Source organism: Peromyscus eremicus, chromosome 9 (assembly GCF_949786415.1).
Source record: "Peromyscus eremicus chromosome 9, PerEre_H2_v1, whole genome shotgun sequence".
NCBI lineage: Eukaryota > Metazoa > Chordata > Mammalia > Rodentia > Cricetidae > Peromyscus > Peromyscus eremicus.
The window spans coordinates 22,121,232-22,265,410 of record NC_081425.1 but is presented as its reverse complement, the minus strand read 5'-3'; the positions used below and the strand labels follow the sequence as shown (position 1 = coordinate 22,265,410).

General features: G+C 41.2%; 2 protein-coding genes across 4 annotated transcripts; one reads left to right on the top strand and one right to left on the bottom strand.

The window, feature by feature from the left end:
- Positions 1-66,439: 66,439 nt before the first annotated feature.
- Positions 66,440-83,248, bottom strand: Commd6 (COMM domain containing 6). The gene is made up of 5 exons (XM_059274289.1): positions 83,083-83,248; positions 73,712-73,821; positions 73,607-73,618; positions 69,802-69,954; positions 66,440-67,030 (listed from the first exon to the last, which is right to left on the bottom strand). Exons 1-5 carry the CDS (start codon positions 83,246-83,248, stop codon positions 66,980-66,982), a joined length of 492 nt encoding a protein of 163 aa, XP_059130272.1. The 3' UTR covers positions 66,440-66,979.
- Positions 83,249-85,427: 2,179 nt separating this feature from the next.
- Uchl3 (ubiquitin C-terminal hydrolase L3) lies at positions 85,428-134,092 on the top strand. Of its 3 annotated transcripts, none has more exons than XM_059273259.1 (8): positions 85,428-85,543; positions 99,089-99,217; positions 103,152-103,308; positions 103,626-103,711; positions 105,192-105,239; positions 128,782-128,857; positions 132,895-132,953; positions 133,875-134,092. In XM_059273259.1, exons 1-8 carry the CDS (start codon positions 85,502-85,504, stop codon positions 133,956-133,958), a joined length of 681 nt encoding a protein of 226 aa, XP_059129242.1. In that variant the 5' UTR covers positions 85,428-85,501; the 3' UTR covers positions 133,959-134,092. The 3 variants fall into 3 exon arrangements, with proteins under 3 accessions (XP_059129242.1, XP_059129244.1, XP_059129245.1); XM_059273261.1 differs by lacking the exon at positions 85,428-85,543 and adding an exon at positions 85,582-85,657; XM_059273262.1 differs by lacking the exon at positions 85,428-85,543 and adding an exon at positions 94,269-94,290.
- Positions 134,093-144,179: the final 10,087 nt, after the last annotated feature.

Genomic DNA, 144,179 nt, shown 5'->3' with positions numbered 1-144,179 from the left:
AACAGCCATAAAATCGGCCTGTGCTTTGGGTACCCCAAAAGAGAAGGGAAACCGAAAATATTAAACTAGTATTTAAATTTGGCAGAAACTGATTAGAAGTTAAAAACTGAAGAAAAAACCAAGGATGAACAGAAGAAACAAGAAAGGTTCAGGCTCCCTATCCTGTCCCAGCCGAGAAGCTTCCTTCGGGCCTAATCTAAGCTAAAAATAGTTTCCCCACTTACCATGATGAAAAACACCATCGGTGATAACTGCCACGTGCTTTGTTTAGTCTGTGGTTTGTCACCGCTCCTCTGGGCTTAGGTGGGTCATTAGTGACTTCCGTGTGAGCCACCCACCTCCCCCCCCATCAGATGCAGACAGAGGGAAGAGAACACAAACCCTGACTAGGGTACAAATAACTGCACTGTGCTTTGAACATGACATGCACAAACAGGCTCATGTGTTGAAGGCTTGGTCCCCAGATGGCGGCACTGTTCTGGGAGAGCTAGGAACTTTTATTTGGTGAGACTTGGGTGGGGTAAGTAGGGCACTGGGGGCATGTTGTTTGAGGGCTCTATCTTGCCATGGCTCCTTCCTATCTGTCTTTCTCCACTCCCTGCCCACCATGAGGGGAGCAGCAGATGTCCTTTGGCTAGGACACTCTGCTTCATGAAGGCCTAAAAACAACAGAGCCCACAGACCATGAACTGAACCATCTGAAATCAGGAGCCAAAAGAGTTCTTTCCTTTTTCAATTGTTTCTCGGGGTGTTCTGGGTGTCTAACAGGAGGCATATGTAAACAATATGTCACTCTCGGGTAAGACATGCTACCTATGATGGTGCTAGACCCGCCAAGCTGCTTAAGGAGGCTCAGATCAGCTGAGCTTCCCGGAAGACACCCCCTTACATGGCCAGCAGACTGGAACCTGTGCCTGTGCCACGAGCTCCAGGGTTCAAGCTTTCATGGACCCTCACCCACAGGTGGCTCTGCTTTGAGTCCTTTCTGCTTCTGTAAGTAGCCCAATAAACTCACAAGTCCACCAGGATGGACTTTAGCAATAGCCTTCCTTAGGTCTGTCACTGACGTCCCCGCAGACAGCTGATCACTGCTACACAGCACCAAGCCCTCACAATATTTGACCCACCTGCAGTGAAACAAAAATATATCTAGACTAATGAAATTAAGCAAGGAGAGGCCAAATACTATGGCTCTGCTGTCTCAAATACTTACCATTGTATCACAGAATAATACTGTGCCCTTTGCTTTTACTGAAGATTATTACAGAACCTGCCGTATTATTTTGTAGTATATACTGTGAAACTGCAACTGCTCAATGTCAATCAAGTCCCAATTGTGAAATTTCATCTAGAGCTGAGTATCTAGAAGAGCCATTTCAGCTAGCCAGGCATGGTGGCGTACACCTTTAATCTCAGCACTCGGGAGGCAGAGGCAGGCAGATCTCTGTGAGTTCCAGGCCAGCCTGGTCTACATAGTAAGACCCTGTCTCAAAAAACCAAACAAACAAAAGAACAACCTTTTCTCTAAGCAGTTGTTATACGTTTTTTAAAATTAATTAATTTACTTTTTCCCAGACCAATTAGTTTCCCTTTCCTCCCAGTCCCTCCCCCAATTCACTCTTCCTCCTTTCTCTTCAGAAAAGGGCAGGCCTTCCATAACAATCAGCCAACCATGGCACATCAAGTTGCAGTAAGACTAAGCACCTCCTCTCCTATTAAGGCTGGATGAGGCAACCCAGTAGTAGGAAAGAGCCCCAAAAGCAGGCAACAGAGTCAGAGACAGCCCTTGCTCCCACTCTTAGGAGCCCCACAAGAAGACCAAGCTACACAACTGTAATATATGTGCAGAGGGCCTAGGTTAGCTCTCTCGTTGGCGGTTCAGTCTCTGTGAGCTCCTATGAGCCCAGGTTAGTTGATTCTGTGGGTTTTCTTGTAGTGTCCTTGGCCCCTCCGGCTCCCATTATCCTTCCTTCCTGTCTTCCACAGGATTCCCTGAACTCCACCAAATGTTTGGCTGTGGGTCTCTGCATCTGTTTCCATCAGTTGCTGGGTAAAGCCTCTCTAATGACAACTGGGCCAGGCACCAATCTATGAGTACAGCAGAATAATCGTAAGGAATCATTTCATTGACTTTTTTTCCCAGTCATGTTTGCTTCTATCCTAGATCTCTAGGCTATCCAGCCTCTGGTCCTGGCCCTCCAGGCAGTGTCAGGGGTGGGCTCCCTCTCATGGTATGGATCTCAAGCTGGACCAGTCATTGGTTGGCCACTCCCATAATTTCTATATCACCTTAACCCCAGCATATATTGCAGGCAGGGCAAACTGCAGGTCAGAGGGTATGTGGCTGGGGTCCTAGTTCCTCTACTGGAGGTCTTGCCTGGTTACAGGAGATGGCTGGTTCAGGCTCCATATCTCCCATTGCTGGGAATCTTAGCTAGGTTCACCCTCACAGATTCCTGGGAGTCCTACTATATTAGGTTTCTAGCTTATCCCAGAAATGCCCGATTCCAGTTTTCTTTCCCAGTACTCCTCCCCTGACCTGATCTCCTGTTCTCATGCCCAAACCTCCACCATACCCCTCCCCCATCCACCTGTGATGTCTGTTCTATTTCGTTTCACAATGAGATACGTGTATCCCCTCTTGAGCCTCCTTGTTACTTAGCTTCTGTGGGTCTGTGCATTGTGGGGCTGATATTCTCTGCTTCTTCTGGACAGTTTATTACACGCAATGCTATATTCTAAAGCTAAGAGACTCAGAACTATGTTAACTTGTTATTTGGTTCTGATCATTCATCTGTTTATTAATAGCCTTTATTTCATGCTACTCTCGTGTCCTTTTTTAAAAGAAACATGGTATAAATAAACTAAGCAAGTGATTTTTTTAAAACATAATGATAAAATGCTTTGGAGCAAGACAGCAATGACAGTTGCATAACATGAATGTCGCAAAAGGCACAAATTATATGCTTTATTAACTTTGTATTAGATGAATTTCCCCATCTTTTTTTGCAGCAACATAATTGTATCAAAGAACATGCGATTATCAGCTCCACGACCATCACCATCCTTTTATTTTCTCTGTGGCGTTCAGAAGAAAAGCTCTCTCTCTCCTCCACCGGTAGCTCCTCTCCCATGCAACCCCTTCCCTGTGTTCTAAGATCATCTATCGCTCGGCTTTTGTTAAAAATCCTTGAACATTCTGTGAAGCCAGTGAGTTCTAAGTTAGCCTGTTTGTGGTTTGGACTTGGAATTACTTTTCTCAAAGGATGTCTTTCATAGTCTATGTTTCGCTGAGTACATGAATCAAATAAAACCAGCTGTTCTGGTTAAGGAAGTTTAGCTAGAAGCCAGGAGACACCATTCCCTCTCAGGTTTCCCCATCACACCAACAGGCCACACAGAAAACAAGAGATAGAGACTTTACCAAGAGAGAGACAAAAAAAAAAAAGAAAGAAAGAAAGAAAAGGAAGGAAGGAAGGAAAGAAGGAAGGAAGGAAGGAAGGAAGGAAGGAAGGAAGGAAGGAAGGAAGGAAGAAGACTGTGTGATATTTCTAGATAAACACAATGAAAAAGTTGTTAGTGCATGTGATCCATACAACTGCCTCCCTCCTCCACCTCACTCATACATAAGGGATGCAAGCATTTTAAAAGAGAATATAGTTCAACCTCCCCCGGATTCTTTGGCAAAAATCACTGTGGTGGGAATTTGTAACAACCTCTAAGGCAGGGTTATGCAACAGAATGTGGGCTAATACATAATCATGGAACTGGCAGATTCTTAGAAATAACCATGGAATAAAGATAACTTTTCTATAAACTCAATAAAGATGAATCAGTTGATAAATTGCTACCGTTAATAAGGGATGCAAATTACATTTCCCTTTTGTTAATTGGTGTTTTAATTCAGCTTTGTCAGTGAACATGACGTGTTTTAGGAAGATGGGCTTACAGTTATAAATGCTTGATTGGTGTTTTAATTCAGCTGTGTCAACCAATGTGACAAGTTACAAAAAGACATGCATATCCTATGTGCATACTTTCTGAACAAACGGAGTTTTCTCTGACATTGATCAAGGTGTTTCAGATCACAGACTTCAATACAGTATCTTTACTTTCTGTGGATAAGGTTTAAAAAAAAAAAAAGTCATCTAATCTCTAACTTCTGAGCAGGCAGTAAGACTTAATGAGTAAGCCCATATATTGTATACCAATTAAATAACTCTTGAAGTAAGCTGTTTGCCCAGGGTAAATGTGAGTACACCTGTAGTCAAGAGGCACAGGCAGGGCTGCGGCAACCTGACAACAGCCTGGCCTACTTAGCAAGTTAAGTTCTAGGCCAGCCAGACCTGTACTGTAACAAGACCTGGTCTCCAAAAACCTAGTAAATAAATACATAAAAAACAAAAATAGTTTGCTTGAGAGGAAGCACCAAAATGGATATTTACATAATAAATTAAAGCAATTAACCAGGCAAATCTTAAGTGGTATAAAGAAAGTAGCCGAGAGAAAAGAGATACAAAATTAGTCAAATACGGACCAAAGGAGATTTCATTAAAATCACATCCTACATTTGAAAACTAGTTTAAAGAGCCAGTGAAACAGTGAGACAATTGCCACCATGTCTGACAACCTTATCCCCAAAAAACACACGCTCAAAAGAACGAGCTGACGCCCACAAGCTGCCTTCTGACTTCCACACTCGCACTGTGGCACACATGCAAACACACACATAAATAAAGAAACAAACAAACAAACAAACAACAATTTTTAAAAGTTTACACATGTCACCCAAAAACAGGAGACTGCATTATCCTGGTGGCAAACAGTATTATTTAGTTTGCTTTGCACAAAATCAGCCACACATCTGCATAACCATACATCTTATATAGCTGGAATAGATATTTTATATAACTAAAATATGGTACACTTTATACACATTTACATTTACTAGATATAATTACATAGACATATACGTTACATATGATATTACAGAATGTACATATGTAAACAGTGTGCTATAAATACTGTTATAGCTCATAAAAAATATAACACACACAATACATATTACATACATATCACAAATGCCTAACTTGGATGAAGACAGTCCCAACTGCTGTACGCTTATAAACGTTAAGATGAAAACTATAGACTGTTTTTGTTGTTGCTGTTCTAAGACAAGGTTTGACAGCACAGCCCAAGCCAGCAGGACTCCAAATCCCTCCCTAAGGCTAAGGTTATGGGTTTGCTCCACCAAGTGAGGCCTGTATAAATTCTTACACACAGCATTCAATTATAACACAAATAGCACATCATAACAGTTATCCCTTACAGAGCACATCATGTGTGCACCCGGTAAGAAACTTGATTCATTCTCTAGCGAGTATATGCTATTAGTTCCATCACACACTTATGGAGGCTCAAACTAGTGACTTGTCAGAGTCACACTAACCTGGCAGAGGGAGACCTGAATAGTCTTAATGCCCACTGCAACCAAATACGGCTTTTTATTTAAAAAGAAAGACACACAGTCCAATCTTGCAAGTGCCAAATAAAATTACAACATCATTTTTTTTTTTTTTTTTTTTTTTTTTGGTTTTTCGAGACAGGGTTTCTCTGTGTAGCTTTGCGCCTTTCCTGGGACTCACTTGGTAGCCCAGGCTGGCCTCGAACTCACAGAGATCCGCCTGGCTCTGCCTCCTGAGTGCTGGGATTAAAGGCGTGCGCCACCACCGCCCGGCTACAACATCATTTTTAATGGAACAAAAGGGAATAAAAATTTGTCCCAGTTCCTGAGAAGACACTGTGAAATGCTTCCAATTTCCCTATTGGTATCTTCGTTATATTTGGTGGGCCCCTTTAATCACATTTGACAGTTTATGCTCATTAGGGGTCCCATTGTGAGTGCCTATTTATTCTAATAAGCTAAGTTAAAATCGGGCTGGCTACCCCAGAAAAAAACAACCATGGCTTTGCAGGGCAGCGTCTGGATCCACATAGTATTATCCCTGCCTCTCCCTCAGGAGTCAGACAGTAGCTAAAGACTTCTATCCAGTGACTAGACCAGTGCTGCCTGGCTAAGGAAGCCTCAGTAAAACCACTAGACACAGAGGTCCTGGGGAGCAACAGTCTATGCACACTGGTGGGGCGGGGAGGGGGAGGAGCTGTAGTTTTGGATAGAAAATCAGAGTAATTAACATAATGTTAAATACTTGTGCAAAGTGTGTCAAGTTTAAATCACTCAATGCCAAAAGTAATATTGAAAGGCTGAACACTGGAATAAATAAGTAGAACACGGTAAAATCTGATCCATGTTTTCAGGGATAATTCTGTAACACTAAACTCCACTTCTAATTCAGCAGTTAAGAGCACTTGTACTAACTATAGAAGATCAGGGTTCAGTTTCCAACACCCACACAGTGGCTCACAACTGTTTGTTACTCCAGTTCCCAGGAATCCAGTGCCTCCAAGTACATCAAACATGCATGTGATGTTGTGGTGTACATGCATATATATATATATATGCATGTATATATATATAACCAAGGCAACAACGAAAAGAAAGTGAGTGTTTGGTGACATGCAACTATTTCTACATTATCCATTCTCTAATCTCTATTGTAACTTTAAACAAATAGGCCACTGCTCTGATATATAGCATAAAACACCTATTTACATTATCTAATAGCGCTCTTTCCAACCTTTAATACAAAGATACAAATGTGACCACTGAGGCTCTTTACATTCTTATAAGACTACTATGGTTTTTTTAAAGCATTGTTCACATAGAATTAAAACTGCACGCAGAAGTTGCTTTCAACTTTTTTTAAATTTTTTTTCTAATTTTTTCATGTTTTTGAAGATTTATTTTATGTGTCTGAGTGCTTTGCTAGCATGTATGTATGTGTACCACGTGTAGCTTCGATTTGGCAGGCTGCTTTCCAGCAGAATTTATGGGGCCGATTGCAGCATGTCAGTGCAAGGATGACTCCAGCTACAAAGAAACAGGACCTAACAAGCTCCCAGGCCTTTTCCCAGGGTATCGTTTTTGAATTACAATCTGCAGAGTCCTCTGCATGACTACATTGGAAACAAACTCAAACAAAGCCATTTGTAGGTTGCATATTCCTCTGTCTTTCAGATGTGAGAATTAAGTACTCTCTAGAAAATAATGTAAGCATGAGCATATAAGTTCGTCGCTGGGTTAAGTATACAGCTGCTCTCTCATGGACATCTGGCTCCTCAGTTAGAGAAGGCAGACACTGTGCCTGTGTAACTCACCAAAGAGATCAGGTCTTCCGATTTGTTCTTCCACTCGTCTGCATTTCAAACAACGTGTGTCAGTTGGACTCAGAAGCTCTCTCAGTCTGTCCTGTAAGGAGAGAGCTGACCCATACCCTCTGCTATGCCCACTATAGCCATGTGCCCACTGCCCATGAGCTACTGTAACTGTTGGCTTCCTCATTCACCAAAGTGTCTCTGTCCTCTAAGTCAACTCCTATATTGAAAAGTCTGAGGTGGCACAGGTCTAGAGAGACGGCTCTGTGTTTAAGAGCACCGACTCCTTTTGCAGAGGACCCAGGTTCGGGTACAGCATGGACATCAGGTGGCTTACAACCAACTGTAACTCCAGTTACAGGAGATCCAATGCTCTCCTCTGGCTTCCATGAGCACCTGCATGCACATGTGCACATGAACTCAAGCAGGTACACACATACACATTAATAGAAATAAAAATCACATGGTGTACATGAACTCAAACAGGTACACACATACACATTAATAGAAACAAATAAAATTCACATGGTGCCCATGAACTCATGCAGGTACACACATACACATTAATAGAAACAAATAAAATTCACATGGTGCCCATGAACTCACACAGGTACACACATACACATTAATAGAAACAAATAATTCACATGTGCACATAAACTCATACAGGTACACATATACACATTGATAGAAACAAATAAATTTTATGGCAAAAGACATTTTTTAAAAATCCCTATAGCAGCTTTCTTCAGAATAACCCAACCTTAAAACAGGAAGGCCCATCTAGAGTAAAAATGGTAACTAAATTGTGGTATACATACCAAGGAATAAAAACATTAAACTTCTGTCATATTGGAGCAATATGACTACCTTCCAAATAACATGCTAAGCAAAAGAAGCCAATACAAAACAATGCATACCAGATGATTCCATTTATATAAGGTTCTGACACAGGCAATTCCTACCTATGATGAAGAAATCAAAGCAATGATTTTGAGAGAAGAAAGAGAATGTTCCAGAATAGGATGCAGGAAAGTCTGTGGCTGGAATTCTTACAGATGGTGGCAAATTTGTTTAGAAACTAACCAATTTACATGTTAATAAAGATGGACCTTGGGCCTGAACCAGGGTTTCTCAGGCACTGTGTGGTTGACATTTTAGAACAAACCGTTTTTGTGGCAGGCTACCCTGTCCACTGTGGAAGGATTAGCACGACTGCAGCCCATCTAGTCATCAATGACTTAACTCCCGGTACCCTGGTTTGACATTCACAAGTGTCTCCATACTGCTGGATGTTCACTGGGGAGTCAAATCACCCCTAGTTGAAAACACCTGTATTAAACTACTAGTCAAGTTTGAAAAATGTTGTGTAGGACCTCTCAAAGTGAGAAGCAGAGGACAATCAGGCCATGACAGAGGATTTTAGTGCTAGAATCCTTGACCTGCAAAAAATGAGGTCTTTCATTAGACACTGGCACTATTTAATCCCAGGCTGCCCAAGTTCGAGTGCCTAGGATGCTTATAAACACGAATTCCTAGGCACTTGTCCTGGAGATGTAATTTAAGTAGGTATAGAGTAGAACCTGGAAATCTCAATTGTTCAGCAAGCTCCTCTGAAGATTTACATATCCACCCATCTATACATACTAGGTTGTATATAAACAGATGATGATGGAGATAGATGATGGATAGATAGATGATAGATAGATAGATAGATAGATAGATAGATAGATAGATAGATGATAGACAGACAGATAGATGATTGATAGCCATAAGTCATTCTGAAAGCAGAACTCTCAGATTGTTCTATTTAATGTAGAAAGTATTTTACAAAGCCTGACAAAAAATGTTCAACAATTCCACAAGCACAGTAAATGGCTATTTTTTTTTCATGATTTAAAACTGTAGCTAGGTTTACCAGAGCTGAGATAATGGACATAGGACTTGTCTGATACTGACAGATTTGTCTCTCAAGACGTTTACACCCCACCTCCCTCCCAGAGGCCTATGAGACTAAGCACTCTCTGGTGTCGCTGCTTTCTCTTGACTAGGACCTTAGAAAAGGAAGCACATCAGACATCCAAACTGGGTCCTGCTTCCCAACAACACCCTTTCAGCCTCAGCTATCTGCTTACAGCCACCCCTGCTCTATCGGGTGTCACAATCTGTGCCTGCCGCAGTCCCCACTTTCCACTAGTTAACCTAATTATCAGCTGCCATGTCTGGCACGCCTGCTTTCCTCAGCAGGCCTTGGGCTGGTCACTCTGCCATGGCTCCAGTCCCAGCAGGAAGCTGACCGTGTTTTCTCAATGCCTTAGCCTCAAGGTCGTGCCCTGTGTTTCGTTCTCCACGGCTCCTCAGACCTCCTTGCCTCTGCCCTCCCCCAGAGTCCATCCCCATTTCTGTGGGCTAATCTACTTTCCCATCCACTGCCTCACCTGTGTCTTCTCTGAGGCGTCAGACTGCTGGTCTGGGTCTGCCTTGGGTTCCTTTATGGTTCAGTCCTGGCCACTGCAGTTTAATGATAACAACTATAATGGTAACAGCAGGAGTGATAACACAGGCCTGTGACCCCATAGCCCAGGAAGGAGCAAGACCTTGCACCTCCCCCAAAAAAAGACAACCTGCATTGCTATCCTGTGAGTTCTTTCCTCGGCATTATGCTAAGGGCACCACAGGAATCATCATATTTGTCCTCCCTGATTCTATAAGGTGAGTACTGACACCTCCACAAATGGGGGAAGAATTCATTAGTTACTCTTCTCATTGTTGAAACAAAAAGGAGAAAGGAAGGGAGGGAGGGAGGGAGGGAGGGAGGGAGGGAGGGAGGGAGGGAGGGAGGGAAAGAAAAGAAAAGAAAAGAAAAGAAAAGAAAAGAAAAGAAAAGAAAAGAAAAGAAAAGAAATGAAATGAAACGAAAAGGAAGAATAAACAGGCAAAGGCCACCTGTGAAAGGAACGGTTTGTTTTGGCTCAGGGCTTGAGGGGATGGCCCTGTGAAAGCAGGAAGGCATGAGCAGCTAGCCGGTCACACAGCAGGCACCTCCAGAGAGGAGACAGAAATGAGCATAGGTCCTCAACTCACCTCCTTCTTATTACTCAGTCCAGGACCTAGGCCAGTGCTATGGTGGCACTGCCCACATTCAGGGTAGGTCATCCCCCTCCCCTGGAGAACCCTAAAGGTGTGTCTCCAAGGTGATTCTAAACCCACTAACATTGATAATGAAGATTAACCACCATAGAGCGTTAGATCAACTAGCTGACTAGTTCTCCAAAGTCCACCCGGACTGTCCTCTGCCACAGTCATGCTTCTCCAGAGCACACATGACCCTCTACCCTCGGATAGAGCTCCTCCCAAACTGAAGTTCAGGGTAGGGGAGAGAGCTGAAAGACTGGGAAGCCAGGGTAAGGAGCCAGGCATTCCCTGAGTCACTGTAATGGGCATAAGAAAGGACAGCAGGACTGACGGATGGAGCTAAGCAAAAGTCACCCCATGGGCAACCTCAGAGTCTTACAGACGGCACAAACCAGCCACACAAGATGAAAGTCATCCATTCACAGCGCGCACTCCATGAAGCCACTAACTTACACAGGGGGACTCTAATTACTCTCCTGTGTGATTGGAGGGGATCAAGTGTCTGTCAGCAAAGGCAGCAGAAGCTCACAGTCCACTCAGTCACCTTTTCTAGCTGTTGTTTCTTTTACCTGTTAAGAGTCCTTGATGCATTGAGACATGAAAAGAAAGATGAACAGTAACTTAAAAGAAAAAGAATTTAAAGACTATCTGTGCTTCTCTGTTCCTGGCCTCATTGTGGAAAGAACTAGAAGTGAAGGGCTGTCTGTGGATTACAATCATCACATGGTACCCACCGCACATTTTCCATGAATAATGGAGCTATTAATCATCTTAATACCACAGCTTCGAAAAATTACTAGGTGCCATAAACTTCTCGCTTCATCAAGATGTTCTTGCAAAGTAGTATGATTACATTTCTGAGCAACTTGGAAATCACTAGGACGCCACTAATAGAACTTCTTAACTTGACTAAACCCATAAATGCCATATTCTTTCTAAAATATTGAAAATGACAGGGTGGAAAATAGCACTTCCATTAAAATTTCCCAATCATTGAGTCCCGTACTTTAAAGTCAGATTAAGAGATTCATTTAGAATGTAACTCTACAAAAAGCTTAAATTTTAATTATTTATCACTTGTCCCTAAACTCCTGAACCAGACACTAAACTCCGAATTCCTTGAGACCAGTTAGTTGCTGGCCTGTCAGAATAGAGAGCACCCCAACAACAATGTGCCTTTTCTCCCCAGCTTCCCTCATAACCATCACGAGCTTAGGCCTCTCCAATGTCAGTCTACTTGTCTCTTAAAGCCCTGGCTGAGAGCTCGCTGATCTTACATTTGATTAGCTCTAGTCAGTACTTGCTAGGGCCGTGGAACTGTTGACACAGGTAGTCACAAAGGTCATTAAAACCCTCACAGCTACTTGGTTCTCATGACTTTCATTAATATGAAAACAAAAATTAATTTCTGAAATTCCTATGCTGATACCAGCATTACCTGTATTATTCTCATATCAAGTGATTTGTAAATATCCAAGCCAGTTTCATTTTTAGATCACAGACAATCCAGAGGAAATGTGTTCAATGCTGTGAGGCTCAACATGATGTCACCTCCAAAACATATCAGCAATGAGAATAACGTTGTGGCTGACATCTTGCTTCCAGGCAAACAGAAACCCACCCATGGTAACTTGGTAACCTATCGCTTTGTGATAGAAGAGTTAATATGTTACATCCTTGGTTCCTCATGAAAATAGAACTCCCATATGATCCATCTATACTACTCCTGGAAACATAGCCAGGGGACTCTAAGTCAGCATACCACAGAGATACCTGCACATCCATGTTTACTGGGAAACTATGTACAATAGCAAGTTGTGGTACCAGCCTAGATGCCCATCGACTAATGAACAGACAATGCAAATGTGGCATACACACACCATAGAGTTCTACTCACCTGGAAAATCAGAATGAAATTGTAGCATGAATCTTAAAAGTTCTTATTAATAAAATCAAGCCTGTGAGCCAGGTATTCGGGTGAAGCTGGAAGATCAGAGATACAGAACAAGCCACAGCTACCTCACCTCGCCGGATCCTTAGCTGGTCTTGTTTCCTGAGACTGGAAGCCTCTGAGTCCTCATCCAGAATGAATCTCAGCTGAACTGTGTTGCTCTAAAACCTGAAAGCTTAACCAGCCAAATGCTTAACCATCCAAATGCTTCTAGTTTCTGGTCCTTACGCCTTATACACCTTTCTGCTTTCTACCACCACTCCCTGGGATTAAAGGCTTGCTTTCTGGGATTAAAGGTGTGATGAGTCACCATGCCTGTCTGTATCCTTGAACACATGGATTTCTACCTCTGGAATGCTAGGGTTAAAGGCGTGTGCTACCACTGCCTATCCTTTATGTTTAATACTGTGGCTGCTCTGTCTCTGACCCCAGATAAGTTTATTAGAATGCACAATATTTGGGGGAATACAATACCACATTAAATTTTATGTCATTTTTTTCAAGAAAATAAATGGAATTGGAGATCATCATGTTAGCCAAAATAAGCCAGACTCGAAAAGTAAACATCATTCGTTTTATCTGATATACAGAATCCAGGTTCAAGAGGGGATGAACTATTTGGGAATAGCAAGGAGACCAGAGAGATGGGAACCAGTGATAATGGAGGGTATGATTAAAGCATAATATACATGTATGAAAAGTAATAAACGAACTCATCGTTTTATAAATTAACATACATTAAACCATTTAAAGAAAAATATGTTGCCTCTTTCTCTTTCTTGAATTCATATTTCTCCTCCCTTCACTCATACCCAACTTACAAAGGTGGAGGGAAGAAAGAAAGAAGGGAAAGAGGAGGTGAAGAAAGGGTGGGAAGAAGAGGAGAAGAATAGGGAAGGGGAGGGGAAAGATGAGGTAAAGCAGAATTAAGTATCCCACCTCTCTCTCTCTCTCTCTCTCTCTCTCTCTCTCTCTCTCTCTCTCTCTCTCTCACACACACACACACACACACATACACACACACACACGAACACACACACATATATACACAAGAACACACAAACACACACACACACACACACACACACACACACACACACACACGCATACATGCACATACCACACCTACAGTATCATCAAAATTAAGGCAGTCCTTACCACATTGGGCAAACCAGCTAGCTGCAAATGCACCCTCAAAAGAATATAAATAAAGTCTCAATTACATTAATTAATTTTTTCTTGTGAATCATCTCACTATTTGGGCACTGGCTCAGCTTTGGACTCATCCATATCACAAATCATCCCACCTCTCTACTGCTCAAAGCCCTATTCTTGATTGTGTGTGTGTCTTAGACATGTCTTTTCCAGACCCCCACCTCACCCTCTGACAGCTGGTACTATTTATTGGTATTATTTATTCAATATGTCAAAGTCCAGGTAGCAATGCCCATGAAACAACTGCAGAACATAACTTGAGGAGCAAAGGAACATCTACCAACTGACTCTGTTGCATGATGTGCCACTTTACTGCTCAAGTAACAGGCATTTACAAGCACCATTCAAGTGTTCAAGATCCTAATAACTGTTAATGCACTCACAATATTGATTATTGGCCCTCAGTGAGAAACGATAGATATACTACCACTATAGGGAAAAACAACAACAACTTGGTTAGATGAGGTGCAAAGCAGCCAGAGTGAAGGTGATTTTGCTAATGGCATTTTTATTAAACTATGCTGTGGCAAATCCCACAGCTTTTGTCCTTTCCTGGCTTAGGTTGCAGGTTCCTGGTTATAAAGGAAGGAGTCTTGGCTCTCCTGATACAGTGATTTCCCCAAATCCAGGCTGCAATCAAATGCTGAAGGTTTTCTCCTTCCACCAGTGGGTCCTGAGATAGAAACAGGGTAGTCAGTCTCTGCAGAAAGTGTCTTTCCATGCTGAGTTGCCCACTTGCTCAGTAATTACCTGTTACTAACTAGCATCCCAGGGCCAACCCTAAGGTTCTGGTTCAGCTTATCTAAAGAGAAGCCCAAGAATCTTGTCTGCGAGTAATGAATATTTGAAGTCCCATGAAGTTCTCAGGAGCAGTCTGTTGAAAAGCACTCATGGCACCTTTTCCATCCTGTGGGGAGATTTTGATTTGAACAGGCTCGGAGACAGTAAAATGGGGAGCCAAGCGTCTAAAATTCACAATTACTACCGTGGAGTTGTCTCTCTCCCAGGAACCTAAGATCAGAAAGTGTAGCTGTTTTTAGCTCCGTTTTAGAATCTTTTTTCTCAGGTTTTAGGTGGAAACTCTTGCCCCACATTGGGCGCCATTTGTAGCTAGAGTTTTCCTGCCTGGCCCATGGTCAGGACAAATCTCTCTCACCCACCAGTCCCACAGCCACTCAGACCCAACCAAATAAACACTGAGACTTATATTGCTTACAAACTGTATGGCCATGGCAGGCTTCTTGCTAACTGTTCTTATAGCTTAAATTAATCCATTTCTATAAATCTATACCTTGCCACGTGGCTCATGGCTTACCGGCATCTTCACATGCTGCTTGTCATGGTGGCGGCTGGCAGTGTCTCCCTCACCCAGCTTCCTGTTCTCTCAATTCTTCTCTCTGTTAGTCCCACCTATACTTCCTGCCTGGCCACTGGCCAATCAGTGATTTATTTATTGACCAATCAGCAACACATTTGACATACAGACCATCCCACAGCACTGTTGCTAATGTGGAGCTGTCTCACTCAACAAGGAAAACGCTTGACTTTGCCTCTCACTCTGTTTCTCCTCCATCCCCTAGGCAGCCTCCTCCCTGTACATGGCATTGAATTTGTCCACCACTGAAAACTCAGCAAACCTGGACGCGATCCTCAATAGACATCCCCACGAAAGACCTTCTCTCGCCCACTTATTGCTTTTGGCTACAAACATCTGGAAACCAACTGGACTCACGTAAAATGAAGAAATGTCCAGGCAGGTGGTAATCAGGTTTGGTTTACTGGGACCCGAGTCCAGTTTAGTCCAGTGTCTCCCTGGTGTTATCGTCATCTTCACTCTGGTGCCACAGGTGATGGAGCCGAGAGTCCCAGCAGCCAGACGCCAGAGCCGCAGCACTCAGCTGCTTCCGAAAGCAGATGTGCTGCGTTTTGTTGTTTGTTTGCTCCGTTTGTCTCACTAATAAAACTGTTAGATCCATGGGGTCAGGGGAACTTGAAAATCTTTTTCACAACCTCCCAAAAAAAACTACCTCATTGTTCACAGGCACAAACTGTGATGCATTCCCTGGAAACATGAGATCTCTTGTACGAATTTATAAGCTGGCTTGAACCCGGTTTCCTAGACATATCAATGGCATGGTATGGTGGCCCCTTCCTGTTTTCAATTACCCATAACCTGCCACAGTCCAACATATATGGTCAATCTAGAAATAAGTCCTAAGTTTTCAATCACATGCCCTTCTGAGTAGGGTAATAAAATCTCAAGTCGCCATAGTCTACTGCCTAGAATCATTCCCTTGCCCAGTGTATCTACACTGTATACACTACCCACACTTCAGGTGCTTGTACAGTCTTGGTTATTAGATAAACTATTGTGGTGCTTGTGGTCAAAGAGTATTTACTTTGTCAATAATAGAGGAGTGACGCTTCAACTTGGATATGCCAAAGAGAGGCCATGTAAGTGAAGAGGTGAAATTCTCAACTCAGTAAGAAAAGGGGGGAGTCATATACTCAAGTTGTTTAAGAAAAAAACACTGTTACAAGCAAGTTCTCTCACAGCCAAACACCAGGCCGAGCTCCAGGAGTCCAGTCAAAGAGAGAGAAAAGAGAGATTCTATGAGCAAGGAGCATCAAGATCATGATGGGGACACCTGCAGAGACAACTAAAGCAAACTAGGGAGAACTCATGAAATTTAGACCAACAGCTGTGGAGCCTCCACAGGACTGGACTAGGCCCTCTGCATAAGGGAGACAGTTGTGTAGCTTAACCTGCTTAAAGGGCCCCCTGGCAGTGGGATCGGGATCCATCCCCGGTGCATGAACGGGCTTTTTGGAGCCCACTACCTATGGTGGGACACCTTACACAGCCTTGGGGCAGGGGGAGGGGCTTGTACCCACCTCAACTGAGTGTACCAGGCTCTGCTGACTCCCCATGAGAGGCCTTATCTTCTTGTAGGAGGGAATGGGGGGTGGGGAGGAGAGGCTGGAGGGGCGTGAGGAGGGAAGAGGGGGAATCTGTGATTGGTATGTAAAATAAATAAAAAATTTCTTAATAAAACATAAAAAAAAAGTTCTCCATCACTGAAATTGTGAAAAGGGAAAAAGAAATGCGTGCTACCTTTCCTGTTGTTTCCCAAATACAAACATTATGGCCACGATATGCAACCTGGATCTCACTCTGTAGACCAGGCTGGCCTGGAACTCACAGAGATCCACCCAGCTCTGCCTCCTGAGTACTGGGATTAAAGGTGTGCGCCACCGCCGCCCAGCCCAGAATCTAAGTTCTTAAAAGGCATTAAGTCTGTATGTTGAACAGAAAAAAAGCTTAGCATATGTGGTACTCAGTGCCCCCCTTCGAATTAGACTTCCACTGGGATCTTGGGACATATCCCTGAAGGTGACTGAGGACACTAGTGGAATTCCCACATTGGAGCTAGGAAGAAACTGACTTTACTAAAGTGTATGGGTGAGTGATAGACAGAGAGACAATACATTTTAAAAATTAAGAATTTTATGAAAAGAGAACTGAAGACTGTACCCACTGAGCAATTTTGAGTTCGATTATTCATTCTTTCACTCTTTTACACCCCCATTTCCTTTTCCTCCACAGCCCTGGTCACAATTTGAAATTTGGTATTTCTGGGTGTGTGTCTTACATTTATACAGCCCTTTCACAAACGTTTTATATGAATGAACTCCCTTGGTATTCACAACGACCTTGTGAGGCTAGCCTATTTTACTGACTCCACATTGTAAATAAGGACATTAGGGTGCAGAGGAGTGCAGGAACTTGTGCAGGGCCACAGGTAGTCAAGCTGAGAGTCCCAGAAGCTAGACCCCAAAGCCAGGGCACTCAGCTGGCACAGAACAGAAAGGATGGGCTCTGTTGTTGTCTGCTTGCTTAGTTCATCTCATTCATAAAACTGTTAGAGCCATGCGGTCGGGGTTACATTCATTTTGCCTCTGGATCAGTGTTCCACACACCACCAGTCACATAACAAACATTCTCAACAACAACAAACACGGTTGAAGGAATGAGGGAGTGAGTATATGAATGAACAAGGTAATGAACCAAGGACCAACTAGAAAAATCCTGTTTCTATAACCAAAGGATCCACCATGTCACATGACTGACCACAGAAGGATCCCAGAGCACCAGTGTCCTATGTCTGCTCTCACGTCTCTGGCTACAGACCTGTTACCACCTGTGGCATCCAGTAACAATAATTCTTCTTGTCCTTGACCTCACCACCAAACAGCAAATGAAAGCTCAAGCTGGATTAATTCAGTCTGGGGCAGATCACTGTGAAGAGACTCAAAGCAGTGAATGCTGTGGGGTGTTGTTTTTTTGTATTTACCCCTCTACTTTACACACAGGAGTATTTTAGTCATTAAGACCAAGAACCAAAAGCACAGAACAACTGTAATGAAAAAGTCTAAAGAGCATCAAGAAGAAAATGTAATGTATTTTAAATCAACAGTGTCTCTCTGTCTGTCTGTCTGTCTATGTGTGTTCATGCATGTGTGAAGGGACAATGTGCACGTAGGGGCCAGAGGTCAACCTCAGGTGTCCTTCCTCAGGATACTATCCACCTGGTGTTTTGGAGAGAAGATATCTCACTGGCCTGGAACTCACCCATTTGGCAAAGCTGCCTGGCCAGCAAGCCCCAGAGATCTGCCCGTCTGCACCTCCCATCCCTAGGACTAGAAGGACACGGCCCACCCACACACCCCCAGCTTTTTAAAGATGGGTTCTGAGGAATCAAACTCATGTCTGAAAGCACTTCACTTAATGAGCCAATCCCAACCCCAAATTAACAAGATTTAAATAAACTAACGAATTTGGTGTCTCCACATGAATGAGGTGGATACAGACATATTCAGAGCATTGTGCTGTAATTCCCCATCATGATTAGCAGCACAGCTTTGAAAAGAGAATTGCCTGGAAAACATAGGCAGCTAAAACCTTCCTGGGCAAACATACGCTGACTCTCGCTGTCCAAAATCAATTCTCAGAAGGGGAAAAAAAAATCATAGCCAACAGGACTTGAAAATAAACTATTATATGAGATAATCACAAGCAGAAAAACTGGTTCCTAAATAAACAGCTAATGTTCTGTGCCTCAAATCCAATGCCAACAGGGATCAGCTCTCGTGCTGAAGTATGGACATGGAAGCTTCCCCACGTAAAGACGTGAACTGGAACCACCGAGCTCGATCAGTAGGTAAAGCTCCTGCCACCAGGCCTTATGACCTGCATTAGATCCCCGGAGCCAGAACTCACACAAATTGTCCTCTGACTGCCACATTTGCTCCCTGGCTGGCATGCATTTGCATGTGCACATGCATGTGCCCACACACACTAAACAAACAAACAGTTTGTTTAAAAGAAATGACTTGTGAGTTTATCCTCCACCCCAATAGTGCAAGGAAATAGTTCTAGTAAAGAGGCAAGCGTGTTATGAAATGTGTTTACCTCGTCGCCTTAATAAGGAGTTGTTGCATGTTGTTTGCAGGACGCACCACCAACAAGGTCTGTGTCTTCAGGCCAGGCTTATTAATGGAAGCCAAGTTCCAAAGACTATTTCAATCATTACAAATGACAAGAGAAACGCATATCCAAGACGCACACTTCATCAGGGAAGTAAAAGAAAGCTGTTTAGAACTGCTGATAGTTAATCTCTCGTCATCTGTCAACTCAGACTGAGGGGGGTTTTAATAGATCACACCTCTGTGCGTGTCCCAGAAGGCGTTTTCAGGATCCTCTAGATCAAAAGAGATCTATCTGATGAATACACTGACAGATTCAAATTCTGAATAGACTACTGGGGAGGAGAAGCCTCGTTGGAGGATATGTGCCTCTGAAGGATGTACCTTGACCTTGGCCTCTTCCTGTTCCTCCTCTTTCTTCCTGTCTCCATGAGGTGAATGACTTTCCTCTGCCATGCTCTTCCTCCACGATGCTCCTGCCTCTCCACAGGCCTAAAAGCAAAGGGCCATCTGACCATGAACTGAAACCAGGCCCAAAATTAATCCTTGCTCTTTATGGTGATTTTCTCAGATATGTTGTCATGACAACAAAAGTGTGACTAATACAGAACCCATTATATGACAGAGTCTCTTGCCCCCTGCAAGGGACCAAGCGCTGATGAAATATAGGGGTGAATGTTGCTCCGAGGTAAACAGACTGTAAGAAGGAGAAAATGCCCTTCATGGAGGGATGGAGTTAGAGGAAAGGGCCTGTGCTTATAAAAGCATATGATCACTGGCACTTTCAGGAAGAGAAAGGCAGCTTGGGGGGGGGGGGGCGACATCCTTTCAGATTCAGTCCACAAAATACTTTCAGAAAATACTTACACTACTTGTTTAAAATGTGATTGGCCCATGCTTACAATCCTAGGATGCAGGAGAATTACAAGTTTGAAGCCAGACTGGGTTACATAGTTAGAACCTGTCTCAAGAATATTTTTAAGTTTCCATTTAAAAACATGTTCCATAATCCCATTTAGCATTATATGCTGTATAATTTCCCTAAAATTATAAGTATCCATGTGGGAAAACACTATTGTACAAACACATTACAATTGACATCTGTCGAAGATGAGGATAACTGAAGACAGGGGATTTAGGACCACACACGGACTCTTGCCGGTGGTCTGCATCTAGCTGTGGATTTAAATTCCCGAGGACAGGGACCAGTTCAAACTCATCTTATGTCAGTGGATTGGAATGAACTCCTCCTAATGAACTAGGTCCTGGTCATACAACCATGAACAAAACAGGAGCTCCCAGCACGGAGCTTGCATTCCACAGGTGGAGAGATCCACAAAATTTAGCAATCAAAACAATGATGTTTAAGTGCCAGGAAGAAAGCAAACACCCGACACAGAAGTGGAAAAACTCAGGGACCAGCGTTCAGCTGGAGGTTCACTGGAACCCAGTCTGAGGAAGTGACATCTGCCATGTAAGCAGGAAACCGAAGGGATGGGGAGCTAAGCCAGCAAAAACTAGGAAGTGTGCAAAGGCTTCGAAATCATTTAAAATCTGGACTTGTTTTGAACAGGACAGCCGATCTGCACATCAGCATTGGGAAGTATCCAGATGAATGAGATTCTATGACAAGGCTCGGTCAGCCAAGACATACCACAAAAACCGTGCACGTGTCCTGAGTTCAGAGCAGGCCCGGCTTGTGTTTCCAAAGGACCACTCCTTATAGCTGCACGGAAGAATGAGATGGAAGGGTAAGAGCTGAGCAGGAACAACGGTAAAGACATTGTCTCAGCAGAAGATCCCAGGTGTTACATCACATCTGAGGTAATGGTGACTACAGAGATGTGAGCACACTAAAAATAATTTTGGGGGACAGGACAGATGGCTCAGTTGGTAAAGTGCCTCCCATGAAAGCATAAGAACCTGAGTCCAGTCCTAAGCACCCATGTAAAAATGCTAGGCACAACGGCATGTGCCTGTAATCCAGATGGGGGCGGGGGACAGGAAAATCCTTGAGGTTTGGGGTCAGCCAGTCTACCTATAGTGGTGAGCTGTAGGTTCAGTGAGAGAACCTAACTTTAAAAAAAAAAAATATTTAAATGAAGGGGCTGTACAGATGGCTCAGCAGTTAAAAATCGCATGTTGCTCTTGCAGAGGACCTGGGTTCAGTTCCCACCACCCACATTGTGGCTCACACCCATCTGTAACTCCAGTTCCAAGGGATCCTATGCCCTTGTCTGACCTCTGAGGACACTAGGCATGCATGCAGTACATATACACACATTCAAGCAAAACACTCATGCATGTAAAAAATAAAAAACAAAATAAATAAATTTAAAGAAAATAAAGTGGAGGATGATTGAAGAAGACACTGGATGTCAACCTCAAGTCACCATGTGCACAAGCATTTGAGTCTAAGTTTTCACATCTAAAGATGGGGATTTTTAAATGCCTACTCTTTTACAAGCTTGTCCAAGAGCAAAAGTCAGCAAACTTTTTCTGTAAAGAGACAGGAGGATAACAAGTTTAGGCTTCTGTCATAAATGCTTCCCCAGATTAAGGTGGGTTTAAGAATTGGGGGGGGGGGTGTAACTCAGTTGGTAGAGAACTTGCCTGGCATGCTTGAAGCCCTGGGTTCAATCCCCACTGGTGGCTCACACCTATAATCCCAGCACTTGGGAGGTGGCTCACACCTATAATCCCAGCACTTGGGAGGTGGCTCACACCTATAATCCCAGCACTTGGGAGATAGAAGCAGGAAGCTCAAGAGTTAAAAGTGAGAGAGAAGTCAGCTTAGGCTACATGATAGATACCCAGTCTCAAAACAAGACAAGGTTACATCTAATTTTGTCATGTTTACACTGTTTATTAAAATTAACAATTACAAATTTATATCTGTACCATAGTTTCCAACAGAACCAATATATGTCAATTATTTTCCAAATTTCCTAATCAAATATAAACTTTGTTGACAATTTTTATTTCTATCACTAATAATGCATTTCATTATCTCAAAAGAAAGCAATTAAATTTGTCAAATGCCCTTAATCTGAATGACTAACTTCACTCTAAAAAGGTTAGGCTCTTTGGTGGCTGCTAAAACATAAGAGACGGTGTTCACATATAGAAGATATTGCCACCTTTGCTTACTATTTTACAATTACTCCTAGAAACTAGAGAAAGATCTGACCCTGTATCCTGACAGAACTCAGACAAGAGTTGTGAGAAGTTAAACAGGTGTTCAAACTCACCACCACCACTATACGTAGGCCAAGAGGGCTTTACAAAACTCTCCATCAAAGCCAAAATAAAATCTCCATCCAGCCAGGCATGGACAGAGCCAGTGGCATATGCCTTTAATCCCAACACTCTGGAGACAAAAGCAAGAGGATCTCTGTGAGATTGAGGCCAGCCTAGTCTACATAATGGGTTCCAGGACAGCCAGGGCTATGTAGAGAAACATATAAACCTGTCCCAAAACAAATAAAAACCTCTTTCCGGGGACTAGACAGATGGCTCAGAGGTTAAAAGCACTGACTGCTCTTCCAGAGGACCCAGGTTTGATTCCTAGCACCCACATGGCTGCTCCCAACCATCTGTAGCTCCAGTTCTAGGGATCCAATGCCCTGTTCTGGCCACTGCAGGTACTGCACATGTGGCACACAGACGTATATTCAGGTAAATCACCCATACATATAAAATTTAAGACATCTCTACCCAAATGGTTACGCCTCTGGAAGGCGCTAGCTAAGGACTACATAGAGGATATCCTCTCAGATGAAAGAAGACCAACAGCATCCACAACTAGGAAGAAATTCAATCCAACTACAGTAGTCTGGACATGAAGGGCAGGAAGCAGGCACTGAACAGAAGCAGCAGGGTTAGGACTCCGAATATCCAACAGAGTGATGAGGTGTCCCAACCCACATCCTAAAGAGTACATCTGGGAAGAACCAATGTCCAAAGAGCCAAGGAGGAAGGCCATCATTTTAAGTTAGGTAAACTCAGCAGCCCAGGCTGACCTAGAACTCACCATGCAGCCCAGGTTGGCATCAAATATGCCACAATCCTCCTGCCTCACTCCAGGCAGGATTAAATATGTGAGCTATCATGACGGCTCATTTACGGTTTTAAATAGTTCATATTTATATGGTAAAAATTATGATTCAATTAAAAAGTATCCAGAGGCTTTTTGTTTCAGCTATTCTTAAATACATATCCTAATGCTTTTCTTTCCTAAAGTAATGTTAAAAAGGTTACAAACTGTCTCGTGATCTAGCCTTAAAAACTAAATAAGAGACACATCAGAGTTCAACTCCTATACCATAAGAGCTGGGCACAGCTCAGTGGTAGAGCACTTACCTAGCATGCACAAGGCCCTCTGTTCAATCCCCACCACCATAAAATAATCAACCTAATGCTGGGCGGTGGCGGCGCACGCCTTTAATCCCAGCACTCGGGAGGCAGAGGCAGGAGGATCTCTGTGAGTGTGAGGCCAGCATGGTCTACAGAGTGAGATCCAGGAAAAGGCGCAAAGCTACACAGAGAAACCCTGTCTCAAAAAAAATAAAATAAAATAAAATAATCAACCTAAGTCACACAGATGTCTGAATTCCCATTAGCCGAAAAATACAGCCAGGCACAGTAGTGCACACCTATGTAGCAGCTACTCAGGAAGCTAAGATAGGAGAGTCACTTGAGCCCAGGAGTTCAAAACCTATATTGGACATTGTAGAGGGGCACCATCTCCTCAAAAAAATGTAAGTATATATCGACATAAATACACCCAAGCATAAATATTAAAGTGCTTAAATAAATAATAGTGTGCTCATTACACTCGTAAAAATATTTATGTTGAATAAATGTTTTTACAAATTTAGTGAGCACATTTAACTGAGAAAATTGTAAGATAAGTGAGAAAAAGCAAGAGCATAGAGTAAAAACTAACTTCTGGGTGCATTCTAGAGCAGCATTTTCAAAAAGAACCAGAGGAGACGGCCTGGAGTGCAGTCGGCTTCCAGCAATACATGTCTGCAGACCTTTGGAAAAGAATTTACCTTTCTCTACCTCAGTTTCCCATCTGTGCAGAAAATACTGATAAATACTTCGCACAGTTACTGTGACATATTAAAATTCATATCTAAGAACATCATCAAGAGTCCAATAACTGTTCACTCTGTGTATGTTTGTGTGTGTGTGTGTGTGTGTGTGTGTGTGCAGAAGAGCTTGCCTTGTTTGTGGAAGTGGAATCTAGATGGCAATCCATTATTGTTTTCTATCTTATCTTATTGTTGTTGTTGTTGTTGTTTGTTTGTTTGGGGGGCAGTTGGTGATTTCAGCTAGACTGGCTGGACACCTAGGCCTTCTAGGATCTGCCTATCTCTGCCTCCCTAGGCCCCTAGACCCATTCACCCATTCACCATGCTCAGATACTGTCTTAGAGTTTCTATTGCTGTGAAGAGACTCCATGACCATGCAACTCTTAGAAAGGAAAACATTTAACTGAGGTGGTGGCTTACAGTCTCAGATGTTTAGCCCATTATTATCATTGTGGGACATGGCACCTTCTGGTCAGACATGGTGCTAGAGAGGCAGCTGAGATTTCTCCATCTTGCAAGCAACAAGAAGTGGACTGTCTCACTGGGAGTAGCTTGAGCATAGGAGACTGCTGTGGTATGGCACATGTGTTGCTGATTAGTCAATAAATAAAACACTGATTGGCCATTGGCTAGGCAGGAAGTGTAGGCGGGACAAGGAGGAGAATAAAGCTGGGAAGTGGAAAGCTGAGTCAGAGAGACACTGCCAGCCGCCACGATGACAAACAGCATGTGAAGATGCCGGTAAGCCACGAGCCATGTGGCAAGGTACAGATTTATGGAAATGGATTAATTTAAGCTGTAAGAACAGTTAGCAAGAAGCCTGCCACGACCATACAGTTTGTAACCAATATAAGTCTCTGTGTTTACTTGGTCAGGTTTGAGCGGCTGTGGGACTGGCAGGTGAGAGAGATTTGTCCTGACTGTGGGCCAGGCAGGAAAACTCTAGCTACAGGAGACCTCATAGACTACCCCATAGTAACATACTTCCTCCAACAGGGCCACACCTACTCCAACAAGGCCACACCTCCTAATAGTGCTACTCCCTTTGGGGGCCATTTTCTTTCAAACACCACAGGTACCATGTGGATGTGCAGGATTTGAACTCAGGTCTTCCTGCCTTTTCAACAAGCACTTTACTCACTGAAGCATCCCCTGCCCATCACTTATTTTAAGGAAATAATTTCAAGGTCAATACAGGTGGCTCATATGCCTGCATGACATGCATACAACACTAGAAACCTGAGGTAATGAGCCAGGGGCATCTTTAGTTTGCAAGGCCAATCAGCTATCAAACTTGTATTAATACTTTATACATGCCATGTTCCTAGCAAAGTATGCTGAACATACTATTAAAATGCATCCTAACTTAACCATGAGGTGGTGGTGCATGCCTTTAATCCCAGCACTCAGGATGCAGAGGCAGGCTGATCTCTATTAGTTCATTGTCAGCCTGGTCTACAGAATGAGTTTCAGGATAGCCAGGACTATACAGAGAAGCCCTGTCTCCGAGAAGAAAAATGCATCCTAACTGACCTGTCGCTCATTTTACAATGGGGTACATGGACCTTAATGAAATGAGACTCTAAAGAAATCACCTGAATTTTTTTCATTCTTAAATTTTATCGATATTGTCTTTAATTATATGTCTATGCAGGGATATATATATGCACATGAATTCAGATAGAGGTCAGGAGTGTTGACTCCCTTGAGATGAGAATTACAGGTAGTTGAGAGCTGCTTAATGTGGGTGTTGGGAATTGAACTCTGGCTCTCTAGAAGAGCAGTGTATGCTCTTAACCACTGGGCCCATGTCTCAAGCCCAACCCAAATTTTTTAATAAGATAATCACCTTAAAATAGAGGGAAAGCCGGGCGGTGGTAGCGCACGCCTTTAATCCCAGCACTCGGGAGGCAGAGCCAGGCGGATCTCTGTGAGTTCGAGGCCAGCCTGGTCTCCAAAGCGAGTTCCAGGAAAGGCGCAAAGCTACACAGAGAAACCCTGTCTCGAAAAACCAAAAAAAAAAAAAAAAAAAAAAAAAAAATAGAGGGAAAGGAAGAGTACGTGGGTAAAGAAAAGGAATAAGCATAATATTTGCAACAATTTTCCAGACTGTCCATCATCTTACCAAATTGCACAACTCTGTTTCTCCTGCCTGATTTTCCTCATAACTGGTACATAAAACAAGCCAATACGCTTCCTACTTGTATCTTGTGTTTCAGATACAAATAACCCACTAGATAATCTAAAGGGAAAAAAAAATCACTGAAGTTACCAGTTTCCTCACCATGCGACTAATTCACTCATTCCACGGTGGAGGAAAAAAAACAGAATTGAATGAAGTTTGTCATGCTGAATGCGATTATTTATCAGGATGCAAACAAGTAATGTCTTAGTTTTTGTACAGAATCTCATAATTTGACACTGGAATATACCCCTTATGTCACCTGAGCTCCCCCCTGACCCCTCAAAAAATATGAAAACTGTTCACCTCCACAACCTAGAGGTGAACACAAACTTTTCCATTCAGCACACCCATGGACCTAAAATGACTGGTGAGGGAAGAAGCCACTAAGATGGAAGATTAAGTCCCTGTCAAATCCTCTGTAATCAGATGTTACTCCTCATCTTACCTTAAATTTATTTTCACCTCCGGGAAAGACCCTGAAAGTAAGCAGGAGTAAGGAAATGGCCATACAGCAAACCACACGACCATGGTTTTAGATCTACAGCTCCCAATCCTGCAATCTGGGCATCAGCAGGAAGAGAATGAGACACTGAATGGGGAGATGTGTTTAGTATCCCCCTAGATGATACAGACATATGTTCCAGCTGGGCAGCCTGTGTGTTCCAGTTGTGAGGCTGGTACTGAAGCTGTGGTGTTATAGATCCCAATCATAAGGCTGGTGTGAGAAGTTCTGTGCACAGATGTTTGTCTTTCCTCCAGATATGGCACTTCTTCAATGGAGTTAAGCCAAGTTAATATCCACCTCAGGCCAGCAGAAGAAGTGTACTAGTTGGGGTTACTATTGCTGTGATAAAAGACCATGATCAAAAACAAACTGGGAGGAAAGGGTTTATTTGACTTACACATCCATATCACTGTCCATCATTGGAGGAAGTCAGGACAGGAACTCCAAACAGGACAGGAATCTGGAGGCAGGAGATGATGCAGAGGCCATGGAGGGGTGTTGATCACTGGGTTTGCTCCCCATGGCTTGCTTATTGAACCCAGGACCACCAGCCCAGGGATGGCACCAGCCCAGGGATGGCCCCACCCATCAGGGTTAGGCCCACCCCCATCTATCATTAAGTCAGAAAATGACCTACAGGCTTGCCTACAGCACAGTATTATGGTGGCATTTCCTCAATTGAGATTCTCTTCTCTTAAATGACTCTATATGGTGTCAAGCTGACAAGACAAAAAAAAAAAAAAAAAAAAAAAAAAAAAAAAAAAAACCTAGCCAGCACAAGGAGGAGACAGAAAGTGCTTACAGCAAACAAGAAAAACATCACTGGGCTTGAGGATGCAGCTCAATGGTAGAGTGATTGCCTAGTAAGAATCAGGGACTGAGTTCAATCCCCAGTGCATGCACAAGAGCACACACACTCACACACACTCACACACACACACACACACACACACACACACACACACACACAGAGGGAGACAGGGAGAGGGAGAGGGAGAGAGAGACAGAGAGACAGAGAGACAGAGAGAGAGACAGAGAGTCAGAGAGACAGAGAGAGAGAGAGACAGAGAGAGACAGAGAGAACCAGTTAGAGAACAGAGAAAGGAAAGAAGTGAAAACTTCCAGGTTATATTTCTGCAGTTAAATATCTAATATATTCCCACCAACTACAGAGACTTGAGAAGGACCCTGTTGAAATATACTGACAAATGAACTTAAAATCAGGTTCCGTGAGTAAACCCCAGATAACATTTTTAAGAATTTTAAGAAAAAAAGCAAAGCGGCAGATTCTATGAAGAAAGACCGAAGAGGAATTAACATTAAATTATTTTTCTTATTTCTAAGAACATAATTTGCAAAACTTCTTTAAGTCATTCTTGCAAAGTTCAATAAATATATACTTAAACATAACCAATAAAAAGTATAACTCCTATGATTTGTCTTAAATGGTCACTCTATAATTATGAAATATGAGGCTTGGTGAACTGGTTCAGTGGGTTAAAAAAAAATGGCTAAGCAAATCTGAAGACCACACACACACACACACACACACACACACACACACACACTAATAATAAAATAATTTTTTTTTTTTTTTTTTGCTTTTAAAACAGTGTCTCTACATAGCCCTGGCAGTCCTGGAACTCACTATGAAGAATAGACTGGCCTTGAACGCACAGAGATCTGCCTATCTCTACCTCATGAGTGCTAAGATTAAAGGTTTGTACCACAACATACAGCTAATAAAATATTTTTTTTAGCCAGGTGGTAGCGGCGCACGCATTGAATCCCAGCACTCTGGAGGCAAAGGCAGGCGGATCTCTGTGAGTTCGAGGCCAGCCTGGGCTACAGGGTGAGTTCCAGGACAGGCTCCAAAGCTACACAGAGAAACCCTGTCTTGAAAAACCAAAATAATAATAATAATAATAATAATAATAATAATAATAATAATATTTTTAAGGAAATGTAAGCATGTCATTAGTCACAATGAAGTGCTCAAAGCTTTACACTCTTTGTAAAAACATTTTATTTTTATTTTTTTTTTAAAGATTTATTTATCTATTATGTATACAGAAGAGGGCGCCAGATCTCACTACAGATGGTTGTGAGCCACCATGTGGCCGCTGGGAACTGAACTCAGGACCTCTGGAAGAGCAGTCAGTGCTCCTAACCTCTGAGCCATCTCTCCAGCCCCCTGTAAAAACATTTTAAAGAAGCCAGGCCTAGTGGTGCACACCTATAATCCTAGCTTTCAGGAGATAGAGGCAGGGGGATCTCTACGAGTTTGAAGCCTGTCCCGTCTGCACAAAGAGTTCCAGGCAAACCAGAGCTACATAGTAAAACCATGTCTCAAAAAAATTTAAATTAACTTTTAAAAAACTTTGATTTGGTGTAGCTAGAGCTTTCCTGCCTGGCCCACGGTCAGGGCAAATCTCTCTCACTTGCCAGTCCCACAGCCACTCAGACCCAACCAAGCAAACACAGAGACTTATATTGCTTACAAACTGTATGGCCATGGCAGGCTTCTTGCTAACTGTTCTTAAGGCTTAAATTAATCCATTTCCATTAATCTATACCTTGCCACATGGCTCATGGCTTACCGGCATCTTCACATGCTGTTTGTCATCGTGGCGGCTGGCAGTGTCTCTCTGAATTTGGAGCTGAAGATATTGCTCAACAGTTAAGAGCACTGGCTGCTCTGGCAGAAGGCCCAGTTTCATTTCCCATTATCCACACGGAGGCTCAAAACCATGTGTGACTCCTGTTCCAGGGGTCCCAATGGCCTCTTCTGGCCTCTGTAAGCACTAGACATGTAAGTGGCACACATACATACATGCAGGCAAAACATCCATACACATGAAATAAAAACTACATTGAAATATTTTTATTTTTGCTGAGCAGTGGTGGCGCACGCCTTTAATCCCAGCACTCGGGAGGCAGAGGCAGGTGGATCTTTGTGAGTTTGAGGCCAGCCTGGTCTCCAAAGCGAGTTCCAGGAAAGGCGCAAAGCTACACAGAGAAACCCTGTCTCAGGGAAAAAAAATAAAAAATTATTTTAATTACATATGTGGAAGAGGGATGGTATGTCATGTGATCACAGGTGCGGGCATATGTCAGAAGAAAGTTTTAGGTTCCTTCCCCATAGCTAGAGTTACAGGCTGTTGTGAGCCGCCTAGGATAGTGTGGGACGGGAACACGGGCCCTTATCAGGAGCAGTACATGCTTTTTAATTTTTTTCAGACAAGGTCTCACCATGTAGCTCTGGCTGTCCTAGAACTCACTATGTAGACCAAACTGGCCTGGAACTCACAGAAGGCCACATTCCTTTGCCTCCTAAGTGCTGAGATTAAAGTTACGTACCACTATGCCTGGCCCAGCAGTCCATACTCTTAACCACTTAGCCATCTCTTCAGCCCCAGCATCTACAGTCTCTAATTCTTACAAACATCAACTGCTTTAATTATTTAAATGTATATAACATTAAAACTTCTTTTTTTTTTTAAATTTTTTGAGACAAGTCTCATATAGTCCAGGCTGGCCTTGAATTCGATTTGTAGCTGAGGATAACCTTGAACTTCTGATCCTGTCTCCACATCCCAAGTGCTAAAACCTGATAGGTTTGTGCCACTACACTGTCTTCGTGGTTCTGGGAATGAGCTCAGGGCTTCATGCATGCTAAGTAAGTATTCTACCAACTGAACCCCATGCCCAGTTGGTAGAATACTTACTTTTGAATGGAGAAACTGAGGTAATGTTATACACATACAATCCCTTTTTAAAAGTAAGTAAATTAAGCATTTGCTGATTAGTGACCTATCCCAGCTTGTAAGGATCAGGTATCCCATAACCCAATTCATGCCAATGGGATTTGTAAAGAGTTTCCTCCGGTAGGTCCTTTTCTGGTTCAAGTACCAAGTTGAGCTGAAATGTACTAAAGCCGACACACCTTCCACATCACACTCCACAGGCTTGCACAGATGGGGACCACTGGACACACGGGACACACACTGAACCTCCTCTTCACCTCTCCTTGCACCTGAAAGGCCTGTGCACACCAAGCCTTTCCAGCTGAGTGCTTCTCCTGACACACACATCCTTAACTCTAACTCAGGAAGAGGTGTGAACCCAGAGGGCCTATCACCATGGGAACTCCCCACAACAGACCTGCTGTGGGATGGTCTGTATGTCAAGTGTGTTGCTGATTGGTCAGTAAATAAATCACTGATTGGCCATTGGCTAGGCAGGAAGTATAGGCGGGACAAGGAAAAGAATTCTGGGAAGTGGAAGGCGGAGGGAGAGACATAGCCAGCCGCCATCAGGACAAGGAAGATGTAAGGTACCAGTAAGCCATGAGCCATGTGGCAAAGTAAAGATTAATAGAAATGGGCTAAATATAAGAGTAAGAGCTAGACAATAACAGGCCTGAGCTAATGGCCAAGCAGTTTAAATAATGTAAGAGTCTGTGTGTTTATTTTATAAGTGGGCTCTGGGACTGGTGGGACTTGGTGGCGGGAGCTGGAGAGAAATTCTCCAGCAACAAATGGCGTCCAACGTGGTGGCAAGAGTTTCCACCTAAAAACTTAGAAAAAAGATTCTAAAACGAACCTAAAAACAGCTTCCTAATTGTCTCTCTCAAATAAGCGGCAGCTGCCAGTTTGAGCTACTGGCGGGTTCCTGGCGTGCGTGCTCAACCTGCAGTATGGCGGGAATCAGGCCTCTGCAAGTGGCACATTAAGCTGCATGGTGGATTTAGCCTTTGCTAGTACAAAACAAAAAAAAAAGAAGTTTCTGGGCTACACGCTACTTTGGTAAAAGTGTAGACCCACTATTTCTGAGAGTTACGGCTCCCAGAGCTGGCGGAAAGCGGACCACCGCCATGTTGGGAAGCTGAAGTGGGCAGAGCCAGCAGCCACTGCGCCGTTTCAGGCTTAGAAGGCTGCAGTTTAAAAGGAATAGGCTCAAGCTAATATAAAAAAATAAGCCACGTAAAGATGACTACCACACAGAGAATCTGGATTATGTTCTCTTTGATATTCGTAACTGCAGAAAAACATTTGATTGTAAAAGCTGTTGAGTTATGCCAAAATGTATATTTTAAAGGTACCTTGACTTCAAAATTTGGATATAAGGATATGTTGCTTTGGAAAAGAGTCTCTGCTCTTGTTTCCACAGAAAGCCAGAGACTATGGATTTGTTCCAGATTAAGATACATCAGGTTTGACCAGCCAAGACCCCCTGAAAGGTCTCCAATGACACCATGGCCCAGATGATTCAACATCCAGAATGGTTTCAAGTCAACTGGCTCAGATATACAGCCTCACGGACTACTCCATGATCCTAAAATTTTCTTTCTGTCTCCAGAAGATACAGCGCCCCCCTCCAGCAGGAAGTAGTAAGAGAAGCTACGCCCAAATTCCCAAATATACCAAGCTGGCTTTAGAGATGGAATTGGCTCACTCCCCCTCTAAACCCAGACATATTGCTCAAAAAAAAAAAAAATGGTTAAGAGATTCTTGTGTCCCAAATCAGAAGAGCCCTCTGGTGTGGGACAGAGAAAAAACAATATTTTTATTTAAATCAGGTTGATTATAAATACAATCTCTTTCTAAAACAAAAAGGGGGATAGTTTAGATATGATAGGATGAAAGGGTAGATTAATGAACCTACTTTTAAAGAGTAACAACTTGTTTAAAATGTTTTACATTGCTATAGATTTTAGTTTATTGATACAAATTTAAACTTAATTTTGTTATACTGTATATATATTTCTATTCTTGTTTGAGGTATTATGTTTATGTAACTCATTTAAAATTGTAATGGATAATTAAAAAATAGATTAATAGTTAGTCATCTATGATAATATTTGTAGCCATGTTAGTTAAGTCTTCTAGGTATACATAGATATATTTCAGATAGATAGGTAGTCTTCAAACACTTCAAAGACCTACAGAATATGGCATTTAAAATGTTTTAAAAGTTTAGACTTTTTGGACAGTGAGACATGTCTGCTCCTGACAGCACCGATTTACTTCAGAGAGGAGGATGGGCATCGAAGACACTCCATACGGAGTTTATCTTCACCTTGACAAAAATAGCCATTTGGGCAAGAAACTGTTCTTGCCTGGACTGCCTGATCAACTGGACATGCAGGACCCATACAAAGGTGACCACTGAACTTTGCTTGACAAAATGGTCCTTCAGGTTCCTGCTTTGCAGAGAAAACTGCCAGACATTCTACAGGACACAGAGAAAAGTGAATAAGAGACTCTAGGCCTGTGGGCTGAAGACAGATGCCCCAACTTTACAAGAGAACTTTGAATGACTGTCCAGGCTGCCAGCTGTCTCTGTCTACCCTACAAGACTCCTAAAAGTTGCTTATATCCTTCTCCATTTCTCAGGTAGTAGTATATCCTTCTGAGGTCTTTGATGTGGTTAAAGACTAGATACTTACAATTTTCCTTAGTTATAATAAAAGATAAGTTAGATATAAAACCTTAAACTTACAAATAGAAGATAGATAGGATCTCTTCTTTAATATTGTAACTGTAATTCTTGCTTGATAATTGTTTTGTTATATGTAATTTTCCTATGTTAAAGTTAAAACCTTCCTTTTTAAGAAAAGAAAAGGGGAAGTGCTGTGGGATGGTCTGTATGTCAAGTGTGTTGCTGATTGGTCAGTAAATAAATCACTGATTGGCCATTGGCTAGGCAGGAAGTATAGGCGGGACAAGGAAAAGAATTCTGGGAAGTGGAAGGCTGAGGGAGAGACACGGCCAGCCCCCATCAGGACAAGGAAGATGTAAGGTACCAGTAAGCCATGAGCCATGTGGCAAAGTAAAGATTAATAGAAATGGGCTAAATATAAGAGTAAGAGCTAGACAATAACAGGCCTGAGCTAATGGCCAAGCAGTTTAAATAATGTAAGAGTCTGTGTGTTTATTTTATAAGTGGGCTCTGGGACTGGTGGGACTTGGTGGCGGGAGCTGGAGAGAAATTCTCCAGCAACACAGACCCAAGCTATCAGCTTGGCACTCCCATCTCTGAGATCACATGGAGAGCCACCCTCAGAAAAGATAATGTGAGAGGATCTTCTGTCGAACATTAGCCTTTCTGTTAGACAAGCCTCCACATCGGTGGCCCAACGTGAATACAAACTCTATCGTTTGCTGCCATGGATGTGAAACCCAGTCGGCCCTACCCAAGCCAGGTGTATAACTTACTATACTTTGCTGTAATTTGCTGGTGGAGCCCTCTTTCACAATAAAAACTATCCCAAATCGATAAACTGTATGGTCATCCTCTAGGCAGGTCCACATCAGAAAAGAGCCAGGCTTGTGAGACAGAGCAAGGCAAGCCTACCAGAGACGTTTGCACACGCACTGCTGCCATGCAGACTTGCTCAGGGAATGCAGGCAACAGCAGCCTCCCTTAACAAGGGGTTTAAGTCTCCACTTCAAAGAAAGGACTTGGGACAAGGCAAACAGCAGGTCACCTTCTTTCCCCTTCAGAGGCACCCAGGACCTCCCAACCCTACTTCGTATGAAGCAAACTCGTGGCTGATCAAACTGTGCAATGCCAGCATGTCTGGCTCAAGTCAGCCATGCTTTGGAGCACGTTCACTGTAAACACTGCGAAGTCAGTTGTCCCCACACTGCCCACGTGAAGAGTCATAGGCATCAACTCAGGTGCTCACAAGGAAATGTGGCCAACAGTGTCAATGACTGAATTCGACAAGTTCCCAAATATTTACATTTGGTGGAAACTGGGAGAGATCTGAAACCAAACTTCCAGTGTACAGCTTGACCCAAAGACGGTTCCTAAGGGTTTAAAATGTTTGCCAATGCTTTAAAATGTGAGGAGATAGATATCTATCCCATTTCAGCTCTTTCTTGTGGAATCAGAAGTTTCACACCGAGCTTGCATCCATTCCTGTCATTTCCAGATACCGCCAAGTAACACGCTGAGAAGGGACACCCCGTGTTCAGTTCCCTCACAGTCCTCACTCAGCACTCTTCTGGGGCACTGGAGTATAGAACTACTAATTCTTAGCAGAGACGAGACTACCATAGAGACCACATCTGACCCTTCAAATAAAGATCCTCTGGCAGGAATTCGCTCCCTCCCCTCTGCAGTCTGTCTTTTCTAATATCAGAAGGTGCTATGCAAGCCACCCAAGGAGGGAAGCAATGAATTACCCTACCCAGCTGTGACACACACGAACCACAACCATGACCCGCAAGGTAAGACATCTCCGAAGGTGCAATAGTGGTGGATTTTGGTGGTAACCAACAGCTGTCTAATTGAGTTTAAGACCCACTCAGGAGTGAAAGCATACCGAGCCAACTGCCCAGGGGTAGTAAGTGATAGATTCACAACATGCTCCCATGGTTGGGCATGCCCGGCAGACCTAGATACTTCCGCCTAGCCATTTCCGGGTCAAAATAGCCATTTCTGGGTCAAAACGTCTCGCGTGACCAGGACCCCGTGGCTTTGCATGGTTGCGTAAGGTGCGCAGCACAACCATGTGATCTACGCGCATGCGTGGAATAGCCACATGAGCCTGTGTATGCAGGCGCGGCCCAGCTTTTATAAGCCGGTGCCATATTCCCGGCTTCTCTGCTTATGCACGTGTCTTTCCAACAGGCCTGTTACGTCTGTCTCTCTCTCTTATCTTAATAAAACTCTTGTTAGTGGATTCTGTCGTGTTTCGTGACATTTCCTCGCAGGGTAAGAGCGTCACCAAACAACTAACAGTAAGGCCATGGTTCTTAGAGGGGAACCTACTGTATCAATAACCACTTTATTGGACAAGCACATTCCTAACCGCATTCTAAAACTTCTCCTTGTACTGTAGCTCTTACCTGTCATCAAAGACGTGTCCCTTTGCAGAAGACAGAGACTGTTACAGAAAACCACAACTGGTCAAAATGCAGAGGACAACTGGTTGTGGAGAACCCAGCCCCAACAGCTACATCTACAACACAACTCCTGCCCCTAAAGCTCAAAGAACACCTTGGAAGAGTGCGTAGGAAGACTGGGTGGTGGTGGTGTGCACCTTTAATCCCAGCACTCAGGAGGCAAAGCCAGGTGGATCTCTGTGAGTTCGAGGCCAGCCTGGTCTACAGAGTGAGATCCAGGACAAGCACCTAAACTACACAGAGAAATCCTGTCTCGAAAAACCAAAAAAAGAAGAAGAAAAGAATTCACATATGTAAACCTAGGACTCTTCTGGGAAATTATAATAAACAAAAAAGATTTTTTTCTTTTATCAAAAAGCCATGTGGCTTTCACTGACTTCTCTGAAATAAAGGCGAGGTGGGGGTGGAGGAGTTAGCCTAAGCATTTTATTTGTAAAGTAACAGCACATCCAGCCCTTAACATTTAAATATATGGTGGAGGCAAATCCAAGGATGTGTGTAATCGACTACAAAGCCTTGTGTCCAGATGGGACAGACCAGATCCACAGGGGAAAATACTAACATAAACCAGCCAGGGTCACCAAAAGTGAGTCAGAAACTCATTCCCCCCCACCCCACCCCCCCTAAACACACACCCTCTCCCTCCCCCTCTGGTTTTTTGAGACAGAGTTTCTCTATGTAAACAGCCCTAGCTGTCCTGGAACTCTGTAGTCCAGGCTGGTCTCGAACTCAGAGATCCCCCTGCTTCTGCCTCCTGAGTGCTGGGATTAAAGGTGTGTTCCACCATGGCTGGCTACCAAAAGACTCTTAAAGGCCTGGAAAGTGTAATGGATTCTTCCTTATTTCCAGAGCCAGAACATTGTATTAGAATACAATAACGATAGTGATAATCTCAGGAAACTTTCCAATTTCATTTGTGAAATGAGTTTTAAATAAATAAGCATGAAGTGAACCTCACTGGCCAACCATGCTAGGGAACTTCAAGTCACTTGTAATGAAGTATTCTGTTGCAAGCATAACAGTGAACACAAATTAAAATTGCCACCAGGAGGCCTCAAGCCCACACAGAGAACTCAGGCAGCTAAGGAACGCTGAGAGTGTGAGAAATGGTCTTCCCAGGGAAGAGCGCATCAGCTGGTTATCCAGTACCAAATGGTCAGCCCTGGAAACACACATGCTAGTAACACTACAGGGACTGAGCACGTTGTGCTTCACACACACAACACACACACATACACACACATACACACACACATATATATATACACACACATATATACACACACATATATACACATACATACATACACACATACACACACATATACACACACATATATACACACCCATATACACACACATATATACACACACATACACACATACACACACATATACACACACACATATATACACACACATACACACACATATATACACACACATACACACATATACATACACACATATACACACACATATATACACACACATACACACATACACACACACATACACACACACACATACACACACACATATATACACACACATACACACACACATATATACACACACATACACACACATATATACACACATACACACACATACACACATACACACACATATATACACACATATATACACACACATACACACATATATACACACATACACACACATATACACACACACATATATACACACACATACACACACATACACACACACATACACACATATACACACACATACACACACATATACACACACAATATATACACACACATACACACATATATACACACACATACACACACATATATACACACACATACATACATACACACACACACACATGCAAAAACCAACAATGAAAATAAGGGGCCATGAATTTGAAAAAGAGAAGGGTATATGGGAGGATTTGAAGGGAGGAACAGGAAGTGGGGAATGACTTGATTATAATCTCAAAACTAAAGAAATTATTTTGAAAAAAAAAAGCTTAATTGCCCTCTTCACATTGGCCTTCCTGGCTGTTTAGGGTTTTGTCCCTTGGGGGCTGGCATGGCTGGCAGCAGTCAAAAGCACTTCCCGTTCTCCCAGGGGACCAGAGTTTTATTCCCAGCACCTACACAACCACCTGGAACTATAGCTCCTCAGGGGGATCCAAATCCTTCTGGGGTCTTCAGGGACATGTTTGTGCACACACAAATAAATAAGTAAATAAACCTTAAAATAATAAAAATAAAAAGATGCTTTTCTCTTTTGGATTGTAATGAAGAAACTGAAGACAATTGTCTTTTACTTCAGTTTTATTACAGGACGTTGGTGGAATGCTATCACCAAACAATAACTTTAAAGTTCAATTATGGAATAAGAATAAAATAAGGACTTGATATAGGATGTTTTTCTCATCTATTCTTAATCTCCCAGCTACCAAAAGGATACCACGTGATAGAACCTGAGACTTTATTTATTTATTTATATTTAGTCAACAGTGATTTCCCTAAAAACCTAAGTCACTTTGAAAACACAATTTAAAAAAAAACAGCACAAAAAAATGTTGAAAAGCACACAGACACACCCACGCACAGGCACATACTCTTCTTTCCACACTTCCAAGCCTGTTTCCCAAGGCACAGTCACCATGCTGAAGTTTCCTCCTGTTAGAACAGTGGTTCTCAACCTTCCTAAGGCTGCAGCCCTTTAATACAGTTCTTCATGCTGTGCTGACCCCCAACCACAAAATTATTTCATTGCTACTTCATAACTGCAATTTTGCTACTGTTATAAATCATAATGTAAATAGCTGATATTCCCCTTCGGCGAATCACTGTGTTGGCTAGAACTACATCTGTTTATTAAGGAAGTCAAGGTTTTGTTTAGCAACAGAACACTTCGAGTTAGTAAACGCTGGAGAAATATTGGACACTAAGCTAGAAGCTCTAAAAAAAACTTTTTAAAATGACATTTGAAGCCTGTTCTATCACGATGATTTTTAAGTCTCTCACATACGCACGTATTGTCTTAGTGGCTGTGAAAACAACAGCAAAGGTCTTCCGACTTCAAATTCGCAGAATCATACTTGGCTGACAATCTGACAGTTTTAACACTAACCCTAAACTCTGCTCTGAAATCACACCTCCCAGGCCCAGACCCCTGGAGGTGCTTTGGTGACAGTGACGTGCGGACCAAACAGGTATAAATGCAGGACTACCAGGACTACTAAGAACCACCGCGGGGCGGGGGGTGGGGGGATCTCCCACACTTCTAATAAACACACACTTGCACACACGCACTCCTTGGCGAAAATCAGGCAAGCCATAATCAGTCCCCAGGTTCCTCCTCCGACCCACGGTTTCCCTTGCGTCCTCAGCAGACTTGCCATCTCCTCCCGGGTCACAGGACCACTCTGTGTTTACTTTCCTTTCTCCCACTCAGGCCGGCCAGCGGATCCCTGAAGCTAACTAACCCAGTCACCAATTGCTTTCCCTCTCACTCCCAGATCCCAAAAGCGGAGCGAAGAGGGGCACCCGAGCGCGCCACGTGGATCGCGAGCCAGCAGCCAGATCGAGACAGTTCTTAAAAGAGGGGTCCCCGCCTCGCCAGTCCCCGCGGCTCTGCTCCCGCCCTGGGCGCCTGAGACTTGCCTGGTTAGGGTCGGTGGCTCTGAAGACGTGGCAGGCCATCTGCGATTCGGGGTCGTCCGGCTGCGCCTTGATCAGGTAGGCAAAGTAGGTGAGGTCGTGGCTGTTGTGGATGAAGCGCGAGATGTGCTGCGCCTTGTGCTCGAAGATGAATACCCCGGTGTGGGGCTGCACAGTCCCGGAGCCAGCGCCCCCGCCGACCCCGGCCCCCGGGGCGGGGACGCAGCGCAGGAAGGGCGCGCTGAGCACCAGGAACACCTCGCGGGCCGCGGGCGCCCCGCAGCCGCCCGCCTCGGGCTTCTGGCTGCGCCGGCGGATCTCGGCCATGAGCCAGGGTAACATGGGCAGCGTGGTCCTGCGATCCAAGCACGACCCTCCCACGTACCACAGCCGGAAGCGCTTGTCACCGGGCTTGGCGGCACCTGGCTGCGCTGGGGTACCCGGCTCGGGCTCCAGAGGGTGCGGGAAGGGCTCATCCTGAATGCAGCTAGGCGACTCCATAACTCGCGCCTTAGCGAGGGCACCGCGCCCCCAACTCTCACTGTGCAGGCGCCGCGGAAACTGCCAACTGTCGCCCCAGGCCCCCGCGCCTGCCTTGGTGCCACCAGCCCTTGAAGTCCGCGCTTCAGCGGCCCTGCCCCATGCGACACTTTCCCCGGCGCGGCGAGGAGGCTCCGGCTGCAGCGCAGTGGACTAGCAGGAGACCGAGGCTCACGCGTGCATCCTCCTTCCTGGAGATCGCGCCTGCGGAGCCGCCTGACCTCCTGCCGCCCGTCCTCGAGGTCGGGGACCACGCCGACCCGGGTCTCCCGCTCCCGCTCCTGCAGCCCGCTGCGGCCGCCGCGCTCGCCCAACGCTGGCACTGGAAGGCTGGGCGGAGAGTGGGGCTGTGGGCGGGAAGGGGTGACTCGGGGCGGAGCTGACTGCTAGCAGGGTGACCGGCTGTCACCTGGAAGGTCGGGGGCGCGGGGTTGCGGCCCGCTCAGTCCCGGAGAACTAGTCCAGTGGAAAATAACAAAAACAAACGTGGCCTTTCGCGGGCGGCTCCTCCAAGCCGGCTCTGCAGCCCAGCTCGCTGCTCCTCCTCCAGGGTTCCCGTCCTTCCCTCGTTTCTTCCTTCCTTCCTTGCAGGCCGCTACTTTAAAGCCGGCTGCTGCCCTGCCTCCAATGCCGCCAGAGGAGAGCGTTGCCTGCAGCCACAGATCCTCCCAGCTTCTTCCTCCTGCCTCCGCCCCTCACCTCGCCTCAGGGGGCAGCCGTACCCAGCCTGGCGCGGGCACTTCCCGGACCAGCTCGGCCTCTCTCCTCTCCTGGAAACTCTACTGCCCCCTGGAGAGGGGCCACCCTTAGTGGGGCGCTGGGATTTTTCTCTTTTTTAAGCAATATTTGCTTGGCTTTATTTCGTCTAAAGTCTGAACATCACTATATTCTGCATCCTTTTTCCTACTCTCGAGCACTGCTGGTGTTTTCAATCACAATTTTATGACAAAAGAGTTTAATTGCAATATTCACCTTGAACTTTAACAGTTTGATATGAATCTTCCCATTTCTTAATGAAGAAAACTTCTTAAAATATAAAGAAGTTAAACTTCTTTACGTATCCCCACTTCAGAACTAATGTAAATTTCTTCCCTTTTATGTATGAGAATACATATTTCAAAAAGCATTTCAGTGATAATTTGGTTATTCTATTTGTAAAGCAAAACGGTAGTAATATAATTGTGTTTTCCATTTTAGCAAATTAAACTGGTTTTATTATTGCTGCTGTTTGTTGTTACTATTTTAAGAAAGTCTCCTTCCTGTGTAGTACAGGTTGATTTAGGACACTCCATCTTCCCGCCTCGGTTTTCCAAGTCCTGGGCTTACAGGAATGTATCACCTGGAAGAACTTTCATACTCTCTTTATACCCTGGATGATAAGGAATTGGTAAAAGAAAAACAAAATAAAAGGGGAAACTTTAAACTTACTTTTGTCCAGGTGCTTAGAAGAAAAATGGAAACACCAGTTTCTCTTATATTTTGTATTTAATGGTGTTCTTACTTTCTCTAACGTCCTATGGTCTAATGGGATTAATCCACAGTCTATTGAATGATGGAAGGAATTTATTTGGGGGTAAAACTCACAGCTACGGGAGATTTATCGTAGGGTCCAGGAAAGCTGAGCTGTGTCCCATGCTGAACGGCTTGGTCCAAGATCTCAGCATCCAAAACCACCACGAGGTAGCCAAGAGGGGGGGTGAATGTGCTTCCCAAGTTTTAAGGGTCTCCAGTGGCCATGCCCGCAGGTACCTCAAGGTCAGAGGCAGGTGTGACAGCTACCACTGCCTCACCAGGGACGGTGCTTCAGGGCATGGCTCAGACAGCCACCCACCACGATGGTCATTTTGCTTCCTGTTCATGCAAAGTCAGTATAGTCAAATTTGCTACACTTCTGGGGCCATGATGCAAATGGCCTCTTGTTAATGACCATCTAAGCTAAGATAGAGATGTTATTGGTTAAAGTCATTTATTTTAACACTTAGAAAACCTTTGTGCAAAATACAACCCAAGTCTTCAAGGAATAACAAAACGTCTGAGAACATAAACAGAGACATCCTAAGGCCTCAACAGAAACTTTCTCTCACAGATCTTCCCCTGGGCTGTACATCTGAGGCTTGTGAAAGAGAAAGAAAGGAATAAAGACATGGGTCAACTACAGAAGCCTTATAGACCCCGCCAAATCAATCAGTGTGGGGATTAGGATTGCGTTTGGAGCCCTACTTGGCCAGTTCCTACTTGCATAATAAATTCAAGCAACAGAGCATAAACTTTCAGTGATTGACAGGAAAACAGGGATATTGTCTTCTAATGTATAACAAGCTAAATAGGGTTCCTTCCTGCTCCAGAGCCCTTGGCCTGTGCTTTGTTTCTGTGTTTAGTTTACATTTATAAATATTACTACATGGGAAGATAGTTCTCTCTGCCTTCCTGAAGTTAAATATGGTCATGTGACGTGACTTAGTTTGACAGAGACATGTTCACAGAAGTGATTCGGATTCTATCTGAAGTAGAAGCATGTAGTTGGGAAGTACATTAGTGGACAGACAATCGGTCCACTCTCGCTCTCCAGTGGCCCTCGTGAAAACAATGCGTCCATATGAGGTGCCTCATGATCAGAGACCAGGATGCTGAGCCATCACTCTGGTCAGCCGTCCTGGAAAATCTGCCAGGGACAAGAGAGATTCCTCACACGTAAATATTAAACTTTTGTCCTTTAAGCCATTGAGATTGTGGGTGTGTTTGTTTCCTTATTAACCTGTCCTGACTTGTCAAATAAACTGCATTCACTAGCACACATTTATCGTAACTTGTTTGATAATTACTGATGTAGTTGGCTCTGTACTTACATGAACTAGATGGTAAACTAATAGTTTCTTAAAATCACAGTTTCACCTCCAGAACTTACAGAATCTTTTACGTATAAAAAGCACTTAAATTGCCTAATTATCACTTAAATTTTGAAGACAATCTACAACTACAGCATAGAGGAGCTATTACACAGAATATGTAGGCCTATGGCGTTTCCTATATGCTGAGGCAGAACACCTCTGGCCTCCAGCCTTTCCACTCTCAACCTCAACTACCCGCCCCCCCCCCCCCCCCCCGCAAGGAAAACCCAAAGAATATGTATACAGAAAGCATTTCCAAAGAACTGGTAGACGTCTCTCTCCTGGAGAATCTGGGAGAAATCTCTCCATGTGAAACCCAGAAGTAAATTTCATAGACAGCTAAAATTTTCCTCTACTACTCCAAATGAAGGTGTGCCAATACTACTAAAAAGCTGTAAGGTGCTCAATCCTTAAACAGCTGGTACATGAGAAGCAGAAGGCCCTGAATTAGTGTGATGGTGGCGGAGGACAAAGGTTTGGTTTGTTGTAGTCTCTATCCTGGTTTCTTCCTCCCAAACACAAGGATCTTCCTCTCTCTCCTCCCCCACTCGCCCTGTCTCTCTGTCTCTCTCTCTCTCTCTGTCTCTCTGTCTGTCTCTCTCTCTCTCTCTCTCTCTCTCACACACACACACACACACACATTTTGGTGTCCACATACACGTGCACTTTTCTTTCTTGCTGAAAAATAAAGATATGGGTTGAAGAGACGGCACACTGACGAAAGCACTTGCTTCGAAAGTGAAATTCTCAGAACCAACATAAAGCCAGGCACAATAACAACGTGTATTCCCAGAAGCTCGTGGACCAGCGTACCTGATATAGGGGCAAACAGCAAAGAGACCCTACTTCAAACAAGGTAGAAGGCAGCGACTGACACCACGGTTGTCTTCTGCCCTCTGAACGTGTTTTGTGGTATGCATACACACACAACATACACACCAAAAAGATTAAAAGTAGTAACGATAAATAATGTCATAGTCATGCATTGATGAGGCTTTACCAGCCTCTTCCTCTCCAGCTGCCTTCTCTTCCTATCACCCCACAACCTGAGCCTCTTCCACCCTTCATGACTTGAACACCTTTCATTATTCAAGATCCAATAGGAGAGTCATATCTCCTGAAGCTACACCTGCCCAGTCACAGCTGGTAGCTGCTCCTCTTTGCTCCGTTTCTGGTGTAACCCACTAATGAAGCTCTTATGACATTTTTCATAATTACTGAATGACTATGAATGAAGCGATGCCACCAGGATGGTGCCGTTTGGAAGTCCAGGAATGAATTCATTTTCTCTACTGCCTTTAAGAATTAAAAAGGCAAGAAAGACAGCAATCAGTCAAATTTTATTGTAAGTGAAAATACATATACAGCACAGCTGTATAATAAGGAAACTCTCCCAGAACTGAAGGGAACCAGAACTGGCAGCCAAACCCAACCAGATTGTGGAGATTCTTCTAAGTTTGGGAGCATGAATTGGCTGGCTTGGGCTATTGTTGGGGGATTGAGTAATGTGAACAAAGACAGGGAAGTTGATTGGTGCCTGCCAAAGGATCCTGGCAGCTGGTGTGAAAGTTCTGATGAACAATTCCTACTTGGAGGGCTGGGAAAGGGGAAGAAGAGAGGTTGGCCATCCTAAAACTGACGGTACATTTATTTACCCTAGGCCTCCTTTCCATGACTGCCTACTAGCAAGCTGTATAACTCTTAGTCCCTCAAAGACAGGAGCCGGAAAGAAGGATTTGATTCGTCTCACATTTCCCTCCCACAGCAGCACAGCAGCTGATAATTACTGGGTAGTTAATAAGTATTGAATGAGTAAAAGAGTTGAATAAGTAGCTAATTAGAATTTAAGAAACGAGAGAGTTTTACTATCACAGAGGTGATATGCCAAATTCTTAATTAGATAATCTCTGATTAACAAATAGACCCACTGGATAATTATAAAGCTTAGAAAATAAAAGAATGCCTTCTCCAAATGCACGGTGGAGTTCTGACTGGGGCTAACATAAGCCTTGGTGGTTGAATGGGTTTTGAAATATGATCAGTTTCCCCTACTCCCTGTGACCTTGCCCCAGCCCTGGCAGCTGGGTCATCATCCTATGTTCTGGCTTCAGGGAAAGGATGACGCAGCAGAATGCAAAGAACAAAAGAGCCCATTCTTAGCGTTTATGCTTCAAAAGCCAGAGGCTGGCAAAGGCCAAAAGGACGTTTTTTTCTTGCTCTAGATAGTAAAGAAAAAAATCCAAATGTGGAAGATGGAGAAAGAAAAGGTAAGAGGGTTTCAGTTCTGTGAGTCTTCTGAAGGGCGATCTCTCTGTCTCTCACAGTTCGGCTAGTGAAGGGGAAATGTAGAACCCCCCAAAGCAGAAGCCTTGCTACCTTCTCTGGGATAAGCACAGAAAGATGCATTTTCCCAAGCCAGCTAAGACACGGGAGGGGAAGGGGCAGATAGAAGACTGGAAACAGCCTGTGGAACAAACCATTTGTCTGGCGTGGCAGAGGAGATGTAACTTTCCTCATGCAGGGTGGAGTACAGAGACAAGCCATTCTGACTTGCTGTCACCAGGTGGAGGAAGAAGAGAAAGATGAGGAGGGTGGAAGAGGAAGAGGAGGAGGAGGAAGAGGAGGACAACTCCTGGACTGTGTAAGTTGCTGCCTTGGCTACACCTACTAGGACATACATTCTTCCTCCCCATGCCCCCATTTCTTTCTGAAACATTCTGCCATGACACTTCAGACAGGAAAGAATGGGAGGGAGGGAGGGAGGGAGGGAGGAAGCAAGGAAGGAAGGAAGGAAGGGAGGGAGGGAGGGAGGGAGGGAGGGAGGGAGGGAGGGAGGGAGGAAAGAAGGCAGATAGGCTCCAGTAAGGGAGAGGAAAGTGACACAGAATGTATCATATAACCGAATTCTTGGTTCATATGATAGATTTGATTGATCCCCATCTACACACAGCCAGCCCAAATATTATAGTGTATTAATTACTTTTCTGTTGCTGGGATAAAGCATCATGACCAAAGCAACTTAGAAGGGTTACAGTTCCAGAGGGATAAGCATCCATCATGGCAGGGAGACACAGCAGCAGGAGCAGGAAGCTGAGAGCTCACATCTTAAACTACATGCACAAAGCAGAGAGGGTAAACTGGAAGTGATATGAGGTTTTCAGTGTCAATGACCACCCCCAGTTACATACTTCCTCCAGCAGGGATCCATGACCTAAGCCTCCCCTTATTTATTGTTCAGATGACCAGATGATAGGCAATGTTTCTCATTCAAACCACCATATTCAACTCCCTGATCTCCATAGGCTTGAGGCCATATCATAATGTAAAAATGCATTTGGCACAATTTCAGAAGTCCCCATAATCTTTCACAGTCTCAACATTGTTTAAAGAGCCCAGAGTCTCTTCTGAGACTCAAAACAACCTCTTAATTGTAACCCCTTGTAAAATCAAAAAGAAGTTCCATGCTTCCATCATATAATGGCACAGAACATACAATCCCATCCAAAAGGGAGGAATGAGGACTTAGTGAGAAATACTGGACCAAAACAAACCAGATGGAAAAACACCAAATCTGCCATGTCCTGTGCCAAAGGGTTTAGATGTATCAGCCCCTCCTGATACATCCCTTCCTTCAACAAATATCTCTTTCTTAGGCAGCCCTCCATGGAAGATAGCCCATGGCTATAACAGCTCCAGCATCTTGGAGGCTTCACTGCAACTCAGGATTCACCTTCATAGCTTTACAAAATAGCTTCTCAGGGCCTTCAACAGAGACACCTCTGGGACACACTGACCTTAGCCCACTGTCTGAAACCACAGAGGAAATAGCCTCTTCACTCTTGCATCCTTCATACCTCCAATGCCAACACCATGTGGGTGACACTATTGAGTTTGGCTGACAGCTTGGGATGAACCCCACACCCCTTGGATCACATTAGCAGCAGAACTTTTATTCAGTTGCTTCCTAAGAGCAGAAAACACCTGAGACTCTCTTTCACAAGGAGGAAGGTTAACTGGGTTGACATCTTGCTCTGCTCTGAGGTTCCCTTACCTTTATTCCAGAGGTCTCTCATTAACTAAAGGTACTAATCTTAGCCTCCTTTAATGGTGGTAGTGTACACCTTTAATCTTAGCAATCGGGAGGCATAGGCAGGCAGATCTCTGAGTTCAAAGCTAGCCTGGGCTACATACAGAGTAAGTTCCAGGACAGCCAGGATTATACAAAAACAAAAACAAAAAAGTTACTACTCTCCTTGACCCTTTCAGTATAAGCCTTAGCTGCAACCAATAAGTTTTCTGATGCTCTTTTTTCTCTTTAAACAATATATTTTGTACTTCTTTCTCCTACAATGGTCTTTTTCATTGCAGGTCTGCATCAGAGGTACTAAAAATAACCATGCCACAGAGCTGATGCTTCCTTGAAATTTCCTCTACCAAAGGAATTAGTCTGTCACTTATTAATTTAGCTGAAAGCAAGTTCTTAGGACAGGGACAGAAGGCAGCCACACTCTGACAAAATTACACAGGAATGGCCTCCAACCCAGTTGCTATTGTTTTCTTCTGAAACATCTTGAGCTGGGCCTCCATAGTCCACATTGTTCTCAGCACTTCTACATTCCAAGTTCATACTAGAATGGCCTGTTCAGCTCTGCCCACAGAGTTCAACTATATTCCTAGTCCAAAGTTTCAAAGTCCTCCTCATTCCTCCAAAAAACCAACATGGTCAGGTCCTTCACATCAACCCACTCTCTCTACCAACTTCTGTCTTAGTTACCTTTATGTTGCTGTGATAAAACACCATGACTAAGGCAACTCAGAAGGAAGGAAGTTTATTTGGGCTTATCGTTCTGGAAGGATAAAAATCCATCACGACAGAAAAGCATAGCAGCAAGCAGCCACGGCAGCAGGAGCAGAAAGCTGAGAGCACGCATCTTCAAACTCACGCAGGAAGCAGAGAGAAAGCTGGAAGGGACATGAGGCTTTTCATCTCAAAGCCCACCCCCTAGTTACATGCTTTCTATAGCAAGGCTTTACCAATGAAACATCCCCAAACAGCACCAACGGGACACCTAGGGTTCAAATGACCAACACTGTGGGGAACATTTCTCATTCAAACCACACCAAGTACAAATGCTAAGTGGGCTAGAGGCTTCAAATGACTATGAAAACAAGAAACATTAATTTCCAGACACTGCTCTGCCTCTTACTATGCCGCCTCCTCTGCCTCCTTCCTAATCCCACATTCCTCCACTTCATCAGACACCAGGCTCTTGGGCCGTCCAATGAGAACTGAAGACCACGTACTCTCTAGGAGTCTTCCAAGTCTGCTGTGCCAGATTGGGGCTGAGCAGCTATCCAGGTTCTCTGACTCTCAGGCATGCAGACGACCTGGCCCCTACTGGGTAAGCTGTTCTAGTGGATCCCCATTTCTGAGGTGCATTCTGTTGGTTCTGTTCCTCAAGAGAGCCCTGCCTAATACAAATATTAACTGGAAATTGGTTGATGTTATTTTTCCTTTGACCGTTCAACCAGCAGAGGCACAGTGTAAGGCTAATGGTACAAATTCCCAGAAGTGTGACTTAAATTGAAAGCTGTTAGTGTTTATTCTAATGAGGAATCATGTCACAGGATCCTAGAATCTCAGGAGATCACCCTATTACCCTCAGAGGATATTTTGGTGCTCTGCAGTTGGGAACTGACACATTTAACACGTTTTTTTTCTTTTTTGGCTTAGTACAGCCACAAGTAGGCTCTTTTCTTTCTCTCTGACTTGGCAAAAGGTTGTAGCAGCTCTAATCCAATGTCCTTACAGCAGAACATTGAGCACTTCCCTCTTGCTCAGGAAACTATTCAGACTTGGCTCTGATTGTTGCTCCATAAGTAGTCATAGCAGCAAGTGGATTTAGTGCTCTGAATGGCCAATCCTAGATTGTACGAACACCTGTGAAAATGTCATTGGGGTAATTTCAAACTTCCTTGTGTCATAATAAGTATTCTTCAGTGGGGAAAAAACAGTCATTCATGTCATTATCATAGCCAAAATCAACCCTAAAAAAAACATGGAAAAAGAAAACAAAGAAATTGTAAGCCAATTTTATGTACAAGTATATACACATATTTCTATAATAAAATCCAAATTAAATGCAGCTATTTGTATAAGTGGAGAATAAGTTTACAGATAACAGATTTTATAGGGCCATACGCTGCTTTACAACAGAAATAGTTCTGAAAATTGTATTATAAGAAAGACAATTTCGGGCTGGAGAGATGGCTCAGAGGTTAAGAGCACTGCTTGCTCTTCCAAAGGTCCTGAGTTCAATTCCCAGCAACCACATGGTGGCTCACAGCCATCTGTAATGAGATCTGGTGCCCTCTTCTGGCCTGCAGGGATATGTGCAGACAGAACACTGTATACATAATAAATAAATAAATCTTTAAAAAAAAAAAAAAAAAAAGAAAAGAAAGACAATTTCATCATTGGAAAACATAAAAATACTTACATGGTTGGGTAAGGGAAAGAACATGATCAAACTATATCGTGTGAAAAAAACTGTAATGTACTTACGTGGACTCAGACAGCTATGACAGACCTAAGGGATGTAATCTTATTAGACAGCCCATGCAGTCCCTCACTGACCACCAATCATCATGTGTCATATGACTATATAAAATATCTGTAAATTTATCCAAATATTATACAATTGTTTTAATTCACAATTATATTTATATGGGGCTGGACAGGTGACTTAGCAGGTAAGAGGACTGATTGCTCTTCCAGAGAACCTGGATTTTTGATCCTCAGCACCCGCACGGCTCTTAACTGTCTGTTGCTCCAGACAGTGCCCTCTTCTGGCCTCTATGGGTACTTGACACATATGGCACACAGACACACATGCAAGCAAAATACCCATAGACATAAAATAAAAAATTAAACAAATTTCAAAAATAAATATATATGCAAGCGATTGAGTAGATTAAAATGTCAAAAGAATAGAGCTTCCCAAACATGTCAAATGCCTAAGGAAGCATTTGGTGAAAATTTAATTGTCGTTCTCAGTTTATTCTACTAGAAATTTAGCTAGAAATAAAACATTGTCACCTTCATAAAGGTTACTGTTATGATTTCAATATGTAATGTCCCTCACAGGTTCGCTTACTGGAGGCTTGGTTGCCAGCTGATGGGTTCTGGAGAAGTGGATCCTGAGGACTCTGACCTAACCAGTAGATTAATCCTTGAAGAATTAATAATATGATGATGCTATTATGGAGTGGTAAATAGGAAATTAACATTGCAACAAGGCAGGAACCAGGAGGCAAGAGCTGATGCAGAGGACAAGGAGGGGTGCTGCTTACTAGCTTGTTTCCTCCAGCTTGCTCAATCTGCTTTCTCATGGAACCCAAGACCACCAGCCCAGGGATGGCACCACCAATAATGGTGGTGGGCTCTCCTCCACTAGTCACTAATTAAGATAACGCTTCATAGGCATGCCTACAAGCTGATCTTATAGAGGCATTTTCTCAGTTGAGGTTTTCTTCTCTCAAATGACTTTAGTTTGAAGAGTTGACATAAAACCATCCAGCACAGGCATAACTGAAGACAGAGTTGGAAGAAATAGGTCATTGAGGGCATCCCCTATAAAATTGTACTCTGTCCCCTACCATTTCCTCTCTCTGTTCTTTTTTATTAAGAGGTGCTGGTCTGCTCAACCACATTCTCCTCCCATGTCTTAGGGTTTCTACTGCTGCAACAAAACACCATGATTAAAAAGCAGGCTGGGGAGGAAAGGGTTTATTGAGCTCACGCTTCAAGATTATAGTCCATCATTGGAAGAAGTCAGAAGAGGGACTCAAGCAGGAACCCAGAAGCAGGAGCTGATGCAGAAGACATGGAGGGGAGTTACTTACTGGCTTGCTTCCCATGGCTGTTGAGCTCACTTTCTTTCTTTCTTATAATTTTTTATTTAAAAAAAATTTCTTTCCTTTTACATACCAACCCCTGTTCCCCTCCTTTCGCTTCTCCCACTACCCCTCCACCTACCCTCATCCCACCCCCATGCCCTCCTCTTAGAGGGTAAAGTATCCGTTGGGTAGTCAACACAGGCTGTCATACCATGTTGAAGCTGGACCTAGCCCCTCCCTGCTATATCAAGGCTGAGTAAGGCATTGAACCACAGGAAATGGGCTCTAAAAAGCCAGTTCGTGTACCTGGGGTAAGTCCTGGTCCCATTGCCAGGGGACCCACAAACACATCAAGCCATGCAACTTTCATCCACATTCAGAGGACCTAGTTCAGTCGCATCCAGGCTCCCCAGCTGTCAGTCCAGAGTCCATGGACTCCCATTAGCTTGGGTCAGCTATTTCTGTGGTTTTTCCCATCATGATTCTACTCATAGCAATGGTGGAGAGGGTGCTTGAACTACCATTCCCCTGCACTGAGATTCGTGTCTACCCTAATTGTCATCATAAAACCTACATCCAGTGACTGATGGAAGCAAATGCAGAGACCCACAACCAAGCACTTACCCAAGATCCTGGAGTTCAGATGAAGAGAGGGAGGAAGGATTATAAGAGCAAGGGAGGGTCAAAATAATGATAAACCCACTTTCTTATAGAACCCAAGACCACCAGCCCAGGGATGGCATCATCCACAATGGACTGGAGCCCCTCCATTGATCACTACATGAGAAAATGCCTTAGCTGGATCTCATGGAGGCATTTCCTTAACTGAGGCTCATTCCTCTCTAATGACTCTAGCTTGTGTCAAGTTGACACACGAAACCAGCCAGTACATCCCAGGATGTTCAACCTCACCTCAGGCTCTCAGCAATGGAGCTAGCTGACCATACACATAAGTTTCTAACACTGTGTGCCAAAATAAATCTTTCCTCCTAGATAATAACAAAAAGAATAACAGTTATCTCTTAGGAATGTATGGCAAATATACTTAGCAATGAAATGTTTAAACTTCCCTGAAGCATTAATCTAATTAGTCTTATCAATAAAAAGTTGGGAGTCAAATATTGGGGTAAGAACCTGAAATATCAGAGAAGCAGGAAAGCAGCCAAAATCACTTCCTCCCTCTCTGGTTCCTCCGACCAAAAGGGCCAAGATCCTCTCTCAGTCCTGCCTTACCACTTCCTGTCTCCTCTCTCTACAGTCGTCCAAATCTCTATGGTCAATTAGTGGCTAGCTCTGCCCTCTGTCTCCAAGCAAGCTTTATTTGTCAGAACACAATCAAAATATCACACAACACTTCCCTAAACATTAGACATGCCAAAGTCAATTAATGGAATGATAATTAAACAAAATTTGATATATCTATGTATGAAATTCATAAGACAAAGTTTATCATAAATGAATTAAATTGGATTTACTGACACAAAAAGGTGTCTAGTATAATTACATGAAAAAAATTTAAATACAAGAGCTATAGGTGTAGCTCATTGATAGAGTTCTTGCCCACCCCACTAATGTACTTCCTCCAGCAAGACCATATCTCCTAGACCTCCCTGAACAGTACCACCAAATGGAAATCAAGTGTGCAATTGCTAGAGCCTATGGGGGACATTTCTCATTCACACCACCTCACAGGACTTAGTAATGTGAAATACCAGTCAAGAAACAGCACAATATTTTATCATTTTTTTACAGACGTTAACTCAGGAAATAGTTAGCATGTCTCATGTCTTAGGGATTAAGGACTGAACTCTAAATGAAATAGAGGGCTTAAAAAAGTAAATGAGCACCTATGGTAGATACTGCTTTATCTATGCTGACTTCTTTAGCTATGTCACAACAGGGACCTTTGCAAGAAATTGTGTCATTTTCCTCTAGTGTCTTCTTTCTACTGAAAGTTAGATTATGAACTTGTTACATAAGCCCAGATACTAATGAATATGCACAGACGTATTGGTAAGCAGCTGTGGTGTAGCAGTCTCTGTTTTATCTACCTGTAGACGGAGGCTTTTCTCTGCCCCATCCCATCCTGCAGCTGCTTTTAAATAATCACTCAGAAGCTTATATTAATTATAAATGTTTGGCCAATGCGTTATCAGGCTTATTGCTACCTAGCCCTTACAACTTAAATTAACCTATAATTCTATTAATTTATGTATTGCCACATGGCCCGTGGCTTACCAGTTCTTTCACATCTTGCTTCTTAGGCAGTTTACAGTGTCTGCTCTGACTTCACCCTTCTTCATCTCCGTCTTCAGTTTGAATGTACCGCCTGATCTTATTCTGCCTCTCCATTGACCAAACAGCTTCATTTATCAACCAATCAGAGCATCACATATTCACAGCATAGAGAAAGACATTCCACAGCATTTCCCCCTTCTGTCTAATCAAAAAGGAAGGTTTTCAATTTAACATAGTAAAATTATATATAACAAAACAGTTTTCAAGCAAGAATTACAGTTACAATATCTAGTCTATTTGTATTTGACAAAATTAAAGACAATACCCTATCATCTATCCTATCTTTGTGAGTGTAAAGTTTTATATTTAATTTGCCTTTTATCATAACTAAGGAAAACTATAATTATAACTATCTAGTCTTCAACTCCATCAAAGACCCCAGAATGATATAATATTACCTAAGTAAACAGGAAGTGCATTTCACTTACAAGCAATTTTCAAAATTCTAGAAATGACAAAGATATCTGACTGCCTGGACAATCACCCAAAGTTCTACTGTAATGTTGGGGCATCCATCTTCAGCCTATAGGCCTAGAGTCTCTGACAGACTTTCAGTGAAGCAAGAAATTTGAAGGACCGTCCTGCCTGTATTAACAAAGTTTGTCCTCCTCTGTGTCCTGTAGAATGTCTGGCAGTTTCTTCTGTGAATCAGGAACCTGAAGGGCCATCCCACCTTGTTTGGCAAAGTTTAGCAGTCACTTTCCTATGGGTCCTGTGTGCCCAGTTTATACAGCATACTGTCAAGCATTCCAGGCAAGAGCAGTTTCTTGCCCAAATGGCTAGCCTTTTCTAGAATGTAAGTAAACTCTATAAGGAGTTTCTTCAATGCCCATCATCCTCTTTGAAGTAATTGGTGCTGCCAGGAGCAGATGTGTCTCACTGCCAGGAAAAGTCTAAGTTCTTTAAATATTTTAAATGTCATATTCTGTAGGTCTTTGAAGTGTTTGAAGATCACCTACCTAATTGAAATATAACTTAGTATACCTAGAAAACCTAATATGGCTCTAAATTTGACTACTATAGATGACTATTAATCTGTATTTTAATTATACATTACATTTTTAAATGAGCTGCATAAACATAATACCTTAAACAAGAATAGAAATATACATAGAGTATAACAAAATTGACTTTAAATTTGTATCAATAAACTAAAATCCATACGTATGTAAAATATTTTGAGATAAACAGTTGTTTTTTGAATTAAAGTAAATTCAATAATACATCCTTTCTTTCATAATAATCTACCCTTTCCCCACCATTTCTATATCATATCCCCCTCTATTCTTTAGAAATAGATTGACTCTGACCAATAACAATTTATAACCACCCCCTTAAATGAAAACAAACATTCATAAACAATATGGTGGGAATTTGGGCATAGTTTTCTAGACTACTTCCTGTGGATTGGGCATGCTGGTAATCTTATGGGGACCCTGAGAAAATGGGGATAATTGTCAAGTCTTGACTGTAGTACTTTGTGAGGCTGTATCATCTTAGTCAGCGGCCTTGAAGTTGTTTTGGATGCTGGATCCTCTGGGCCATCATTTTTCCCGGTGTCTGATCCTCTTGCTCTCATTTTCTACCAATCTTGCTTCCTCAGAGGCTGGCTGGCCTCTCTCTGACTCCGCCCTTCTTCATCTCCATCTTCAGTTTAAGTGTACCACCTAACCATATTCTGCCTCACCATTGGCCAAACAGCTTTATTTATCAACCAATGAGAACAACACATATTCACAGAGTACAGAAAGACATCCCACAGCACCTACAGATTATCCTGTACCATCAAACCCCAAAGGAACTTTGCAGAAATGATTTCCTCCTCCTGAAAATGTTGTTTTCTCTTAGCTTTGGTTTTAATGAGGTTTTGTTTTCCTCTTACAGATGTAGGAGAAGAAAAGCCCCAATATGAAGAGTAGAAGATGAACTCCATTTCTTAAATATGTTTTATTATTCAGATTCTCTGTGTAGTCACTTATTTTTATCTGATCTAAAGCTCTGAATAGAATAGCTCAGTGCAAGTTCTACTTAAACTTACTTAAATCTACTAAAGTGCTTCAAAAAAGCATCTTCTTCATGATGGGAGGACATGCAGAGATGACTGGCCACACTAGTGGAAGCCCATGAACTGTGGACTGGTGGCTGTGGAGCCCCCATGGGACTGGACTAGGCCCTCTGGATATGGAAGACGGTTGTTTGGTTCGAACTGTTTGGGGGGCACCCAGGCAGGGGGATCGGGATCTGTCCCTGGTCTATGGGCAGGCTTCTGGAATCCGGTGCCTGTGGTGTGACACCTTGCACAGCCTTGGTGCAGCGGGAAGGGGCTTGGACCTGCCTAGGCTCAGTGTGCTGGGCTTTGCTGACTCCCCAGGGGAGACCTCAATTTGGGGGATGTGGGGATGTGGGGTGGCTTGGGAAAGAGGGCTGGGGGAGGGAGGGGGTCTGTGGATAGCATGTGGACTGAGTAGAAAATTTCTTAATAAAGAAAAATGAAAAATAAAAAAAAGAGTAAAAAAGATTTAAAACAAAAAAAAAACAAAAAACAAAAAAGCATCTTCTAAATCTATATGTGTGTGCATGCATGTGTGTGATTGGAAGGCCGCATGTGCACTTTCCACAGTGCACAAATGCAGGTCGGAGTTCTGGAGTTCAACTCAGGTTCCTAAGCTTGACAAGCAAAGTGCCTTTTTCATGGAGCAGTCTCTCTGGCCCCTGGAAAAGTATTTTTAAGGCAATGTTTGGCTGATGAAGACTTTTGAAACCTTGTATGCCTAAACACTTTTATTTTTACTTAACATGAAAGAATAATTGAAAGTTGATATAAAACCTGTTCTTTGGGTTGTGGTTAGACACTGTGGATTTGGGAGAATCATTCCCGAAGAATCAGCAGGGAGAATCATTCAGGTGGGGAGAGGTTGACACAAAAGTGGATTTGGTGTATATCTTGAATGTGGAGACCACGGGACTTGTTAACAGATTGGCTGTTAGCTTTGAGGGAAGGAAGCCAGGAAAAGATAGGATGCTAGTTTCTGGTCCCATGTCAGGTTGTTAGCAACCAGGCACTTCACTGGTCTGCCCTCAGGGACCTAGGAACAACAGGACATGTCATCATCAGTCACCAAGATGTGACACATTCCCACTGTTGCCACGAGTTGAGCATTCTCCCTGTGTGCATGCACCACATTCCCGTATAAAATGCTAGTGCCTTCTCTCCCTGATCCTTTTCCCTTCCCCCCTCACTCAGAGGCAGCCTCTCGATCCCCCTCTCTCCCAATAAACCTTTCTCATGAAATCTTTAAGATAAAACAAACAAACAAACCTGTTCTTTAAGTACCTTCACATCAATACTTCCAAAGTATTGGTTTCTAGAACAACAAGATTAAATAAAAATTTTTGGCAACATTTATAATGCTTTGACTAAAATTTATATAATTGTTCATTTCTCACCCAAATATAGATACTATTGTTTTGGAGTGTGTGTGTACGTGTGTGTGTGTGTGTGTGTGTGTGTGTGTGTGTGTGTTCCACAGGTGTGCATGCATGTACAGAGGTCAGAGAACATCTTTTGTGGGTTAGTTTTCTCCTTCTTCTTGCTGGGGCAGTTTCTCGTTTCTTCTGTACTAACTGCTCCAAGCTAGCTGGCCCCGGAACCTGATTCCCTTGTCTTGGCATCTCACCATAGAAGTGCTGGGATTACAGGTGCTTTTTATGCTGTGGTTTATGCTCCGTGCTTGGCTGATGTGGAACTTTTTACCCCACAGTAAGGCCCTAGAGATCTCAGGTCCTTGTGTTCATGCAGCAAATGTCTTCACTCACTGAGCCACCACCCTGCCCTAAACAGTATTTCCTGTTTTTTTAAGATTCCTTTTTTCTTGTTGTTTTGATTTGGTTTGATTTTGTTTTGTTTTGTTTTGGTGTGTGTGTATGTGTGTAGGAAACCTGGTTCTCTGGAGCTGGAGTTATAGGTAATCAGTGAACCATCTGATGTGGGTGCTGCAAACCAAACTGGGGTGCCCTTAACTGCTGAGCCAGCTTTCCAGTGACCAGAACCCACACTACTTCCTAATGCTTGTGACAGAAAAAAATGATAGGAAGAATTATAAATGTGCCAACATTTTTTTAGATTTACAAGGTCAAAATTCACATTAAGTGTGTAAAGAAAGTGACATTGAGGGGCAAGATGGTTCAGTGGGTAATGGTGCTTGCAGCCAAGCCTGATGATCTGAATGTGATCACTGGAACCCACATGGTCAAAATCCCTGGAATACGTATGAGAGGAGAGAACCAACTCCAATGGGTTGTCTTTTGATCTAACACACACACACACACACACACACACACACCACACCACACCACAGATACACACCCTGTGGTGGTTTGAAGGAAAATGGCCCCCAAAGGGCATGGCACTATTAGGAGGTGTGGCCTGTGGGGGCAGGCTCTGAGGTCTCTTTTGCTCAAGCTTCCCTCAGTGTGACTTTCAGTCGACTTCCTGTTGCCTGCAACATGTAGAACTCTCAGCAATTCCTCCAGCACCACATCTGCCTGCACACCACCATGTAGCTGGAGAGCTTCTCTCCAGGTCCCACCAAGTCCCCGCAGTCCCACAACCCATGTATAAAATAATCACTCAGACGCTTATATTACTTATAAACTGTATGGCCATGGCAGGCTTTTTGTTATCTACTTCTTTTATCTTAAATTAACCCATTTCTATAAATCTATACCTTGCCATGTGGCTCGTGGCTTACCAGCATCTTCACATGCTGTTTGTCATGGCAGCGGCTGGCAGTGTCTCCCTGCCTCAGCCTTCCACTTCCCAGAATCCTCTCAGACCTAGTCTAGCAGCCAAAGGCCAATGCTGCTCTGTGAGACAGCTGAAGATTAAATGCTGTCCTGTATGACAGCCAAAGACTTACTACCTCTACCCCCAATGAAGCCATTGAGACCCAGGGAGCATAGGGTAACCATCTAGGTAGTGGATAAGTCTCTGTCATTTTATTTGATACATAGGCCATTTGGATTATACCTCCTGCTATAATTTCGTCCTTCTCAGAGCTCTGATGATAATGACTAAGTGTAGCCTTAGTAGCAGCAATCTTTCCAACTCCTCCCCAAGGCTAGAGCTGCCTTCTTTCTGTAGTTAAAAATCAGGCCTCAGACCGCACTTTCCTAAAGCTACTAGGTCTCCAGCTGAGGAAGGTAAACAGTTGACCTTGCTACCAGACTCTGAAAGGATATGTAACAAATGCTTTTAACCAAAAATCATTTTTGGGTTCCCAAGCTTTTACTATGACTCATAGGCATATGTCTACTGCCTTTTCTACAATGTGAATTTAAGGACAGATTACAGTGGTGATAGTAACATATCTAAAATGTTTATCTCTTTTTGAAAACTTAAAAATTCTTGCTGGTTGGTGATGGTATATGCCTTTAATCCCAGTACTCAGGAGGCAGAGGTAGGTGGATCTTTCTGAGCAAGGCCAGCCTGGTCTACAAAGTGAGCTCCAGGACAGCTAGGGCTACACAGAGTGACCGTGTCTTGAAAAAAAACAAAAAAACAAAAAAACTTATAAGCTACAGGGAGTTGACTTGAATCCACTTCTCACAGGTCAAACAGACTCTAGATAAGTACTTCTAAATTTTTCCATCTGCCTATTCCTGAGTGTGGTGTCTCTCCTCCTTTCCCTGGTCTTGAGTCTTCACTTGCCCAACTACCAGGACCATGGGCCTGGAAGTTTCAAATGTACACCCAAGATAAAAAACAATTCCCTCAAACTCCTTAACTTTACCTTTGTCCTAATAGATAGATAGATAGATAGATAGATAGATAGATAGATAGATAAAATATCTGTTCCAGCAGATGTCCAATCAATTAAAGACTGCAAATAGCAGCAAGATGTGGTGGCTCACACCTTTAGAGGTAGAGGCAAGTGGATCTCTATGAGTTCAAGGCCAGCCTGGTCTACAAAGGGAGTTCCAGGACAGCCAGGGCTATTATACAGAGAAACCTATGATGAAAAACAAAAACAAATTAACAATCTACCACTTTATGAACAACTTCATATTGGGGCTGAAGAGATGGCTCAGACATAGCTGCTTTTCCAGGGGACCAAAGATGTCAACACCTCCAGAAAACAGGAAGCAATCTAAAGAGTATAGTGCACTGTAGTTGATATATTATGCAGCCCAATAAACTTATCTGTGGGTCAGAGAACAGAACAGTCACTATATTAAACATAGAGGTTAGGCAGAGGTAGCACACGTCTTTAATCCTAGCATTCTGGAGGCAGAGATCCATCAGGATCTCTGTGAGTTCAAGACCACACTGGAAACAGCTAGGCATGGTGATATATACATTTAATCCCAGGAAGTGAAGACAGGGAGCAGAAAGGTATATAAGATGTGAGGACCAGGAACTAGAAGCTTTTTAAGCTTTTAGGCTTTTAGCAGCCGTTCAGCTGAGATCCATTTGGATGAGGACTCAGAGGCTTCCAGTTTGAGGAAACAGGATCAGCTGAGGAATTGGCGAGGTGAGACCTTTTAAGATTCGTGTTACAATGTGTGCTCTCCTACCTTCCCAGTTACCCCTTCCTATTTCCTTACCTTTTATAATAAAAAAAGGGATTCATGTTAGTCAACTAAGAACCGCCCACATTCCAGAACCAGGTGCTCCCCCCCCAACCTTCAAGGACTCAGTGCCAATGAAAAGGCCAATGCAACCCATTTTCACTGTCACCACCTTCCCAATATTTTCTCTGTGTGCATGCTCCATACCCCCTATAAAGCCCATCCACATCATGACCTGGTCTGCCACTGTCTGTTTCCACACCTCCCACCCCTCCTCCCTCCTCCACCTCCCTGGCTCAGAGGCAGCCAGTTTGTGTCCCCCCTTTCCCAATAAATCTCTTGTGTGAAGTCTGTTGCATGGTGTTATTTTTGTGGTATTCCTTGGCCACATATTGAGCTGCAGGGGACTGTAGAATATTATTTTAAGATGTGCTACATTTGTTTATGCTGTGGAACATTTGTTTAATGATGCAAAGATGTGTTGCATTCTTTTATGTTGCATGTGTTTAAGTCTGTGAAGCTGTGTTACTTTGCCTGTCTAAAACACCTGATTGGTCTAATAGAGCTGAACAGCTAATAGCAAGGCAGGAGAAAGGAAAAGTGGGGTTGGCAATCAGAGAGAATAAATAAGAGGAGAAATGTGGGAGAAGAGACTAAAGAGCAGAATAAGCAGGAGGACTCCGGGGGCCAGCCACCCAGCTACACAGCAAGCCACAGAGTAGGAAGTAAAGAAAGGTATACAGAAATAGAGAAAGGTAAAAGCCCAGAGGCAAGAGGTAGATGGGGATAATTTAAGTTAAGAAAAGCTGACAAGAACAAGCTAAGCTAAGGCCAGGCATTCATAAGAAAAAGACTCCGTGTGTATTCATTTAGGAGTTGGGTGGTGGGCCCCCCAAGAGCAAAAGAGTTAAAGAATAAAAAAACAAACAACTACAAAGCATCTTAAAATATGAACAAATATGAGCTAAAAATGCTTGTCTTTAGATTTTTCATAAGACATGGTAATATCCCAAAATGTAAGCAAATTTTATTATGGAAATTTTCATATAAACAAAAACTCAATAGTAAGCCCAATGAACTGATGCAACTTGACAGTTGTTAATGGGGATGATTTACCACCTAAGCCTCCAAGCTCCTTTACTTTACCCCAGTGGCTTTTGAACAATGGCCATTCACCAAACTATTGCAGCTGAAATGACATTTATGTATTTTTGAGAGAAGGCCTCACTATATAGCCTGAGCTGGCCTGGAACTCAGAATTCACCTGCCTCTGCCTCCCAAGTTCTGAAAATAAAAGTGTATACTACTATGCCTGGCCAATCATAATTATTTTCTTAAAGCCATAATATAATTGTCATAGACCAAAATAGCAATTTGTTGTTACAAATCTTGTCGCATAACTTCTTTTAAGTCTGTTTGAATTAGAATTTAAATAAGATCTATACGTTCCCACCGGTGAACAGTCTCTTTTAATCTATTAATTCCTTCCCCATATCATTTATTATTTTTTATGGTTTTTTTTTTTTTTTTGAGTGCAGGGAGGAAGGAATTCCAGTGACCCAAGATTCTGAATCACAGAGAACACCACTGATTGCTACAGTGAGGGGAAGCAGCGGGATGGTTAAGTCTGAACAGAGAAATAAAGCCAAGCAAAATGGAAACTTGTAATCATCACTAAGGTTAAGATGAACAAAAATAACTTTATTATGAATTTTTTAAAAAATGTATGTCTTTACATGCATGACTGTTTTGCCTACATGTGTGTCTTGGTACCATGTGTGTGCCTGGTGCTCTTAATGCCAGAAGGTTTTCAGATTCTCCGGAAACGGAGTTTCAGACTGTTGTGAGCTGCCATCTTGGTGCTGGGAATTGAACCCATGTCCTCTGGTAGAATGGCCAGATGGCCAGTGTTCTTACACGCTGAGCCATGTCTCCGGGGTTCTGACCTGCATTCCCCTGGGGATTAACCACGTCAAGCATCTTTCTATATGCTTGTTGGTTGTTGTATTTTATTTAGAGAAATGTCTCAAATCAACTGCCCACTGTTAGTTGGGTTATTTGTTATTTTGCTTTGGAGTTGATGGATTTTTTGTTGTTGTTGATATTTTGGTATTAACTCCTATCAAAATGTATACCTGTTAACTATCTTTTCTCATTTCATAGGTTGGCTTTTTCTTCTGATGATTGTTTATAAGCCTGGTGTCATTCTGACATTGGGTTATTCCTTCTCTTAAGGACAATTTCAATTCTCAGGGGACTTTATTCCAAAGTCCACTTTGGCTCCAGATGTGTTGCACATGCCTACAATCACAGAGCTCAGCTAGCGGAGGCAGGATTGTGCATTAGGTCCTAACTTGGGCTACATAGCAAACTGAAGCTAGCCTGGGCTACACAGTTACACACACACACACACACACACACACACACACACACACACCTCAACAAACTTACAAAAAGGTTATTTTAAAAAATATATAAATTACATATTCAAAATCCGTATTTCTACCTTCAGCTTTTAAAATCAACTTACAAGTTATATCACATTTTTTTCTTTTTTGTTTAAAACATTTTTTTTTTATTCTTTCGGAATTTCACATCATGCACCCCAATCCCACTCATTTCCCAGTCCTTCCATATCCACCCTCCACCCTTGTAACTACCCCTGGAAAAGAAAATAAAAAAAAAAAAAAGAAAAAAAAGAAATCTCACCGACCCCTCTGGACAATGACCTGCTCCTCTATCAATTGCAACTTTCTCTCACACCAGTCACAGCTGTTGAAGCTCCAGTTCCATTATACTTAGAACACTCTGCTCCTAGCTCTGAGCTCTTTGAAGGCCCTTGCATGGTGGTGACAGTGGAGGCCCCAGGTGGGCACAGGAGAGTTGGCTCCGACCTTCGCTGGGGGTAGGGGAAACCCAACAGAGACCCTGGCTGACCAACCCAGCTACCACCCAGGCCCAGATCCAGGGCTTTTTGGCACACCCCAACATCTACTCCATCTATGAGCAGTTGGAGCATGTGAAGGGGCCAGCCCTGCTGAGCCACAGCCACAGGATCTCAATGATTCTGGGCAACAGCAGGATGTCTGACAGAAGTCTGGGTGAGGGTCCAGTATTGATAGGAGCAGAAGCCAGAGGCTCTAAACCAGACCAATGACTCACTGCAGTGAATTGCTGTGGGATGGTCTGTATGTCAAGTTGCTCTGATTGGTCAATAAATAAAACACTGATTGGCCAGTGGCCAGGCAGGAAGTATAGGCGAGACTAACAGAGAGGAGAATTGAGAGAACAGGAAGGTGGAGGGAGAGACTGCCAGCCGCCGCCATGACAAGCAGCATGTGAAGATGCCGGTAAGCCATGAGCCATGTGGCAAGGTATAGATTTATGGAAATGGATTAATTTAAGCTATAAGAACAGTTAGCAAGAAGCCTGCCACGGCCATACAATTTGTAAGCAATATAAGTCTCTGGGTTTACTTGGTTGGGTCTGAGCGGCTGTGAGACTGGCGGGTGACAGAGATTTGTCCTGACTGTGGGCAAGGCAGGAAAACTCTTGCTACAGTGAACATTTGCAAGTAAAGCTGTTTGAGCAAAAGGGTATGTTGGGTGACACACCACAGCTCCCAATGCCACTATGACAAACAAATATGTGATGGAGAAGTGTTATATTATATGTATATGAGTCATATCTTAAGACAGAATTATAATGTTCAGACCTGTTTCCAAATTTAGAAACCTTCAAACACTTAATATTTGATAAAATTAAATTTTCTATCTTTGTTTTGTGGTACATTTATTTATTTAATCTGAATTAATCAACAAAAATCTTTTATGTACTTAAACAGCTCCTCTACACATAAGAGATTTAAAAAGTAGGGTGATGGACCAGAGAGACGGCTGGGCCGGCAAAGGTGCTTGTTACCAACAGTGCATGCCCAACAGCCAACATTCAATCTCTAGAACTCTTTGCTCTAATTACTGCCCCAGTTTTTTACACGTAGAGATTTAATTTTACCTGATTGCTGCTGTCCTGAGTCACAGTCCTGGTGACTGGCTCTAATTTTTTCCCTACCCAAGGATTAATTATTTTATAACCATATTGAAGTTGAGCAAAGTCTCACCTTAGATACTCAAATCTGGATCAATTACTCAATTATGTGGCATAGATTAGAAGGCTAAACCTCTATCTGACAAATTATTAAATTACAGGTAAAACTACACACATGTATAATTTAAATACAAAATTATCAGGATTCTAGGAGTGATTCTTCTAAATATTTGTGTGCTCACTTTTAAAATCTTCTGAGACAGAAATAAAGTTGGCTACTATCTCACTTAATGGTGACTGCAAATTTAATCTAGGAAACAATTATAGACATTTTTGGCCTGGTCAAAAAAGTAGAGTTGTCGGCAACTCTACTGGGATAAGTAAAATATATTTTATAAGTGCTATTTGAAGTTATTGGGTCATGGGCTTTAAGACTTAAAAGATAGTTGGTTCTCTCAAGTCAAAGACTTCAAATTCAGGGATGCAAGTGATGCAATAATGTCCCCAGAGGCTCACAGAACCTTCTACCTTCTGTGGGGGTTTCCCATCTGACTGAATTTGTATTTCTTTGGCTGCCAAGATGCATAAATGCTCTCCATTTCTGAACTGCATTTCTGAAGTCAGACTACCAAGCATCTAAAGAGGTGGAAAGCACTCCTTCTAGTACCTTCTCTCACTTGGCTTTTGGTTAAATTTATTGGATTAGCTTGAAACGCTGATCCCATTATGGCATGCCTGTTGGCTGACACAGGTCATCGCTGTACACATGCATACCACTCCCAAGAATTTCACAGCTGGGTGCCTGGACTTTTCACCTTGGGCAGACTGATTTCCCATCCCCTTTGGGGGCCATTTATGTCTTTTGTATGTTTTCCTAAGCTTGCATGACATTTGGAAGGTACATCACTTATATCATGAAATATTTTCAAGGATGGTGAGCAAGTAACAAAGCAAGGCCCTAGGTCAGCAGCCTTTGACAAACACATCTTTTTGATGTAGGTGGGTTTGCAGAATTTCAAGTTTTCTGGTTTTTATGTTCATTAACCATCTTTCAGATGTGTGTTCCATGTTACTATGTGTCACACAACTATTATATAATTTTAGAGTAACCAAAGAGGAAAATGAAGTTGGTCATTGCCAAGTACCTTGGATTTTTAAATATGAATTTTAAATATTTGAGGTGCATATTGTAAATGGCTATCATTGGTAATTTGAAGAATATTTACTACATAGTTTCTCGTTTTCTCATTTTTCCCCATTCAGTTGACTAGAAACTCTAGGATGTCTTTGTCTCTTGTACTATCCTCTACATGCACCTTCACTGTAACAAAAGAAAAATTACTTGTCCTCCAATGTTTGTTTGTTTGTTTCTTTTTTTTTTTTTTTTTTTGGTTGGTTGGTTTTTCGAGACAGGGTTTCTATGCATAACTGCCCTAGCTGTCCTGGAACTAGCTCTGTAGACCAGGCTGGCCTTGAACTCACAGAGATCTGCCTGCCTCTGCCTCTTGAGTGCTGTGATTAAAGGCATGCATCACCACTGTCTGGCTTTTTAAAGATTTATTTATTATGCATATAGTGTTGTGCCTGCATGCTGAAAGAGGGAACTGGATCTCATTATAGATGGTTGTGAGCCACCATGTGGTTGCTGGGAATTGAACTCAGGACCTTGGGAACAGCAGCCAGTGCTCTTAACTGCTGAGCCATCTCTCCAGCCCCTCAATGTTTGTTTTTTCTCACACTATGAGACTTTTATTTAGGCAAGTCAGGCTATTACTACTTAGAGGAAGTGCCTCTAGTGATATAGGGTCCATCCTTTGGTTCTTTCTGAGTTCCTCATTTCAGCACTAAAGACAGGAGAGCTGGGAAAATGCTAAGGAGTGATTTTTAACCAAGTCTCAATATATTTAGTATGTTTCTAGCCAGATCCTGCTGGCTTCAATCCAGTCATATGGCTCTGGAGTCCAACTGCAAAAGAGGCTGGGAAATACGATCTCCCAATGGGTCTACTGAAGCAATTCGTGAAGTAACTTCTCTTATTTCTGAAGGCATATTCCTGGGTTGGAATTTCTATATAGTATGAGGGTAATAGCTTTGTAAACAGGGTATCAGGGGCTGGAGCTTATATCTTGATCTGTGGGCATGTAGGCAGTCACTGGACCTGGCATGGGCTTTTGAAATTCTCAAAGTCCACCCTCAGTGACACACCTCCTAATTCTTCCCAAACAGTTCCACTAACTGGAGACCAAGTATTCAAATATATGAGCCTCTGGGGACCATTCTCATTCAGACCACCACAACACAGTAGGCATGGAAGAAGGCAGAAATGAGTATAAACACTACTGGGGGATGCTCTGGTTTGTGCTGCACATAGCAGATTACTGGTGATGAATTGTCTACAAATAGCAGCAGCAGAAACAGTGGAATGCTAAGCTAATACAAGGATTGGTTTACCTTAACCTGATTACAAATGTGTGAATAAAATCTCACTCTTCTCACCGGGCGGTGGTGGCGCACGCCTTTAATCCCAGCACTCGGGAGGCAGAGCCAGGCGGATCTCTGTGAGTTTGAGGCCAGCCTGGACTACCAAGTGAGTCCCAGGAAAGGCGCAAAGCTACACAGAGAAACCCTGTCTCAAAGAAAAATAAAAATAAAAAATAAAAAAATCTCACTCTTCTCACTAATTCTTTCAAGTAATTGCCTTAATTATTTTAAAGGGAATATTATAAAACTGAATTTGTAAAGCAGCTTTAAATAATGATTACTTTCCTAACTTCATATAAGTTCCAGACAAGATTTTATTCATAAAGTTAGATCTGTATCAATAAGATTTGAAATTTTTCTCCTGATATACAAAGCTGTGCTGCATTTAAGAATATTATTTACTCATTTGTTAAGATATAATTACATATACACACATTAGTATTCAACACAGACACTTTTAGCTCATTAAAAAGGCAAAGCTTTGGTCACCACTAAAATAATTTTAGTTTAACAGATTTTTTAACAATTGGGAAAAAATTAGGAAGTGAAATTCTTTAATTTTTTATTTTATACCATTGGTATAAAAATTATACCTGCATAGATGTCTGTGGGAGGGTGTAAGATCCCCTGGTACTGGAGTTACAGACAGTTGTGAGCTGCCATGTGGGTACCAGGAATTAAACCTGGATCCTCTGGAAGAGCAACCATTTCTCTTAACCTCTGAGCCATCTCTCCAGCCCCAGAAGTGCAATTTTCGTTGTATAAATATCCTTTGAGCCATACGCAGTTCTTTTTTGGAAAGTAGAATCCATTACTTTAGAATCGTAAGTCAGTTCTCACACAGTTTCCATTATAGCAGCAATTTCCTTGAACTGTCTGTAGAAATTCTGGAGAAAAATGGGAAAATATTAATTTTGCTTTTAGAGTCTATTACATAGTTCCTTTAATTATATATAACCACCAGACATATAGTCTGCATTTTAATGTTACATCCTCAGTGAAGATTACTGAGAAACAAACATTCTAGACAAGAGGGCACAGAATACACAGCAAATCTGAGACTAACCCCAGGAAGACCATATCTGAAAACCAAACAGGAAGTACTGTCTCCTGAAGAAAACATTATACATGTACATAACTTGTGTACATGTCTCAGTATCCTCAGAGCACTGCTCAGAAGGCAGACCATGGATAGCAAAATCCGCAGATTTTCAAATTCCTTACATGCATACATGGTAGTGGCATGTAGCATCTACATCTATGTGGTCACTGTTTGTCACACTATATGCACAGGCATATACATACAATGGAATCACTCAGCTATAAAAGAAACAATCCTGCCATTTCCAACACAGTGACCATGGTAAAGTCAAACAAGACACAGCAAGAGACACTGTATGATCTCACTTTAAAAAAAAACAAGATCTTTTTATTATGTATACAGTGTTCTGCCTGCAGGCCAGAAGAGGGCAACAGATCTCATTATGGATGGTTGTGAGCCACCATGTGGTTGCTGGGAATTGAACTCAGGACCTTGGGAAGAGCAGGCAGTGCTCTTAAGTGCTGAGCCATCTCTCCAGCCCCATATGATTTCACTTATATTAAGAATATTGGACTCACAGATATAGGAAGTCAAAGGTGGTTGTCAGGTGCTGGAGGTGGGGGAAAAAGTAAAGATGTTGGCTAAAGGGTATTAACTTAGCTATACAAGTTCTGAGGATCTAATGTATAGAATGCTGAGTATGGGTAATAATAGCATATTGTGAGAGAATATGAGAGTAGATTTTAAACGTTCTCAGTGCACATACATTTATATACACTGTATGGTAATGCACATGATAATCACCTTCACGGACAGTCACTGCACAACATATATTTTTACCAAATCACACTGTACACTGAAAACATGTAATTTTTATCTATCACTTACACCTCAACAATGCTTCAGAGAAAAGGTGATTTTCTGTTTACTTATTTATTTATTTATTTATTTATTTATTTATTCCCAAAGGAAAAAACCTGTAGAAGTGTACTGCACAGAAGGAAGGGCGTGCACATGTGCATGACTGAAATGCCTGAGGTGAACCTGGTTTTTCACATTCAGTCAATGACTACACACTACACTTCCTTTCCCCACACCTCATTCCTTCAAACCCTTATCAACATTAATAAGAAGAAATGTGTGTAGTCTTATCTATCAAGAGCCTCTTAAAATACAGTTTATAAAGAGGAACTCAAAGGTCATACAGTGATATATTAAAGACTTTTTCAGAAGCCCAGGATGGGGAGGGACAGCCTTGGCTTAAAGGTAGAGAGCACCTACCTCGCATGAGCAAGGTGTAGGTATGATTCCCTACCCACATCATACACAAATAAAAAAGGAAGAGCAGGGCTGAAGAGATGGCTCCACTCTGCTCTTCCAGAGAGCCTGGGTTAGATTGCCAGCATTCACATGGCCATTTACAACAGTCTGAAACTCCAGTCCCATGGGATCTGATGCCCTCTTCTGGCCTCAGTGCATATTGCATGCACGTGGTAGGCACACAGATACACAAGCAGACAAAACACCCATGTACCCCAAATGAAACAAATAATAATAAAGGAAGCCCAGAACCAATGCATTTTTAATCTTTTTCAAAAAATTAACTTTTCTTTCCATTTCATTCACTATGATTGCTTTTCTAGAGTGCTCAACTTTGATATATGCTTCAGCTACTGAAGGGCTCATAGAAAACCAAGCCAAAATAGTACATGCTAGTTAAATCAGCTAATGACAGGCATCTCCCATAATATCCATTTGAAAGGAAATTGGACTTAGCGTTCATTCCCTGTGGTGGTTTGAAAGAAAATGGTCCTCAAAGGGGGTGGCACTATTAGGAGGTGGCACTATTAGGAGGAAGTATGTGTCACTGTAGGGGCAGGCTTTGAGGTCTCTTTTTGCTTAAGCTTCCCTCAATGTGACAGTAACTTCCTGTTGCCTGTAAGCCAAGATGTAGCCACCACCATGTCTGCCTGCATGCCACCATGCTCCCCATCATGATGACAATTGACTGAATCTCAAACTGTAAGCAAGCCACCCCAATTAAATGTTTTCTTTTTAAGAGTTGCCATAGTCATGGTGTCTCTTCAGAGTGATGAAAAGCCTAAATAAGACACTTCTGTTTTCTTCCTTGAACAAAAGGTAAGTAAAATAATAATATGAATGCCTAAATTTAAGCATAAACTACTGAGTTACTTAAATCTCTAGCTAGTAAGACCCATCAATACCTATTAGCTCTGAACTGCACCCTGTAAACAGTCTACAAACCCTATGTCAACGTTATCCCCCAAAAGATTACTTTTGCTTAAAATTATTATTAAACCTAAAGAAAAATAATAAGAGGTTAATTACAGAGTAAATATCCCATAGAGAAGATGAAATATTCCTAAATATATTCATCAAAAACCGTTATAGCAATTAAAGAACACTCTACACAAATCTTACTGAAAAAAATTAACAAACTCCCAGAGAAAATAATTTTATAGAATTTTTTTTTAGTATGATGGAAAGACAATCAATTTGCAAGTAAATAAGTCTACATTTTCCCTTGAGAAAGAGTGTATACAGACAGCTTTTGAAACAGCAGTGATACTAACTTTGGTGAGTTCAACTACCAACCTGAAACTGTGGGATTGTCATTTCGATGGACTTGCTCTTCACTTGGCCAGAATGATCGGCTACTTTCAGCATCACTGCCACATACGGATACTTGAGGGATCTGCAGCTGTCAGAGCTCACAGCCATGCCCAGTTTCCACTGAAAATCTATAAGCTTTAACATAACACCACAAACATCCCGTGAAAAACCATGCCTTGAACAAATACGCAATTTCTGTCTTCAGTCTTTCATTTGTTTCAATATCGGTCATTGTACATGGAAAAGGCTTCATTTCTGTTGGTAGGCAAAAACTGGCCAAACGGCAATGAAGAAAACAAAGGGGAAAAGCAGAATCAGAAAATAAGTGGAGAGAAGCAAAATGTCAAACAAAGGAACCTAAACGTCCACCAGATGTACAATAGAAAATGTGGAAAGTGGCTTTTTGTAACAGGCTTAATTTCTTCTCTACTTTCGGGCACCCTAAATGCTTTGGAGCATTTTTAACCTTTCTTGCTGCTCCATACCCAAGTCCTAAAACAGAAGATGGGTGACATGGTCCTCACCGTTGCCTGAGGCATGTGGAACCCATCACAGTTGTTACTGTCCAGCTCAAACCTACTATTAGAATGAGTGGTGATGATGAGCCTTTGGATTTCATCAGTCCTTGTGACGGACACATGACAGGTGACATGCCAGGCCAGGTACATACCTGCTCAGTGCCTCACTGAATCACCAGTTTTATAAGTTATTATTTCCATTTTGCAGATGACAAAACCCAGTTTCAGAGCGCTTAGGTAATGGACTCAAGGTCACACATTTCAGAACCCAGAACAGAAACCGATGTCTGTCTGGCTGTAAAGAGGAAAAGCTTAACGACTACTGTGTTTTTAATGGTTCCTGCTGCTGCTTCTTCGGGGTTGCCAGGGCATCAAACAGAACTGGATAAACGCAGCTCTTGATATTGGCACTAAGAATTTGTCTGTCTTACTTCCAAACATGAGAGGGTGGCTGGCAATCAAAATATACTTGATGACTGGCTGATTTTCTTTTGCAGTGAAACTAATGTATGCCTAGTGATATACTTCTCTGACAGACAAGAAGAGCTGCTGACTTTTCAGTTTCTAATTACTTAAAACCAAATAATAACTTCTTAGGTCCTACATGCTAGACCCCTTGTTTTTCACAATTAAAAAATTTTTTCACTTGTATTTACTTGGGCACATGGAGGTCAAAGGACAACTTGAAATAAGTTTGTCTTCTGCTTCACCACGTGTTTCAGGGATTTTACTCAAGTCATTAAGCTTGGCAGCAAGCACCTTCACCCAGTGATCCACCTTGATGGTCCTGTAATTTTCCTCATAAAGGTGTGAAACAGCTCATTAGAAGTGCTTTTTGTTTGTTTGTTCTTCCTGTTGTTATTTGTTTTCTTTTTTTGGGGGGGGGGTATAGAGACAAGATTTTTCTGCAAAGCCCAGACTGGCTTCACAATTGTGGTGACCTTCCTGCTTTGGTCACCCAGATGCTGAAATTACAGGCATACAAACCTAGCTTGGTAGGTTTATTTGCAACATACTGTATAATTTTTTTCAAGTTGTGAAACTTGTTTAAAACTATATTTTTCAGTTCTGTGTCTGAACATGCAAAAAAAAAAAAAAAACCCACAAACACCCAAAACTGAATTATATTCCCAAGTTCATTATTAATTCTAATAGTCTTGTAAATTATTTTGGCTTTTTTAATATATATAATCATATGACCAGTCACTGGTGAATCACTGTGTGTGGAAGGGATTACACTGGTCACTCAGATACGACCATGTCCTAATCACAGGGGCTTTCTTTCTCCATGTGAGAAAGCAGACATTAAAGGTATAACAAAATTAAGATCTTGGGCTGCATTGTCCTGGATGTGATCCCAATGTAATCATTCTTTGTAAAAGGAAGGTAAGAGGGTCTGAGTCAGAAGAAGCAGGGGTTGGGATCATGCACAGGCCACCAACCAAGAAAGGAGGCAGCGAAGAACAGGAAAAGACAAACAGGAGACCCTCCCCTCCAGCCATACCCAAACTCTCCTTCACCTTGGTAAGACTGGGTTTATCCTTTTGACCTCCAGAAGTGGAAGGGATAGACTTGTGTTGCTTTATGGTAGAAAATTTCCATAAAATAAATAAAAACTATAGCTCAGTACAGTTCAGTCTCAGGGCATCTTTAACAGAACACATAATGTAAAGAGAATGAACAAAATAATTCATGAGACTGAATAATAATAATAGCAACTCAATTAACTCTGGTTGAAGAGATGTCTTGGTGGTTAAAAGCACTTGCTGCTCTTGCATAGAACCCAGGCTCCGTTTCCAGCACCTACACAGCAGCTCACAACCATCTATAATTCCAATTCCAGGGACTCCAAGGCCTCTTCTGGCCTCTGGGGACCCATGTGTTGTATAGACATATAAAATAAAAATAAATCTTAAACAAAAACAAAATGACTAAGCGCCAATAACTCCTATAATGTTATGCAAAGATAAGTAGGTTTCTCGGTATCACAGAGTTTTGTCTTCTCCCAAGAGTCTTCAAAAGCAACAGCAAGATAAGCCAGCAAGTGCCAGGCATGTAAATCCAGCTACTTGGGGGATGCTGGAGTTAGACAATCACAAGTTTGAAGCCAGTGTGGACTACAAGCTGAGTTTAAAGTCAGCCTCAACAGTTTGGGGAGAGCCTAACTCAACTTAAAAAGGAAAAAAAAAAAATGATTTGGAGACAAGCAACGGTCAATAGACACTTTTCTTCACCCCTTCATTTTTACAATGTTTTCACTTCACCACTTTCTTACATTTTATGTGAACTTCGGAAACTCCTGATCTAAAACTCCAGTTTTCTGACTTTCTTGGAGAAATGTTATTATTAATTTAGAAAGCCAAATTTTTCTTCCTAATGTAAAATATAAAAGGTTAGAAAAATTATCGTTCAACTTCAAATTAACTTCCTTAAAGAAATGGCTGAGCGGGGCTGGAAAGATGGCCTAGCGGTTAAGAGCACTGACTACTCTTCCAGAGGACCCGGGTTCAATTCCCAGCATCCACATGGCAGCTCACAACTGTCTGTAACTCTAAGATCTGACACCCTCACATGGAGATACATGCACACAAAACACCAACGCACATAAAATAAAAATAAATTATTTGAAAAAAAATAGGCTGGAGAGATGGCTCAGTGGTTAACAGCACTGGCTGCTCTTCCAGAGGACCCGGGTTCAATTCCCAGCAACCACATGGCAGCTCACAACTGTCTGTAACTCCAGTTTCAGAGGACCTGACATCCTCACACAGACACACATGCAGACAAAACACCAACATTAAAGTAAAAAAGAAAGAAAGAAAGAAATGGCTGGGTTTGGTGGCGCACGCCTTTAATCCCAGCACTTCTGAGGCAGAGGCAGGTGGATCTGTGAGAGGCCAAGGCCAATCTGGTTTTCCTAGAAAAGTTCCTGGCTAGCCAGGGCTACTCAGCAAGACCCTGTCTCAACAGAAGCAAAATAAACAAAAAGTTAAAAGAAGAGAAGAGGAAGGGAGCTATCTTTGCAAACGTTAGTAGTTGCTCACGTAACCCTCACGTTTTAAAACACCATATTCCTACCTTGGCATAAAGGCTCACTAATTAAGACGGAACAAGGCTTGGTCTGCATTCTGTGGGCAGAGCAGCCTAAATCACACTGGCAGCGGCTATGCCCTCAGGTCCAAGGGGAAAATGCAACCCTGGGGAGGGACCCAGGAAGAGGGGCGGGGACGGCATGGCCGCAGTTGCGACAGCGAGGGGCGGTCACTCACCTGGCAGGTGACCTGGAACAGAAGCAGAAACACAAGTTAGGGAAAAGCCTTCCGGGCGCCACCGTCCGCCCCAGCCCCTTCCAGGCCCTCCCAGGCCGCATTTACCTCCGATCTGGCGTCCAGCACCGGTTCCCTGACCGGAGACTCCTCCATAGCCAGAGCGGAACCCGCAGACGCTCGCCAGCACTTCCGCTTTCGGCCCACGGCCCAGCCCACTCACGGAGGGGGGTAGAGAGAGGAAGATAAATTTTCATGCAATTCTGGATTTGTCTCAATTAAACATCAGTTTTATGATACACTGGGGAGAGGAAAAGCTCGGCGGAGAGAAAGACCAAGGACGCGGAGGAAACCTAGTGGAGGACTAAGGACCTTCAGGACGTCACCTCCCCCACTGCAGGGGAAGGAGTGGGCTCGTCCCCGCGCAAGCGCAAAGTGCCCGTGCCCGGAGGGAGGAGCCCAACCGAATGGGCTTGCAGAGGTGCGGCCACACACCCCCGGCCTGGATCGTGTTGTGTGTGTAACCTTAACTGCAATTGTCTGGCGATTTCTCATCCCTAGGACTGAGTTCGCTGGCCCAACCTGACCTTAGGAGGGGTGGAGCGGAATGCCTTTAAAAAAAAAGAAATCTCTGCTGTCTTCATTACTCCAAATTTCAACCCGATTTCAGCAGCTCCTTCTCATCCCGTCTTCTCTCCTGTTTACTCCAGATGCATTCTGCATAGAATGTCCATGCTGATTTTTTATTCCCCTGACAATGGAATGGTCATTGCTTTACTTTACACATTTGCTTTAACGCTGACTACATACATAATGGATGTATTTCATCTTTAAATACTTGAGCACTTACCTCCTAAGAACACTCTAACCACAAGTCAGGAAACTTAATACTGATGGAAACAATATCTGTTTGTTGACAAGTAGACCAAATGTACCCTTTCCTAGCTGTTTATTTTTTGAAATATGGACTCCTTCTGTAGTTCATTCATTATGCGGCCCATGCTGGCTTCTATGGCTCAGCAGTCCTGCCTCAACCACCAGAATTCTGGGATGACAGATACCATACCAATCTTGTTCCAACAATATTCTAACATTGATTACCTACCCCACCCATAACCAGAATACAACCAAGCGCTCCAATTCTCTTTAGTCCCTAATCTAAAGCTGCACAGGTAAGGCTCCCTCAGGGGCCTGGGGCAGAATCTGCTTCTAAACTCATTCAAGTTGTTGGTAGAACTCAGTTTCATGTAGTTTCTGCATTCTGCTGGTTTCTAGGGATTCTCTGCTTTTAAAGACTAGTCACACCCATTGTTTTGTGTCCTTACCTCTAAATAGTAGAACATACCTCCCTAATGTTCGGTAATCTAACTAACCAGTTTCTCCTCTGCGTTCTTTTACCCACATTTTCTATTTTTAAGAGCTCAAATGGTTAAATGAGACATAACCAAATAATCTAGACTAACTCCCCTACGCTTTAAGGTATATGACTGAAATTACATCTTCTGAGTAGTGCCTGGATTACAGCTTTGCTGAATAGAGACAAGAATCTTTGCATGATGAACATCTTTAGAGTTCTACCTATCACAAAACACTCTCACAGGATTGTTGAAAGGTGCTAGTTAACGTAAATACAACAAACATGTAGAGCTGTGCCCTGCATGCTGTCATCGAAATCTAAGTACAAAAACAGTCTCTGGCCAGTGTTATTGGGTCTACTTAAATGTACTAATTGGCTTGGGAAGAGAGTCCCTGGGTGAACGAAAGCACCGCCCACCCCACAAGGAAATAGGATAAAAAGAGAGAACACTATTGTACATCCAGTTGACCAATACATTTGTTCTAATTATCTCACTACATAACCCTGGCTTGCCTGGGACTCTGTAGACCAAGCTGCTCTTCAACTCACAGAGACCTGCCTGCCCCTGCCTCTGCCCCTGCCCCTGCCTCTGCCTCTGCCTCTGCCTCTGCCCCTGCCCCTGCCCCTGCCCCTGCCCCTGCCCCTGCCCCTGCCTCTGCCTCTGCCTCTGCCTCTGCCTCTGCCTCTTGGGTGCTAGAGCTGCAGGTGTGTACACACTCTGCTAATTTTCTTTTTCTCTTCAGCTCCTGGCTGCTGGGAATGGAGAGAACATAGATACACATATACCCCAACCTGAATTTTACAAAAATATTCCCAAAAGGAGAAAAGACACACATATTAAAGTTAACTTTCATTAGTTTGCTACATTTTGCATGAATTCTTTTAATTTGATCTTAATTTTTTGAGGCAGAGTCTCACTTTGTAAGCCTGACTGTCCTATAACTCACTTTGTAGACCAGGTTGCTGTGGGATGTTCTGTATGGCAAATGTGTTGCTAATTAGTCAATAAATAAAACACTGATTGGCCATTGGCTAGGCAGGAAGTGCAGGCGGGACAAGGAGGAGAATAAAGCTGGGAAGTGGAAGGCTGAGTCAGAGAGACACTGCCAGCCACCACGATGACAAACAGCATGTGAAGATGCTGGTAAGCCACGAGCCATGTGGCAATGTATAGATGAATGGAAATGGATTAATTTAAGCTGTAAGAACAGTTAGCAAGAAGCCTGCCACGGCCATACAGTTTGTAACCAATATAAGTCTCTGTGTTTACTTGGTCGGGTCTGAGGCTGTGGGACTGGCAGGTGATAGAGATTTGTCCTGATTGTGGGCCAGGCAGGAAAACTCTAGCTACAGCAGGTTGCCTCATACACCACCACACATGGCCTATGAATTTTTGATGATTATTATTCTGTGAATGAAACTTTTTTTTTAAATCTCCGTGTATTTTTTTTTAAGATTTATTTATTTATTATATATACAGTGTTCTGTCTGCATGTATGCCCGCAGGCCAGAAGAGGGCACCAGACCTCATTAAAGATGGTTGTGAGCCACCATGTGGTTGCTGGGAACTGAACTCAGGACCTCTGGAGGAGCAGCCAGTGCTCCTAACCACTGAACCATCTCTCCAGCCCAAATGAAACTTTTGAAAAGGAGTCGTGTCTTCAGAAAGTGATTGGCTGATTAGAATTTCAGTACTGTGGAGAAATTGGAGTGTTGCAGGTCCAGAGGCTAATTACCTTATCTTGGACTAGTTCTAGCCTCACCAAACAGCCGTTTCTTGCCCACTTCTGAGTCAGAACTAAAAACTTGTGACTTAATAGATAGAAACCTTTTGGAATCTATTAACTTAGCAGACAGTAAGATTCCACTAATCCAAAAGCTAAGAATGTTCTCAGATAGTATCTTAGGCCTTTAGAAAAGCTTCTCCCATCTCTATGTACCTGCCTCTCTGATGTGCCCATGAATGTATTTACTCTTTTATTTTTATTTAATTTATTTATTTATTTATTTTGGTTTTTCAGGACAGGGTTTCTCCCTGGCTGTCCTGGAACTCGCTTTGGAGACCAGGCTGGCCTCGAACTCACAGAGATCTTCTGCCTCTGCCTCTCGAGTGCTGAGAATAATGGAATGAACCGCCACTGCCCAATCCATCAATGTATTTTAAACTTGCTTTGATTTATGTCTTTGTTTTGTAACACTATAAAAACTTCATGAAATTGCTTTCATGTTGGAACATGGAATTTGGGTTAAGCTAAGTCTGTGTTCCCGGATATGGTGACTCAAAATGGCTCCAGAATAAACTATCTCTTATTCCCTTTAAAATGAAAGCTGTGTTTTTTTGTGTCGACATTAAGAAATACTCTGTCGATCCAGAAGTACTGTTACATCACAGATGCTCCTCTACCTTGCTCTCTCTCTTTTTGGGAAATCAGGCCACATGTCCCTACAGGCTCTCTGCTGGCACATAGACCTGATAAAAAAAATTATCCTGTTTGGCCTTGAAGTTCTCTTCCTCCCCTTGCAGCTGTGTGCAAGCTTAATTCAACCTTGAATTACAAGTTGACGTTATCTGTTGCCTTTCTGCCTTGTGACTCCTGGTACAGAGGCTAGGCCAGGCTTGGTCACATGGTTTGCAGTTTATACTCCCTCTGCCCCCTCCCTACCACACCCTGTTCCTAAAAACCTGTAAGACCGAGACATTCTCTTTGTCCTACTGGAAATGAAGGCTCTTCCTTCAAGACCCCATGATGCCTATGGTATGATGACATGCATGTCAATGCTTTCCTGCTTCAGGACCTCATCGTGGCTGGCTATGATGAACCTGTAACTCTCCTGACACAGTCCTTCTGAAGGTCTCCTTTCTACAAATCCACTTTCTTTTGTAAGTTATAATAAACGCACGGCAAATTGCTATTTTTCAGGCCTACATCTCGAAGAGAATAGAATTTACATAAGACTCCCACTTATAAAACACAGATTTGGGACCTGTGACATGACTCAGTTGGTGAAAGAGCTTGCCACTGAGCCTGTCAACTTGACTTGGATCTTCGGCACCCACGTAGAGGAAGAAGAGAACCGACTGTCACAAGCTGTCCTCCGACCTCACACACACACACACAAATACACACATAATCATAAATTTAAAATGTACAAACACGAGATTTTTATGAAGTTATGAGAACTGCCAAAATCATATACACTTTGTTATAACTTTTAAAAATGTATTTTAACCCAACAACATCTAGGTAGGATATATAAGTCAGAAACTACTTTGGGAGCATTTTCAACAAACCTCTTCAGTCTCAAATAAAAGGAAGTCTACAGTGCTATATATCATGAACTCTTGATGTCATGAAGGTTACAATAGAATGGAGGAAAAAGATATTTCTTTCTATTTAAGCATTTATTTTTAGTTTTTTTTATATGCCCAGAGATACAAATCTGAATTAATTAGCCTAAGCAAAATAGCAGAAACTATTATCTCCCAGCTGTGGCCTCTGAAGCGCAGGGTGGAAAACAATGACGTGCCAAGAGAACTGTGAGACTTGCATAGCAAAAGAGCCCAGTCTCTTGGTTCTCCATGTTAGGAATTGTATGCGGAGGGACCCTCAGATGCAGGAGCGGGCTGGAGGGCGCCCAGTCCATGTGGGCATGGTGGTGGGGTGGCAGGTGGAGATACACAACCCAGACACTGCATCTGAGTGGAAATGGTTTATTATAATAGAGAGATGAAGAGACAGAGAGACAGAAAGAGGGAGACACACAGAGAGAGGTGGGGGGAGAGAGGGAAAGAGAGAGGGATGGGGGACGAGGGGTTCAAGAGGTGCTCACTTCAAGGGAGGAGAGCTGAAGGGAGAAAGAGGGGAAGGGGTGGAGTTTTCCCTTAAAAATAGGCTTCTTCATCAGGGTAGAGGGTGGCACCAAGGGGCGGGGTCAGAATATTCATACTCGACATTGGTTTGGCCTCCTCATTCCTTGGCTCCATTTCCTTTGTCTTTCCCACTTGTTCCTGGGGGAGGAGGATGCACATAAAGACATGGATGACACTGCCTTCAGAGTCACAGCCATATGGTTAATATTCCAAGGGGAAAGAGGAAGCTGGTCTTGAATCCCAAATCTGAAAGAAAGACTGATTAACCTACTGAGTCACATACCCACTCCTTGGACCCATACTAGGTGAAGATGCCTTATTTTTTGTCTGCTCTGCAGGCCCTGTTGTGTCTATAAAGGGTATAGTTATGTGTTCGGTAAAGTCACTAGTGTACCAGAGATGAAAGCTATCACCAGCAGGAGAGATAAAGGACCTAACCAACTTTATCAACCTAACTCAGATTAAAAGATGCTAGGGAAACAAACAAACAAGAAAACTAGAGGTCCACTAAACATATTTATTGTATCATACTGTACTATCCTGCACTATCAATGTATGCAGTCAAAATCCTCCAAGATGTCTACTTCCTAATGGACAGTCTGTGAACAAGTTACCTTACATCACACATGGGAATTCAAACTGCACATCAGCTGCTAACCAGATGTTACTCAGGTCAGAGCAATGTGATGATGAGTGTCTTTTGTTGGGGAACATGGAGGTGATGAGCTATAGTCACAGGCCGCTTGTCAGAGTAAAACAATGTGAGACTCCTAATATGCTGGCTTTGTACACAGAAAAGGGGCTAAGAGGCAAAGAATTCTGGTAGCTTCCAGAAGCCAGAATAGGAAGGAAAATGGATTCTCCCACATAAAGTCCATGAAGTCAGCCCTCTGGACACCTTGCAGTCCAGTAATATCTATTTCAGAATTTTGACCTTCAGACTGCAGAATAATAAGTTCTTGCTGTATAAATCACTGAAGTTATGGGCTGAAATGATGGCTCAATTGGTAAAGTCCTTGCTACATAAACACTTGACCTGAGTTTGGATCCCCACTACCTATATAAAATATGCAGGCACCATAGTGTTGCTGGATCCTATGAGCTCCCTCGGGGGAGGGGATGAGGGTTGGGAGGGGATGAGAAGGTGCAGTGTCAACAGCACAGACACCGGGAGTCCGCTGAAGGCAAACAGCAAACTCCTTTATTCAATAACGGGGAAAGCCTTATACACCCTCCTCCCACTACCCAGGCTGTGTCCCAATCTGGTGGCATTGTGTGATCAGCCCTCATTGGCTGGGCACGATCAGGACCTCTGACAGCAATCAGGAACTCTGACAGTGCCTGTTGCTAGGCCCTCAGGCAGACTCCAGGTTGGTTCATAAGGAAGTACGTTAAGTGGATACCTTGGCAACTGGTTTGAGCCAATTTCCTATGGGCCTGTCCTACTACACCATAGGATACAGCTGTAATTCTAGCACTGGGAGGCAAAGACCAGAGGTTTGAGGAGCATGCTGCCCTCTGAGGCAGTCTGCTCAAATCTCTGAGGGCTGGGCTCAGTGAGAGATGCTGTCTCAAAAAATAGAGATAGAACTGAGGCAGATAACTGATGATCACCTCCAGTTGACCTCTGACCTTTACAACACATGCACAGGGGTGTACACAAACACAAATATTTTTAAAAAGCCATTCTAAAGCTACAAACATTGGTTACAAACAGTAGAAAATCAGTACAGTGTGATGTATTACTGACATGCTGGGTCTTTACAGCCACTTAAACCCAAACTCAGGCCCCTTTTCCATCATTCTAGTGGGTGACTTGTCAGATTTTTTCAGTGTTAGTTTTCCTGTCTGTAAAGAGAGAACTATTAATGTTCCTCCCAATGTTTTTGTTCAAGTGTGTAAATGAGATCATGTATGTAAGCACATAGCAAAGTTCCTCCATGCTTCAGTACTAAATAAACACTAGAGGTTCTTACCAACAACATACTCAAACTTCCAAAGTCTGTCAGATGTCTAAAACATACATCTTCTTCATTTTAAAACACAAGGAAACGGAAATCTGGGTGTGTTAAACAGTTAGCTCCCAAGTAAAACTTCCAGTAGTGTGGCTTAATTTACAGTTGACACTCGAATCTCAGAGGCCTCCAGAGAGATTCCAAACTCCCAGAGAGCCTTGTAGAATCCTCCAGTGCTTCCTGTGGATTGAATGTTACACTTCAGGCTATGCAGGAATATAAGTACATATTGTGTAATCAGTGGGTAACATAAACAAACATGGACACCTTTGGCCAAATCCAATTAGTATTCCCAGCATCATAAGGGTTTCTGTAGCTTAAAGAAAGGCTTACAATTCTTAGCTTTTGAGCCAAATCTGACCAACCCACATATTAAAACAGCAACAAAGAACACAAAATGAACTACATTATAAACACAGAAATTTCACCTGGCAAGTTCAACTATTCACCTGAAGATGGTAATGTCCAATTGCCATCATTTCACCTCTGTTGCTGTGGTAAATACTCAGACAAAAGCACCATAGGTTACAGGGTTTACTTTAGCTCACAGTTCCAAGTTGCACTGGAGTAGGGTAGTGTCCAGAGACCAAAACAGCTGCTCACATTGCACCCACAGCCAAGCAGCAGAGAGTGAATTTATGCATGCGTGCTAGTCCAGAAACCTCTGCCTAGCAAAAGACGGCCACCATAGTGGATGGGTCTTCCTGCCTTAATTAAGGTAATTAAGATAATCTCCCCCAGACTTAGCGAGAGGTCTGTCTCCCAGGTGAGTCTAAATTTTTGTCAAGTTGACAATTAAAACTAATCATCACAATTGTTAACCTTTGGGTAAGGGAAACTTACAATTTGTTTCTTTGTTTTGTGTTTGTTATGTGCTTGGTATGAGTATTTGTGTGTGTGTGTGTATGTGTGTAGGCTAGAGGTCATTGTTGAGTATCTTTCTCGATTGCTCTCCACTGGAATTTTTTTGAGATAGGGTCTCTCACTAAACATGAACCTCACGGATTTGGTGAGACCAGCTGGCCAGCAAGCTCTAATGTCTGCCTCCCCGGCACACCACCACAACCTGTTTTGTTTTTTTTGTTTTCTTTTGTTTTGAGACAAGGTCTCACTACATAGCCCAGGCTAACCTGGAATTGGATATGCAGACCAGGCTGGCCTGTTCATCTTAGGTGCTAGAATTAAAGTGTGGCCCACCACATCAGACCCACACCATTTTTTTTTTAATAAACTTGAGTGCTGGGCATTTGAATTCTGGTCCTCAGATTTGCACAGCAACACTGTACCCACTTAGCTATCTTCCTAGTTTCCTAGCTAGAGTTTCTTTGAAAAGTGTGATACACGGAGGTAAACTGCCTGGCTTATGGAAACACAGCCGTATTATTGTAGTCATGATCTCTGATGAGTGCTGAGAATTATTACTTCATATTGAGCACAGGTGTTGTCAGATTGTGTAATACTGGCGTGCTTTTACTTGCAAGGCTGTGTTTAAATTGACAGTTTGGCAGTACAGCCCAGGATTAAGTCAGATGACAGGGTACTACTACACGTGCATCAGAATGACAACTGAGACTCTTTCTTATTAAGAAAAATAATATAAGATAATAAATAATCAAAGTGGTATGCCATGAATGGGCTGTAGTTCAGTGTAGTTAAATGGAGATGCTGATCCTCTTGGGACAATTGAGTAATAAGACTTGAATCTGGGCTGATTACAACTGTTATGCTGAACTTACATGAGGTGTTGAAAAAGTGCTGACTTTCATTCATTCTTTTTTTTTTGTCTTCCCAAGGCAGAATGAATCTTGCATGTTGTTCAGCTGGGTTATACGTGCATACCACTGTGCCCAGATATATTAAATCAATTATTAAAAGTTTTTAATTCCACATTTAAAATCTCAAAAACATTGTTCCTGCTCATCATAAATTCTGCTGACAGTTACCTACGTGCCACTGTGACTCAGTTGTTTTTGCAGAAGCAAGCATGAACTTGCTCATAGCTCTTCAACATTATTCGAGTTACGAGAATCACAGACTCTGTAGGTATTATGTGTAATTGCCACTTAAAGTGTCTTTTAAAAGATTATATTGTGACTTGGCATAACACAGGATTGTTGGTGGTGGAAAAAATATGTAGGGTGGGTTTTTGGGTAATATAGATTACTAGGAGAATGAACCTCTCTCCTCCTCACTCCCTGTCTTTTCTTCCCTTCTCACCTCTCTCTCTCTCTTTTACCTTTCTCTTTTTCCCTGTTTCTCACTTCCCTCTCTCTCATTGACTGTGTCTCATACACAGCCAAGACTAACTTGGAACTCACGAAGGCGCCCAAGCTGGTCCCAAGTTCACAGCCTTCACCACGGTTCTCCTGTTTTGACTTCTCAAGTGCTGAGTTTGCAGGCATGCACCACCTGCACACGTGGGAACTCGTGTCGGGGGTGGGGAGGTCTGTGCATGTCTATGAGCGACTGCAAAAATCCTGCAAATGTCAATGTTGTATTTGCAAATAAGTCTTAGGAAGAAGAAAAAAAAATCAAAACCCGGAATCAATAAATGAGACATATGGACAGAACTTTGTCCTCTAGGGGAAAAATATTCCAAAGCCATATGGCAAAGGATGTAAATAACGAGAAGTTCAAATATTGGGGGCAATGGTACTAAATCTTGGGGCTCATCTTTATACTTAGTGAATCAAAATCTGTGCTTCAAATTCAGATATTCATATGTTTGGTCAAGTCTGAGGATTAAGGCTCTTCAAACCTGGAGGTACATCCATGCCAATGCTGGAAGTTAACCTGATGAACTCGTCGTTAAGAGATTAGAAGCCGGATATGTTTGGAAGGCTTTTTGGGGTCTGCAGTTCTATGGGGTGCTAGGACAACTTCTCTAAGGTGAAAGACATATTGTTGCCACCATCCACACTTGGTGAAGACTTTCCAGTGTGGGTGCTTTGGGGTCACTATGCTCCTGCCTATAATTCCTCCTCTATGCTCTGTAGCTAAGCCCAGCCATCTCATTGGTTTCCAAGGTAAACTTTGGTGGGATTGTATTTGGTTTGCTGTTGGGATCTCATCAGGAGGCAAACATGGTTTATGTGTACCCAGGAAGAAACTTGCACGGTAGGTGGATAAGGATGTTGTGTGGAGTATTAGCCAAGCAGTAAAAGGAGAGACACAGTGTAGAACTTCAGGAGTCTGGGGCAAGGCAAGTTGTCGGGCAATTGCCCTGGCATGCCAACCAGCCCCAGCAGAGACTGAGAATGTAGCAAGCACCACAAGAGATCATACAACTGTAACTGCCAATCATGAGCCAGACACTGCCAGATTTACCAAGTCACGATGTTGGGCAGATACTGCAGCAAGTCATTGGAAAGATAGGAAGGAGTCAAGGGATTGGAAAAGCCATCGAGGTATAAAAATAATAGCCAGAACATGTGTGGGAGAGTTGGAAATTCCCCAAGAAAGGCAATCTTAGTGTAATAACATTGCCCCCACTTCTTAACTAATCTCTCCCTGAATTCCCTCTCTTGAATACAAAATAGCAACATGTCAGGTCAAAATTCTGGAGTCATGATTTTTGACTCCTACATATCAAAAAGGATTTCTCCTTGTAATAATATCTTTGTAATCTGAATCTGCGTCTCTGTCGCCATGAATGCTACCTTAATTGTGTAAACTTTTCTCTTCTGCATTTCCCACATGATTGATAAATGATATTTCTGCATACACGATCATGCTATTCCCCTACCTTTTGCGATACTGAGATGGAACCCAGGGCTTCATGCACGATAGAGAAGTGCTCTACCATTCAGCTACCTCTCCAGCATCATTCCTCAAATAGTCTTTGCGAATCTACTATGCACTGGCCACTGAGTTAAACCCTAAAAATGTGAAGAAAATGAAATTTTTATTACATCCTGCATCCTGGAATTTAGTGTAATGGAGAAGGGACATTCAAAATCGTGCTTAAAGTCCTTCCGTTTGTACCAACACTTAGTACATTGTCTGACTCATCTTTCATACTGGCTCTGTATTGTTCCTCAAGCAGAACTGAGTATCTATCTACCTATCACCTATATCGACCACCTGCCTATTACCTGTATCTCTGTCAGTGCGGTAGCAGATAAGGCCAACATATCATTTCAGTATCCTCACAAAGAAGCAAGAGCACCATGATTCCAAGGGGTCAACCTCTGGCTTGGCTGTCTTCTTCAGGCTAGCAAACCCGTCCCACTCTCACAGCGGGAATCCGTGACGCGCCCCCTAGAGTTTCTGGTTAGCATTGCAAGAAGGCGAGCGCCTGCAAGCACGCGGCCCAGGCCCGCATGGGGCGCATGCGTAAAACTCGGGTGCTCGCTCGGGTAGGGAGAGTCCAAGTGTGAGGGGAGCTCCCCGTTGCTTCCGGCTCTGTTTCTCTCGTGAAATAGGAAATGGATCGTATGGCTCCCGTTTAATCGATCTGCTCAATATAGCAGTCGTCACGGAATTGCGCCTCCGTTGGACGAGGCTAAGAGTCCGGGGGTTGTGGGCCTTTTTCCGTTGAGCTCCCCCCGCGGGGCGGCGTGTGGATGGTGCCGGCCGGAGCGCGCGGGGGCGGAAGCGGCGGCGGCGGCGGCGGCAGCGGCTGTCAGAGCTGGAGAGCGGCCGGCGGAGCAGTCATGGAGGGTCAGCGCTGGCTGCCACTGGAGGCCAACCCCGAGGTGAGCGCGGCCGGGGGGCCGCAGCCCGGGGCCGAGCGAGTCGGGAGGCCGGCGCCGGTTCGCATGCGCGCGTCTCTAAAACCCTCTTCTGTCTCGTTTCAGGTCACCAACCAGGTGAGTGCGGTGTCTGTCACCCCGGACGGACCCCGGAGTCCTTTCTGCCTTCCCCGCCAGCCTCCTCGCTGCTCTGGCCTTCGCCTCGGCATCCCCGAGGATTCAGGGATCTCATCCCGGGAGGGTCCGGTCCCCCCCTCCCTCCGCCCGGTCTGCGGCCGTGGGCGGCTCCGCCCCTTTCAGGCCACCACCTGGCTCCTGGAGATGCCGGTGAACCTCTCTGTCCCCCTCGCGGGACCCCAGGTCACCAACGCCGCCTGGGGCCTTGGGGGTCTGAGGTTTGGTGAACTCTCCCATGGTATCCCCGTTCCTCTTCCCTCTTCGTTTGTCTCCTTGGCTGTCGCGTTCCAGCATGTTCCCTGCCCCTGTCCATTCTAGGTGACTAATTTGCCAACACTTCCCGACTCCCGGCTTCGTAAACTTGCCCACCCAGTTTTCTGGCTAATTCCATCTAACAACCTGTACAATGAAATCACCTTCCAGTAATCTTCTCTTGCACCATCAAGTTGCTTCTCTTCCCCCGCCACGCCCCCTTTCTCTTCCAGTCTTTAAAAACCATGTAGTTGCCTTTTGTACCATACAAAGCCCAGTTTAATCGTTGTCATGCAGTTCTTGGCCACCTGCTACTCTTAAAAGAAACTTTGTTTTGGATACTGAAGATTGGGGCAGGAAATGGCAAGTGGGGATGCCTATCAGCTCCCAAATTAGAAAAAAAAAGCTATTAGTTTTAATTTTTTATTTGCACATGTATGTATTGTCTTAGATATACTGTTTTTTTCTGCTTTCAACGTTTAGTTCACTTTTGACCGTGCTCTTAGTTTGTTATGTAATTTTCCTCCCCCCCCCCCATCTTTCTCATCACCAAAGGATAAAGATTTATCATCTCCTTTAAAACATGTTTTTTTGAGGCCAAACATCGTGGCCATGCTTGTAGTATCAACATATGGGAGGCTGAGGTAGGAGAATTTTGAGTTCCAGCCTGGACTGAGACTGTGTCTCAAGCCTGCTCCTCACCTCCAGGTGTTGGTTTTGTTTGTTGGTTTTGTTTGTTGGTTTTGTTTTATTTTTAAATGGATTTTGATTTTCAAAGCTTTTAAGCACATTCCTTATATAAAGCATGCAGGCTTTATGTTAGAGGTGACATCCTTTGTCTTTTTTCACAACATTTTTATTACACTTATTTATTTTGTGTGTGGATGGGTGATGTGCACGTGGAGGTTCAGAGGCCAATAGTTCACTCCTTCCCTCAGGTGGGGCTTTGAGATTAAACACAGGTCCTCATGCTTGATGCTGGCAAGGGCCTTTACTCACTGGCTCAACTCCCTTTATCTTGTTTGAGTTTATTGTATGTTTTTGTTACTATCTCAGTTCTTACCTCCTTAGTAAGGTGACTAAAACGCAGCACTTACCGTTCGTATTACTGCTCACAGTACCTTTTCCTGAGGATGTCAACATTCTTTGCTTCTCACCCTTTTGAGATTTGCTCATCTCTTTTCCCAACACATTTTATTTTCTTTGTCAAGAGAAAAATCATAAGTCTGAGGAAATCAGAATTTGCAACTTCTGTGCATAGAAAGAGATGTTTATTCCAGTTGTAATCCAAACTCATTTTTACACTTTACTGATAGGTAAATATCTTTGTTCCATTGGCCCGTCTTTTTACCACTACCATCCTAGTTATTGTAGCTTTCTAAGTCCTCAAATAGTATGAATCCAACATTGTCCCTTTTCAGAATTGTTTAGGCTTTTCTATTTACTTTACCTCTCAGATACATTTTAGAATCCTTGTCAGTTTCTACAGCAGTTGATGGTGAGTGTGTCAAGTGGATAGATGTGTTTCAAGGAATGTATCTTTATTGCCTTGGATCTTGTAATCTCTGAAGGAAGTGTGTCTATCTCATTACTTAGGCTTTTGACTTCTTATGTCAGTGTTTGATTGTTTGAACACATCGCTCTTGGAAAAATTTTGTTATATACCTACCGATTTGATGGCTTTGGGGTGTTCTTGTAAATGGTATTGCCTTAAAGTTTTATTTTTGAGTTCTTTGCTATGTATAGAAATCTAATTTAAAAATGTGCCCATATCCTCTACCTTGCTAAATCCATGTATTAGTTGCAGTGTGTCTCTCCCTTTTTTGTAGGTTCTTTGAGGATTTCTAAACAGTTGTGTTCTCTGCAGTCAGATGCTTATTCCCATTCTAAACAGCTTTATTTCCTTTTCTTGTCTTATTGCACTTGGAAATAAATACCTTACATATGAATTTGAGGCAGCTTGTTTCTCGTCTTAGTTGGGGAAGCTTTACTCTTTTGTTCTAATTGTGGCAGCTATAGGTATTTCGGAGAGTCTTCTTTCTCAGGCTAAAGAAGTTCCCACTTTTTCCTAATTTGTAAAGGTTTTTTTATTATGAATTAATGTTTAATTTCCCCAAGTGGGTTTTTTTTTTTTTTTTTAAGTATTTCTTGAGATGATCATGGAAAGAAGTAAAACTAATTCTATATAAAAAATAAAGGAGCAGAGATATGGCCAGTATTACTCTGGTGCCCAAACCATAAGAATAGAAACTGTGGACTTACATGTCTTGTGAATATGGCTCTAAAAGCCTTCAACAATAGCTATAGAAAAGCATAAACATGTAACCAAGAACAGCTTTTTCTTATGTTGAAGAGTGATTTACCATTCAAATCAATCGGTGTGATTAGTCTTATCAATTGATTAAAAAACCTTTAAAATGATACTATTTATTGTTTTAAGCAACCAATAAATAAGTTTATATAACTGGACACTTAAAGCCTATGATTCAGCTGGTATAGAACCTCCTTCCTAGATGACTTTGATAAATTATAAAATGCATTTACTTATATTAATTAAACAATATTTTGAGGTTACCTTTTGCATGGCCAGTTGTCTGAACAGGTGCTAGTTATGCTTTGGTGATTAAAATATTCTTGTTTTTCTATCCAATGGCAAGACAGAAATTAAAACAAAATAAATCTTTAGCAGTTGTTATAAGTGCACTGAAAAAAATTAATAGCCTTTAATCCCAGCACTTGGAAGGCAGAGGCAGGCAGATCTCTGTGAGTTCGAGGCCAGCCTAGTCCACAGAGCTAGTTCCAGGACAGGCACCAAAACTATGCAGAGAAATCCGTCTCAAAAAACCTAAAAAAGAAAAAAAAAAATTAACAAGGTGTTGGGGTCGGAACTTGGGTTGGATAGTGACAGGAGGCCCTTTTGAACTGACTTAACCAGAGATATAACTGTATGCCGTGTCTGCTGTGCTTTGGTGTGGCTTGGTTTAAATTTTTTTTTTAAGCCACATATGGTGGCTTGCAGGTATAATGCTAGCACCTGGGAGACTGAGGCAGGAGAATCAAAAGTTTGAGACAACCTTTTACAGAGTGAGACGGTCTTAATTTTTTTTTTTCATTATTGGATAATGTGTTTTTATTTAGAAAATGGGCAAGTATCTTAGTAGTTAGCTTTAACCAGAATTTTTGTGTTTCATTAGTGTCCATGTTTTGCACAGGACTGAGGATGGAAAAATGAGTGGAAATTTGATTAACTGACTAGTGATTTGGAGATTTATCCCAGCAGGGCTTGAATTCACAGTCTTGCCTTTGCCCGCCTCCCTCCTGTAGGTTACAAGCACCACACCTGGCCCACCCCTCCCTGGTTTTTCTTATTTCTTTAGCCTAATGGGATCACAAGAGGAGCCTAATCTTGATTTCACTGTGCTAACCATCTGGCAGTTACAGGCCATATTAACTCTTAGTTTGAGCAAGTTCTGTTTTATTCTGTGATGATGCCTGGTGCTACATTAGGACACTCATTGTATGTCTACAGCATGAAGGTTAGTGTTAACTGCTAGGTGTCATCTAGTATCCCTCTGTCGTAGCAGATCTGGCAGACAGTGACTCTTTCTTTCTTTCTTTCTTCCTTTCTTCCTTTCTTCCTTTCTTCCTTTCTTTTTTTGTTAGTATCCTGTCAACCCCTTTAAAGATATTTTGCCATGCTACAGATTGGGCTTAAAATAAAATCATTTAAAAAAAGAATTTAAGCTCTACCTTATTTACATATATATATTTAAATAGGTAAAAGTAGCTGGTGGAAAGTTGCAGATAACTGAGCATTAAGAATTACAATTTTTTAAAGAATAAAATAAAGATTTAAAGGCAACAGGAAGTATAGTTGATATCCTGGGTAACCATTATACTAGACTTGACATGTAATTTTTTTTTTGTGATTCGAGTATGGTCTGTCTGTCTGTCTATCATATATGTATCTATCTATCCATCCATCCATCCATCCATCCATCCATCCATGTCTGCTTATCTGTCTGTCTATCTATCCATCTAAGTTGTAATTTAGAAAAATTATGATTTTTTTAAAAATAGGGAACCTCCCTAAAATTATTCTTAGTTGTGATGTTATTGAGGAAGTAACATTTTCTTGTTTCATATCTAAAGGAAACTTAAGCAATACTTTGACATAGTTTTGCTATTTAATGTAAATGCTCAAAGGTAGAAACAAAGTTGGAGGCCATCTCCTAGATGATTACCAAACAATAATAGCGTAGTTCTCTTGTAAGTAGATCCCACTGTTGGGAAACAGACTTTGATACTCTGTCTTCCGAAGCTTCTGCCTCCCTTCTGTTTCCTGCTTTGTAAGTTGCCCAAGGCATCATCTGTCCCTGCTGGAGCCACCATCTCACCTCTGTCCTGTCTTGACTCTTGTCTAACTTGCTTCCATCCCCACCATTTCCTAGTGCCTCAGTTAGGGTTTCTATGCTCTAAAGAGACACCATGACCACAGCAACTCTTAGGAGGAAAACATTTAATTGAGGTGGCTCACTCTCAGTTCAGAGGTTCAGTCCATTTTCGTCATGGTGGAAAGCAAGGAAGCATGCAGGCAGACATGGAGCTGGAGCTGAGAGTCCTTATATCTCGATCCAAAGGCAAGAGGAAGTAAACTGTCTCAACAGGCATGATTTGAGCATATATGAGACCTCAAAACCTGTCTCCACAGTAACACGGTTCCTCCAACAAGGCCACACCTTCTAATAGTACCACTCCCTTTGGGGCCATTTTCTTTCAAACCACCACACATAGTAACTTCTTTTATCAGTTTACTAGTGATCACACTTCTGACGTACCCATGGACTGCTTTTCTGTTATTGTGTCTCATGGCCTTTTAGTGACATTGGAAGAATAACCTGTTCTATCCTTGAAACATCATGCTTCCATTTTGACTTTTTTTTTTTTTTTTTTGGTTTTTCGAGACACGGTTTCTCTGTGTAGCTTTGCTCCTTTTCTGGAACTCCCTCTGGAGACCAGGCTGGCCTCGAACTCACAAAGATCCGCCTGCCTCTGCCTCCCGAGTGCTGGGATTAAAGGCGTGCGCCACCACCGCCTGGCTTGACTTTTCTGATAATTGTAATTTTTCTAGTTCTCCAGTTATGTCTTAGTCATCTCCCTTCTACCTTCAATGGAGTTCCTCAGGAATTCCTCTGTGAGGTTAACCTTGATTGTCAACTTGGTGTGTATATCTGTGATGAGGACTTTTTAGATTAGGTTTACTCGAGAGGTGGGAAGACCCACCCAAAATGTGGGTATCATTTCATGGTCTAGAGTCTAGGACTGAATGAAAATGGAAAGTGGTGGGCGAGGTGGCTCAGCAGGTAGAGGTGCTTGCTCCCAAGCCTGATGACCTGAGAATGATCTGTGGGACCCACACGACAGAGAGAGAGAGAGCACCAACTCTGGGAAGTTATCCTCCAGAGGTTGCTATGGCGTGCACGTGCACACACACACTAAATGTTTTAAGTACAAGAAGAGCTGACAGCAGCAGTCTTCCCTCTCTGCTCCCTGACTAGTCACAGAGTGACAGCTGCATCATGTCCCTGCTGCCAGGCGTCCCCACCACAATGGACTGCAACCTCTAACTGTGAGCCAGGCAGTCCTTCCTTCTTTAAGTCGTCGTCAGGTGTCTGGTCACACTGTCAAGAGAAGTAACTAACACGGTTCCTTCTAGATTAGCAATCTTTGCCTTGAGCAGTCTTCCCCTAGTGATGCTTCCTGTTATGTTGCTTTTATACTCTTTGTCACCATATAGATGGCCCAGTGCCCCTCTCAGCTCTTGTGTATTTAATTACTTCTTTGATACTCCCATCGGATGCTTATAATACCTCAAACTTAGTAGACCTGAAAAAGAAATGTGAATTTCCATCCTCATCCTTCTCTAAACTGGTTTCCTCCTCTGTCTTCCAAAAGCATTGCCAGCTATCCTTTGCTCAGGCCAGTGTTAGTGACTCTTCTGCCTGACCATGCCGTTTGGAAGATGCCATGCTGTGTGGCTTTGATTCTTTAGTTAACATCTCTTCTACGTGTGTCTAAGCCTCTTGCAGTCTTCTAGTCTTGAAGACTGTCTTCACAGTGCAAGCCGCCGTCCTTGACTTTGTCGGCTGCTGTAGCTGTCTAAGTTCTTGGGCTTCCTCTTCTTCCCTAAGACCTGTTCTTCGTGTGCTACCATCTCCGCTTTGGGCTGTCTTAGAAGAATGCACACTGCCCCTGGGATCTGCTTCAGACGCTAGCGGCCCTCACTGCTTGTTGTTAGAATACCCTGCAAGCACCTCCCTGAGGCCAGATAAGAAAGGAGGTGCTGCGCATCTCTGCCCAGTGTTTAAATGCCGAGGCTCCTCCCACTCGGAGTCTTCCCTTGTTTATCCTATCCTTGAGTTGTTTGACTTGAGATATTTTATGGCAGCTTTTTTTTTTCTTTTTTGTCATTTATGGCTCAATTTCAAGATGAACCAGTTTTCTTTGGTGACATACTTGTTTTCCTTTCCTCCTTCTTCCCCACCCCTTCTTTTCTTATTGCTGTTTTTCTTTTTATATAGGGTTTTGTGATATAGCTGAGGCTGGCTTTGAACTCTCAGTCTTCTTGCTTCAGCTAAGATTGTAAGCATGAGCCACCATATCCAATTAATTTCTTTAAAATTTTTACTATGTGAAATTATCTTACTTGTTTATGTTTCTTTTCTCTTTGTTTTTTTGGTTTTTTTGTTTTTTGTTGTTTTTGAGACAGAGTCTCTCTGTGTAATTCTAATCTCTAGCTGTCCTGGAGCTCGTTTTGTAGACCAGGCTGGCCTCGAACTCAGAGATCTTCCTGCTTATACCCCCTGAGTGCTAGGATTAAAGGTGTGTGCCACCATGTCCAGCTATGTGTTTATTTTTTCTTTGCTACTAAAATGTAAGTTCCTTGAGAGGAGAGAGATGGCAGAAATGCTGTGAGTGTCTCATGGCCTCAAGGAGCTGTCAGCACATAGTTACCAGAGAGTGGGTAGCCCATAGAAAGCTGCTTTCCTGCTCTGGAAAACTGTTCTCGGAATTTAGTGTGCCATTGGATCCTTTCCTGATATTTCAGTAAGCAAAATTCTCTCTTCTAAGGTGTTTTATTGTATTTTTTATTATAGCAGTGAGAATAACATTTAATTAGTAAAGTGATATTTATTTTTACTAGAACAATTTTGCTTTCTTACAACTTTTAATTAATTGTTTATCAGTTCTTTCGTTCAGAATATCTAGAACAAATGTAATTGCTCTTTCTTGATATTACTAAAGCTGAGGCCAAGGTTCAGTAATTTAAGTCCTATCTGAGCATGCTCATATGTATTACTTTTCTGTTGCTGTGGTAAAACAGCTTGACCAAGACAACTTAAAGAAGAGTTCCAGTTCCAGAGGGAGAAGAGTCCGTGACTGTGGGGAATGTTAGCTGCAGATGCCAGGCATGAGGGCGGAACAGCAAGCTGAGAGCTCACATCTTGACCCTCCAGCACAAAGCAGAGCACGGACAGTAGGGTCAGACTATAAACAGTCAAAGCCCGCTTTCAGTGGTGTATTTCCTAGAGCAAGACCGCACCTCCCACATCTCCCCAACCACCACCACCAACTGTGGCCAGGTGTTCAGATGCGTGAGCCTGTGGGGACATTCTCACTGAAACCATCACACCGTGTTTTCCACTTGGACGTTTCTCCAAATCCTAGGGTCTCTGGTCGTAGTCTTTGGGGTCCTCCTCTTATCGTTAGCCTTTATGAAAGAGAATGGTGTTCAGGGCTCTTCCATAATCCATGCTGCATCATCTTGGCTTGGTACAGAGGGCTGTTGCTTTATTGTCCTGAATGATGCTGCTTCTGAGGAAACCAGCATTGTGTCTCCCTTTGATAATTTTCACTTAGGCCATATTGAGCCTGCAATGAAAAAAAACTTTTTTCTTTTAACTTTCACATAAAATATTTTCAGTGATTCCCTATTCTTGGCTTGAGGAAATTTGATCTTGTTTTATTTTTAGTTGGTCTGTTAAAATTCATTTTGGGAGTTCCTAAGCTGCGATTTCTTATTTAACTTATTTCCCTAGCTCCATGCATAACAATCACCACTAGTCTGCGGTTACTGGTGGTGATAGGAAGCAGTGTAATTATGACAAGTGTAATTATGTCATAATTCCACTCATTAATCAACTAGTAACAAGCAGGGGCAAAGGCTGTCCCGAGTAGATCTTTACAGCAGAGACAGCGTGGTTGCACTGCACACTTCAAAAGCTGAGGCCCTGCTCTGTCTTCAACTCCACTGTCTCTAGGTTGGGGCGGGGATGGGGGTGGGGGTTGGGGGTTGGGGGAGGACCTGTGGGGATGGGACTCGAGAAAGCAGTTTTAGGACAAAGTTGAAAGGAAACCGATTCTTCTCCGCTGATTTTTACTTTGTTTTTGTTTTTTTTTTTTTAAGGAAAAACTTATTTATATTATTTATTTATTTATTTGAGACTGCGTCTGTCTGTATAGGTCAGCTGACCTTGCACTGTTGATCTCCTGTCTCAGCCTCCTGAGTGCTGAGACTATAGTTGTGTGCTCAGTGCCTGGATTTAACTATTCCTTATCTGGTGACAAATTTGTGATAGAGCATAAAGAATGTTAACTAAAAGTTATTTTTAGGATTACTAATTTATTATCATATCATAACAATAAAAGTGTATTTAAATAGTATCAACACTGCTTAGATTTCTTATATAGCATCTCCTTTTACTAGCAGGTAGTCTCTTAAAACTAAAAATTGTTTTATTCCAGCATATTGTAATTTATAAATTATATTTCTCAATTTGATCAAAATTTTAGAGTTGTGAAATTTCAGTGAGCTAATCAGTTAGAATTTTGTTGTTGTTGTTACTTTATTGTCCAGTATTTAAACTAGAAAAGACAGAAGACTGTTTGGTATTACAAGTTATAAACATCCGATTCCTGCTCGATTCAAACAGTAACAGTTCTACAAATGCACGTACAGGCAATTTCTTATGTCGTTACTTTGTGAAAACGTTTCATGGGCACAGTTAATTTATTCCTTTTCCTTTTTTTAACCTGGAGCTCATTAATTTGGTTACACTGGCCAGCAAGGCCCAGGGATTCACCTGTCTTAGCCTGTCCTGTTGTTGGTGTGGAGGTGTTACAAGAGTGTGCACCATGCCCAGCTTTTACATGAATTTTGAAGGCTTGAACTCAAGTCTTCAAACGACAAGGAAGCAAGCGCTTTACCTCCTGAGCTCCCCTAGTCCTGAGTTTCTTTTTGAAGACTATTATTTTGAGTTTCCTCTTAGTTTTGGAGATTTAAGTTAAAATATGTTCTAATCCTATAGATTTTGTAACTTACTGATTAAATTTGACTATTATAAATTAACACATTTTAAAAAAAGAGACAATAAAAGTAAAAGTCTGTGTACACTGTTCAACTAATTGTACTTGACCTTTTACAAAGTGTATCTTTTTGAAATTTTCATATGTTATTTTAAATACAACTTTGGTGTTTGTTTTCTATAGAAACAGGACATTTTTATAATTACTTTGTTGTTGTTTTTTAAGACAGGGTCTCATTGTGCATCCATGGCTGTCTTGAAACTCGCTGTGGGATGGTCTGTATGTCAAATGTGTTGTTGATTGGTCAATAAATAAATCACTGATTGGTCAGTGGCCAGGCAGGAAGTATAGGTGGGACTAACAGAGAGGAGAATTGAGAGAACAGGAAGCTGGGTGGGGGAGACACTGCCAGCCACCATCAGGACAAGGAAGATGTAAAGTACCGGTAAGCCACAAGCCACGTGGCAAGGTATAGATTTATAGAAATGGATTAATTTAAGCTGTAAGAACAGTTAGCAAGAAACCTGCCACGGCCATACAGTTTGTAACCAATATAAGTCTCTGTGTTTACTTGGTCGGGTCTGAGCGGCTGTGGGACTGGCGGGTGTCAGAGATTTGTCCTGACTGTGGGCCAGGCAGGAAAACTCTAGCTACAGTATAGACCAGGCTGGACTTGAACTCAGAGATCTGCCTGCCTCTGCCTCCCAACCACTGGCATTAAAGCTGTCTGCCACCATGCTCAGCTGTAGCACTTTTAAACTGTTTATTCCTTGTATTATGTGATGGTTTCCAGTAAGTGACTCCTGGCATCCTGGAGCCAGAGGATATATATAACTAATCTACTTAATAGATAGTAATTGAAGTGAGTTTCTTTATGTTATATTATTTAGTGACAGGAGTAAAGAGAAGGTAAATTGTCACTCTTGTTAAGATTTAATAATTTTTATGATTTAAGCTAGTGTGCTGTTTAATCTTTGTTGTGTTCGTAGCTTGTTCCTGGTCAGTCTGATTACTACAGTTGCTGCCTTTGGATGTTGAGTCTTGCTTGGCACTTGTTTTTGTTGGCTTTGGCTGACATAAAGATTTATATTAAAGTCTCTTTTCAGTAACTGAGCAGTTTTGTCCAGGTTGCTTTCTTGTTACAATGTTTCTTTATTTTGTACTACACACATGGAATTACTGGGTCATATGTGTCATTTTGTGTAACTTTATATTAGTATGGTTTTATGAGCATCAAAATTAACAAATTTAAGCCCTCTTTAGGTCTTACAATTAGATGTTACAAGTTGGGGTACAGCCTGGTTTTTCCAGATTCTTGGCATCTTCTTCAAAGCACTGAAATAAGTGCACAAGGATTTACAAAGATAGCAGGAATACTTTTATTTAAAATAAAATGATGAGTAGGTGAGGTACACTATTGAGGTAACAGCAGGCTATGTGAGTAAGTCCTTCAAGAGTCCCAATTGTTTGTGAATTCCTTTCATAAGTTCAGGAGAAGGCCAAGTTTAATTACTAGGGGTGTAGTTTGGGTGGTTCTCTATTTTGATTGACAGATTTTAAGTTATGATCATTTCTGCACTATATACATCCTTTCCCGTAATGCATCTGATTTTAATAATATGCATGCCCAATTATGCATGGACATAAAAGAGTAAATAGAAGAATCTCCCTATAAGTTCACTTTAAGTACACAGTTTGCTTTACTGCACATGTACCCAAAAGCAGTTCAGACTGGATTGTCCTTTCCTTTCTTTGGAGTGAGCTGTGCATGCTAACAGGTTGCTAGGTACATTGTTCAGAGAAAGGGGTATTTGTTTTTTTTTTATGATTTATTTATTTCTATGTGCATTGGTGTTTTGCCTGCATGTATGTCTGTGTGAGGGTGTCAGATCCCCTGGAATTGTAGTTATAGGCAGTTGTGAGCTGCCATGTGGTTGCTGGGAATTGAACCCAGGTCCTCTAGAAGAGCAGCCAGTTCTCTTAACCGCTGAGCCATCTCTCCAGCCTGAAAGGGGTATTTGTATAATACATAAATGGCTGTCAAGTTTGTTATCAGAAGAGAGGTGGATGGATAGCCCACACCAAGTAGAGTCCTAGGTTTGCTGAACTCCCCATGCCTGCCTGCTTCACAGATGTCAGTCCTGTCAGAGTAATATGCAGAGTTGATTTAATGAACATCACATTGTAGATAAGGAGCTAAATGTCCCAATCTTCTTTAACTGGCAGAAAAAGGAGTATACATTGAATGTTCAGTGTAGACAAATTTCTAAACGGTCTTATTAAATAAGAAACACAGAGCCAAAATAGGAGTGAAAGCCGTAGAGATCAGGGAAATAGTGAGAGACACCAGCCAACCTTAACTCACTACGCCACTGTAGCTTCCCAAGAGAGAGCTACTTCCTGTCTACCCAGGCTTTTATTGCCTTGCTGTTCTGCCCTCTCATTGGCTCTTAGCCCAGCTACGTCACCCTTGTCACTACCTGTCTGTACAGACCTCCAGGTCTCTATAGTTGGTACTGGGATTAGAGGCATGTGTCACCATGCTTGGTTGTTCCCTAGTGTTTCCTTGAACACACAGAGACTCTGCTTGCCGTGTAATCGGATTAAGGTCATGTGCTACCACTGCCTGACTTTTGTTTATGGCTGGCTATGTCCTCTGATCTCCAGGCAAACTTTTTTTATTAACATACAAATAAAATATCACCACATTTCAGCATGAACAAGCTTAAGTAACATGCAGTCATACAGATGGCAAAGTTATCTATTAAAGTGTATTCATTTCAGTTCAAGCAATACCTGGTTTGGCCAGGTATACGTCCTTATCAATGGGAAAAGATAAGGATTTCTTGTGTTAACACTGAGCCTTTTTTTAAATCTTTTTTTGTTGTTGTTTGTTTGTTTCTAGGTAGGGTCGAATATTAAGACTGGCCTAGAACAGTACATTTAGAGGAAATGAAAAAGGGAAAGGAAAATATTTTCAAATATGCCTGTGAACATTACTAACCCTGAAATTATTAGTAATGTGGTGAAGAATGGACATAGTAGAGAGGCCCTTGCTTTCTATGTAGTTTTAGACTATGCAGCTTGATGGAGAGGTGATGTAATACATGCCATGTACTTTTTTCCCAGAGAGATTCTTATCTGTATTTCTATTTATTTATCTATCTATCTATTTATTTATTTATTTATTTTGCCTGCACGTGTCTGTGTGCCATGTTACTTTTTGCTTGTTGATAAAATACTTAGCTCTCTGTCATTAAACTCCAGGAGTTATTTTTGGATATCAGGGTAAACTGTTGATGCACTAAAATAATTCATTGTTTAATTGATGCAATAAAGGCTGGAAATAAGTTCTTAAGGTGACTTGTATGTATTTTGTGAAGTTCTGGCTAACATACTCAATACCAAAGTAATAGATTTTGAGAACAGATTTGTTTAATATGTTATGAGTTTTAACTGTTATGTGATATAAATTGCTGTTATCCTACCCTATTCATTGTAGACTTGCTTTTCTGTGTTTTTTCACCTCTCAGACTGTGGTGTACCTGACAATAAGGATTATGTGTATTTATGGTGTGCATGCTGTGTTTTGACAGTGCCATCTTTATTCTTACTGAACATCAGTAATATTTGACCACAGTCCTTTCCATATACTTTGTATAGATGCTGCACGTACTTGTTGTTATCATTTCCCTGTTAATATTCTGCAGGTTTTCCTTTACCACTTAACTTCTGCTGCTTTCCTTTTCCTAGTTCCTCAAACAGTTAGGCCTGCATCCTAACTGGCAGTTTGTTGATGTGTATGGGATGGAGCCTGAACTTCTCAGCATGGTACCAAGACCAGTGTGTGCAGTGTTACTCCTCTTCCCTATCACAGAAAAGGTAATTGTAAAGCAGATACATAGTTTCTGATAAATGCAGATTGTTGATACTGAGTTAAAAATGGTCTTTAAAAACAAATAATGCCTTTTTTGCATATAATCAGCAAACTAAGAAGTAAGGAAATCTTAAGGTCTTATTAAAATAGAAAATTTAGATTTAGATAAATGAAGATTTAAATAAAATAAAAGATTTAGATTAAAGGTTGACAATAAAGCTCTGTGTTGGTCTTTTACCTTCAGCTTTTTTTTTGCCTTGGCTTTGGTTTAATGTAGCATTTAATAACATTCTCATGAATATTCTTTGTTTTTTTTGTTTTGTTTTGTTGCTTTTTTGAGACAGGGTTTCTCTGTGTAACAGTTATAGCTGTCCTGAAACTCACTTTGTCAACCAGGCTGGCCTCGAACTCACAAAGATCCTCCCACCTCTGCCTCCCGAGTGCTGAGGTTAAAGGCATGCCCCACCACTGCCTGGCCTATTCTTTGAAATTTTAAGTAGATATTTATTAAAAAACATATGAATAAAGAATATTCAGGTTTTCAACTTATAAAGCATATAAGTTATTTTGATTATGTTTATAAAAACAGACCTCCTTTGTTTATTTTAAGGAAGTAGGGGAAACTGATGACGTGGATCCTATTATTTTCAATACAGACTTAATTTGAGGAACATTGCTAAGCTTAGATACAGTTAAATTGACAGAATATTGAGCATGAAAAATAGCTACCTTAGGTCTGTTTTGAAATACTAGTCTCTGCATTTCAGTGTGCATGGAGTGGAGTTGGAACGTTAAGTGCAGTTTAGAACATCCTTGTAGTCTGACTTTAACCTTGGAACACTAAGATGAACTCAGGCCTTGTGAAAATGGAGACGTGCTTGTGGCAGTGTGGGAGAGCTGAGATGTGGATGAATTGACAGGTGCACACTCAAGTCATGCTGCTCTGAGGACAGATCCGCCTAGGTCACCAAAATGCAGTGAGTTGCTGCTTGGTGACACAAATCCATAGTTGCCCTGAGGATAAATAACACTGAAAGTCTTCTGCCTCCTCTGTGAGGGCTCTACAAAACAAATTACTCAATAAACTGTTTTCTCCATACTTGTAACAGTCATAGAAATTTAGTTAGGATTTTTCTTTTTCTTTTTGAAACAGGGTCTCACTATGTAGTCCTGGCTGACTTAGAGTTCACTGTATAGAACAGACTGACCTTGAGCTCACAGATTCCCTACTTCTGCCTCCAGAGTAGTGGGATTAAAGTTTGCACTGCGTACATGGTCTCTGTAGGAGTTTCTTAAATTACTAGTTTTAGATCAAACAAATTTAGTCATGGGTTTTGCTTAATCTGAAACTTGTGGGAGAGTTAAGACAAAATCTTACTGTATTAGTCCAATGTTGTGTCTTTTTTGATTACTAAATAAGCATTAGAGATCGATCCTCAGACTCCGGGAATAATTAGCCATTGAGAGAGAGAGAGAGAGAGAGAGAGAGAGAGAGAGAGAGAGAGAGAGAGAGAGAGAGACTGAGACTTGTTTATAGCTTTGGCTTCTTATATTTTAGGTTTTTTGTTGTTGTTATTTTCAAATAGGATCCCAGTATGTAGTTCCAGGTTAGCCTCTATTTTGTAATCCTGCTTGGCTTCTTGATGCTAAAATTATATCTGGGGTCTTTTAATGTCCTGATACAGTGCTATGGTGCAGGACACAAAAGGCTGACATAGGCGTGTGTCAGCATGCTAGACATAGTTGGGCTTTCTTAGGCGATGCTATGTGAGGTCAGAATGCACTGACCTCGTGTGGGGGCAAAATGAGCTGTTGTTTGAATCGGAATTTCTGAAACTAGTGATTTCCATGATCTACTTTTTTGGCAAAAATGAGTTAGCTCCTGTCTTCCTTTAGTGAGTCATCAGCATTTAAAAAGCGTACAGTCCTAATCAACACCAGTGACTTATTACTAGCAAGAACACAGTTTTCATTGCCAGCACCACCAAAATGAAAACGGGAAAAGGAAGAAAAAACAGGCAGCAAACAACAACCCCTTCCACACACGTTTTAAAGTGTTTGTACTTATAAAAGTAGGTAATTTATATCAGTATGGATGGATGCTTATATAAGAGGTATCTACCACTTTTGGGTATCTCTTCTAATTTGGTAGATCACGTTTCTTCTCAAAAGTGGCAAATTACAAACATTGAGAGGTCGTCTAGTACATAGTACATGTTTGGGAAATACAAAGTATTTCAGTCTTGTGACTCTGAATTTGGAAATTTAATATGAAGTTGAAAATACTTATTCAAACACCAACGGAATTGACCTGGGTACTTCAGTACATTTCTATAAAGTCAGTAATGGTGTTTCAAGTGTGTTCTTATTATTACTTACCAGCCAGGGGATTATAGGTAAAGAGGTTATACATTTAATATATATGATATTTGTGTCTTTGTACTTGGTTGTTTAGTGTTTTTCCCCTTTCCTTGGTGGTTTTTGTTCTTCTTCTTCTACCTTGTGTCATTTTAGGCTTTCCCTCTTAATATTAAATCTTTAGAAGTTACCAGGCCTTATTTTACTTTGTCAGCATTAGCATTAAACAGCAAACTAAATGATAGAACTACATAAACACTTCAACATTGAGACCCTGATATACTCAGCTTTTTTAAAAAATCAGTTTAAATGAGTGAATTAATGTTGGCACCCTCTGAAGATATTGCTTAAAACTCTGATTTAGAAGTACATTCATAAATTATTTTTAAACATAGATACATTTGTTCTCAGAAGTACTTATTATTTTTTAGATTATTTTTATTTTATGTGTATAAGTATTTTGCCTGTATGCATGCATGTGCAGTGCCCAAGGAAGCCAGAAGAGGGCATTCGAACTTCTGGAACCGGAGTTACAGCCACTTAGGAGCCACCTTGTGGGCTCTCTGAATTAAACCCAGAACTCTTGAAGAACAGGAAGTGCTCTTAACTTCAGAGCCATCTCTCCAGGCCCTAGAATCACTTTTAAACTCTGGGTTTTCTATAGATATCATTTGTATCCTTTATTTTGCGGATCAGAAAGACTTCTGTAAAAGACCAAATGATAACAGTTTTGGCTTTACTATAGGCATCGAAGCCTCTAACTTCTCAACTGTAGACAGATAGCCATATCAGTACATTAATACAATTTTACTTCATGAAAACAGGAGTGGGCAGGTTTAGCTGTGTGCTCTGCACTTTGCTTACCTCTGCTCTCTTGGACTCTCAAAATTGTAGACGCTCAGTTAGCAGAAGCAGTCATCTTTCTGCTTTCCTTTCTCCTTCTCACTCAGTTTTTAAAATAAAATATGTAGATATACCTGTTTGTTTTATTCAGTGTGTGTGTCTGTGTGTCTCTATCTGTGTTGCTGGGGATTGAACCTTTGGCTTCATGCATGCTAGGCCAGCACTACCGTAGACTTACACTCCCATTGCTGGTTGTACATTTGAAGATTATATTTTAAACCAAGCTATTGCAAAGGTAATTGTTAGATGGTGTGCACATTGAAAGTGTTAATACAGATTCCTATGTGCCTTCTAGTATGGTTGTACCAATGACTACTTTTAACAATGGCATATGATGCTGAGTGTCATCGAATATGCCTGCAGTCCATGCTTGAAAGGCTGAGGCAGGAGAATCATTTGAGCTCAGAAGTTCCAGACCAACCTGGACAACACAGGGAAACCCTTGTCTGGAAGCAAGCAACGAGTAAAGTAAATAATTCAAGACTGTCCTTTTTCTCACGTCTTTATTGACACAGAGTCCATTGTCTTTTGTCAGTCTGGTAGGTGATAATGTTATGATCTTACCTTAAAGCTTTTCTTATTTAATCTAAATCTCATCATTTCATATCCTTTACAAACTCGAGTGTTCTTTTTAGTGTGTGGTTTTTGCATGTGGACTATTGACTTTTTCCCCAATAGTATGAAGTGTTCAGGACAGAAGAGGAAGAAAAAATAAAATCTCGAGGACAAGATGTTACGTCATCAGTGTATTTCATGAAGCAAACCATCAGCAATGCCTGCGGGACGATTGGACTAATCCACGCCATTGCAAACAACAAAGACAAGATGCACTTTGGTGAGTCTTTCTCCATCCGCTTTTCCCTTCAGATGTGTTAACTTGATTGAACAGTAGGGGGTGCTCTAACTCTCTCAAACGATAAAGCAATGCATCTCTTCTTTTGTTATGGGAATATACATGAAGCCAGGAGAGAAGGATATTAATCCCTCCCATTTTTTCATATTGTTGATGAACAGGCTCAGCAAAAGAACATTTGACTTTGTTATTTATCCCAAGAGTCTTAGATTTTTACCTAAGGAAATACTGCACTACTTCTTGTTGTTAGTTTTTTTCTGTAATTAAACTTAAAATTTTAATCATTTTGACATTCTCAGAATCTGGATCAACATTGAAAAAATTCCTAGAGGAGTCTGTGTCAATGAGCCCTGAAGAAAGAGCCAAATACCTGGAGAACTATGATGTCAGTACCTTCTTTCTGTCTTGACCTCATCCCTGGGCAACGTTACAGGATTGTAGGTTCTCTTAGTGGTTTGTCTTGAAACTATAGTTGGGGGAAAAATCATATCCATTACAAGGGCTTTTAAATATCTATAATGTTGTTCAGTTGACAGTTCTGTGTCCAGGGCAGAATGAGCAAATATATATAGTTTGCAAATTAATAACTGTACTCTCTAATCCAGTTTGAAATGATTGTTCTAAGCATTTATTAGTTTTGAAATTATTTTTTTCTGAAGGATTTTTGTCTTTTAGTACTATCAATAGATGATGTTCTTTGAAATTAGAAAAGCAATATGATATACATTTATTATAGTGTCTAGTGTTCCAAAATACTTTAGTTACTTTAAGTTTTAAAAACCTGGAAATTTCATAAGAAATCCTTATTTTGCATAAAAGTAAAATAACATGACAGTTGCCAATAATTCTACCAGTGAAAGGTAGCTATCATTGATATTTTTATAGGGAACATGTATGTATATACACAATATTTTTTTAAAAATTTGATCACACTGTAATACTGTTTTATAACTTGCTTTTTTCACTTATCACAAACGTATTAACACCAGTAAGTATATATTTAACATTATTATTCTAATGGCTGAGTAGCTTTCCATTGTATAGTATATTTAACCAGTAAAATGATGTTTGGAATCTTAAGAGTTTTCTCTCTCTTTTTCACTACTTAAAATTATTGCAAATGTATATTACTGTGTCTGAGGTTTTAGAACCATCCTTAATTTCATATAATCACATACATTAAATGTGTCAACATAGTTATCCTAGAAGAGAAATTGCTGATCAGTTTGCATGTCTTTATGGCTTTAATACTTGTCACCAAATTGCTATGTATAACAGTTATACTTTTACCCCAGGTTTTCTAGTGTGTCCATTTCTCTGCATCTTTAATAATAGTGGGTATGATTAGAGCATTAAGTTCAAATAACTGAATTCCCTAGCTTCTCATAAACGCATGCCTTTTGCACCACCTTTTTAAATTGCCGACTGAAATGCATGAGTAAGCATAAATTCAGCCAGAGCTGCAGGAGCATGCACCTTGGAGAGACAGATGAGATAAGCTTCTTCAGTTTCTGTCTGTGAGCTGCTCACTTTATTCCAGGTCTCAAGGGAATAAAGTGTTAAGTGTGGCCTCTAACAGTTAAGGAAGCTATTTGACCCTTTCCTTGCACTTTGCAAATTAGAAACTGTGAGCTAGTTGGTTTCCTAACGCTTAAGAGATTTGTGGGTAGAAAGGACAGTGGCTCATTTGCCTATCCAGATATAATTCTGAAAGGTTTAGTGCTAAATTGCTCCTAAAGTTCTTCCAGTTTCCCGCCTCATTACAGGATTTTAGGTGGTAAAAATTGAGCTTTGTTACTATTTTCACTTAAAAGGTAGATACAGCTGTTTTATTTTTTTGTAAATAGTTTATATTCTTATTACAGGCTATTCGAGTTACTCATGAGACCAGTGCACATGAAGGTCAGACTGAGGTATTTCACATTTCTTTTAAAAAATGTTGCTGTGTGTAAATTTGACCTTATACTGTGGCTTTGGAAAAGTATTTGACTACTTTGGTTTTCTTTTTCTTTTTCCTTGGAATTTGCTTATGCAACAGCAGCAGTCAGAGTGATAGAAGAAATGTTTTTCCAGGCTGCTAACATGTTACATGAATGGCTGATTTACTTTGCCGGATCCTTTCACAGGTTGCAGATTGTGTATTCTTTGCTTTGCTTAACAGGTGGCCTGTTTCTTCCCTCTCAGATCCCTGTGACTTCCACATACATCCAGTTTTTAGCCTGTATGGTCTTTGGGCACCAATATCATGCCTAGCTTCCAGAAAAAAAGAAAAAAAAAAAGGTGTTGCTCAGTGACTCTGTTCTGGGCCACCATGATGATCTTCAAGTTTATGCTGCAGTGAGTTCTGCTGGGTCACTTCTGATCCTTCTCTTGCCTCTCTGTTTACTTTATTCATTTCTCTCATCCATCCCTTCTCTCTACTTTTCTTAAGCCCTTACTCTCGAAGGAACTTTGTCAGAAAATATTCAGTCAGAATGAATAGAATTTGATTAATTCAGTTGGTATATTTACAGCACCAGGAAACTGGACATTTCTTCCTGTGTGAGTTGAAATCACAGCTATCAGAGGGGTGATTATTTTGGGAGAAGAAGGGAACCGGTGGAAGGGAGAAGATGTGGGGGCAAAAGAGGGCAATGAGAGATAATGTGATAGAGTATGCTATATGAAATGCTGTTAGGAAAATGTCGTAATGAAACTCATGTTCTATACAGTTAATGTATATTAATAAAAATGGGGAAAAGTCACATTTTCACATATAGGATGATATTGCTTATTGGCTTTAAAAATACTTGGAAAAATGACATAATTAAGAAATTGATTTTAGCTGGGCGGTGGTGGTACACGCCTTTAATCCCAGCACTTGGGAGACAGAGCCAGGTGGATCTCTGTGAGTTCGAGGCCAGCCTGGGCTACAGAGTGAGTTCCAGGACAGGCTCCAAAGTTACACAGAGAAACCCTGTCTTGAAAAACCAAAAACAAAAGAAATTGATTTTAGATTATTATTAAACACTTTTTAAAGTGAAAATACTTTGATACTATGATATAGATGTAATTATTCTTCTTTCAAACCGTATGACTGTGGGTGTTTGACTAATTGAAACACTAAGTGTTCTTGTAATTGTCCCTTCTAAGCTGCTCAGTCTCTTTCCAAGTTGTAGACTTGATTTTTACTCCGTTTACAGTCGATGCACACAGTAGGCAGCTGTGAAATTTGTTCAGTGCTCCTGCTGTATGCATGCTTGTTGTGATCTAAGGAACTTTGGGTTGCACTAAAACTGGTGATGAGGGCTGGAGATATGGCTCAGAGGTTAAGAGCATTGGCTGCTCTTCCAGAGGTCTTGAGTTCAATTCCCAGCAACCACATGGTGGCTCACAACCATCTGTAATGAGATCTGGTGCCCTCTTCTGGCCTGCAGGCATACATGCAGGCAGAACTCTGTATTCATATTAAATAAATAAGTCTTTAAAAAAAATCTGGTGATGAGGCAGATCAATATAAGATTATTTCAATTCCAGAAAATTGCCTTTGTGGTACCTTCTTTCATGTCCATTCTGGATTTCCATCCATGTTATGGCTTTACTACCTGAATGATAGTCACATCTCTTTTTGTTCAGACTGAAACTTCGTCATCCTTTGTGATTGTGGATGCCAGTTGGCTGTCACGGGAATGACCTACTGACATTTTAGAATGCACTGTCCTTGCTTGAGGTTATTATCTGTGCCTTCTCTTCTGCCCTTCATTTTCCTATAGTTTTAACTCCATTACGTTTCTTGAATTGTAATTCAGTCAGTGACTCAGACTTTTGTTTTCCCACTGCAGTGATTCTCAAAGGTGGAGTGGAAGGAATGTACCATTTTTTAGAGGGCTTTTTCAGGTCTTACTCCCAATAGAGTTAATCTCTTTTACCACGATCTCACAGTTGAGAATCACTGTTAGAGCCATATCATTTATGTCCATTATGACTCTTAAGACACATTGGGTTAAAAAAAATAGTTTGAGGGCCATTCCTCAAGTTTCTGTGTCAATTTCAGCCTCTTTACAGCTTCTCTTAATCCTGACTACTCTGGCTATTTTTCTGAAAATATTTCTCTCTACCAATATCTTATTTTATTGCTATTTTTTTCTAATAATTTCTCTTTATGAAAATGTTCCTTCTCTCAGCATCTGCATTTCTGATTTCTACTTAGCTTTCAAATTAGCTTCAATGTGACACTCTATACAAAGTACTTCTTATAACCTGTATATATTTGATCTATTCTATGCACTCTTTCATGTGACTTCAATGTTCTGCTTTTATTTATTTTCATATTCTTTCTTAGCTATTTAAAATGTTTTTTTTTTTTCAAGCAAACTGTGGTGATATAATCTTACATTTTAGCACTGAGATGGCTGAGGCAGGAGAATCAGCAATTTGAGTTAACCTGTTGTGCACATTGAGTTCCAGACTCACCTAGACTGCATAGTGAGACCCTGTCTAGACAGACAAACAGTGGTATACATTTCCCTACATTTTAATAATTCTAGAGTTAAGACCTATTCGAACTGTTGTCATAATTTACTTGCTATTATTTCTCCCTTAGTGGTATATAAAATGCCTCCCATAAATAGATGGTACCTTAGCTTATGAGGTAGGGAATTTTATCTTTTGTTGTGGTTCTTAGGTCTAGGACTGATGTTTGGTTTATTTGTACATTTTATATTATTCAGAACTGTTCTTGGCACATAGGCTCACTACATATTTACTATTTCCAGTATTAGATTAGAAATGCCTTTAGTGGTATAAAAACTTTAAAAAGAAAAGTCTCATGGGCTAGGGTATGGTTCAGTAGTTAAGAGTACTTACTGTTCTTCCACAACAGTTCTTCCTGCTGCTTGTTACTATAGTTACAGGTTATCTGATGCCCTCTTCTGTCCTCTGTTGGTACCTACGTGCATATGGTGCCGTACATACAGTCAGACGTACAACTTTAATCTCAGCACTTAGGGGAGGCAGAAGCCGGAGAATCTCTGAGAGTTCTAACACAGCCAGATCTGTATAGCAAGCTCTAGATTAACTAGGGATACACAATGAAACAAAAACCAAAAGACAAAAATCTTAGTTTTTTGGAGTTCTGCAGTAAATATTTCACTAGAGCACAGTTAACATTTTATATGAGTTCAGTTCCTTGTTTGTGAGGTTACAAGATGATCTTTCTAGTAGCACCTAGTAATTATATGTTAATGACCTCTTGTCACTGAAGAAAAAAATCTGACACTGTATATTCTCAAATCCATTTCACAATAAACTTCGACCTCTACCAGGAGCAGTTTGCTTTCTTCATCTTATTTCAGAATCATTTGCCACCTGCTGCCTGTGGACTTCAGAGTTTTAACACATTCTCTCTATTCCAACTGTTCTGTCAGTTCCTACACAAGACCTAGGTCTTTCCCACCCAAGCCAGTTTGCCTGGGTTGCCCCCAAAATATAATTGAGTGGCTTAAACAACAAAAATGTTTTCCCTCACAGTTTTGGATGCTAGAAGTCTAAGATAAAGGTGCTGTCAGGCATCTCTCCCTGGCTTCCTGATAACTTCTATGTGCATTTTGGGAGTGGGAGATTTGAAGGATGTGGGGAGGAAAGAGCAAGAGAGATTGAGAATGAAGATGAATGTGTTTGGTGTCTATTTTCTTCTAAGGATTCTAGTTAGACCATCCTATGACCTGTTTGTTTTAGTTTACTTTCAATTGCTATGATAAAGACACTGAACAAAAGCAACTTGGGAGGAAAGGGTTTATTTTACCCTTATAGTTTGCAGTTGATCATGAAGGTAAGTCAGAGTAGGAAATAGGGTGGGAATCCGGAGGTGGGGACTAACACAGAGATTGTAATACTGCTTACTATTTTGCTTCCCATGGCTTGCTCAGTCTGCTTTCTTATACAACCCAGGACCACCTTCCCAGTGATAGCACCACCCACAGTGGACTGGGCCCTCACACGTTAATCATTAATGAAGAACATGATGTACAGACTTGATTAACTACAAACTCAGCAGATAGAAGCTTTTCTCAATTGAAGTTCCTCTTCCCAATTTGTATTTCTAGCTGTGGCAACTTGACAAAAACAAAACAAAACAAACAAACAACCCCCGAAAAATAAACCAACCAAAACCTAATCAGGGCACTATCAAATAATAGAGATTTGGTAATAGAACTTTGGTTTTAGTATGATGATCAGCTTAATACCATATTTGGACTTTCCATAACCTAGTAAACACAAGAGCCGTCTGGGCTACCTCTTCTTGTTACAGAGATGGTGTGGCCCCTTTCTCATCTTTCAGATATCAGTCATTTTTTTTTCAGGGAGGCCTTCTTTCACTGTCTACCTGTCTTTCTATCATAATATGCTATTTTCTTCCTGGTCTTTTAAAATAATCTATAATGAGTTGCTTCTCCCTTTCATTTATCCCTTCATTCTAATCATTTGCTAAAATGTGGGTCCCATTACAACACACACACCTTGTTTGCCATGTATGCTGGCTAAAATAGACTTCAGTAAAAAAATAATGTATCAAGGTTAAAACATAGGATGTAGGTTTTTATACTGACTCCTCTGTTTATTTGTGTGGACAAGATATTTTCCTTGTGTAAACTACTGATAATATTGCCCACTTTATGAGATTGCTATGAAGATTATTAGTGAGTTGATTTCAAAAGCTGTTTTAAAATAGTGCCTGACATTTAATGGGCAGTCAGTAAATATAGATGGTGATGCTATTTTACTAGGCATTGAGAAAAACTAATCTGAGCCGTCATAAGAATGAAGCCAGGTAAAAGGAAACTTGGACTTTTTGGACATTTTAGAGCTACCAGAGATGCTATGTGTAGTGTTTATCAAATTGGGTTTATTAATTGGGTTCAGATCATGAAATTTATTTACTTCATAGTGGAATGTAGTGTTTTTGACCTGTGAAAGGCATTGAGCTTATGTATAGAAGTCTAAAGGTCATGGCAGATATCTTTAGTCTTTTATGTTTGGGTAGAAGCTTGTGAGCTCTCAGGGGAGAATAACCGCGAGGCAAAAAGAAATTCCAGGGTTACTTAGGTATTAAAAGGAGTGGACAGAGGAAAAGGAGCTAGTAGTTAATAGTGTACCATGCAGTTGATCACAGATGGCGATTTTCTACACTCAGAACATTTTGATGGGAATGGAGGGGCAGGGAGATTATTGCATGCTGAGATTTACAAACTAAATGAGAAGTCTGTTAAGTTGAGTCACTAGTGTTCAGTGGTCTTTTCAGAAGATTGGCTGTGGCCACAGTGGAGTTGTTACTTGGATGTTTTTCACTACCTCACCATTACTGTCTGTCAGATATTGGCTAGTCCGGAAGTTTGGACAGTGGGCCCACTTCACTTAGTTTTGCTTACTTACTGAAAGATAGGGTTTTTTTTTTTTTTTTTTTTTTTTTTTGTTTTTAATTAAACCTAAAAAATAGCCGGGCGGTGGTGGCGCACGCCTTTAATCCCAGCACTTAGGAGGCAGAGGCAGGCGGATCTCTGTGAGTTCGAGGCCAGCCTGGGCTACCAAGTGAGTTCCAGGAAAGGCACAAAGCTACACAGAGAAACCCTGTCTCGAAAAACCAAAAAAAAAAAAAAAAAAAAAAAAAAAAGGAGAGTGGCTATGAGTAGTTTTCAATGGAGGAGTCTCTCTATCCTGCGATTTCTTTTAATTTGCTACTTCACCATTTTGTATTGGATTTTAGATAGTAAGAATAAAAGTGTTGTTAGGTTAGTTTCCCCTTCACAATGCTATGGAAGCGGTTCAGAGTGTGTGCTGTTTACTTTGTAGGAGCTTTAGGATTACAGGTATTATCTCCCTTACAGATGAAGCAGCTGCGGCACAGTGAGGTTCAGCTACTGTCCCCAAGGCTTAGCCAGAACTCGAACTTGGGCAGTCTCGCTTCGTGGTCCTCTTCTAGTCCTGCCAGCCAAGTGCTGGGATTGCAGGTGTGTGCCCCCGTGCCAGGCCACACAGCACAATAAAACGTCAGTAGGCAGATTGTGTAGCCACTTTATGATTTGATTAAAGTGATGATCATTCTTCCTTGGGTGGAATGGACTGAGTGAGAAACAATAAATTGATTGTCTTTAGTTGTACTTGAATTTCATTTCTCCAGTGATTTTGTCATTTTTTTTCTTTAAAGTGCCATGTTAAAAAAATTAGTGAGATTATATTAAGCTAAGTTTCCATTGACAAAAATGTTGTTCTACGTGTATACTACGTATATGTGGCCCAATGCTAAATGCAGTTAAATATTTTAATAGTTACTGATTTGAAATGACTATAATTAGGTATAAGCATATTTACTTAATTTAAAGAGGACTCTAAATATCCAATCTAAGTCCTTTCAGAATGTTTAGAACCTGGCAGGTGGTTCCAAGTTGATATGGTCTGGGCATCTACCATGTAGATTAAAAGGTTCTGTTCAGACATGATGGTTTGGGTAGCATGAGTATTTTTAATTGTTAATGAATAGTCCACAGTGCAATAATGGAAAAAATCTGCAAATCATCCATGAAGGCAAGAAAGAAAAACTCCAGTATACTTCGCCTTCAAACTCTGCTTTCACATCGTTTGCCAGAGAACCTCCATGTAAATCACAGTCATCGTTTTTATATTTCTAGCTTACAAAAAGCATGTTATTTTACTATGCTTTTAAATAAACATGTCAAAATTGAAAGTATGCCATAAATATACTTAGCATTTAGTTATATACTTAATTGTAGCATTTTTTAGCATAATCTAAACAGCTGAGGAAAAGGAGATTTTTCTTAATATTTTAATATGAATATTTTATTATTCAAAACTAGTTCTTTGCATACTTTCAGGTGAGTAAATCAGAATTTACTTTCCATTTCCTTAATTTTGATACTTATATTTTTAGTTTTTCAACTTAAAAATAGACTTTATTAAATATCATTCTTTACCCAAGTGTTCATTGCAGATTCTTCCAAAGAGGTTTCTTTTAGGTGTAACTAAAGGGATAGACATTCCTAAGGCTTTCAGTCGATAGCATAAATTATTTTCCTTTACTTGGCAAACTAAGCCAGTGACACATGTTCTGTGTCAGAGGCTGTGCATGATGAATATGAATAAGAAAGAGTTTTGTCTTCAGAAGTCATCTTTGTTCTGACAGAGGGAAATAAGGTTTCATTTCTAATGACCCTTCAAAGATCTTTAGTAAATTTATGAAATGAATTTAAGTCACAAAATCAAATTTAATACTTAATGAAATTACAATGTAATCTGGCCAGGTTAGTGTTGCTGACTTTTAAAAGCAAGTCTGTTTAATCATTGGGTAAGGTTCTGATTCCAAGTATGTAGTGACAGATAGGCATGTATAATTAAGGATCTACCACACACAGTGTGTCTCTCAGTATTTCTAGTGGACAGATTGGCTCCAGGAACACTCATAGATAACAGATTTCTTGTGTAAAATGTTTATTAACTTTTATTCATTATTCATTTTATATGTCCTTTGAGTGGAATGGTTTAGTATTTGCATATAATCTATGAATATCCTCTTGTGTTCTTAAAATCATCTGTAGGTTACTTATTAATAGATATTAAATGTTAGGGAATACTAAGAAAAGAATATATAATAGAATTTTCAATCTTTGATTGGTTAAATCAACAGATGGCAGCCGGGTGGTGGTGGTGCACACCTTTAATCCCAGTACTTGGGAGGCAGAGACAGACAGATCTCTGTGAGTTCGAGGCCAGCCTGGGCTACAGAGTGAGTTCCAGGAAAGGCACAAAGCTACACAGAGAAACCCTGTCTCGAAAAACCAAAAAAATAAAAAAAAACAGATGGCGGAGTTCATAGCAACATAGCTCTCTGTGTGTGTGTGTGTGTGTGTGTGTGAGAGAGAGAGAGAGAGAGAGAGAGAGAGAGAGAGAGACAGAGACAGAGACAGAGACAGACAGACAGACAGACAGATCCAGCCAGTTAGAATCTAGGTGACTTTTGACTTAGCCAGTGCATATTGTCAATGTAGGAGACAAGTTTAAAGTTGTATCTTTATTGTGTAGATACAGTTTATGGCTTCATTGCAAACTGAAGTGAAGATGTTTACGGTTTTAAAATATCTCATTACCTTTATTTTGTGTACTCCTGTATGCATGTGAGTAAATACCATGTCATGTGTATGAAAGTCAGAGGCCAGCTTTCTGCAGTTGATTTTCCTTCCACCCTGGAGGTCCCAGGAGTCAGACTTGGGTCATTAGGCTTGGTGGCTCAAGAGGCACAGGCTCTTAATGAGAATTTGCATTTAATGAGAAGCTTATTTGGGGCTACTCTCAAATTATATGAAAGGAATTTCTGAACCTTAGCTTAGGTAGCCTGACAACAGTAAGTTCAAATTTCATTGAACATTAAAAATTACAGTGTGGTGGTATTGTGTTCCCCAAAATATTATGCACTCTAATAAACTTATCTTGGGTAAGAACAGAACAGCCACAATATTAAACATAGAGGTTAGACAGTGGTAGCACACGCCTTTAATCCTAGCATTCCAGAGGCAGAGATCCGCCTGGATCTCTGTGAGTTCAAGGCCACACTGGAAACAGCCAAGCATGGTGACTCACGCCTTTAATCCCAGGAAGTAATGGCAGGAGGCAGAAAGGTATTTAAGGCGTGAGGATGAGGAACTATGGCCCAGTTAAGCTTTCAGGCTTTTGAGAAACAGTTCAGCTGAGATCCATTTGGATAAGGACTCAGAAGCTTCCAGTCCGAGGAAACAGGATCAGCTGAGGAACTGGCAAGACGAGGTAGCTGTGGCCTGTTCTGTTTCTCTGGTCATTCAGCGTTCACCCCAATACCTGGCTCAGGTTTGATTTTATTAATAAGACCTTCTAACAGTTTGTGTTACACCTGGGCTCTGGGTTTATTTTTATTAATAAGAACTTTTAAGATTCGTGCTACATTACAGAGTGAAGTGAAAGCACAGTTGTTAACTTGCATTGGGGTGTGTGTCAGGCAAGAGTATCTGGAGGCTGTGGGCATCTGCTGCATATGGTGAAGAAAGGGGCTCTGGGGCACATTGCCTGTGGAGTCTGTAGTGCTAGTTTAGGTATTTTGATTCTAGTTTGTGCTTGATTTTGACAGCTTGGCCAACTGAACAGGGATAAGTTTTTATCTTTTGCATGGATCTGACTTCTTTACTTTTCTATTTTAAATTCAACTTTAAATTTCCTCTAAACCTTAAAATCAAAATTATAATATAATTCTAAATGAATTCCTGCAAATTTTAGGCTAGATTTCAGCACATGTGTGCTTGGTACCTGCAGAGGTCAGAAAAGGGCATTGGATCCCCTGGAACTGGAGTTATGGATGGTTACATGCTGCCATGTGAGTATTGGGATCAAGCCCAAGTCCTTTGCAGGAGCAAATGCTCAGCACACAGGAGACTGAGACAGGAAGAGTTTGAGGCCAGCCTAGGAATGTAGTGAGACCCCATCTAAAACTTTGCTCCACCTTCCCCCAAATTTCCCATGAAATCTTAACCATAGTCCTCTGGTAGTCATGTTATATGTGTTTTGGAAAATTGTTTTTAAGTATCTTTCATGTTCAGGAAATTACATGTTATAATGTAATTATGGACATAATGACAAATTTAAATGAAAATGCTTTGGCTATAAGCCAAAATATACTTATTTTTGTAGCATTTTAAAATAATTTAGATGTCACCTACCAGACATTTGGTTTTTACCAGGGAAGTACTTTTAGGAAGGTCCTCTGCCCCCTTTTTAAAGTTCTGGGTAATTTCATTTTGGCTTTTATAGCAATTCTAATTGCTTGGTGTTAAACTATTGGAAGAATACATTTTTTAAAAAAATGTATAGAGTATGTGCATATGATCTGTGAAAGGAAATTTTCCCTTTAAGGACCTGGAATTTATGCTTTTATTTACCTCCTTCCTGCAAATAGTTATAAATTTGACAGTCAGAAAGGAAGTTAGAATTACATTTGGGAAATGCAGGTAGAAATGATAATAGATGCATCTATGAGTCAGTTAAATTATTGACATTGATGGAGTGAGGTAGCTCTCCATATTATGGAAAATATTGATATTGAAGCCAGGTGTTAACAAATCCCACTTTGGGATTAAAGAGCCCTAGTTATATGGCTTCTGCCTCCAGATAAATCATTGATCTTAGATTACCCAGAATTAGAGTAATTATAGTCACTATTACCCTCTTCCTCTTCTTTTTTTTTCCCTCTAACTTTGAGTTTAAATAAGAATCAGAATGTTTAGTTTTTTTATTTAAAACATTTTTAAATCAGCGTCTTTAATGCCATTCTGTTGGAAAAGTAGAACATTTTATTTTTATAATGTCTTTGGATTCCTAGTAAGTATCTGTGTGAAGAACTAGAATTAAGATACAGGTTTACAGATTATCCCTTGTTTTGTTTCTCTCTCCTTACTATTTTTTTTGTTTGATTGTTTGTTTTTTAACTAATTGAAGGTTTCAGCATCATTTCTCAACAGTTCAGATTATTGTTAGCATTTTCACCATGAAATGTTTTAATTAGGATCTGTATATGATACTTTTAGACATAATGCTTCTGTATACTTAATAGACTGTAGCTAGTAAAAACATGACTTTACATATACTGAACAATAAAAAATTATGTGACTTTCTATTTTCATTTTATTACAGTAATCTGGAATTAAACTATAATATTCTTGAATTATATAATATCCTTGCATATTCTATGTAGAGTGGTGTAGGTAAAGTCTCATTACACCATCGACATACCAATGTAGTCTGCCAGTGGGACATAGAGTTTTGTTAATGTCTTGGCAAACATTGGTATTATTAGTACTTTTAATTTGATAATTGTTAATGGCTTTGGATTCCGTTATGAGAGAGAGATTATCATTATAAGCTATAAGCAACTATAAATGGGGTGAAAATTTAGAGTACTGCTTCAGTATTTAAAATTTCAAATATTTACTTATTAGCCAAGCATGATAATGCATACTTTTAATCCCACCACTTGGGAGGCAGAGACAGGGTTCCTGAGTTCAAGGCCAGCCTGGTCTACATAGCAAGTTCCAGGACAGTTGAGACTACACAGAGAAACTCTGTCTCAAAAAATAAAATAAAACAGAAAATTTACTTATTAAACCCTTAAGGCTGGCATAGAAGCAATAATACCCTGAATAATAGCTTCACTGTGTAGGAGTCATTTAAATACACATTGAATATCCCTAATCCAAGTTCAGAATCTGAAATGGGGTGCTAACCAGGTACAATTTCAATTCCAAAAGCTCTGAAATTGGAAACACTTTTGGATAAGGGCCATTTAACTGTTGTTACATTATGGGAAACAAGGCAGTATAATAATATATTATACAAATTTTAATACTGTAGACCATTGGTCACACATACAAACATAGAATTCTTGATGTTTGAAACATACTGAGCTGGCATTATGACTCCCCCCCCCCCACTCTTTCCTCTGCCACATATGCTTACACTGAAAAATATGATGTGCAGAAATAGAGCTAAAATCGCACATAAATATTATGACAGTGTTTGGGCAGAAACCTCTATCTTCATGTTTAGAAATGATGGTAATTTCTATCTTGAGGGATTGTTGTGGGACTCTATAGCCTTAGTATCTTAGGACACCTGGTATGTGGTATTGTTAGCTGTGGCTACTGTTGCCTGATCAGTGTATAGAGAGATTTGTGTGAGTATGTTCATTAGGACATTGTTTATAGTTGTAGAAAACTAGGGACACTCTAAAAGTGCAATGTCTTCAAAGTGCATCATCTCTGTGATAGAGCTCTTTAAAGACTAATATGTTGCATTGGAGAATGTTGTGGAGATACTGAGATAGATAGGTAGGCATCTAAAATATGACTGATGAAAAAGGAAACACAGAGATTTATCTACCTTTTGTAAAAACAAAAGAGCTATAAATTTTAGCAAATTGTGACAGGCAAACTCTTGCAGGCTGTCAAGAGACTATAGAGTCCCTGTGAGCAGCCCCAAAGGGAGGATTCACACCCACTTTCTACAGATCTCACTGAGTACAAAGGAGTTTGACTGCAGGCCAACAAGGCAGGAAATAGCCTCAGGTGAAGGTGCAGAGGAGGGGAACAGTGGCCACTGTGGAAGGGACTTACCTGGGCTCTTCTTTTCTGGAGAACAAAGTTTAAAAACCCTGAACAAAAAAAACTCCTTCTGGGATCTCTATGAGAGATCCTCTACTACTCAGGGAATCCTTGGAAAAGCCCTGTGCTTGGTGTACAGGAACTAAGGAACTACCAGTGACAGATGTTGAACAAGAACAAAGGAAGACTTTACATCACTACTGTTAGACAAGAAAGCGCCCTATGTACTGAGGTGAGGGTGATGTGTAGCATGAAGAAAGACCTCAGGCACAGGCTCTGGGCAAAGGCCTAAAGCTTCTCATGGAGCAAGAACTGAAAAATAAAGACTTCAGTCACCCAGTACTCAGTCTCAGCACTGTGGGAATGCTGAATTTTCATCCACTGTTGTACTGAGGGTAACTATAGCAAAAACAAAACAAGACAGCTCGACCTCTGGATGGATTAGAAGAGTCATACCTCTGCACTGACATCTTGATGGGGCATGCCCATTCCCAAATGTAGATACTATTTATCTCTGTCTCTGTCATACTGTATAAGGTGTCTGACTTTTAATCAAAGATAGCAAGAAAAAGTACATCAGCACTCTGTCAGGAGACAAAGCAATCAACAGAATGAAGCTTAGATACAATGTCGATGTTGGAACTATCAAAGAATGTGTAATAATGGCACTAAAGGTTCAAGTGGACAAGATGGGCAACATGTATCAGCAGGGGAGATAGTTAGCAGAGTTGAAAACTCTAAGGAAGAATGAAATGGACACGCTAGGCTCAAAAATCAGGACCAGAGGTGAAGAATGCCTTTAATAGCTTTCCAGTAGAGTCAGAAAAACTGAGGGAAAAAAAAAAAAACTCATTGTATTTGGGCTGGGCAAGCCTGAGCTCCGCAGAACCCACAGAAAAGCCAGACATGCATCATGAGTGTCTATAAACCCAGTACTCCTATGGTGAGATGGGAGGCAGACACAGGAGAATCTCCCAAAGCTCATGAGCCCCTAGCCTGGTGTATGGAACAGAAAAATAGTAAAAGAGACTGCCTCAAGCAAGGTGAGAGATGTGGACCAGTGACCAAGGTTGTCTTCCATCCTCCATGTGCGCATGCATGTGAATTCACACACGTTTAAAAACAGGTTTAGTGAATTTTACAACAAAGCACTAAAAGTTACTTAAGTAACTTCACCTACAAAAAGAAATAAAAAGTCTATTGGACAAGAAAAGACAGAGGATTATCTAGGTGCTGTGGGCAGTCTCAACTGGTTAGTATACAGAAGTGGAATCCTGGAAAAAGAGAGGCAGAGAGAGGTAAGAGGGGTAATAGGGAAAGGGGGCCTTTGGATATAAAACATCAGAAGAATCAATGGTTAACTGTTTTTTCAAAAATAACTGGCCACATCTTTAAGAACCTCAGAAACACTGTAGAATAAATATTCCTGTCATCAGACACCCTCCCAGATAATCAAATACTTAGAAAAACAAAAGATAAGTAAAAAATATTCAAGCTACTCAGAAGACCCAGAAGAAACAGGTATATTAGATACTGATAAGAAAGAATTATGGCAAGATTTCTCATCAGAAATTATGCAAAGTAGAGCACAATAAGATACTATTTTTAAAGTACTGAAAGAATTCGGTGGAAAAAGCTTTTTAAAATGGAGAAATAGAACCTGTATAACAACAATGAAGAAAACTCATTCCCACTTTGTTTCCACTGTAAGACATATAAAAGAATTTCTCCATGCAGAAACATTGTGATAACAGGAAGAAATTTGGACCCATGCAGAAATTGGGAAGTCCTGGAGATAGGACAAGTAAAGGTAATTAAAAAAATATTTTTAAAGATTTATTTGTATTTTTATCTCTGGGTATGTGTGTGCGCATGTGAGTACCTGCAGAAGCCAGGGCATCAGGTCCCACTAGAGCTAGAATTGCAGGTGGTTGTGAGCTGTCTGATGTGGGTGCTGGGAATCGAACAAGAGCAAGTAGGTATTAACACCTGAGCTATCTTGCCAGCCACATTTTTTTCTTACTTTTAATTACACTAAAAAGATAATTGTGTAGCTGGGCACAGTGGCACTCATCTGTATCCCAATACTTAGGAGGCTGAGACAGGAGGATGTCAAATGGGAAGCCAAATTGGGCTTCATAGACCTTATCTCCAAAAACAAAAATGAAGCCTGAATTGTCTAAATAAACAGTAACCACATATTGGAAATTTTTACCATATGTAAAAATATTTGATGATAGTATAAAGAATGGGAGAAAATATTTTGATAATACTGCTATGAGGTTCTTGATAATATTTATCAAGTTGTGTGCTATTATTTGAAGAACACAGCAGCTGGGTGGTGGTGGCACATGCCTTTAATCCTAGCACTCAGGAGGCAGAGGCAGGTGAATCTCTGAATTAGAGGCCAGCCTGGTCTACAGAGCAAGTTTTAGGACAGCCAGGGCTACACAGAGAAACCCTGTCTTGAAACACCAAACAACAACAATAACAGCAAAAAGAACACCAGGACTAAAGAAACTTAACTATAAATCCTAAGACAGTTGCTAAAATAGATTTTTTTAAAAGTATAAACATACCTATAGTAAAGGTAAGTAGAATCACAAAAATACTTTTTTAAAGACACAATGGAACAAAGAATGGAGAAAACAAAATTAACAATATAGATTATAATCTAACCATAGGAAAAAAATGACATGCAATTAATACAATGTAAGACATTTAAATGTAGATATGTAAGTTGGAAGAAAAATTATCAACTTAGTTGTAAAACATGGCTCAACTATGATGTCTACAAGAGGGCATTTTAAATAAAATTCACAGAAAGATGACAGTTAAAATGTAGGAAAGGGGGGCTGGAGAAATGATGGCCCCGTGGTCAAGAGCACTTATTGTTTTTTAAAAATACTCAAGTTTGATTCTTAGTACCCACCTCTAACTCCTGCTCCAGGTATTCAACATCTTCTTCTGGCAGCTCTGGGAAATTGTACACATGCCATGTGCACTCACATACAGACACACATAATTTAAAATAACACCATATTTTTTAGAAAATGTTAACATGTCGTAAAGACAAAGACTCCTGGAAATGTTCCAGATTAAATGATTTTTAAAGAACCACAATAAATGATGAAGTCTGTGTTAGTCCCTGACCTGTTCCTTTCCTTACCCTCCTTAGAGAAGCTGGCGGCACTCTACTGTAGGGAAGTCACCATATTGATCCCAAATTTAGTGTGAATATCCTATCAGCGTAGTACACTAACTCCCAGAGCTTCTGAACTCAAGTGATCCTCCTGCATCAGCCTCCCTTACTGGAACTACTGGTGTGTGACACTGTGTGCAGTCTTGGAAGACAATTGTGTATAGACCATGACTGGATGAACCAACAAAATTAACATATAGGTTGGAGATTAGACAATCTAGATATTGTGCTAGTATAAAAACATAGATGATAATTGCACTACTGTTACTATGAGAGATTTCCTTGATTTATACTTAGTTGACCTTCTATATTCATCATATCTGCATCTGTAGAGTCAACCAACTGTGGGTCAAAAATATTCTTTAAAAATATGTGTCTCAGGTCAGGGCTGAAGAGATGGTTCAGAGGTTAAGAACGTGTACTACTCCTCCAGAGGACCCAGGTTTGGTTCCCAGAACCCACTTCAGGTATCTCACAACCAAGTGTAACTCCAGTTCTGGGAGATCTGATGCCTTCTTCTGGCCTCCAAAGGTACCTGCACTCTTGTGCATGAGTTTGTGCACACACACAGTCAACACACAATTAAAAAACATACATATATATAAAGTGTGTCTGTTGCCAGGTGATGGTGGTACATGCCTTTAATCCCAGCACTTGGGAGGCAGAGGCAGGTGGATCTCTGAGTTTAAGACCAGCCTGGTCTACAGAGTGAGTTCCAGGACAGCCAAGGCTACACAGTGAAACCCTGTCTTGAAAAACCAAAAAAAAAAAAAAAAAAAAAAAAAAAAAAACTAAAAATCTACAGACATTTTTGTCCTTATTTTCTAAATGATACAGTACATTAACTTTTCATGGGTTGATACTGTATTGGATGTTGTAAGAAGTAATTGAGGTGACTTTGAGTATATGGGAAGATGCATGCAGATTATATGGAAGTATTATTACAAGATTTTATATAAGACAATTGAGAATACCCGCATTTCTGGAGCCATTCTCTCATGGATATAAAGAGACGTTTGTGCTTCTGGGTGAAAATATTGGATACCATACCAATAAATGGGTTTTGTTTACCCTCAAATAGTCTCAGGAAGAAAAGTTATGAGGGAAGACAGTGTAAGTACAAATGATCAAACATATGGGGCATCAAGGACGTATCTGGATATTTCCTGTACCATTTGTGGCTTCTGTAACTTTGTAGATTTGAAGTTACTAAAACAAAAGTTTTAAAAATTGTTTTACAAAACCCAAGAATGAGACCGTTAATACCTAAATGTGTGTATGTAGTAAGCAACTTAAAGGAATGAGAGAGCGTGTCGGCCTCTAGGACAGAGTGCTTGTTTGCCTCCTGCCTGCTGTGAAACACTGGCCTCCAACTTAACAGCCCTCTCCTGACATGCAGTCTCCTGCATGTGCAGCAACGAACGTCCTTGTGTGCCTGCACATAGACTTGCCAATCCTCCTTGTGCTGTGAATAGTAAAATTACATGTAACCTAGAAATCTCACGGCTTTGCTAGCACCCATGGAAAATAACACAACTTATTAGATTGAAAGGTAAAAATCAAATCCTGCACCTATTCTTAAACATGTTCTACTTGTTCCTGTTGTGTGTGTGTGTGTGTGTGTGTGTGTGTGTGTGTGTGTGTGTGTGTGTCTTTTAATGTGATTTCTTGGTCCAGAATACCTTTTTCCATTTCATGTCTACCAACCTCCCATCATTATTTCACTGTGTGACAATGATATGATACTCTTTCCTTCCCTAGATTCTTAGAAAATAGTGTTTCTCCACTACTCTTTAGTCTCTACCCCTATCTCACTCTACTCCATTTTCCCTCTTTCATTCATTCATCTTTTCTCTTCTTCCCTTTGCCTCTCATTTGAGTGAACTCAGATTGAATGCACCAGTCTGTGAGAGCAAACACTATTATATTCACCTTTATTCCCAAGTGGAGTCAAGTGTAGGATTTCTTTATATGTTTCTGGTGGATGATTAATATTATGAATGCTGGCTAACATGCTGAACTTAAACCTCCAAGGGGGGGAAATGGCAGTTTTGCTTTAGGCTAGTGTTTAACTTACATAGATCAAGAGTGCCAACAAGGGTCATAGACTTTTAAAGGTCCGAAGAGATTTGGAGATCATTTCAAGCTAAAGTCACTTTCCTGATGTCATAGCGGGTGAAATTCGTGTCCCCAAAGAACTGACGACGTCTTTTTATTTCTTCTCACTGTAGTTATACTGGTAATGGCTTTGTCAGGCTAGAAATAAATCTCATATACTGTTGCTGTCTGTTGAAAGTGACAGTCATAAGATGACTGGGTTACCACTGATAAGTTAGTTTTACATCCTGTATATGTTGCGGAACCACAGCATTTGGGAAGTCATCCCCAGTATCTATCCTTAAGACAATTACACTTGGCTCTCTCTGTCTTATGATATAAGACAGTTATAACCTAGTGTAATAAAAGCTGTCAACAGAACCTTTCTCTTGGCTACACAGGCTCTGTGCTGGTGACTAGGACCATTTAGCTCCAGAACCTCATCTCTTGGGTTTAGCTGCAGTCCTCCGATGTGCTGCCAACATGACCTAGGTTCTGTCACTTCACCCATTTGTACTCTGCTTCCTCTGATTTGTCAAATGTGAATATAGTTGTAACGATCCCACCAGTTTCTGGGAGATTAATGAACTGATAGATACGTAGCACTTCAGAGAGTACTTGATGTAAGTGATATACATTTTGTATAATGTTACTATTTACTCAAAAGATGGACAAGAGGCTGTAATGCTTTTCTTGTAACTTGTCAGCCAATAACAAGGATCATTAGTTGATTCAGGTCATCACCTTCAGAGGGGTTAGTTTTGCTCTTATTTGTAAATTTAAGGGTATACTCCCTTTCAGAGTTTATACTATCTAAATAATTGTTTTTACCAATGCCTATTATGATTCAGTTTTCTTTCCACTTTTGTTCTTTATGTGACTTGTCTGTGTTACGTGGATTTTGTGTGTTACGTTTTTAAAGCCAGATATATATATATATATATATATATAGTGATACTATTTTAGTGGCTTTTAAATCTTTAGTTTCATGAGTCTGTGCAATGGAAATGAGGATATGTAAATTTTCAGATGTGCACTTAAAAAGTTATGTAACATAACCTTGTGCTTGATTATAAATTCCCACTTTACCCATTTTAAGCAACATTCATATGTGATCTTTTACTAGAATACAATTATTAAAAGTACTTGACCATATGAATGCAAGTATGACCATACGTTGCTTTAAGGATAAATGATCACCCAGTAACGTGGTCTAAGTAAAATATTCTCTCTTTTAATTATGTAGTCCTCCTCGCCATCCTCATCACAGCCTCATTCTAGCCACTGCAGAACGAAGGCCTCATCATTGTGTCACCATGCATCCCTGCCCTGGGTCAAACGTAACCATGTAGGCCCTGCAAAGGCTACCAGTCCATCTCTCCGTCTTCGTCGCTGGCGACCCTTCTTACGCCTGCCATCTTTGGGTCTCCATTCTGTTGTAAGTGTAGTCAACCTTCCATCTCTTCTCCCAGTGACAAGGGCAGTCTTTTTGTTTGTGTGTTTGTTTTCCTTAACGTCTCCAGTCTTTAAAGTGCTTTTCTCTTGGTTCACTCAACCATTAGCTTTTTCTACCCCAAAAAGATTGCAAGCATACCTCCATGCTCTGCAGTCTAGCTTGACTTTTGCCCATGCCTTGGTGAACATCCATCTTTCCACTCCATATCCTGTGGATGTAAGGAAATGTGCCTGTTGATGAATACTGATTGGCATTTGTGATAACACTAAGTTCCTATGAATTGTTAAAATGAGTGTGTGTTTCCTTACCCTTCAGCTTTCTGATTTCACTTAGATAACTTAGGTCAACAAATGCTATGTATCCTGAGTTCTTTGCCATCTATTCCTTTATTATTTTTTTTTTCATATTTCTGAGCATGACTAGTCTCTTGCCATGCTCTGGGTCACTTTACTTACTCTGTCCTCAATCTGAATCCTTCATGGTGTAGTGTGTTGCATCTAAGCTATTTTATTCCTTGATGTGGCTCAGGGACCTGGTTTAATCTTGATCCGATCTTTCCTGCCAATTCAGTTTCTAATGATCATTTCCAAGTAGGAGGTGGAGAGTTGCTCCTTGTGTATTGATATAGGCGTCCTACAAATTTTACTTCTCTTGTAAGCTAAAAGTATCAGCCAACTATTATAATACGCATATACATATGGCCTGAAATATCCAAGTTGATAGAATTCCAATAGTTCTCATACATTAAAATAAACTGCAGAATTAAGCAACCATGCTCTTGTCCTTGTGATGTTCTAAGCTACTGAAGGCAATGACTGTGGTTTGACAGAGCCCATCTAGAAATGCAGTAATTGAAAGCTTTGTTGTGTGCCATACATCCACAGAAACCTGTTATTTCTATAAATCGTTACAGAGTTTGAAGCAAGAAGCCTAAATATGCATACATTTTAACACTTGAAAGCAGTTAAATGTCAAATATCCTCTCTTCCCCTCACTTACCCTTTTAAAGCTGCCTTCAAACTATCAAGTCAACAGTTGCCTTTAAGCGTTTGCTTCCACCGAGTATCAGTGTGGTTATCACACAGTTTCCATTGGTGCTGAATAGCAACAGACTGCTTGTTAGTCTCTCTCTCTCCTTTCTCTCCTTCTCTCTCTCCTCTCACCAGACTACAGCATTTATTTGTCATTTTTATTCATCCATCCATTTGATATTTGTGCTTCTCTGCTGTGCTATGTACTGTTTGACACAGTGAGAAATAAAGGTGAATTAGAAGGACAGAGTGCAATCTAATACATTCTGATCAGGGGACAATTCATTTAATTCTAAGCATGAATAATTTCTTCTGTATTTTAAAATTCTAAACATAAATGAGCATGTTATTTGGCATTTCCAGTTTTATGTTTTTGTGTATTGTTGTTTGTTGCTGCATATTAGTTCCATTGCCTTATCACTTTGTAAACATTTCCATAGCATAGTGCTTAAAGAACATGGCCTGGAGCTGCACTGCATGAGTTGTAGTCCAGGGGCCATCACTTGTTAGTCATCACATGTGTTACTTGACACCTTCCTACTCTGGATTCTTAAGTGTAAGATGCAAATGAGCATATAAAGCTACCTGACTGGGTTTATGTGATCAATTGGCCAATACAAACAAATACAGCATTCCATCCTTGCCTTATGATTATACCTTAAACCTTTTTCTAATGTGAAATTTATATTTAGTAATTAGTGAATGCATTGATAATTTATTTATAACTTTTTAGTTCTTTGGGATTATTGAGAAGCCTTCTAAATTGAGGATTCAAAAGATAAAAAACCGTAGGCAGAACTTACCGGTCTCCAGCTTCTGTTTTTCATATGTGTGGTAGTTGTTTGCTGACTCTTTTTGGACAGGAAGACATGCTGGAACTGGTTGCTTGCTTACTCTTGGATTTCCTGGGATATTTGTTGGGCAGTTGAATGATTGCAGACGATAGACTCTCAGACTAATGGAGTTAGTTGGTCAAAGGATAAAGCTGACAAGAAATAATGAGGTTTTGAGGAAAGTTGAAACATTTACCTTTTATGACAAGTCAGAAGGCTTTTCATACTGCTTTTTGTTTTAAGACAGGATCTCGCTGTGCAGCTCAGGCTAGCCTCAAAGTCTTTATCATCCAGCCTTAGCTTGTCAAGTGCTGCGATTACAGGCATGTGCCAGCACACCTGGCTTGAGATTTGTATTTTAATGTTCACTTTTACTTAAAAGGGACATTGGTGCATAATTTTGATACATTAGATTTGATACTTGCTTTTGTTTGTGATGATGTATTAATATTATAACAATATATAAGGTTTATGTAGTGTTTAACAGTTGACAAATATTTTCACAATCTCGTTTAAACTTCAAGGGGGTGGGGCTGGAGAAATGGCTCACTGGTTAAAAACATAGGTTGCTCTTTCAAAGGACCAGGGTTCAATTCCCAGTACCCACATGGTGGTTTACAACATTCTGTAAATCCAGCTGGGGGATCAGACACTCCCTTCTGGCCTCTGCAGGCACTGTATGCACGTGATACACAGATATGCATGCAGGAAAAACATGCAGACATGTGAAAGAAAAATAAAGTTAAAAAATGAAAATAAATAAATAAAACTCCTGATTCAGTCGACTACAGCTATAAGCTTAATACTCATTTAAACCTCAAAACAGATAGGAAACCCAAAGCTCCCAGGGACTGGGTTCCACATTCAAGTCCCCAACTCCAGTTGAAGTTTTTTTAACCTCTAGTGACCTTGCACTTTACTGGCAAATATGAAAAATGGAAGCTATATGATGTTTAGTTCTTAAGGGAAATTGTTCAAGTAAATCATTTATGAAAACAATAACTCAAAGGCTTCAGATTCTTGATATTCTTTAAAAATTGTCTTACTGTCAGTATAATAAGATTCTCAGTTAAGGAATTCCTTGCAGCATTTCTGTTTTGTAATGAATTTATAATGATTTGCCTTGGCTCAGCCTTGATAAGACCAGATTCTCTTCTAGTCACTGATAAAATGATACAAGATTGAATAATCACAAGTATTTTTTTGACAGGGAAGTAAAGAAATCCATTATCATTGCCTTTAAATATGTGAGGCACTATTAGATTCAAGAAGGACTAGGCTTTTGTTCAGCATAGTGGAAAACACGAGGCATATTTTAGCCTCAATAAGAGACATGACTCTACAAAACTGTCAAATTGGTGGAATAGATTGTCTCAAAGCTTCCTGGCAGTTCCCTGTCATTAGAGGGGCCTGTAGTAAAGAGGGGTACAGTAACGGAGTGATGATAAAACTATGTAACTTTGATTTGTACCAACTGTGGAATTCTTTAGTTCTAGGCTAAAATGAATGAGAGTTAGTTTGCGCATCAGTTTGTGAAGACTTTCTTTCACTCATAACTCAAGGGAAATAATTTCAGAAGAATAAGATTAAATAAATCATTATGTCAGTAAACTTTTAGAGACATTCTGTATGCCTTACAAAATAAAATAGTAATGAATAAAAAGTAATGGTTATTCTGTAACTTTAATTTCTGCATCAAAACATTCACATTTAACTATTGAAAAATATGTAATTATTTGAAGGAGAAACCTTTTGAGTTCTAAGATAACTGTGTTACTTAAAATATATTAGGTAATAAAAAGCATAATTTGATTTCAGCTACTTGGAAATTTTTGCTTCATACAGTTGAAGTTCCGTATGTATTTAGCTGTGATTGCACTTCATTTCAGTTAATTTAGAATTGGTAAATAGCTAACACATTTAATATATATCCTAAAATGCCAATTTGTGTATTAACTTTACCTAAGTGATTCAAATGTCTAAGAAATGTGAACATTGCTTGTGTAAATTGAGTTTGATAAGCTTAGGAAAATGGAGGTAATAGTTTAATAGCAAGTTGTTCATTAAAAGTGAAAGAAAAGAAAGAAATACAGGTTACAGCTTATTGTATGTTATTTTTTATTTTCTCCAGTTATAGTCATTAGGACTATTTCCTTATATCTATTCATTTATAAGCTGTTTGAATCTAGAATGATTGTTTATACTGCATTGTTCAAAATATAAGATTTTTAAGTTCAAGCAATAGCCCACTCTCTGGTGTCCTAAAATTTAACTTCAAAAGAGTTCCTAATGTCAAGAATTAAAATGTCTTAACATTCATATTTTGAAGTTTTAAATCATTCAGTCATTCATTTCACTGGACAGTGTACATTGTGCATACGCTGTGCACATGTACAGCATCTTATGCTGGACAGTGAGGTTTCCAAGTTAAACAAAATGCTCAGTTTCCAGATTAGGTGAGACTGAAAGATGTGTTTTCCTTGTTGATGGTGAACATGGTGTCACAAACATACACATGGTCACTGTGCATCATATCAGTAATTGGCTTTGAACTATATTGGATAAATGTTGTCTTCTGTCAGTTGATATTATTTATGTACACTTATTTGTACTTGATTGATTTGTTTAACTACTAATGTACATAATATATTTTTCCCTCCTATTCTAGGCACCAAGTATAGATGAAAAAGTAGATCTTCATTTTATTGCGTTAGTTCATGTAGATGGGCATCTCTATGAATTAGGTAAGAACTATTTTAATTTATCCTGGGGAGAGAAATAACCAGGCTTTACTTGTTGTAGATGGGACTGTTCCCACTTTGTTTACTGAAATTGATAAAGAAACAGTAAATGTACTGTATAATCAGAGATTATAAAAGTGATGTTGCCATTGGGAGTGAGAGAATTGATAGAGAAGACAGTAAGTAACATCCAAGATGTTTGGAAGACAACAGTGAGAAAGAAAGAGTTGTAGTAAAAACCGATGGGGATGGGGAGAGCTGGAGAGAAGGTTCAGCAGTCAAGAGCGCTTGCTGCCTGCTAGAGCTCCCAGGTCCAATTCCCATCACCACATGGTGGCTCAAAAGGGTCTGTAACTCCAATTCCAAGGGATCAGACACGACACCCTCTTCTGGCTTCTGCAGGCACCAGGCATGTGTATGGTGCACAGACATATATGTAGGCAAAAGACTCACATATAAAACAAAATAATAATCAAAACAAAACCCTTCGCTGAGCAGTGGTGGCACACGCCTTTAATCCCAGCACTCAGGAGGCAAGAGGCAGGCGGATCGCTGTGAGTTCCAGTCTGGGCTACAGAGTGAGTTCCAGGACAGGCTCCAAAGCTACACAGAGAAACCTTGTCTCAAAAAACCAAAATTAAAAAACAAAAACAAAACCCCTCAATTTGGTTGGTCGGATTATTCTCTGAGCCTAAAGGCTAATAGGGAAGGTAGAAGGAAAGATGTACATCAAAGGTAAGCTTAGACTGGAGGTGGATCAGAGGTTAAGAGGACATAACTGTTCTGGCATAAAACCTAAGTTCAGGTCCCCGACACCTATATCAGGCAACTCACAACCTCCTATGACTCCAGCTCCTACTATGTACCCTCCAACAGCCTCTATATGCATGGGTTCATGCACAGGTGCACACGTACATACACACACACACACACACACACACACACACACACACACACACACACACATTAACATTTTAAAAATATATAGAACTATATGTATTAGAGACTGTTGAGATTAGAGTTTTTCAAGTGAGTTTAAAGAAATTGAGAAATGTAAAGAAAGCCACAGTCTTAGAAGCGTTGTAGAGAATTGAGGTGGGTGCAAAACAAATAAATATGCACAGTTGCTGACTCCTTCAGCAGAAATTGTCATTACCCCAATATGAGTGACATTAATGGTCCTGATAAGTTCAAAAAGAATGTTGAGCAAGCTGAATAATTCATACTGAATTTATGAATAAGAATACAAGTTTTAAGAAAACAGTTATTTAAAATCACTATTGGTTCTTGGGATTGTACCTAGGACCTCATATATGGGAGGCAAGCAGTCTGCCACTGCGCTCTCCATCCTGTGTAATCTTGTTTTTAAGACTATCTGATTGTAGGGTGATGCAGGTGATTCCTACAGGACACTTGCTTGGCAATGTTACTTACTCTTCACTAAGTTGTGAGGTTAACTGATGCAAAGGACCAAGTTCTTTCTGGTTTTTAATGATCATTTCTTTTCCTTGAGGCCTCAGTAAGTTCCTAACATATTTAATAACGAATCACTCCTTCTGGATAAATTAGCATATTGGAGTTCAATGGTGAATTCCAAGTAGACAGAATAAGCAGACTTAAAATATTTTAACTGATGTATTACTGCCTTTTAAAAGTAAGCTTGAAAAATTGTATTTTGGAATAATTTTGGATATTTATGGAAATTAGAAGAATAGTATATAGAGCTTCCATTTACCTTTCTCCTAGGTTTGTCAGATCCTGTTAATATTTCTGAAACATTGGAAAATATGTTATAGACATGATGCTGTAGTATCCTTTAATAGCTCTTTATGTATTTCCTTAAAGAGGGGAATACTTTTCTGTATGACTGCCATATGAAGTCAACATTGATGTATTAGTGCCTAAGGATCTGGTTATGTGTTTATCACAATAATGCCATTTAGAGGTTCTGAAGTCAACCCAGCACTATGGCCCTGTTCTGTGTCTTTGTCTCCCTGAATCCCAAAAGTTCTTCAACCTTTTATTGTCTTTCTTGTCACTGACATTTATTTAAGACGATAGGACAGGTACTTTTAGGTTTTCCTTCAGTCTGGGTTGTCTGCTCTTCCCTCATGATTTATGCATTTTGGGGCACGAGTATAACAAGAGTGATGCTACATTCTTCCTAGTGCATTGGGTCAGAAGGCCATTTGCCCGTTTCTGTCATTTTTGATGATGTTAACTTTTGTCACTTGGTTTAGTTAATATCTGTCTGTTTTTTCTACTACAATGCTAATTAGTAATTATTCTATGTTTTGTTATCCCTCTCTTCTTTTTAGATAGGGTGTAACTATATAGCCCTGGCTATCTTTAAAATCACAGAGATGTGCCTGCCTCTACCTCCCAAGTTTTGAGGTTAAAGGTGTCACTGTGCCTGGCCAGTGGTTACCATTCTTAACAGATATATAAAAATAGTCCAAGCCTGGTGGTGCATGCCTGAGGTCCTAGTACTAGGGAGGCTGAGGCAGGACGATCATAAGTTCAAGTCTTACCTGGGTTACAGAGTGAACTCAAGGCCAGTCTGGTCAATGTAGTGAGTTTCTACCTCGAATTAAACGAGGATCAAGGATAGAGCTCAGTGAGTGTTTTCTAACATATTTGATGTACTTGGGTCAGTCCCCTACCTCACAACATCAGTAGCAAAATCCAACTGAAGGTTGGCTGTCCAGCCCCTGGGTTATCGTTGCTCTAAACTGATGTTAGAATGAAATAGTATATAGTTTTGTTGTGCTCATTTTCTTTGACATCTCAAGACCAATTATTTAATATTTACTCTTATTAGGTTGATTGAAATTCTACATTATTTTAAACTTTTGCCTATGAATGAAAATTATTCAGGAAAGTTTATTGCTTCACTAGAGTCTAATAAGATATCAGAATATAAATGATACAACCCAGGGAAATATACACGTTATTTATTACTGTTATGGAGGTGAAACCTGCATTGTTTTGCTTTTACATAAAAATTAAAAGGTGAACAATACAGTTGTGTGGGGTAGACTATAGTGCATATAATCTGTTCTTCCAGCAGTAGGACAGAGGGGCTATTGAGGAATGAGCAGCTGTCATAAGACTATTTCATTATTGTGTTTATTTTTTGTTTATTTGTTTTTGAAAGTTATAGATTTGGATATAGATCAGTTCACTTAATTAGCATTGGCTTTTGTCATTGTGGACTTTTTTATAATGTTGAAAAGTACTAGCTTATTGAAGATGATTGTGAATTTGCATAAATAGACCTAGGTTGTTGGAATTGTTGCTTTATGTTATTTTCATTGATAGTATTCAATTAAGCCACAGTTGTATGTCTTTTTCATTGATAAAATTATGCCATTCTTACATAAAATCTTCTGATTTAGCTTTTTAAAGGTAAAAAAGTGTTTGTATTTTTAGGAGTAAAAATGATTGCTGAGCAGTGGAGGCACATGCCTTTAATCCCAGCACTCAGGAGGCAGAGGCAGGCATATCACTTGAGTTTAAGGATGGCCAAGGCTATATAGAAAAACCCTGTTTTGAAAAATAAAAAAAAATTTTTTATTATTATTATGGGCCAATTGGGCATTTTCTTTTGTAGGGACCAATACATAAAGCCGGAATTGTTATTTGAAGATAGACATGCCTAGTTAAAATGTGCACTGTAAATACGGGGACCATCCAGCAGTAATCCAGAGAAGCCTACCCCTTCCCCCAGTGCATTAAGGAAAGAAAGTGCAGCAGTGTAAAGTGCTTATTTGAAATGAAGAAACCAGAAACAGAAGCTTCTGCTTGGAGTTGGTGTTAATCCAAACTCATACTTTTAAGTGTAAATAGTATAAGTATACTAATTGTGATATTTGGGGAAAGCTAAAGCCATAGGTTACATATTTGAAAGTCCTTGTTTTAAGATGTATTGCTTAAACGACTTAACTCTCCTTGATTCACTGTAAGAGAGGAAATGGAAGGTAAGATAGATTCTCTGGTAACAACAAGGAACAATTTACCTATTTGTCTATTTTCCACAGATGGACGGAAACCGTTTCCAATTAACCATGGGAAAACTAGTGATGAGACGTTGTTAGAGGTAACAGTAAAAGAACTGGCCCATTTTAACCTTCCTGACCTTCTTATTCTCTTTAAACTTCATGAAAGATGACTGGGTGTTTTTTCTTTTGTGGATGCTTCTGGGTCCTTGATCTTTTTAGAAAATCCCCAACCAAAATTTTGAATTAGTCTTAAAACTATGCAAGCAAGAGGCTTACAGAACTCTGTGTGAACAAGCTTAAGTTTGAAAAAGATAAAAATGAGTTGCTCATTTTTAGGTCATATTCCATTCAGTCCAAGATACCATTAGTTGTGACTTGATCCTAATTTTAGAGATCTTTTAATGGGAACAAGTTGTGTGGTTTATTATCAAGGAATTATGTAATTTTCAGGTTAAAAGTTGTTTTTTAAATTTTGTTACTTCTCAGACAAAATCTTGTTATGTAAACAGCACTGGCTGGCCTGGAAACTGGCTGTGTGGACCATGCTGGCCTCGAATTTGAAGAATTCTGCCTACTGAGGGTTGAAATTAAAGGCTGTATTGCCACGCCTCATGGGTTAAAAGGTTTTGAAAACCCCCTCAAGGAAGAGTATTCATCAGCTGGGGTTTCATAGCAGAGATTAATAACCACAGCTACTTGGAAAAATTAGAAAAGAGAATGGGAGTTGACCTGCCTGACTACAGAGTGAGTTTAAGATCAGCCTGAACAACTTGAGTAAGACTCTTGTGTGAGTGCTTGCCAAGACTCTAGATTTGATCCTCAGTCATGGAAGCAGACAGGCGAAGGTGGTGGCAGTGTTTGCTGGACTTTATGCTGAGCAAATTAGTTTGCCACCTGTTCATTCTTTGACATTTTTCGTTTTCATTTCGTGTTGGAAAAGAAGTCTTTAGTATCAAATCAGTATGAATTAGAAGAACACAGACTTTATAAACTGAAAACTTATTCTTTCCCTCCCATAGGATGCCATAGAAGTGTGCAAGAAGTTCATGGAGCGTGACCCCGATGAGTTAAGATTTAATGCAATTGCTCTCTCGGCAGCATAGCTTCTCGACAGAAACACCAAATGCTGTATTATCTGCAACAAAAGTTACATTTCTGTTGCCATAACTAACTCAAAATTTTTGATATTTTCATTAACTTGACTGATTAAACTTTATGTGAATAAACTTTGACATTACCTGTGTTCCTTGTTGTTTTTGCTGCAACTTAAAGGTCAGTTCTTTGTTTCCTTTTCCCCTGTAATAGATTTATCTTGTTGCAGTACTGGCAATAGCCTTCTTACTCCTTTGATATTTCAAGAAGATCGTGTATTAGGACAGCAGGCACACTTCCTACCCCTAGTGTGAACGTACGTTATGTTTCATATGTATCCTTATTTGTGTAGAAAGACCGTTGTTGAGCATTTACTTGTAACAAGATGGTAACTGTTTTAGACGCTGTTGACTGATGCCATGTCACGAAGATCATGTTCTTGTGGTCAGAGGTGGGTAGCAAGCACATAAAGGACAGGCCAAACAGTGATAGAGGCCCCACAGTTAGAGTAGGGTTTGTGCTGGAGAGTAACTGAATGCTCTTTAGGTCTTCTTGATGAGGGGGCCTCTATGAAAAGTTGACCAAAGCTGAGACCTGAGTGACAGAAAATGATAAAGTGTGGGTGGGCAGGAACAGGAAGTAATCATCGCAGCATCTTAAAATTGTGATAGGACCTGCTAGAAGGGTCCGATGACCTGCACATAGGAAGTGAAGAAAGTAGCAAGCAGTGGGGTCAGAGAAGGAGGGACATGGTGCTGCAGGAAAGGGCGTTTGGATTTATCGCCATTGTGATGTCAAGTCATGGGGGGTTTTGAGTGGAGAGGGTGAGCTGATTTGATTTATAACTTTGGAAGATCATGATAACTAGAGATGAATATTTGGGACAGAGCGGCTTCAGAATAGAGACAGAAGGACTTGTAAGAAGCCTGCAGTGGTAGTTCAGTGAGAGGTGTACGAGTGTATTTGGGATGTGCTTGAGGAAGGAATGGCTCCAGGAAGTTTTCAAAGACAAGTATACGGCTCTGAAAAGGTGGAAGAGTGTTTACAGAGTTGGATTAAGGCCTAGGGTTACTGAGATGAAATAGTTTAGATGTTTGCGGGGAGGGGCTACTTGGATGTGTGTATTTACCAAAGCTCATTGAATTCCACACTTCAAATCTATATTTCACAGTATGTATATTTCATCTCAGATACGAGACAACAAAAACAGATTTGGATTGGACTGAGTATAATAGGAGAAGGGCCAGCCTGTCCTGAAGTTCTGGATCAGTGACCAAGTTTGTAGAGGATTCACTGAATTAATATGGATTCCTGAGGCAGTTATGTGGCAGAAGTGTCTTTTAGCAAATGTAATGTGGTGATGGCTTGCAGAATGAATTGGATCTTTGTAATTTAATGTCTTAGTTGCATCAGTACCTGGGAACTTATAAATGATGAGTTTCAGAATCTGCCCCACAACCTGCATTTTAAACTAGGTCCCCAAGTGACTCATGAATATTTGGGAAATCTCTAGATTAGGAAACAATACAGTCTAATTGGGAAGGCCACTTTGGAGGATTTAAGTTTCCCAGGTTTCCATCATTGTAAAGAGGGTCTAGATAAGTGCATGACAATTGGGATGGACTAATCTGAAATCCATTTTATACTGTGGCTGCGTACGTGCATGATGCCTTTGCTATACCAGTAAGGAGCCGAGTGCTCTGTTCTTGTAACATCGTGTGTGTTCACACACATGTCATGCCTCACTGCTTTTCCCCCACTATACATAACTGAGTTCTAAAGTGATGGCACAGTATCCAGAATTACTCTTCCTCCGAGTTTACTATGAAGAACACTAGGGAAAAACTAATTGGTTGACACGTTTCTTTCTTTCTTTTTTAATGTGTAAGGACCAAAATAGAGGGTATTTGCTTACTGTGTTTCACTGGAACCTTTAGTTTTCAGGGGAAACTCATCTGTCTGAGGATCTGTTTGCTCTGTTTGATCTATTTGTCTCTGTTTGATTATGTGACATTTGGCGTAAGTGACTTCATTTTTGGCATGGTCTTTTGAGGCTTAGAGCAGGAGGAGCTCAGTCTAAAAGGCCTCCTATAATGTTCAACAATCCCTTATGAGCCAACTTGAAATTTTTCCCTGGCCACATCTTGTGCTCTGGGCCTTTCAGTACTGTGCTCAGTCACGTTCTTAAGACTTGGCACCTGTAGGACAGATGAATAGTTTTCTGTAGAAATATGTAGAGATGAAGGCCAAGAAACGTGTGGCCCTTTTCTGTATAATGTGAATCACCATGATAAATCTAGAGGGCATGTTCCTGACATAGGAAATAAATGTATTTGCATTAAGGGCTTTCAGAGTTGACTAATAATCTTATCAGGAGTAATTGTTTGCTTTGAACTCCTAACACTGTTAGGTCTTCCTGGTGATCTGGAGATTTCTTGAAGAGTATATATAGATGATATGAACCTACTGTGTTACTTTTGGTTGTGGATGTCGTGGAGTTTGGTGTCAGGTGGTGTTGGAATGGAGGCCAGGACCAGTCCACAGAGAAGGATGCTTGTATGCCCTCACCTTCATACATGTTCACACTTGGAAAAGTCCAGTAACTTAGGTCTAGATTCTCTGTATTAATTAAATCCTTGACCGATGCTAAGGAAAAGCACTTGAAAAGTATTTAATCATGGTAAGATGTTTTGAGAGCTAGTGTGGTAGTTTGAATGTAATTGGCCCCCATAAGCTCATAGGGAGTGGCATTTTTAAAAGGTGTGGTTTTGTTGGAATAGGTATGGCCTTGGAGGAAGTGTTTCACTGTGGGGGTGGTCTCATAATAGGCTCAAGTCCGGCCCAGTGTCTCAGTTCACTTCCTGTTGCCTTTGGATCAAGATAGAGAATTCTCAGCTCCTTCTCCTGCACCATGTCACACCATGATAATGATAATGGACTAAACCTCTGAAACTGTAAGCCACTCCATTAAATGTTATCTTTTATAAGAGTAGTTGTTGTCATGGTGTCTCTTCACAGCAGTAGAAACCTTAAGACAATTAGTTTAGAGGGCTTTTCCTACACATAAAGTTTGATGTTTTTATCTTTTAAGGTTTTCTGGTAAGATTGTGTTCCTGGTACTTCCATAAAATTATTACCAGAACCCAAGTATGGAATATGCTGTGTTCAAATAGCAGAAAACGGATTACCATTTCCTTTATTTTGATACAAAAATTTGACCTTAAAATAAATACTGTGATACCAAAAATTGAATACTGTTAAGGCATGGGGGCAGGGGGCTGTGCCAGTGGGTCATAACTATTTTGACTTCATTTCTTATATATTCTTACTTGCTTTTTCTTTTAAATAAAAGATACTTTAAATCTGTGTCTTTTGGTAATTCTAAACCTGTTATTTATAGCTGTGTGTTAGATGAAGGTCCTCAGTGTGACATTTCCACAGTCCACAACTACATACTCTAAAGGAGCCCACCAAGAGAGTGAAGGCAGGCCATTGTCCATTGCTCTGGATACTGTAGTTGGGAACCCCTCACTGCATACAGCCTATATTGGAAACTTATAAACTGAATTAAAATTATCTAGAAAATTATAATAAAGATTTTTAGATACACAAAATACATGTGGTTTGAATGTGAAATTTCCCTCATGATCTTAGGTCCCCAGGTGATGCCATCATTTTGGAAGGTTGTGGAACCTTTAGAATTGGAGGCTTGCTAGGATGAGTCAATGGGGCTGGGCCTTGAGGTTTGATAACCCAGACCCACATCCTGTCCTTCCTGTCCTTAGTGGCTTCCTCACTAGGGATACGATGTGACCAGCTGCCTTAAGACACCAGTGACCATGCCTTCCCAACCATAGTGAGCTATATCCCTTTCAACTAACAGTAAGCCAAATTAAGCCCTTCACTGCTTAAGTGGCTTTTAGTCAGGTGAAGGTATGAGAAAAGTCCTCCAGTAGGAATGAGTATAAATTATTTTAAGTTGTCAAAAACAAGTTCCTAGTGTTACAATTCACCTAAGAGGTGAAAAGAAATTTTTTTGAAGACACTTGTATTTTGAATATGAAGGATTTGAAGTACATCGGAATGTTGTAAAATCAGCCTTTTTTTTGGTGGTTTTATTTCTGTTTTTTTAAATTATTCTTTTTTTAAATTTATTTATTTATTATGTATACAGAAGAGGGCGTCAGATGTCATTATAGATGGTTGTGAGCCACCATGTGGTTGCTGGGAGTTGAACTCAGGACCTCTGGAAGAGCAGTCAGTGCTCTTAACCTCTGAGCCATCTCTCCAGCCCCTCTGTTTTGCTTTTAATGTAGTAAGACTGATGAAATTTTGCTTATTGAGAATTTGTGTGGTGACATACAATGGCTTGTCAATTTTGCTTTAGGACAAAGTTGTAGGAAGCAGTTTTCTAGGAGGGATCCTTCTCAGTGTTCTTGATGAGTGTTTTAGGGAGGAAGCGTCTACCTAGTCTACCACCACTGTGCTCTTGTACACATTGGTCATAGTGTGCACAGTGAACGTGAATGCTGTGCTGTCCGTTTTTGTGTGTTTTTTTATTTGTTTTTTAACCATCAAGACCAAACATGGTATTTCATGATCTGGGTATAATTTAAAAGATGCCTTTTGAGAAATTGGCTTATCCTACCAACTAAAAAGCAAACCACCTTCAATTTGCCTTCATTGAGATGAAGAGAATGTTTTCTGTCAGCTGTTGTCTAGTATGGCTTGATAATTGAGCACGGTATGAAGGTTTCAAGGTAAGTGTTGGTTTTGTTCTAAGAACTTTTGAAGACCTGGCTTGTGAGCAAAACGAATGTGAAATGCCTAGTCAGCTATTCACCTCACTTAGTGTGAACTGTTCCCCAACGCTGCTTTCAGAATGGAGCGTGTGTTCCGGTTACCACAAGAATCCCAGGGAGGGCTTTCTGTTTCACCGGACTAATGGCCGCCTCCTGTGGTCTTAGCCTGGAATGCCGGGGAAATGCAACTAGGGCTAAAATAACAGGAGACACAGTGCTTGGGACAGCTATGATATCTGTTTGCTTTTCTTCTCCCCTTCCCTCCCTCCTTCCCATTCCCCCTCTCCCTAACCTTCTCTCCTCCCCCTCTATTCCTGCCCCCTCTCCCTCCTCTTCTCCCTCTCTCTTGCTCAACCCTTTCTCCCTCTACTTCTCTCTCCCTCTTTCCCTTTTTTCTACTCTCCTTCCCACCTTCTCTCCCTCTAGCACTTTCTCCTTTTCTCTCCCCCTCACCTTTCTCCCTCTCTCCTTTCTCCCCTGTCTGCCTCTCCTCTCCCTTTCTCTATCTTGCTCTCTCTCTCTCTCTTCCAGCTCCCTCACCCTCTCTGTCCAGGCTAGTTTCACCTAACTTGACAAAAGCTAAAGGAGAGGGCCTCAACTGAGAAAATGCCTCCTGAAGAGTGCAGGAAAGCTTGTAGAGCATTTTCTTAATTAGTGATTGGGGCGGAGGTGGGGTGTGGGCCACCCCTGGATTTTGTATGAAAGCAGCTGAGTAAGCCACGGGGAGCAAGCCAGGAACCAGCACCCCTCCATGGCCTGTCCATCATCTCCTGCCTCGAGGCTCCAGCCCTGCTTGAGTTCCTGTCCTGACTTCCTTTAATGATGAACAGTGATGTGGAAGTTTAATACAAACAAATCCTGTTGTCCCCAAGTTGCTTTGGTCACGCTGCTGTTTTATCACAGCAATAGTAACCCTATACACAGCGCTCTCCCTCCCTCCCTCTCCTTCTCTCTCTCTCTCTCTCTCTCTCTCTCTCTCTCTCTCTCTCTCTCTCTCTCTCTCTTTCTCTCTCTCTCCCCCTCTCTCTCTTTCTCCTCCCCTCCCGGCCCCTCCCTCCTCTCCTCTCCTCACCTCCCTCACCATCTTTCCCTGACAAGATGTCACTCTGTTACCCAGACTGACTGAAGTTGTATAGCTTAACTGGTCCTTGTGCCCCAGCCTTGTGTGTTGCTGGGTCTCAGATGTGGACTAACATGATTTTAAATGGAATGCAAATATGTGTGGTGTGGGTGTGGGTTGTTTCAGTAGTCCCTGACGCTGTTAAAAATTATCAAGGGGGGCAAATAGCTGTTGATCTATATATATCAAAGTTGAAAAAGACTTTTAAAATATTATTAAAAATTTTTCAAAGGTTATCGCTGTTTTGGGCACAGCTAGGCAGGACTACATGGCTAGAGAGGGGCAAGTGCTGCTTCTGGCAGGCAAGGAGCAGGACCCCCGGGCCCGGGCTGCACACAGCCACTAGGCTGCCCCAGTCAGGTCCAGGTCAGCTGGCAGCAGCCACCAGAGCAGGCAGAACCCCGCCATCCCAAGCATGGTGGCCATCTGCAACTCAGCGCAGCTACCTCGGGCCTGCTGTACATGCCACCCAGGAGGGACAGAAACTCTTTATGATCAAAAGTTTCTGTCAGATCATAGCAATTCTCCCATGGCACAGACCCCACCTTGCCATCTGTCCAATATCCCTGGAGTCACCAGCCCTGGCACCTTAATTGAAGACTCCAAAGTAGAAGTCCATAGAGGAAAACAGTCTCTGTGAAGTCCATACAGAAAACCACTTGGTTTGGCCCAGATTAAAGGTGTGTCTTCTAGCTTCAAGATCCAGATCAAAGGAGTGTGTGTCTTTCTACCTCAAAGGTCAGAACTAGAAGTGGATTCACCTAAGCAAAAATAATCCCTTACAGGTGTGCCCTCCATTTCTGGATTATAGTTCATTCCAGATGTAGTCAAGTTGACAACCAAGAATAGCCATCACACATGGCAAGCAACACTGAGTGAGAGTGTCTAGTGTCTCTTCTTCTCTTTCTTGCTTATACAGATCCCAGGATCCAGTCATGGGGACGCCACACTAAGGATTTTAATTCTAGTCACCTCATAAAGGCTGCACATCTGGACGACAGGATATTCAGATTTACATTTCACAATGGAGTTAAATTTCAACACATGAAGCTTCGGGGGCAGGCTGCAGCACTGAAACGCTATCCAAACCACAGTGCCCCCTAAGCATTTTGGGAGCTTCTTCACTCTAAAACTCTGCCCTTTGTCAACAGAATTCTAGTGTTCTCAGTGCTTGACTGAAGTTATAGTGCAAAGTGTGAGTCTATGAAGAGAGTTTTAGCATCTTCAACAATGATCTAAAACCTCCCTATCATAAACAGAACTCAAGCTTTCTTTCTGTTTCCTTTCTCTCCCCCAGTTGCGGTGAGGAGGCACATGTGTACCAAAGGTCGGAAGACAATGTGTGGAAATCTGTTGTCTCTTTTAACCATGTGTGTAACATGAATTGCTAAACGGTCTTATTAATAAGAAAACAAAACAAAACCTGGAGCCAGATATTGGGGTGAAAGCTGAAAGATCAGAGAAACAGAACAAGCCAGCCACATTCTTACCTGTATGAAATCCTCAGCCTCAAGAGAGAGACTTCCTGTTTACTCACGCCTTATGTACCTTTCTGTGCCCTGCCATCTTCCTTCCTTCCTAGTGCTGGGATTAAAGGCATGTGCCACCATGCCTGGCTCTGTTCCTGGTGTGGCCTTGAACTCTCAGAGATCCGGATGGATCTCTGCCTCCCAAATGCTAGGATTAAAGGCGTGTGCTACCACTGCCTGACCTCTACGTTTAATATTGTGGCTGGCTTTGTCCTCTGGTCCCCAGGCAAGCTTTATTGGGGGTACATAATATATCACCACACATGTGGGCCACAGGGACTATAGGCTTGGGGACTTTTATCCACTGAGCCATCTCACCAGCCCAGAACTCAGATTTTCGGTGAAAGACCTTGCCTCATTTTTGGCACTGACTGAGTCCTCTAGGTATAATTCAATATCTTAAGCAAAAGTACTTTCATGTAGGTTATGTAAGAGAAATATAAATGAAGTACATAAAGGCTGGCATTTATCTGGCATTTATTATTATTCCTCTCACACATGCTACAATAGACTACATTGAAAGTAGTTTCAAAGTTTATCTCCTGAATCATCAGATTTACCTTTTAAAAGAGAATTTAATAAGGAGATGGAATGAATAGATCACCTTTCATTCCCATGCACAAAGGAGCCCTGCATACTTCTTTTGGTTTTTAGAAATGGTTTAACTCAAAAAAAGAAAAAAAAATCAAAACAGCTGAAGTTAGCAGACATGTAATTTAGCAAGGATGATTGGAATTTTGATCTTTCCTGTAATAATACTATACCTAAGCATACTGCTCATTAGGAAAGAATTTTTATCTGAATCTTTTACTTTTATAGGCCAAGGATTTTTTTTTTCTTTTTGGTAGCTACATTTATAGTATTGGAATCACACTGAGCCATTTTTTTTAAAACTTCTTTTTATTTATTCTTTATGTCTTTCACATCACACATCTCCATTCCATTAATTTCCTTATCCCTTTATATTTGCCCTCTGCCCTTGCAACCCCCCCCCCAAAAAAAATAAAATTTAAGAGAAGAAAAAAATGAAAAGGAAAAAAATCAACCTCTTCATGGAAACTGTAGTGTAATTTAGTGAGCCACACAGTAAACCCTTTTATCCATGTATCTTTACTTGCAAGTGTTCATTGAAAGGAGTCATTGGTCTGGTTCCAGGTCTCTGGTTTCTGCTACACTATCATCAATACTGTCCCCTCACTGGAACTCCTCTTGGATATCCTGTTGTTGCCCTGTGTTGTGGAGATCCTGCAGCTTTGGATCTACAGGACTGGTCCCTTCACGTGCTCTGGCAGATCACAGATGGGGTGAATATTGGTGTGGACCAACTCATAACCCTGGTTCTGGGCCTGGATAGTTGCAGGGTTGGTCAGACCACCAGCTTTCCTGTGTCCTCACCACCAGGGTGAGCTCTCCTGCATTGCCCTGGTTAGTTCACCCCTTGCAGCAATGAGCATGGGGCGGGGCCAGTTCTCCTACTTTCTCAATTCTCAGGGTCTGTTCTCCCACACCTACACCTTCAAGGTCAGCTCTACTGTGTTGCCCAGGCATGGTGTAGGGTCCACTCTCCTGAGTGCTGCAGCTGATGAGGGGTAGGGACAGCTCTCCCACTTTTATGACCTCAGGACCAGCTCTCTCACCTGCCACAGACATTGATGGGCACGGGGTGTTGGGGGAGGGCATCTCTCCCCTGCCCATGCTGCCACATGGCAGATGAGTAATACAGACAGATCTCCCATGTTCACAACTTTGGGGCTGACTCAACCACACCTCCACCAACAAGATTGGCTCTATTGTGCTGCCCAGGTGAGGTGCAGGGCCTGCTCTCCTGAGTGTTGCAGCTGGTGGGGGAAAGGGGCAGCTGAGCCATTATTTTAACATTTCAAGTTATTGTTACTATTTATGCTTCCTTTATGGATATTTAAATTTGGGTGGATTTCATACAGTGTTAGAGGAGCAGGACAAGGTCAAGTTAGTTAATACATGGGCGTGGGGTAAACCTATTTTAACTTTTATTATGAGTGCTTTGAAGACAAAAATAATATGTGATAGTCCTGCTTTTTTCAGTTGGACTTCTTATACTGTGAGCCCTGGAAATTTGGAAGCCACTGACCAAGGTCTGTGTCTCTGTAGATTGCCTATGTCTCCATAAAGAGAAACTAAGAATAGTTCTTTGCATACATCGTTGTTTTGAAAGAATGAAGGAAGTGTAACTCCATTTGGCTTTTCTTTAGAAGCTCATGTAGATAGAAAAGAAGTTACCAGGAAAGAAGGAACTAAGTTCTGCAACCAAAATAAAATCAAGCCACCTTTGCAGACATCCTCAACCTGAATTTTGATTGTCAGTAAGTAACCACAAGACTGCAAAGTTTGAGTCTTCTGTTACCAGTTTGTAATCACTCTTTGTCTCTGGCACTGGTAGATGATAACACAAGGCAAGCTGCAGTTTCTTAGGTGCTTTCCACCTCCTGGTAGAAGGGCCTGCACAAATGCCCTTGGGTAACCAAGCCACTAGAAGCCATGGGAGCCTAGGTTTGTGTACCATTTAGTGTGCAGATCCTGCTGGATTTTCCTTTGAAGACTTTTTTCTCATTCTTTCTCTAAATCTGATAATTGTCTGTAAACACACTTTCAAATTAAAATGCTCCTAACTCTAATCATGATTTTTAAGAGCCCCTAAGAAGTATAAGCCTCAAGCTCCTTTCAAGGGATCAAACAAGAAATGACACTTAGGGCAGGATCACACTGATTTACAACCACTGTCCTAACCTGGTATTAAGTCTT

Excerpts from the sequence above, each read along its gene's own strand:
- Uchl3 (XM_059273261.1), top strand. The coding sequence starts at position 85,607 with ATGCGCGCGTCTCTAAAACCCTCTTCTGTCTCGTTTCAGGTCACCAAC. Across the intron at positions 85,658-99,088 it reads CGTTTCAGGTCACCAACCAG|TTCCTCAAACAGTTAGGCCT; the intron begins GTGAGTGCGGTG and ends TCCTTTTCCTAG. Across the intron at positions 103,309-103,625 it reads CAAAGACAAGATGCACTTTG|AATCTGGATCAACATTGAAA; the intron begins GTGAGTCTTTCT and ends TGACATTCTCAG.
- Commd6 (XM_059274289.1), bottom strand. The coding sequence starts at position 83,248 with ATGCCTGCAAACTCAGCACTTGAGAAGTCAAAACAGGAGAACCGTGGT. Across the intron at positions 73,822-83,082 it reads AAACAGGGAAAAAGAGAAAG|TGGGCTGGGCCGTGGGCCGA; the intron begins GTAAAAGAGAGA and ends CCCCTCCGTGAG. Across the intron at positions 67,031-69,801 it reads TGACAATCCCACAGTTTCAG|AATTTCTACAGACAGTTCAA; the intron begins GTTGGTAGTTGA and ends ATTTTTCTCCAG.